Source organism: Sceloporus undulatus, chromosome 1 (assembly GCF_019175285.1).
Source record: "Sceloporus undulatus isolate JIND9_A2432 ecotype Alabama chromosome 1, SceUnd_v1.1, whole genome shotgun sequence".
In the NCBI taxonomy this organism is placed as follows: domain Eukaryota; kingdom Metazoa; phylum Chordata; class Lepidosauria; order Squamata; family Phrynosomatidae; genus Sceloporus; species Sceloporus undulatus.
In genome coordinates, this window is record NC_056522.1 from 215301774 (window position 1) to 215445952 (window position 144179).

The following is a 144179-nucleotide window of genomic DNA, read 5'->3' on the forward strand; positions in this document are numbered from 1 at the left end:
GTAACCTTTGACGTTAGACTGCCTGAGGAGTCACGCAGGGGGCCCCGAGGAAGTAAAGTCCATTGAGCCCAACTAGGTCTCGCTCTAACCAATCGCCCTTAGGAACCAGCAGGAGAGGACCGGGACTAAAGAATAAGTATTGTGCGCTGATGAAAACATGGCAATATCTTAAGGATTGCCCCTGACCTTAATCCCCAGCCCTGAGCCTTTAATGGATATTTGATATTTTCCTTAGCCACAGTGGGGCAGCTGACTTCAGAAGGCCTTGTTGGAGTGAGGGGGAGGAAGCATATGTGGGCTTTAGTCTATCTCGTTTGTTGTCATTGTGTTGCCCTTCAAGTCGTTCTTGCAGGTTAGGGCGAGCCAAGGCACACCTAGCAGGGGGGCCATTAGCCTACCATACCTAAGGCCATACCATGGGACCATTAGCCTACCTACCTCCATATCATGGGGCCATGTATTATCTCACCTAAGGCCATACCATGGGACCATTAGCATATCGTTTATAACCTCCATATCATGGGGCCATGTTAATCTCACCTAAGGCCATGACCATGGGGCTATTAGCATATCATCACCTTAAGGCCATACCATAGGTTTTCCTTGGCAAAATTCTTCGGGGCGGTGTTTGCCATTGCTCTTCCCCTGAGGCTGAGACAGTGTGGCTTTCCCAACGGTTTATATGGTCGAGCCAAGTTTGAACCCTGGTCCTCAGAGTCTAGTCCAAACTCAAGGAAAGTTTCCATTCTCTCCTGGTTAGCCAGCAAAGGGGACATACATTGGGAGACTTCTTTAAAAAAGAAAGGGGGGGGAATCCAGGGGACCCAAAACAGTGCAAACCATCCACCACCGCCCCTTTTCTTCCTCCTCCTCCTCCCCTCGGGGAAAGACAGCATTCCTGCCCCCCTTTAAAGCCAAATCCGCTCAGAGAAGCCTAGAGCTTCAGACAAGGCAGCGCACCTGGAGATCCAGAGGGGAAGAGGGTCCGCTGCCTGGCTTGGAGCCCAGAATCCAATCAACTGAGTCCCTCATCTGCTTGATACACTACCCAGACAAGGAAAGATTGGATTATGTCAGGTTCACTAAAGTCCACGTTCCAGTTCCTCCCTCCCTTAAATAGATATATATAGTGTATTTAAAAAGGCTTCCTTTGAATAAGGCTCCAAGAAAACGAGTCTGAAACGCTCCCTGTCCAGAGTTTTACGATTCCTTACAGTTTTGGTGGTTTTTAAATAACACCTACGATCAGGCGTCCTCCTTTCCCAGGACCGTTCCTACATTTCAACCTTCTCTCCAGGCGGGGAAAAACAATTCCAAAAATTCCCTCCGTTTTGAGAGGAGGATGAATTATATTGTTATGCGCATAAATGTGTATGTTTTCAGCTTTTCTTTAGCAATGTCCTCTGGGGACCATTTCTGGGCCGGCTCTGAATGTTTCCTTTAGAGGGGAGTCCAAGCCCCAGGCAGAGTAAGAAGAAGCGACTTCCAATAGAGATCAGGGCTTGGTTCTATGGGTGGAGCAGATGCTTGCACACTCACCCCTTTGGAAAAATAAAATCCTGGCTTAATTAACTCCGAATAGTCCCTTGATTCTGTTCTCGAATGCTGCATCCGCACTGCAGAAATAACCCCGTTTGGACACCTTTAACTGCCATGGCTCAGTTTGTGCCGCCCTCACGGTCGTTTCTGACCCATGGTGACCCTAAAGCGACTCTATCACGGGGGTTTGCTCGAGGAGGTTGCCATTGCCTTCCCCTGAGGCTGAGAGCCGTGGGTTTTCGTGGCCCAGCTGGGCATCGCTTCCCTGGCCTCTAGAGGATATTCAAATTTGGGGGGAACTGTAGTTTGTTGGGGCACCAGAGCTCTCTGACAGAGAAGGCTAAATGTCTCACCCAACTACAAACTCCAGATTTCATACCATTGAGCGCGGCTGTTAAAGTTGGTATCAACTGGATAGTTTCTTCAGTGCGAATGCAGCCGAAAAGTCTCTAATGGCACACCCCTGAAAGGCAGCCTACGATGCTAGGGAATGGAGCCGGTAGGTAGTTTTGCAAGGCCCTCCCCAGATCAGCAACTAATCCGCCTCTGAGGACCTGGTCCAGTTGGGACCTGAGTTCGGGATTCGTTACAGGTCGATTTACGTATGGAGCCGCCCGAGGAGCAGCTTGCATGGGTCCGTCTACATTCCAACAGTGTTCCTATTTGCTAGTTTTGCTGGTTGTAGCCTTTAAAGCGATTTTAACTGTCTCTGTTTTTGCCTCGCTGAAATTAAGTTATGCTTTTAATCTGTTGTAAAAGATTGCACACCCTGCTTGAGATCTCACACTACAAGGTGGGATAGAGTATTTTAATAAATAAAGAATAATTTTGGGGGAACAGTTGAGGAATGGGCCCTCAAAATCCGGCAGATATCCCATCCAAGACTCTGCAGTGTCTTCAGAGGCGTCCTACCACAGTTGTTGCTGTTGTCCCTGATTTATGGCCGCCCTAGCGGGTTTTCTCGGCAAGAGTTGTCGGAGAGGGTTCGCCAAAGCCTTCCTCTGAGGGCTGAGAGAGTGTGACTTGCCCAAGATCACTCAGTGGCCCATGGGGGTGGGAACCCGGGCCCACTCCCTACACCCGCCTGGCTCTCACTCGACCTATGGCCTCAATCCCCAGAAAGAGACCCACTGAAACCAACTGCTGAGCCCCCACTGACTGAACACTTAGACTGAACGCTCCCTTCCTTCAAGGGATCCAACTCAATTTGGGACTGTTGGATTTGGCCCACAGCCCTTTTACCAACCTCTCTTTTACAAGTGGCAAGTGGACCAAACTGCATAATCTCAAGAGACTCCATCCCGGGCAGCACCCAAAGCTTGGAGTCCCTTCCAGTGCTTTAAATCCCAACTGTGTCCTTCATTTCCTTCGGAGGACCTAAGGACTAAGGCGACTTTTCCCCTCCCTTAGAAAAGCCCACAACAGCCACTGGCTGTCCTCCGACTGTTTTGCCCCAGAGCCCTGGACCACCCTTCGGAGTTGGTATCAAGCAATTTGTTGTTGTTGTGTGCCTTTATATGGTGGAACCTAAGGAATTTTCTGGCGCTGAGAGAGTGTGTGACTGGCATAAGGCCCGCCCAGTGGGTTTCCATAGCCCAGCAGGAATCCAAAAGAATGATCTCTAAGTCCTCCGCTGCATCGCGCCAGTAAAAAAAAAATGCAGTTAGCCACCGCTAAACTACCCTGGCTCAATGTTATGGAATTCCGGGATGTGTGTAGTTTTGTGCGGACATTTAACCTTTCCTATCAAGAGTCTGGTGCCACAATATATCCCCGAGCACTGGCACTTATTGCTGCAGTGCAGATGCAGCTAGTCCACCGCTCAAACCGCGCTTGTACCTTAACTGCCAGGCTTCTAGAGCTAGGCTATAAACCTCAGTCTCAATTCCCCCACACATGGGAATGAAAAAAAGGGTGGACCCCGAGATCGGGCCAGCACCCTCCTGCCGTAACAGCAGGAGAAAGCCATGGGTTTTGCAACAGCAGCAACAGCAATTCTTTATTACAGAGACCAGCAAAAGCTATGGCATTGGAAACATCGGGGGTCACTGGAGGACAGAGAAAGGGGGCACACGAAACTGCCCCCGATTTTCTTCCTGGGCTGATGTGTGGGGCCAGGACACTTTGCTTCTCCGATACATCTCTTCGTTGGGTTGACATCGGGACGCTAAGAAATCCCAAGGTAAAGTCGAAGACTTTCATGGCCGGCATCCATAGCTTTTTGTGGTTTTTCAGGCTATGTGGCCATGTTCTAGAAGAGTTTCTTCTGACCTTTCGCCAGCAGACAGCACAAGATGCCAGCCACAGATGCTGGCGAAACGTCAGGAAGAAACTCTTCTAGAACATGGCCACATAGCCTGAAAAACCCACAATAAAACAACAATCCCAAGGTGCTTTGCAAGAACTAGTTGGTATTGCCCAGATTTAAAGTCGGGAAGAATTGGTCGTTCCAAGAAATCTAGACTGAGTTTTTATTACTTTCCAGGGCTGGCCTTTGTCCTGTGAGAAGTGGCAAGGCTTGGACTTTACACACAACCCTTCGTGCTAAGGAGTTCTGGCCAAGCCAAAGAAAACAGGCAGCCCCTCTTGCCTAATTTTTTTTTAAATCGTTTTCACTATAATGCATGGTTTTCAACCAGTTTAGGGGCTCTTTTTGGAGGGGATTTGGGGCTGATGAGGAGGGCTAGAGGTTGTGGCTGTAGCCCTGTTGGTTGTCCTCAATTGTTGTTATTGCTTTTCCCGACTTATGGCGACCCTAAGGTGATCCTATTATCCTTGGCAAATTTCTTCTGGAGGGCTTTCTATTTCCATCCTCTGAGGCTGAGAGTGTGTGACTTGCCCAAGGTCACCCAGTGGGTTTCTATGGCTGAGCCGGGGTTTGAACCCTGGTCTCCAGAAGTGAGAGCTGACTTATTAAACTAGTCGTTGGCTACTGAATCAATCGGTAACTAAACCCAGTTAAACCATGCCTACAAGAGATTGCTCAGCGCAGTGTCTCCTCACTTTCCAGCCACTGAGGACCATCAGAAGCAAAGCAGAAGGACTATCACACCCTCTGGCTTTAAAATATGTTGATGCCTCCAGATGTATTTCTTTATATGGCCTGATCTCGAAGCGGGTTACCTTACATAGAGGTGGCCCTCCTTTGCCAGGAGCTGTCCTACATTTCAGCCTTCTGCCCAAGAGGAATTCCAAAATGTCCTCCATTGGGAGCAGGATTAGGAAGCCTGCATTGACATTTATACCTAGTGATTCTGGCTATTATGTCGTAAGGTCCTCCCTTTTTCTTGAAGGCCCTCCTTTGCGGCGAGGACATCTGCTGCTCGCCCTGACATTACTGCCATTCTCAGGAACGGAGCAAAAAACTAGAAAGCGCGTATTGACAGGAGGGGAATAGAAAGAGGCACAGTCCTGCAGTGCTGCCTGATGGCCCAAAAACCTTTTAAATGAATGTATTTTTAAGAAATTAAAAAAAAGGGGGTTCCTCACACAGCATGCGGGACTTTGTCTCCTTTTGTTCCATTACTGCAACTCTCATCATCCTCATCACCGTCCTAGCTCTTGGCCGTGTATGATGGACCTGTCCAGGACTATGGAGTCCAGTCACATTGGGAGGGCCACCCAGTTCTCCACCGCTTCGAAACCGCTTTGTATCAGGAGGCCCCTCTAAGTGTGTTTACTTCCACAGAAAGGGGGCTTAAGAGGACTCCAGCCATAGCAATTATGTTATTATTATTTTATGTATTAATATTATTACTTGATCTAACTTTATGTAACAAGAGGTATCCTAATACTCCAAACCCATTTGCCTCAATCCTGGATAAGTTTCCAGAGTCGGGTACCAAGAGAGAAGAGGGGGACCCGGAGACACCTGAACTGCTTTTCGGGTCAGCCAGGAAAACCTCCCTGATCTCCCTGCTTGGCCCACCTCGCAGGGCTGTTGTGAATATAAAACTGGGTTGGTTTTTCTCCCCGTGGGGGTTGTTGTTGTTGTTGTTGTTGTTGTTATTATTATTATTATTATTTCTTCTACTACTACTACCAGCTTGTTGGGAGCAATTAGCTTACAGTTGTAAACCGCTCAGAAACTGCTTAGTTCAGTATGAAGCGGTATATCAATGAAGCTGCTGCTGCTGCTGCTGCTGCTGCTGTTTATCTAGTGCTGTTGATGTACGTGGCGCTTTACAACAAAACAAAACATATGTAACTACTTCAGTATAAAATCCCAAACTACCTTCGGGCGCCTTAGAGACAAGAGCTAGGCAGGTATATTGACAGATATTCCTCTCTTACTCCCAAAGCAATTGGGATGGTTTCCACTTCCCACCACCACCACCATGTCCTGGTGTTTTAGCAATCTCTTCCACAAGGCTAGCTGGGCAAATCCTACTCGGGGCTGAACACAAGTGGCTATATAAACCTGGGGGGAGAGGCCAACACTGTGTGTATGCATGTGCCCATGTCTTTTCGGGGCCTCTATTGACCTACCAAGCAAGGGGCACCTTTGCCAGGGGCTGCTCAGTCCACTCATCCAAGTGGCACCTCCTGTTAGATCAGGCCACCCCACCCAGAAAAAGAAACACCAGAGGAGCCCCCCATGGCTTCCTCTTGAGGCCACCACCTTCAGGGGGCCACTTTCCTTTCCCGGGAAGCCAAAGTCCCCCCCCCCAACATTTCAAGAGAGAAGCAGCAGAAGAAGAAAGGCAAGGAGTTGTCAGCCTGACTTACGTGTCATAGTTGTCTCGGAAGCCTTTGGCGAAGGGGTTGTGATCTATCTTGAGCTGGGTGATCTGGGAAAAGGGGAGAGGAAAGGGGGAAAGGGTCAGATGCCATGCCTCCTAGGGAAGGCAAACACGTTCTGCTGCGGGAAGGAATAATAATAATTACAACAACAACAACAACTATTATTATGATGAGCCCACTTTGAAAGTTCTTAATAACATTCATATTATTATTATTATTATTATTATTAAGAACTTCCAAAGAACTTAAGAACTTCCATAGCAACAACAAAAAAACTAATATTAGGATGATGCCATTTAACTTTGGAAGTTCTTAATAACAATCATCATAATCATCATTATTAAGAACTTCCAAAGTGAAATGGCACCATCATAATAATAGTTGTTTTTGGTGTTGCTATGCCATTCCACTTTGGAAGTTCTTCTCTTTCCAAGGAATGGGATCCAAACAACAGCAAGAAAACGCAATAAAAAAAACATTGACTATAGATCACACACAGAGAGACTTCATCCATCCATCCATCCATCCATCCATCCACACACCACACACTCTTCTCTACGAAAAAGGGATTAGGAACCGGGAAAGGTTTAGAAATCCTCTCCCATCTTTTAGGGCAGAACGAAAGGGATCGCTCTTTTGTGGATGCTGTGTTTTGTTGTCTTTTGCTGCATGGTCAACGCGGCTTCCCCAGAATAGGTTTCCTAGAAATCTGCCAGTAGCTTTAGGCTTCTCCGCGGATTTCTTTACCGCGATGGGTTAATATTATTTAATTTCTGATAATATGTCAAAGGCAGTCGTTTCAACTACGCAACACGCCGCCTTTCCTTTCCTTCTGCCGAAATAGTTATCAAGTCCCCTTGCGCAGCCAGAAAATATATAATCTGTGTGTGTGTGTGTGTGTGTGTGTGTGTGTGTATACTTTTTCTGCTTCTTTATCTATAAGATCTCAGTTCTGTCAGGCGCCAGATGAAATGGAGAAAGATTTAAGATCGGGGTGACTAGAAAGTCTATCTAGCGGCATTAGGACATTTGTTGTTGTTGTTGTTGTTGTTGTTGGGTATCTTCAAATCATTTCTGACTAATGCCGACCCTAAGGTGAACTTATCGTGTGTTTTCTTGATTTGTTCAGCCGAGGTTTGCATGGCTTTCCCCTGAGGCTGAGAGAGTGTGACTTGCCCAAGGTCACCCAGCGGGTTTTTATGCTCCCGGGTCCTAAACTCATTCGAAGTGACCCCGAAACTCTTGCTTGTAAATTTAAAATTGCCACCGGGCTCCAGCCAAAATAACCGGAGTGGATTTCTCAGGCCTGAAGTTCTCCTCACCATGAATGGAGTGTCAACCATTACATAAATTGAATATCAAGCCAATTGAATGCCAATGTTATTGATTTATAAGATTTCCTCTGCATCCTTGGTTTAATGGGATTTACCTTTGAGTAGATAGGCGTAATATTGCCCTTGCAATTTTTAAAATCAGTCTGCAAGGGTGTCATTCATTCCACACCGCACCTATTCCGAGGCGCCTTTGCACTGAATCCAATGGGCCTTCCTCTAGGGTAAAGATGCCGACATTTGCCCCATAAAGCCTGACATCTCACACAGTGCAACAGTTTTCTCTGCTTTTATTTAGCCAATTGCATCAATACTTCGTTGTTGTTGTTGTTGTGTGCCTTTAAGTCGTTTCCGACCCTTATGGCGACCCTATCCTGGGCTTTTCTTGGCAAGAGCTCTTCAGAGGAGGTTTGCCACTGCCATCCTCTGAGGCTGAGAGAGTGTGATTTGCTCAAAGCCACCTAGCGGCTTTCCATGGCCAAGCCCGAATTCGAACTCTGGTCTCCAGAGTCTTAACCCGAGGCTCAAACGACTACACCAAGGGGGTGGGGGGTGTAAGGAGACTTTAAAGAAAACCCCAAACCTTAAGCAACATCTTGTCCCGCCATTCCTGAGCCAGATTTGGAGCGATCAAGATGCCTGATCCCGGAGCCAGCTGGGCCCAATCCTCAAGGTGACCAGCCTAGGTCTTTTTTCAGGACCTGTCCTCCATTTCAACCTTTTGTCCAGGAGGAATGCCACAAGGTCCTCCAAGACCAGACTTTGGCCTTCCAGATGTTTAAGAGACTTCATCTCCCAGAATCCCCAGAAATGGGAGCTGAAGTCTTTCAAACACCTGGAAGGCCAAAGTGTAACAGTGGTTCTTAACCTTTGGTGCTCTAGATTTTTGAGACTTCGACTCCTAGAATTCCTGAACAATGAGTGTATGGCTGGGACTTCTGGGAACTGAAGTCCAAAACGAGGCCGAAAGGTTGAGAACCACTGATTTAGAAGGATGCAGGTAATGTTTCTAGGAATGGTTTTTCCAAGCTTATTTGTCCTGCATATTTCCCTTGACTGTCCTCCCTTTTGCGGTGGCTGGCCCTCCTTTGTCCCTTCCCTTCCCTGCCCTGGCCCCCCATCCCTCCACCCCTCCATCCCTGCCTGCCCCTTGGGTTCCCCGAAGGCGAGGGGGCTTTACATCTGTGTTCTGGTAGGCGGTGACGGCGATGAACTGGGTCTCCGGGAAGGTGAAGGTCTGGACGCGGCCGGGCTGGCTGGAGTCCTCGGTGCCGTCCTCGTTGACTTCCACCACGTGGAGGCGAGGCTGGTACTTGTGCAGGGACTGGAGGACCACCATCTGGCCAAGGCAGGAGAGACACAAGAGAGACAAGGACAAGGAGGTTGGTTGCCTGGGGCCAAGAGTCAGGAGAAGAAGGCTGCCCATGCCTAGAAACTCATGAGAGGTGGGTGGGTTTCATAGGGGATGCGTATTGGGGTTTTTTAATTATTTTTAGCTGACGTTTTAATTGTTTTATGGCACGCTGTTTTTAGAGTTGTTATTGTGAGCCGCCTTGGGTCCCTTTGGGGAGAAAGGTGGGATTGAAATTAAATAAGTAAATAAGTAAATAATAAGGAAGGGAAGAGGAAAAGAGGATATTGGGGCGGGGGCTCTCCTTCCTCTGGGGGTCCTGGTCTACCGGGTAGGAATCCCACGCCCTTCTCAGGGAGGAACGCAGGATCTATCTATCATCTATCTATCTATCTATCTATCTATCTATTTCCATCCATCCATCCTCCTTTGTTCTCCCCGGTACAGCTGCCGTCTTCTTGCAACTGGTCCAGGGTTCACTCCCAGAATTTATTTCTTTGGGGGTTCATTTTATTGATATTTATTTGTGTATGTGTGTGTATCTACACACAGAAACCTGCATACACACACACACACACACACACACACACACACGCATATGCGTATAAATACATATCAATAAAATGAACCCAATAGGGAAAATGAAAAGAACATAACATGAAAATAATATGTACACACACACACACACACATACACACAGGAGAAATGAAAAAAAATAACACGAAAATAAAAGGAATATATATACAGTATATGTACACACATGCACACATGGTTTCATAAAAGGAAACCTAATGAGAGGTGGAAATAAAATGAACATAAAATGAAAATAATATGAACACACACAGGAGCTTGCGTGGACATACATATAAATAGATGTCAATAAAGTGTACCTAATGACAGGTCGAAATAAAAGGAACATAAAATGAGTATACACAAACACACATACCTATAAATAAATATAAATAAAATGAACCCAACAATGGGTAGAAATAAAATGGAAATGAATATATGCACACATATGCACACGCACGCACACATGCATATTTGAAAACGTGTCAGGAGGAGTCCAGTCACATTTTAATTTTAAAGAGAAAACCAGATCTATGGTGTTTCTTTTGCAAAAGAAGGGCCAGGTGCCAGGATTGGGCTCCGCGGAGATGGTGTTTTTTTTGGGGGGGGGGGATTTCCGGCTGGGAACTGAAGCCAAAGGGCTGGGAACTGAATCCCCCCCCCGGCCTGGATCGGACCCGAAGGAGGGCTGGGGCACACCCACACACCCATCCACCCGACTGACCTGTCCGTTGTTGTTGGAGGCGCCTTTGTTGTTGGTGAGCTTCAGCTTCCCGAAGGAGATCTCCTGCCGCATCCAGTGGGCTCCCGTGTTGGGCGAGTCCGGGTGCATGTAGACCCGGTTGCCTGCAGAGGGGACAGGCACGGACACACACAACAGACAACACACACATAGTCACAACGGCATCCCCGCCACGCCTGTGGGAACCACAAGGAAGAAAGGCCAGGCGGCAGGAGGGCGGCCAGAAACCCCTAATAATAAATAATACATAGAACTTGTATTTATACCCTGCCTCTCTCTATCAATGAAAATCGAGGCGGCTTACAAGTTACAAAATCCACATACAATCCCATAACCCCATAACACACCCTCCCCCGCCCGACCTAGAAGCCCCTTCCAAGCCCGGCAGAGAAAACGTAGGAAAAGCATCCGCACCGTCCGTCCGTCCGTCCATCCATCCATCCCATTCGATCCTCCTACGATCCACCTACCACATATCTATTCGTCTGTCCCTATCCTATCATCATCTATCTATCTATCTATCACTACTACCATCCATCATAATCTCTGTCTATCTACTCGTCTCTCGCCTCCTATCATCCATCTTTCCTCCTATCTATTCACCTATCTGCCCATCCATCCATCCATCCATCCTCCCTGATCCTCCAAGACCAGAGGATGGATGCTGAGCCCCCCCCCCTTCCGCGCAACCTTGCAAAGACCAGACAAAATGGACCACCATCCCAAACTCCTCTGGAGTTGAGCCCCGGAGGAACGATCAGTCAGAAGAAGCGAACTACTGTACTGTAAAACGACCCCCTTTAGCTATTGCTTGTGCTAGGAAGGAGGCTCCAATTTCACTTGGATGCTGAGGGTTTTCACGCAAGCTGTTCTGTGTGTTTCCATTGTTGTATCCAGAAATACAGTACCGCAAGCGGCCAACACAACATTAATAAAGATCTGCTTGCCATGCTGATCTCCATATGCACCTTAAAAACAGTTCCAGGGCAACTGCTATTTTATATTATTATTATTATTATTATTATGATTATTATTACTATTTTCTTGCCCGCCTTTCCCCATCGATCGAGGCGGGGGACAACATTTTACATTTATAGTTTTCAATCACTCCTTAATTCTCACACAATGACCAGTGCTGTTCTTTTTCTTAAATCTAAAGGTAGCACTCTTCTTCTTCTTCTCTTCTATCTCTTCTCTCTCTTCTTCTTCTATCTATCTATCCATCCCTCTCCGCCTGGTCTGTGTCCCAGGCAAGTCCGCCAAGGCCTCCATTAAGCCTTCGCACCGCCAGCCCCGGTGTTGTGTGGTGTGTCTCCATGTGGTGTGTCTGGTTGTCTGGTTGTGTGTAGCGGGAGGTTTCAGAAAATGTGTAATTATAAGTGAGAAAAGAACAAAAAACAGCAGAGAAGGGGAAAAAGAAGGCGGCGACCAGGCTTGCCTTGGACGTTGGTGTCGGCTTTGCCGCAAGGCCCCACTTGCCTCCCTGGAAGCGCCAGTGGTGGGGTCTGCCAGGATGACATCCACGAAAATGTTGTAGTGGGCCGTCGGATCCAGGCCAGAAATTTGAAGCTCAAGAAAGGGAACATGCGCCTGTGTCGGGGAGAGAAAGAGACGAGAGGATGGGAAGGAAGGAAGGAAGGAGGAAGGAAGGCAAGGAAGACGGAAGGAAAAGAGAGACTTTTTAAAGGAGAGGTGCGGTTTCATACCGTCATCCTAAGTTTCGAGGCGCGACACACGAACCCATCTCCCCTGCCCACCCTTGAGACCGGCTGTCGGGTGGATGGCAGAGCGAAGCAGAGCCCCCAAAGCCCCCGCGTTGCCCTCGCAAAGGGGGCTGTGCCTCACCCGAAAGGCGGCGAGAGGCTTCCACAGACCAGGGCTGGCAGCATGGGGCTGGAGGGAGGGCCACGGGGGACCTCAAAGACCCCCCCCTCCAAGGCCACGGAAGCAAGTCCCGGGGGATCTGGTGGCGTTTTGGTGGCCCTGGATGGAGGAGCAAGGCGTCCACCGAAGATAAGCGACAAGGAGGGTCGCCGAGGGAAAGGGAACCGTGCTAGAGGCTGGGAAAGTCTGGACAGGGGCAAACGTTGCAGCAGCAATGAGATGAGATGAGGATGATGATGCTGACTGTGCGTAGATTAATTCACAGTGGTTCGTAAAAATAATAGTTGGATGATGACGTAGCTGTGCGCCTTGCTTGTATCTACTGGAATCTATGATGTCCTTATTGTGGTGGGTATTGCTTATGATGGTATTGTGGCTGTTGATGTGATGTGATGATGTGTGGATGATCTGCGGCTGCTGACACAGGCTCTTGCACGCCCGGCCCTTTGCTCGTGCGCCCCGGCGTTGGTGCCCTGGCTTTGCGGGTCTTGGCCTCCTCCGCGCGACGCGTTTGGATGTGTTTGGAGTGACACAGGTTTGCAGGCCTCAGCAGACGGGGCATGGCAGCGGGCTTCTTGGGGTGTCTCTCCACCGGGTCGCCGCGTCTTCGCGGGCGGCAGAAAGACAATAACAGCCAAGCCATGATCATTAGTAGAAACTTGGGATGATATCTAAGTCATAAACGACTACGATCATGATCCACGAATGCCTCCGCAGACGAAGTAGACTGGTCTGGAAGCGCGTGCTGCAACTTCTTTCTTCAGGGAGTCCCAAAGGCGCTGCAAGATCTTTCTATCATCATCAGCATCATCTCATCATCATCATCAGCTCATTAATGGCCAAGTGGGAACGAAAAATGTCACAACGAGAATGAAAAGCCCCGCACCGACAAAACCTTCCCCGCAAAACCCGAAGGGAAAAAACAAAGAAAAAGCGGAGAGGCATTGGTTTGCCGCCTCAGACAACAACAACAACAAACAACAACACCAGGCCTCTTCCAGTGCGAGGAACTGACTCCTCCTGGACGGCTGCGTTATCCGAGCACATAAAAATTAAAAATAGAAAATAAATGAAATTGTAAAAAAAGATGTTGTTAAGGTCAACCCGAGAAAAGGGATGAGAGAAGAGGAGCCTCAAAGGGCCCGGAAAGGAGGAGGCGCCTTGGGAGCCCTGGGAAGAGGACGCGAGCCCTGGCGGGTTCCCTCAGCCGGGCTCCTTTTCCTACCCTCTCTCTCTTCCCCCTCCTTCTCTTCTTCTTTCTCCATCTACTTTTCTCCTACTCCTTCTCTTTCTCTTTTCCTTCACTCCTTATCCCTCTTCTTCCTTCTCCTCCTTCTCCTTCTCCTATTTCTTCTCCTTTCCTCCTCCTCTCCTTCTCTTCTGAGGGTAAAAATTAATACTGTAAAGTTGATTTTTAAAAAGACAACATATTAACTAACTAGAATGCTATTTAGAATGCTCCTTCTCCCCATCTCCCTTCCTCCTCCTCCTCCATCTCCTCTCTCTCCTCTCCCTCCTCCCCTGCTCTCCGGCCTTACCTGCCTTGTCTGGTAATGATCATCTCGGTCTGGTGCCGGTGGAATGACCAGAGGGGGGCCGGTTGCAGAGGTAGACCGGGGCCTTGCCGGGGACCAGCCCTCCTCCGCCTTGGACTCCAAGAGCGGCGGCGGCGGCGGGGAACGGGTAGAAGGGCGAGCCCTGGTAGGGGAGGCGGCGGCGGCGGCGGCCGTACTCGGCGGGGAGGGGTAGCCCGGGGGCCCGGGGTAGCCCTGCGGGGCGGCGGCAGCCGAGGGCCCGAGAGCAGGCTGTTGTATAGGCGCCGTTGCTCAGCACCGGGGTGATGTGGGCCATGTAGCGGCCAGGGCTGCCAGAGAAGGCGCCGCCGCCGCGGGGTTGTGCTGGCCCGGGTAGGGGAACATGGCAGCAGCAGCAAGCCCCAGGAGAAGAGGAGGAGGAGGAGGCCCCGGAGGAGGAAGGAGGGAGGGAGCAGGCACGGGTCCGCTCCATCGAAGGCGCCTCGGAGCCTTTCCTGCCGCTGCCGCCGTCCAAGGCGACGGGCGGGACTTTGCGCTGCGAGCTGGTGCTGCTGCTGTGGCTGCTGTAGCTGCTGCTTCTGCTGCTGCTGGTGGTGTGTTTGTGTTGGTGCTGGCTGGTGTTGTTTGGTTGCGTTCGCGTGCTGGGGCTTCCGCCCTGGCGGTCTTTGGAGCCAGGGAAAGGGGCCTGCCTCCTCCTCTTCCTCCTCCTCCTCCTCCTCCTGGGGGCCTGATTCGCGTGTCATCCTCGTGGTGGCCCCCCTGGCCAGGCTGAGTTTTTTTCAGAGGTGAGCAGCTCCTCTCCAGGTTGGCGGTGTCACTGGGAGGTGGGGGGCCTTCATGGAGGGGGTGAGGGGCTGAGGGTGAGGGAGCTCGGGCAAGGCCAGCTCGGATCCGCCCGACGCGGGGAGAGTAAGCAGCAGCCCCTCCGCGCCCAGATGGAGCTTTTCTTGAGAGCACACACCGACTGAGGCGACAACAAGGCTCCAGCCATCACTCCAAGACCCCCCCCCCAAAAAAAAAAAAAACTAAAATGGAAAATAAGGAATGTTGCTTGAGTGGAAAGGGCAGAAAGGAAGAGACTCGGGGGGGGATCGGGTGTTTCTCTTGGTTTGGGTTTGGAGTTGTTGAACGGCCACCGGCCCTCCTCTTCCTCAGCCTGTCTTCCCCCACCTAGACTCCAAAAGCGACACTTTTCCCCCAAAGCTGTTATAAAGTGGAGCCACGTTTTCCTCCCCCTCTCTTTCCCTTCTCTCCCTTCTTTCCTCCTTCTTTCCTCTCTCCTCTTTCTCTCTCTCTTCGTTTCCTCTTTCCTCTTCCCTCCCTCCCTCCTTCCTCTCTCTCTCTCTTGCCTTGCCTGTCCTCTCGCGAGGAGGAGCGATGGCCAATTGACACAGCGCCGCAATCAGCGGGCCCCGCTTTTGATCTCAAGCCCCGCCGAGCGCTCTGCCATTGGTTCAACGCAGACTCTAATTTAATTAGATCGACATTAATTAGGATAATCACCTGGCTCCCGATCGCCACCGCCATCAAGGCAAAGCAAAGGCAAAGGCAGCAGGGAGACTCCGGCCACCCCCCCCCCCGTCGCCCAACGTAGGACAAAAAGATGAATATTATTGGGAGAGATGGAAGAGAAAGAGGGGTTTGTTTGTGTTGGCTAGTAGGCTTAGGACTGTGTGAGACCTTGGAGGGGGACCCAAGAAGGAAGGAAGGAAGTGACTTAGGAAGGCAGGAAGAAGTGAAAGCAAGCAGCAATGCAAGCAGCAGGAGGCCAGGGAAGCAGCGAGGGAGGGCGGGGAAAGGGAGGGGAGTGAAATGACGCCCGAACGCCCGCACTACACTCGAAAGGCGGATGCGTGTCTCGTACTAACGTTACTGCCGAAAGTCTTGCTTTGCTGTGCGTTGATGTCTGTCTTTCGTGCCGTTAGTTCTGATCCAGGTCCTTGCCTGGAGGTTATGCCCCCTCCCTCCCTCCCTCGCCTTTCGGATCCCTCCGCGCTTCGCATGCTTTCCTGTCGTTTATGCCTTTCTCCGTTTCCAAGCCCTCACTTTCAGCAGGCCCGCACTACGCGGCGCGCTCGGTCGGGCGTTCTGCCGGCTTCCTTCCGGCGGCCAGGCCCCCCCCGGCCCTCCTAGCATGCAGAGCCCTCGCGCCGCCGGTCCTGCGGCCTTCTGACTTTTCCTTCCGGTCCTGTCCTCCTCCGTCCCGTCACGCCCCTCCGTCGTTCCCTGGCTTCCCCCCTTGCTCCCGCACGGCCGGGGCCACCACCCCTGCACCTCCCCCGCCTCCTTCGCTTTCCTCTCTGCGCTTTTCTTCCGCTGTCCTTTTCGCGTCCCTCCTTCCCCTAGCGCCCCGTTGCCGTTTTTTTTTGTTCTCTCCCGGTCCTCTCGCCCGCGCTTGCCCGACCGTTTACAGCCAGCCTTCCTCACGCATCAGCCCGGTGGTTGTGCATTACTCTCTGGGTTGTGTTTTGTTTGTGTTGTGTTATGTGTGTGTTTTGGTTGTGTTGTTTGCGAGCCCCCTGCGGTGCCCCTCTGTATTCCTCGGCTTTTCTGTGCCCAGCCTTGTTTTCCTTCGCGGCTTAGAGCGTTGCCCGCCCATGCCCGGCCGCATTTGGGGCCCCTATTCGCGTGCCGCTCCTAGGATTTGCCCCATGGTTTTCCCTGCCCCGGCGGATCCAACCTCCCCATGCCCCCCCACTCATCGGGGGCGACTTGCGGCTGGAGGATTTTGAGATTCAGAGGTACCGAGAGGTCGCCCTCCGTTGGGCTTTCAGCATTTGTGACGAGGGCAAGGATCCGTCCCCAGTTACCACGATTTACCTCGGGGCAGAGGGCACGAGCCGGTGGTCTCCAAAGATAAGAAGCCTTTGAGGAAGGCGTTGCGGCCAGGGTGCTTCCCGACGGGCCTGCAGCGTTTGGGGAGAGAAGAAAGGAAAGAGAACAGAGGGCTAGGAGGATCGGAGGGTGGAGTGAGGAGGAACCGCTTCCGGTTCTTTCCCCCCGCTTTCATTGCCCAACAACGCAGACCTAGAAAAGGTAACCTGCGCCACCGGGGAGGGGCGGAGGGAGGGCACGACTGAACTCCCTTTGTGCTCTCCCCGGCCCCTTGGACACTCAGGGTATCTTCCCCTTGAAATAATCATAGCTGGCGGTTGCCTTTAATGGCCTCTTGCCCCTCGATGTTTACGCATTCTTGGGACAATAATATTTGATCTCCGCCCAGGGAATTGCGGAATAGCGGGAGAGCCACAGAGGAGGGGGAGGAGACCCAGCCTACAAGGCATCCAGCTGGACGCAGGGAGTGCCATCCTTCTTCTCGCGTTCCCCCCCCCCGCCCCCCCCCCTTCCCTTTCCCTACCCGCAGCACCCAACCTTCTCTTTGCCTCTGGCCCTGGTCCCTTCCCTGATTTGAAGGAAGGAAGGAAGGAAGGAAGGAAGGAAGGAAGGAAGGAAAAGCAAGCAAGCAAGCAGGCAGGGAAAGTAAGAAAGAAAGAAAGAAAGAAAGCAGGTAGGGAAAGAAGGAAGGAAGGAAAGAAGGAAGGAAGGAAGGAAGGAAGGAAGGAAGAAAAAAGGAAAGCAGACAGGCAGGGAAAGAGGGAAGGAAGGGAAGAAGGAAGGAAGGAAGGAAGGAAGGACTAAGGAAGGGCAGGAATGAAATAAAGAAAGCAGGCAGGGAAAGAAGAGAGGGAGGGAGTAAAGGGAAGACAGGAAGGAAGGAAGGAAGGAAGGAAGGAAGGAAGGAAGGATATATATATATATATATATATATATTCCTTCTTTCCTTTCTTTCTTCCATTTCCTATATATATATATAGTGTGTGTGTGTGTGTGTGTGTATATTTTTCCCTCTCAGAGGGAGATCTCTGCTGTGAGAAGAAGAAGCTTGCCACAAGTAATTACCTGGATTTCGGAGGAACAAATTAACACGTCGCTGGAATAAGATCCAAGATGTAGAAGGAATGCGTTTTCGGGGGAAAGACCCCCGTTTCTTAAAAAAGGAAGGCTATTACATAGTCCGTTTTTTAAGAAACGCCCGCAGTGCCCGCCATAGGAGAGCCTTGCCTGGGAACCGGAGAGAGAGAGGGCTGGGTCGGGTGCTCTGTTCTTGGGCTGATCCCATGAAACTTCTCAACCTTGCTTTGACTTGCAAGGGTTTTAACACAACGGAATGACTAAGAAACGTTTTCTGGCCTGTTTTTTTTTTTGGGGGGGGGGGGGGATGTATCCACACTGCAGAAATAAAGCAGTTTGGCACCACTTTTACTTCCATGGCTCCGTCCTGTGGGATCCTGGGAGATGTAGTTTAGTGAGGTTGGAGAGTTTTGGTGCTTCACCAAACAACAGATCCCAAGGATCCAACGGATAGAGGCATGGCAAGTTAAATCTGCAGAATTCAAAGCTATAGCTGTGTGAGTCTCTAGGATCAGTATGTGGAGAGGTCTTGCAGCACTTTTGAGACTCACTGAAAGAAAAGAAATTGGCAGCATGAGCTTTGAGCTTTTTGACCAAGCGCATCTGAGGAAGTAGACTTTAGTGTGCGAAGCGCATGCTGCCAACTTTTTTATTTCAGCTAGTCTGAAAGGTGCTACAAGATCTCTCTACATACAAGTAAAAGTGGTGCCGCACTTCTTTAGTTCTGCAGTATGGATGCACCCCAAAAGAGGACTATATTACGCAGACAAAGCAAGAGCTGCTAAGATTAACGTGTAATGACCACTCTGTTGGAGGTCTTGCACCAATGTTTGTGTCTATGGAATTGGGAGTAAAAGCGGTGTGTGTGTGTGTGCCTTATTGTCTGTATTCAAAGATATAGCCACGTTAGTCTGTAGCATCAGTAGAGAGATCTTGTAGTACCTTTGAGACTAACACTCAAAGGTGCTATTGTCTGTCTTGTTTATTGGTATGGCCATTTGGAATTGTTCATTGCTAATAATGAGTTTCCTTCTTTAGAGGTCTTTAAACAGAGGCTGGATGGCCATTTGTCTGGGATGCTTTGATTGGGATTTCCTGCACGGCAGGGGGTTGGACTGGATCAGGGCCCTTGCGGTCTATATGATTCTGTTATGCTAATGGTCAGTAAAGAGGTCACTTCCCATCCACTCTCTGCTAAAGGTGAACAGTTTTGTGACTCTTCAAGCTCTCTCCTTTCCTGCCTTGGTCCCAGGGATGGAGGCGGTCATGAGGCTGTTCCTCAAAGGATGATTTTCTTCTTATTTTTATGCATCTAGGGACTCCTCTATTAAAACAGAGATTCCCTACTCTCTGTTTTAGGGAATTACTGATTCCCTACATTCCTAGAAGCTGCTAGATGAATTCTCTGTAACCATAAAGTAAGTCTTATTTTGACCTTACCAAAGTATCCTATTTACCAGAAACTCAGATATATATATATACAAACTACCAAGTTTAACATTTATTTGGTGAGAATTTCCTGGTAACTGGAACACTGCAAATGAGAAATCATTTCGGCAACCCCCAGTAAATACTGTCACTTTCAAAAGGACTCCTCAAACTTCATTATACCCCTCTGCCCAGCTCCCCTAAGCCTCCACCCAAAGTTTTGATACTGTCGTTTTATTACTCAGAAGGGTTGCATTGTTGTTTTTAAAAATGGTTTAAATAAATACTTCAGACATCATCGTTTCAAAATTCATAGGAGAGTTTTGTTTTTTTAAGAATGCACAGCTGTGTTTCAAAGGTAATCCCCACAGCCATCCCACAACTCATGAGACTGGGGCAATGGCATCCATTACAAGGAAGTGTCACCCATTAGCTATCCCTTATATGTAGGCCATGAAGGCAAGAAGAAGAGAATTTGTTGTTCATATGTAACATCAAGCTGGCTGGGGGGGGACATCTATTGAGTGAGAGACCTCCAAGAGATCCTGGTATTAACACTCCTGCCTTGGATCTTGCCAACTGAGGGCTGCAGCTTACTTTATTGACTCAATCAACTTAGAATTATAGAGTTGGAAGAGACCACAAGGGCCATCCAATCCAACTCCCTGCCATGCAGGAACTCTCAATCAAAGCATCCCAGACCAATGGCCATCCAGCCTTTGTTTAAACACCTCTAAAGAAGGAAACCCCACCGCTCTCTGAGGGAGTGTCTTTATACTGTCAGCATACACTTGTTGTGTGGTCATCTTCTTTTCCTATTGCCTTCAACCTTTCCCAACTCTATCATCTGGTTAATCATGCCTTCTCATGATATGTCCAAAATATGACAGCCTGTTTAGTCAGATTGGCATCTAGGCATTATGGTAAGGGGGCATCATTCAGTCAATCAAAGTGGTAACATTCCCAACCAGGATGGGAAATGTTTAGTTTCCCAAGAAGTTTTAGGTAGCTTGACAAAGTGTCCCAAAAGCTGTTCTATAGCAGCCACAATTACAAAACATTTCAGTGGAAAACCCCAATATAAAAATGCTGCACTGGAATTCACAAAGCACTACTCTGAGAGATGGTTTTGTTCGTTGTTCTGACAAATGCTTATGCCACAATGTAGTTCCATGTCTTTAAGACGGTGCAAGATTTTAACTGCCCAGACACATGCCTACTTAGAAGTAAGCGTTCCATGAATTCCATGGAAGTGAATTCCACCTCTAGCAAACTTCAAATTGTGAAGGTCATTCAGACACTACAGAAAGTGGTTGGCAATGATCATCTCACTACAGGAGCTATTGGTCCAATTTCCATGGTTTCCATGGCCCCATTGAATTAGTATTAATTATAATGAATATAATATATATTAACATATTGCATTATATTATTTTAAGATATTATTAGTACTGTATTGAGAAATGTGTCACTCCAATTCTGATTCAATCATTTGTACTCTACATCATAACCAGAGACATTGTACAGGTATTTTAGTCCTACTTTGTATGTCTATTTCCCTCTTTGTATCCCTTCCCTCTTGCATCACCAAAGACATGCAGCAGCCCATGAAACTAGGGATGAAATAGACTTGGTTTAAGGCATCACACAGGACTCTGTTTGGATACACCAGCTTGTTCCTCTAGATTGAGCCACTGCAGAGGTAGGGAAAGTGCCTACTCTAACAAAGGCCCACTTCTTGCTCAAGTGGCAAAACCTCGTATTAAGGATTTCAACAAGACTGGAATAGTAAAAACTCATATAAATACCCTTCAGCTGTGTACTGTTTGTCTGAGCTGGGCTATTCAATCCCTAAATGACTTTAAAATATGTTGTTTGAAGGATTGTCTTCACTTGGATGAGCTGGTGGCTCTGCACCTTTGCAACTTTCTAGGGACATGTGTATGGGCATATCCAGTATGGAAAAAACAACCACAAACTCTGAAGGCATATTTATTCCTGTTTGTATTTTGGATGAATGGTGATATACTTGGGGGGGGGGGGGGGGGGACAGGTTGCTTACCTGTAACGGTATTTCTTCAAGTGGTCATCTGTGAATACATACAAATGGGTTTCACTGCGCCTGCGCAGTGCTGCTTGGAACCTACTGGAATCACTGGGCAGAGGTGGATGGTACCAGCCACCCATTTGGAAAACCTCTGCGCAGACACGGGCAAGCCCTTCTTCGGCTCCGAGTAGCATTGAAAAAGTCTCTCGGACCGACTGGAGGCAGCAGTTCTGTCCAAATAAAACGGCAGTGCTCTCCTGACATCAAGAGAGTGGAGGCGTCGCTCCGCATCCGAAGTCGGGCTGGATGCGAGAGTGGGCAGCACAATGTCTTGGCACATGTGGAAAGCAGACACAACCTTCGGCAAGAAAGTAATGTCTGTCCGGAGGACCACTTTGTCCTTGTGGAACCTCAGGAAGGGCTGGTCCCTCCGCAAGGCACAGAGTTCGCCCGCACGGCGGGCAGAGGTGATGGCCACAAGAAAGGCAGTTTTCCAAGTCAGTAGTCTCAAGTCTGCTGTGGCCATCGGTTCAAAGGGCTTGGATTGGAGGGCGGACAGTACCGTCTCCAAGCTCCAAGCCGGTGTTGGTCCCGACACAGGAGGATACAGGTTGGCACAACCCTTCAGGAACCCCTTCACCAAGGGGTCCTTGAAGAAAGAAACCCTCCCCCCGAACTGGTATTTGGAACAGATGGCAGACAAATAGCATTTGATGGATGTGAGGGACAGCCCCTCATCCAAAAGTGCCATCAAAAACTCCAGCACCACTGGAGTGGAAGCTTGAGCAGGAGACAAGCCCTTTTGGTCAAGGAAGAGGCAAAATCTCCTCCATTTCAGGGCATAGGACCGCTGGGTGGAAGGTCTTCTTGCAGCCAGGATCACCGTCCTGACCGACTCCGGCAAAGCAGTCAGGGCTGTATCCTCCAGGCTACCAGCGGTAGGCTCTCGATGTCCGGGTGGAGAATCCGTCCGTCCTGGATCGACAGCAGGTCCGGATGAGGGTCGAGACGGAGGAAGCATCTCCTGGAGAGGTGGAGAAGGGATGCGAACCACGGCTGTCTCGGCCACCACGGGGTGATCAGGATCGCATGCGAGTGGTCCGTGGTCATCTTGGACACCACTCTGATGATGAGAGGGAACGGAGGGAAGGCGTAGAGGAGCTCCCCCGTCCAGAGGAAGGCGAATGCGTCTCCGAGGGATCCGTCCAGTCGCTTCCTGGAGCAGAAATGGGGACAGTGGCTGTTCCATTTAGTCGCGAAGAGGTCGATCCAGGGGGTTCCCCACCGGTCGAAGAGGTCACTGACCGTCTCGGGATGGAGCCTCCACTCGTGGCACACCGATGGAGATCTGCTGAGGCAGTCTGCCAACTCGTTGTCCTCCCCGGGAAGGTGGATCGCCTGGAGGAGGACGCGCCTCTGGATGCACCAAACCCAGATGCGGAGCATGAGGTCGAGCAGGGTCCTGGATCTGGTACCACCTTGCTTGTTGATGTAATACATCACGGTGGTGTTGTCTGTCCTCAGGAGGACCACCCTTCCTGTGACAGCGAACTCGAATGCCCTCAATGCCTTTTCCACTGCGAGCATCTCCAAAGCGTTGATGTGGAGGAGCTTGTCTTGTGCGGACCACCTGTCTTTGACGACGAGGTCGAGCAGGTGGGCGCCCCATCCCTCCAGGGATGCATCGGTTGTCAGAGTCAGTTGTGCCTGGGGCTGATGAAAAGGCATCCCGGTGCAGACGTTGCCGCTTTCGAACCACCACCTGAGGGAAGTGGCCACCGGTCTTGGTACCGTGAGCCACCTTGACGGAGGGTCCTCCAACGGAGAGAAGACGGAGAGGAACCAGGATTGGAGGGGATGGAGACGAAGTCTTGCCCAAGGGGTGACGAATGTCGTCGATGCCATGTGGCCCAGGGCGACTTGAACGTCTCTGGCTCTCACCCTTCTGTGGGAGATGCACGGCCTGAGGGACGTTGTCAGAGCCTGAAACCGGTCCGGAGGGAGGAAGGCTAAGCAGTTTTCGGAGTCGAGGATGACCCTGATGAACTTGACCTGCCTGGTCGGTGTGAAGTGGGACTTTTCCCTGTTGACGACCAGTCCGAGGGAGTCCAAGAGGCGCAAGGCGAAGGCAACTGCCTCCTGTAGCTCGCCTTGGGATTCGGCTGCAAACAGCCAGTCGTCCAGGTAGGGAAAAACCATGAAGCCCTTCTGATGAAGGTATGCCACCACCGGTGCCATGCACTTCGTGAAGACCCTTGGGGCCGTGGCCAAACCGAAGGGAAGAACGTTGTAGTGGTACGAGTCGGAGCCGACAGCGAAGGCGAGGAATCTCCGGTGGGACTCTCGAATCCCGATGTGGAAGTAGGCGTCCTTCAGGTCGACGGTCGCGAACCACAGGCCCTGGTGGAGCAGAGGCAGAATGGAAGCCAAGGTTACCATTCGAAAGTGACGGTAGTCCAGGAACAAATTCAATTGTCTCAAGTCCAGGATGGGCCTAATGCCCCCATCCGCTTTCGGTACCGTGAAGTACCTGGAGAAAAAGGCCCGAGGCCACTGGTCGGGCAGCAAAGGGGAAATTGCCCCTTTACCAAGCAAGGCGCGCACTTCGTCGAGAAGGGTGTCCGAGGGGGGAGTGGACATGACGGCTCCAGTTGGAGGGAGCTCTTGGAACTCGAGGGCATAACCCCTACGGACGATGTTGAGAACCCACGAGTCCGATGTTATAGAGGCCCAGGTGTTAACAAAGGGCCTCAGAATGTCCAAGAAGAAGAGGGGTGAAGGAGGGACGAAGCGCGCTGCGTCCCTTCAGGTTCTCTTCTTCCCCGGTCGGTGTCCTGCCGGCGGGACTTGCGGTACCGAGGCGGGAAGTTGCGACGGCCAGAGGAGGAGGAAGACTGTGAGGGGAAGCGGTGTCTCTGGGAGCCCTGTTGCTGGGACTGCCGATCCCGGGAGAAGGTCCCCTGTGACTGACCTTGCGGCTGCCACAGGCGCTGACGCTTCCGGAACGGAGAGGTCTGTGCCGAAGACATGCCATGCTTCTTCGCCGCCGCCTTCATCCTGAACTTCCTGTTCAGGCGGCCGTCGGTCTCGGCATGGAAGAGCCCGGTCCCGTCGAGCGGCATGTCCTCGATGGCCGACCTGACCGTGGGGTTGAGGTCCGAGGCCCTCAACCAGGCGTGGCGTCTGAGTGCCATGGACGCGGACATGGCCCTCCCTGAGCAGTCTGCCATATTTCTGGAAGTGGTGATGAGCCAACTCCCAATGGAATGAGTCTCGTCCCTGATCTCCACCAGTTGCCTCTGGATGTCATCCGGCACGTCCGGGATGAGGGGGGAGATCCGTTCCATGAGGGTCTGGATGTAGGCCCCCATGCAGGCGGTGTAATTGGCGGCCTTGACCGAAAGGGCCGCTGCCGAGTAGGCCTTCTTGGCCAGTCCATCCACCTTCTTCGCCTCCCGGTCGACAGGGGAGGTCGCCTGCTTTGGAACGAAGCTGTGCTGGGCTCCCTCCACAATCGCAGAGTTCGGCCTGGGGTGGTCGGCCAACCAAGGACAGCTCGCCGGGGCGACTCTGTAGAGCGACTCCACCTTGCGGGAGGGCGCAGACAGGGTGGCCGGGGAGTCCCAGGACCTCTTCACGATGGTCTGGAGCGACGGGAGGAGAGGCAGACAAGGCGGAGTAGGCACTCTCCGTGCACCCAACGCTCAACCGGGTCCTCCACGTCGTCTTCCGGAGAGGCGAGCTCGATGTCGAGAGCCCTCGCCATCTTGACGACGTGTTCGGTGAAGGACCGGACGTCATCAGACGGGGAAGACGGCTCGGGATTATGCATCCTCTGCGGTGAGGCCGAACCCGAGAGGACATCCTCGTCGGAAGGAGCTTCAGACGGGAGCAGAGGTTCATCTTCGGAGTCCAGGTCATCGGAGAGGGGGTCCGTAACCCTGACTTGGGATCTCGGACGGGTTGGGATGAAATCCGTCGAGGACCGTGAACGCCTGCGAGGTGGAGACGGAGATCCCTCGAAGACAGATACGGTCGGGACCGATCTGGACGAGGTGCCGTGGTCTGCAGGATGGGGGTTCAGCCTGGTGAACTCCCTCATGGCTTTGTCCTCTGAAACCGATAAATAATACCGGCCAGATTGGGAATCAAAGAACAGGTCCGGTATCTCCTGTCTGCGGGGCTGATCATCCTCGTTGTCGGTCCCAGAGTGGGAAGGCGACCGGTGTCCCGACGAGAGATGGAGAACGGTGTCTTCCGTCCCGTGGACAAAGTCCATGGTGGGCTGAGGCGGTGGCGTGTCTGGTACCGGAGTCCGTCAACCCCCCGGCGCAGGCTCCGGATCGCGTGGAGCTGTCGAAGTGGAAGCGCGGCCCTGTTTTGAGGGGGAGCGCTTCTTGTCCTTCGCCTTCGGTGGGTCGGAGGTGGGCCGATCCTTGGAAGGCTTGGACTTCTTCGGGGCAGGATCACGACCCGACTTATCATGGTGTCTCTTCTTCCCAGGCTTCGGGACCTCTTCTGCCGGGAAGAAGGGGTTGTCCGGGAGGTCCAGGAGGACAGCAGCCGCTGCCGACGAAGAAGGCCTTGGAGACTTTGCCCCTTCCAAAGGCACAGCCAACTCTTTTGGCTTCGGAGCATGGCGCGATGCCTTGGATGCCTTGGAGGATGAAGGCGAGGCGAGATGGAGCTCCTGCTCGGTAGCCTTCTTCGAACACGAGCCCTCCGATCTCCTCGTCGGTTTGGAGGCCGGTTCGGTACCCTCAGTCCCCGAAGACTTGTGGGGGCGCTTGGAGGGTTTGTCGGTGGCGCTGGACGGTTTGGAGCCACGGGCCACATCGGAGGTGGTGGAAGGGGTTGTCCCGGCCGGGACACACACCACGCTGGGAACGGCGGCCCTGCCAGATGTGACGCTGGACACACTGGCCCGAGAAGACGAGGCGGGGGGCGCGGAAGGCGGAACAGAGGATGACCGCGAACCTCCCTCTTGCACCTTACCCAGGGCGATCGCCGAAGTGAGCCGGGACTCACGGTTTTTCCAGGCCTGGGACGAGAGGGATCTGCAGAGCAGGCAGGCCTTGGTATCATGGTTCTTGCCAAGGCACAGCAGACAGGAGGAGTGCGGGTCCTGGACGGGCACCTTGCCCCCGCAAATGTCGCACTTCTTGAAGGGTGCAGGCATTTCCGAAGTCGTCAAAGCCAGAGGAGAATCCGTAAACGAGGTCAACAGTCCGAAAGTCCGAAGTTACCAGGGGCAGGAGACAAAGAATGGTCAAGAGTACAGTCCGAGGTCAAAAACGAAAGTGATTCCAAGCAAGCGAAGCAAGCGAAAGTTCCCTGAAGCAGCTAGCGCGGCGGAAAAAAGGAACTGGGGAAAAGAGCGGGAAGGCAGGGGCCTTATAATGGGTGGGCGGAGTTACCGCCAAAAAGTTTCAATATGTTGTAGAGTAAACTCTGCCCAGTGATTCCAGTAGGTTCCGAGCAGCACTGCGCAGGCGCAGTGAAACCCATTTGTATGATTCGCAGAGACCACGAAGAAGAAATATACTGCACTGTGCTGCACTGTGCTTTTTCCATTTGGGGTGTTACTGTACTTTGCTATACGGCCAACATGGCTACCCCTGAATATGTTTCCTGGACGTGAATATATCACATTTTAACCATTACAGGGAATCCTAGGACCAATGGACTGGGACTTTTCTATTTGGGTTTTCTACCTCCAACAAAAGCAAAACTTTTTTTTTTTAATTGGGACTACATTTGGAATGTTTTACCATACCTAATTTTTTCTTGATGCAAAAGCTTGGAGGCTTTCCTTGAGAAATTCTATGTTCTCTGCCTAACTAAGGGGGCTGTGACCTTACAAAAGATGGAGAGGAGACCCCTTGGATCTCAGAAGAAGTACTTTTCTGCATTGCTAATTGCATTCAATTTTTTCCTCCTAGACTTTGGAATGCTTTGTTCCCAGTGCCACAAGGCCAGGAGGAGGAGAGGCCTGCTTGCATAGATATCCCTGGTGTTGTTCTGTGGAGATCACCTTGAGAAAATGGGGGCCTGTGACTAACACTATCATTCTCTCTCTCTCTCTCTCCTGTTTGCTTGTTCAACACCTTTGCCTGAAGAAGCCAGTGCAGCATCAAAAGCGTGCATCCAGTGGTGTCATTCGAGTGCTGCAAGAGGTGCGGACCACACTGGGTGACGCCTGAGAGGAGGGATGACACCTGATTGGGATGGGTGAGCATGCAAGTACATGTGTGCACCTATCCCCCATCTTCCCTGGTGCTTTGGCTGACTTGTGGCGCACCTGCATAAGGTGACACAAGTACTAGGAATGCCACTGCTTGCACCATGTATTTTATGCATTTTGCTTGACCCCATAAAGGTATCACTGTTTTGTGGGGTTTGGATGTTATTGTACTTTCCTTGTTGCTGTTGTTACTGCATTTTCATTTAAAAAAAATTGGGGGGGCGTCCTCTAAACTGCTCCATCAGAGTAATACATCCTAGAATGGGTTTTAAACATATTTTATATAAACAAATAAATGCCATTGATTCCAACAGGACTTACTTCCTTATAAGAGCATTTAGGATTGTAGCCTTGATCTCATTGATTTTCAAGGAATTTATGTATGCCTAACTCATATGCAAAGTCATTGTCATCTGTTCTCTAACACATTTTAATGTGTTACACAGTGAAAACAGATAGCACTTAGGGATGCACATGCAAATGTCACAAGATCAGAATTCTTTCAGAGGGGGAAAAACGTTTTTGCTTATAATCTAGACTGAGATGCAAACACTTCCAAGTCCATTTCCTCTTCCTCTTCCAAATTATTATTGCTCTGGCTTTTGAGGGAGAGAACATCAGCCAGGCATAGCACCACCATGCCATGCTGTGTTTCCATCTAAAATAAGGCCCTCCTTCCATTACAACTACCATTGCTTTGGCCTTTGAAGAAGAGAAAAGCTGCCAGCATTTGCTGGACTTAATCCCTAGCCCCATTGCCATTTTTTTTCCTTGTGTTTTCTGTCTTTTTAGACAGCAGGTGGTGGCCAACTGTGGAGAGCAGGGCATCATCATCCCTCCCCAAACCTCTGGTGGGTTGCATTACACTGCTGCACTACATCACAGGAAGTGATATGATGCAACATCTGGGTGCATTTTTCAGCAATTTCATGTTTTCACACAGGGAACCGGAAGGGTGAAAGGAGCACTACTGCTGCAATTTGCAACTGTTTTTACTCCTTGTTTCATGGAAATTTGGGGGATCATTTTAAAAATCTATCTTCCAGGGGTGTTAAGGGAGGACTAAAAAGATGCTCAAAAGGAGTTTGGGGCTGCCTGCAGGCCAAATTTTCCCTACACCTGGTGTAGAGAGTGATTTGCTTATCCTGTATTTTGTTGTTGTGTGCCTTCAAGTCATTTGCGACTTAAGGCGATCCTAAGGTGACCCTATTGTAGCGTGTTCTTGGCAAGTTTCTTCAGCGGGGGTTTGCCATTGCCATCTTCTGAGGCCGAGAGAGTGTGATTTGCTCAAGGTTAGCCAGTGGGTTTTTATGCTTGAGCAGGTAATTGAGCCATGATTTCCAGTTGTAGTCCAGCACTCAAATCACTGCACCACACAGAACGTTGCAATTAGTGGCACATTTCACATTGGAGGATGAGCAGCAGTACGAACTTGCAAGTGTTATCAATTCCATGAGTCTTACAGTGTGAAACCATAGTTTGAATGTTGGGTAGGACTCTGAAAGACCAGGGTTCGAATCCCGACTTGGCCATGTAAACCCCATTGGATGCCCTCTTAGTCTCAGAGGAAGGCAATGAAAGACTTTCTCTGAACAAATCTTGCAAAGAAAACCCTGTTGTATGGCCACTGTAAGTCAGAAACAACTTGAAGGGTAGTGTTGCTGGAACAGATATGGGACACAGTTGGCATCTGGATTTGTCTAATTTCTGAACAGTGTGTTGGCTGCTGTATGATAAATAGCAATTTAAGTAAGTGTGCTGATGAGAGGGAGATGTCATCGTTCAGGATAGACTGAGAATCATCCATCACCCTATTAGTATTTGAGTATAAACAGTATTAAGTCAGTAATGTTCTGAGGTACATGAGAGAATGAGGTACATAAACATGTTTGGATCCTCTGATTCAAAGCTAGAATCTGTTTTCTCTTCAAATGCCCTCTTACTGATGACTACCCCCATCACAGCTGTACATTTTTAAAATTAATATTTAATGAGCACTGAACATTCACAAAAGAGGAATGTTTTGATTAATCTTCTAGAGTAATAGCACTATTCTGTTCTGCTTCTATGACCCAAAAGGCAGTCGTTATCAAAGGCAACTTGGCAGTACTTACTATGACATCCTTCTTAGAACAGCAGTGTATCTAATACATCCATGGATCAGAGACAGGGAGTACCCTGGGCATCGCCTAGTCCAGGGAAGAGCTCAAAGTGGCTCTTTACTGCAGTTCCCATCAGCCCTAGCCAATGGTGGGAACTGTGGTCCAGTGTATGGGCTTTGCACACCCCAATCTGATCCAAGTGTCTGCTGAAAACAAGTTCTGCAGTGGAAAATGTGGCCAAACAATCCCTAATGGGTGCGCCCCAATAGCCAACATCCCCAGTAGATGACCTTACAGCCTCTGCTAAAATATTGCCAGTATAGACCATCCACCACCCCACAGTCTGTTCTATCATTAAACAACTGTTAGGAAGTTTCTTCCAAGATATTAGTGAAAATATAATTTATTGCAAAGGCCACCTATTGGTTCTAATCCTGTAGTCTAAACCAACAGAAAATAAATCAGCTCCCTCTTCCACACAGCAGCCTTTCACACAAGATTATCTCTGAAATATCTGAAGAGCACATTACTGTTCATGAAATCACTGTCCCTAAACTCCTCCAGATGTTTTGGACTACAACTTCCACCAGACCTAATTAGCACGGTAACTGTGGCGCGTTACAGAGCACCGAAAAGTGGCGCTCTGCCTGTGCTGTCATTAGCTGCACCGAGAAGTCCCAGCGGCCAAACCGCAAGGCTTCCCGGCGCAGCTAAAAAGAAGCTCCAAAATGGCGCTTCTTCTTGCATCATGGAAATAACATGATGAAGTGCCAATGGCACACTTGACACGCCATTTTCGCAATGCTACGTGTGGATGCTAAGCGTCCAGCATGTAAAAATGGCTGTGCACGTGTGTATAGGGCGCAGCCATTTTTATGCCCCCATCACGTGCTAGGGGTGAGGCCGGTATGGACACTAGGTCCTCAGCCAACCCCTAGCACGTGACGGGGCACTGCAAAGGCCCGTGAGGAACGGGCCTGTATGTTGTAAGACACTGGATTAGACCAGCCCCGATTTGCTGAGTCTTAATGACATGTGGCCTGCTAATCTTATTTTGAAAACAGTTCTAATGCAAATACTGGAAACGTTTTCAAATTCATTTCAGCCTAAATTCAATTGTTAACTCCAACTGGAGTAAACTCAATGAACCCAATGGTCACTTGGTAAGTCAACACTTATGTAAGTACCTTCACTCAGTGGGTCTATGCTAGTTGAATTTAACCCTTGGATTATACCCAGGCTGTCTTCTATTTGTGTAGAAATTGGCCCCAGGTGGTAAAGATTCAGATCTGCTAGGCAAATTCTGAAATATTACCTTTGCAACATAGATCCAAAACACACTGCAGAAATAATCCAGTTTGAGACTGCTTTAATTTCCCTGGCTCAGCACAAGGGAATCCTGGGAATTGTAGTTTGTTGTGGCACCAGAGCTCTCTGGCAGAGGCTAAATGTCTCACAAAACTACAGTTCCCAGAATTTCCTAGCACTGAGCCAGGGCAGTTAAAGTGGTCTCAAACTGGTTTATTTCTGCAGTGTGTTTTGGACCATAGTCCTGATTTAAGCCAAGCATTAAAGATGGTTCTTGCTGTAGCACAGAAAATGATAGCATTAGAAGGTAGGATGGGGATGCAAGTGGAGGAGATGGCAGGAGAAATTTGTTGTTGTTGTCTCCCAGAGACTGGCATAATATCTGTGGCCACTGGCTGTAACTACTTCTCTCTCCTGGAAGCATGGATCCATGGACCACCACTTTCAGCAGCACAGAACAGCCATATCCAAGTCATCTGCTGCCAGTTCCTGGAAAGGTCATGTCAATGTCCTCCAAGACCTCTTTGAACAATCTGCATTGGTAAAATCAACGCTCTGCTCTGCTGTAAAGATGTGGAATGAGAGCTGCATGCATGTTGTCCTTTCTTGGCACCCCTGTTTACAGCTCAAAATGTCATTTGACATACTTTCCTCTTAGGTCTTTCAGTGTGTAGATGCAACAAAGGGATGCTCCCATTGGGGCTCATGTAGGCAAAAACATTCTAAAGAGAATAACTGTGATTGAGAACTAAAAATTAGGAGCATGAAGGGACTAGCTATTTGATTTTAGATTTTTAGCTTCTCATTTTTAATTATGGTACTGACAAGATTTCCAGGTAGACACCAGTTATCTGTATTCCATTAAGACCTTCATTAAAGCCCTATATGGCTTGGGCCTGAGTTACTTGAGGGAATCCCTCTCCCTATATAATCCGCCCCACACTCTTAACACATCCGGGAAGAATCTACTAGAAATACAAATGGCTAGATTAAATACGACTTCCCAAAGAACTTTTACCGCCACTGTCTCTAAATTATGGAACGGCCTGCCAGAAGAGATCTGTCTCATTACCACCTTGGACGCTTTTAAGGCAGTCAAGATGGAGCTCTTCTGGCAGGCCTATCCATCTGACCCTGTTTAAGACCCATCCTTTAGTTTTTAATGATGATTCTGTGTAATTCCACTGCTATAAAGCTCTGTACTATGATAAATTAGTTTTGATATTATTATCATTGAGATGTATTGTATTGGATATTGATATTGTATTTTGTATGCTTTTATCGGGTTGTAACCCCGCTTCGATATGTAGGGAGAGGCGGGGAAATATAAATAAATTTTTTATTATTATTATTATTATTATTATTATTATTATTCCTAAGACTGGGCAGGGAACAGGTGACACTACTATTGAAATATTACAGCATTAATTTACTTGACTGGCCCTCTTTGTCCAAAGTGAAGTTACAAGATAAACAGAAGCAGCAACTTGACAGTAAGGTTAGCAATGGGCGCATTAAGTGGGGCACTGACACCCAAGCTGTGCAGTGAAGTTGTGCAACATGTGTATCCTTTTTTTTCATAAGGAAATTTGGCAGTATGAAAGATCACATCTTTGACAAACATTTTCCAAGGACATAGGTGCCAACAAAGATGTCTTGGAAATGGCAACAGCAATATCCAACTGCCAAAATCAGGCCAAGGCACTAAAATTAGAAGATGCACATACTTCCAGTTCAGGATTAATAATAAATTTCTTTCTGCAGGACAGATGAACCCAGAGCAGTTTATGCCTAATATTAACCTAATCTTCTGTTCTCTTCTTCCAAAGTGAAAATACAAAAATCATTTTCAGAAGCTGGTGTGTGCTATAGTTAAGGACTGCAAGTATTGACTCAGAGCAGCCTACAGCTCCAAAGAAAAGAAGAAACACATACAAGACATGAGCTGTCACTATGTTGGTTTCCTTCTTTTCTTCTCCACAGGCAAAACTCAATATCCTACACTGAAACAGAAAGAAGAGACACTGGATCTGAATAACCTTTGCCCCTGTGCAGATAATATATTTAAAAAGCCTTTACATCCTGTAAGAATGCTACCCTGCCCCCAAAATCACAGCTAGCCCCAAATTCTGCAGCAGCATAAATTATGAAAGTTTGCTTATTTTACATAGATTCTACTAATCAAGGTAATGTGTGTGTGGGAAATACAGGATGGTGGGGAAAAACACAGGGCAGTGAATTCTCTCCTGATGACTACTGGAAGCCCTGCTTAGACCTCATCTAGGTTATGAGATTTTCTTTACCAAATGGAAGATTTAACCTAAACTGAAAAACAAATTTCTCTGCTAGGAGGAAATGTTGGGTTATTCTGTTAGATTTAATTATAACTTATTTTTTGATACTCAGCATAAAATACACAGCCTCCACTAGCAAGCTATATGATAGCTGCCTCTAGAAGTTTGCATGCTACATATAGAAAAAGGTGTCTGATTTAAAACAGTGGATATTAGATGTAAAATATGCTGCAATAGCTAAACATTCACGTTATAAAGGAGTGAAAGAAAATAGACAAATTGGATTTTAAATTTATTAGTAACTGGGCTTCCTTTATTCAATTTCAAAAACTTAATTCAAAAATATTGTTTTCATCCACATTCTCTAGAATGGGTCATGATAGTTCGCTTATTGCATACTTTTTATTTCGTATTAAGTTTTATTACAGTAAGTTTTTTTAAAAAAAAAATCAGGGCTTTTAAAAACATGACAATTTAACCAAAAACATACCTTTTATGGTATGTTTGTGATCTGATGTTGTCTGTATATATTTAAAACATTCATTTACAGAACATGTGGACAAAGAATTTCTGTATTTTATGATAGTTTACTGGATCACACACTAAACCTTTTCTGAGTTTTCTTAGATTGTGCAACACATTCCCCAAATATTTTGAAGGTTATTTGCAGCCCTATGAACAAGAAGGGGTGGGTGGATTTTTTAAATGAAAAGACGACCAAAAGATGAAGTTCTAGAGGTATGGAATTCCATGCTTGACGGAGAAGTTGTGGAATATGGTAACTTAAGAGCACTCACCCTGGAACCTGAAAACAGCTTCATGATTAAATTACCACATTCTCATAAATATTTTAGTAAAATCTGTTAACTGAGGTTTTGATAATCTGGGATGGTTCTCTCAAATTATCTACTCCTTCATCCAGATTCCATGAGGGAGTATAGATTTGATCACAACAGGAATCTCCTGCTACCTCCCTGAAACTATTGCTCAATTTTATCATGACCATATCAATTATGACCACACCAATCATTACTTTAAACGATCAGACTAAACTATCAAACGAGACTGGCACACTTCAGAAGATGTTCATCAAACTACTTGATGCAGCTGTAGCTCTATCTTGTTTCCATCTTCTCTTATGCAAATGTTTAAGTGGTCATTATGTGAAGAATTGGGTTCAGTGGTTACAGGCTGCAAAGACACGCTCAAGCCTGCCTGGAAGCTGCAATCCCTTTGATTTGAAAAGTTATAATCCTAGAAGCAATGAAAGGAAATTCCATATTCATTTTTTAAAGAAGTTCTTGCTCACTTTTGAAAGGATTCTAGAATTCCCTCTTGATTTCAAGGCTGAACCTAGGTATTAAAAAAAAAGACAGACAGACAAAGTCTGATATTCCTACTGAATGAATGAGCAGGCGTAAATCTCATAAAGGAAACAGATCCCATCTGATCTTGGAAACTCAGCAGGGTCAGCTCTGGTTAGTACTTGGATGGGAAACTTTCAACAAATACCAGGTACTGTAGGCTATACTGTATTTCAGAGGACGATCCTGGCAAAACCACCTGAGTATTCCTTGCCTGAGAAAAACCCTATGAAATTCACGAGGTCACCATAAGTTGACAGGTGGCTTGAAGGCATACACACACACATACAAATGAATGGGAGAAAGAGTGTGTGTCTTATGCATCTTACTCACAGAGGAACACTTTGCAAAAATCACATCCATGCCACAGGTCTACTTTTCATCAACTTATTGAAATATTTCCCCCCTAATTGTTACAGTTGGTACAGCATTGTCAACAACCCTTTCCCAATTCATGAACCCCAACAGAACATTTACATAGGTTAACATACTTTATAAAAACAAAAACAAACAAACAAAAAATCTTCAAAGTAATAACCAATGTATAATGTACTGCCAATTAACTTTGAAATATTAAAATGGAAACAACACATTTTATAATTCAGTCCTTGAATTGCTCAGGAATAGGCAAAGACCGTGACATTAAAAAGAAATCTCCAAAGTAATTGCACAAGAGAGGAAAAGGTGTTAGAGTGATGCTCTTAGACTGTAAATGATGCCAGATGTCTTTGACATCCAAATATATCTTAGTTTTGGTGCTTTAAACAATGGATGATTATAGACAAGGAACAGCGTTTATGAGTAAGTCATTATTTAAATACAACAGTATCCAACATCGCTGCTAAACACTGGACAATGTTAGAAGTCATCAGCACATCCACGTGTTCTTCTAAATGGCGTTTGGGGTCCTAAAATATAAGTAGAAGATGTTATTTGTAGACATTAACAGAAATCACATTTGCAAACAGTTCTAAGTTTCTATTCGATGGTAGAACTGATGCAGTCAATGAGCAATTAAATGTTGAAATTCTATTATGCAAGCTATTTGATGCATTTTTCAGTCAAACACATCTTAGTCCAACTCTTCTACTAACAGTGGCTGCATAATGTCTACAGCTGGAAACATAGGGAACGCCTTTATACTGAGAAAAATCACTAGTTCGTCAATTCCAGTATTGTCAACTGACAGGCAATCCAGGATTTCTGGCAGGATTCTTTTCTACCCAGAAAACCAATATTACTGGATGATCTCACAATCAGGCCTGACTCTGCTTAACTCCCAAAATCAGAGTTTGAGTATGTTTGCGTTAATATGGTGTTCCATTTGGCTAAATGGTGCCTCAGATACTGACATGAATATGCCATTTGGAGTAAATTCAGGACTAAACCATATGACAGAAATATATGTCATTTTTCACCAATAGCCTGAGTTTGGTGGGGAATCTTTACAGGATGGCACTTAGTCACATGACAGTACCCACATTTGCAATGACTTTCTCCTTCCTTACAGTGATATGCTCAGCTGTCTATGTGCAAAGGACCCAAATGGAAGGAGAACCTGCCTTGACCAAGAGGTTCTTGGAATGCATATCAGATTCTGAGAACAAAATAATCTCTGCCTACAACTGTTTTGTGCCATTCAGACTAGTTTACAGCTATAATACTTTGGCTTTTGTACTCCTCCAACTGCCTTTAAAAGGCAGCTATTAAAACCTGTCCACAGATAGCAGTTTCCCTCCACTCTTTTCAAGCATGGAACTATTTCACTCTACACAAATTTAAGGACAGTTCCACAACCACTCTATGGTGGTTGCATTAGATCAGATGTAGTAGTGAAGAGTTATGACATCTACCAGTTAGCACAATACTTGCTATTTTAGAGAATGCTCCTCATGCTGATCTTGCCTGTACCCAATATGCAGCTGGGATTTACAAAGACAACTAGTCTGTGGATGTTCACTGCACGGGATCAGTGTGCCTATAGTCAATAGCATCTTCAATTGTGATGTTATATAAACTGAGCTCAGCTGAGGCAGAAGCTACTTTTTCAGGGTCAAGATTGCTCATAAGACATACACCAGATTTCATTACTAGTTTGATGCACTTTATCAAACTCCCATGAAAGATATACTGAAAATTACAACAGCTATAGAATGCAACAGTCAAAATGCTTATATGAGTCAGGTGTATACTTCATGTTAAATCTCTTCCAAGTTAGCTGCTTGTTCGGTTCTGAGCCCACTTTTGGATGCTAGAAATAACTTTTAAAAATTTGTACACAGCCAAGGATCATGTTATATGAAAGACTGCCAGCAATCCTGTTCTCTGGTTCGCAAGCAAGAGTTAAGATTTGTCACTACCAGAGACAGGCTTTTGCCCCTTATCTCTGAGTGTCTTCCCCTAGAAAGTGCATCCATATTATTAAATGACTTTCCTCTCTAAAGACCTTCAGCAACTTTTTAAAGACTTATTTATTCCAGTCTACTTTTGATTTGTTCAATGAACTGTGCTTCCAATTAAGGATTTCTCAGTTACAGCTGCTATTTTAAGTGTTACATACTATCTGTTATTTTACTTGTTGATGTATTAAATATTATTTTTAGGGTCTGATCATGCACTTTGTATTTTAATTAGTTGTAATATGTATGCTCTGTGAGAGATGAAATTTAAAAAAGAGGCTAAACACCTAAAGAACAACAATTATTATGAATCATTAGCTTAGGGTTAAGTGACCCACAAGTTTTGACTTAAACTACACAATGTTCCCAAGCTGTATGGAGAATGGCTCAAGAGTGGAATAAGTATTTGGCGGAAAGGGAGAGGTAGATAACAGGCTCTTTAACATTTCCCCTTTCTACTGTTTCCCCACTCAAAATCATATGCTTCAAGTCATTTAGTAACTATATGGGAGAAGAGAAAGAAACCAGTTACAGACAGGCCAAAATAAAGCTGCTTCGAGTCACTTTGGAGGAATGGTATTTCAATGATGCATGCGTCCTAAGAGTCCAAAAGCCGCACCAAAGCTGCACTCCAGTCCTTAGAACTGGAATGTGCCTTTGGTGCGGCTTTTGGACTCTTAGGATGCATGCATCATTGAAATACCATACCTCCAAAGTGACTCGAAGCAGCTTTATTTTGGCCTGTCTGTAACAGGCCTTTGTGACAGACTTTGTTAAAGCTTCAGACTATTTTCATTAAAAAGCACACATGCTACGGGCATAGTTAAATGCATTTGTGTTGAATGTAATTCAACTCTTACTCATATTGGCCAAACTGCAACGCTGATGGGGGGAGTGGGCAGTCAGTTGTCTGGTTGCTGCCCAACTGCCTCATTCCTTATACCCATTCATCAGGTTTGCAGAAGTAGGGGATATTTAACCCTTTTCTCCCACAAAACATAACCATGTTGACCATACAGCGAAGTACAGTAACATCCAAAATCCGCACAATAGCGATACCTTTACTGGCCAGACAAAATGCACAAAGTACATCATGCATTTGTGGTATTTTGGTTGGCCAATAAAAGTATCACAGTTGTGTGGATTTTGGATGCTACTGTCCTTCTCTCCACATGTAATTCCAACAAACATCGCCTTCTGCACTGCCAAATGTTCCCCTCATCATAGGATGAAAGGGTGGGACTATTTTTATCAAATCAGAAGGGAAGGGAAAAGACGGCTAAATTTCTCCTTTCTCTTACATCTCTGTTTTATTCAGCAGATTGGTGGGAAAGAGCTGTAAAACTTGTTTAACTTTTCTTGCAGCTCCACTCCTTTTTACCTGCCAATCAGCTGAGTAGCAAAGTCTATGAAACCAACACTCTTCTTCCCAATTGCTGAGTGAAATGGTGTCAGGAGTATGGACTGTTCACTTTAGGTCTTCAACCATAACCATATACTCACATCTTTAGGAGTAAGCCTTGTGAATTCAACATGACTTACTTCAGAGTAGTCCCATTGAGAATAAAGACTGTGACTGAATACAGAACTGCATAGTAATTTTCAATATTATTTCAACATTACACACATTATCCTAAATAAAAACAACTATTTAAATTATCTGGGTATGTAGTGCCCTTCAAATTAATACCCAGTTATTATACTATATTATTACACTATCATCATGACACTGCATTTTTTTCTTATTAATTTATCAAATTCATTAATGAAATCTGGGCTCCATTGAAATCAATGGGAGCGTTGCCATTTGCTTCCAATGGAACTGGGATTTCTTCCCATGTTATTTTAAGATATCCTCACTCAAAACAAAAGTGCTTTCCAATTAAATAAATGAAAACAAACCATAAAACACAGTCAGGAAAACATACTGAAATAGAAAAACCTGAAGCAATGCAAAAATGCTCTTATTAGAAAATTTCCAGTTTGAATGTAAAAGAACTGCATTGCTTGCTACCAAATTAGCATTTATCTCTGTCCAGTTCTGGATCACTTAATGTGACTCCATCAATGACCAAGGAAAGATGCTTATCAACACACTTAGTTTTACTTTCTAATGAAAACTTGGCAAACAAGGAAACTGTATATTTAATGTATTTTCTGAAATTTCGTTTTCTAGAATACTACACAGCCAGAACAAGCGCACTTCTTAGCTCCAAATCTGCTCCTCCAAGGTCTTGGGTGTAACTTTCAGGAGAGGCTCAGCATATCCCAAATGCTTCAAGCAGGATGAAAAATATAATGGGTACAGACAATGTGATTGTCTGGATTTGTTTTCTCATTTTGTCTCTCGTAGTTGAGGTCTACCTATGATATCAATTACAGGCCTTTCTTATCTTTTTAAGTGGGAGAACTTGCACAATTGGTGGCTGACTAAATACTTTTTTGCCCCACTGTACTTCTTCAGCTTCATTTTTCTCAAGCACTCAGTGAGGCCAGAATTTTAACAAGGTGGGTTACCACACAGGAATTAGCTAGCCTCTACACTATTTCAATGACAGTAGGAAAGTAAAACTAACAACTAATATAAAAAGCAACCCTAAATTATGTGTCTCATACTCATTTAGTACTGTAGTAAAATAAATGCTATCACTTTCATCTCAAGTTTTTTTTTAAAATGCCTTAAAAACCATACAAGCATACTGTGGAATATTATATTCTTTAATAGCCTCCTTCATCATAACTGCCCTACTGGATTGGCCAAAATTAATTTTCAAATAGTTCTGAACATCTGGACATCAACAGACACTCCTTTCCAGTAATCATGCTTGGGACTGGAAAGAATAATGGCATTCAATATTTACTGTTTGCATAGCATTTTAATTACTGAAAGAGTATCATCCCTGCAACAATTACTCTGGTAAGGTGATCAGCATTACCAACCCTATATTATGGTGAGGAGACGAACTAAGGCAGAGGGTTAGTTGCCAACAAGTAAGTTCACATCAGAACTGTGATTTAAATACAGTGGTGCCTCGGGTTACGAAAGTAATTCGTTCCGCGGCCGCTTTCGTAACCCGAAAAGCCTTCGTAAGCCGAATTGCCATAGGCGCTAATGGGGAAAAGCCGCGATTCCGTGCGAAAAAGCCGAAAAAAGCACCAAAAGTTTTTTCGTAACCCGAAAAAACATTCGTAACCTGGAACAATAATTCCATATGGGATTTTTTCGTATCCCGAAAATTTCGTAACCTGGGTATTTCGTATCCCGAGGTACCACTGTAATGGATTTCCTGACTTGCAGCTCAGTCTTAGCCACCCTCTATGTTAAGCTACATTAGTTCTTACTTCCAGGGAGAACTGCTAACTTGCAACACAGATGTTCCCTGTAGCTTTAAGTGACCACAGCAAGAATATCCCATCAGCTATGCTCTTTAGCGCAGAACAGATATCCTACGCTCTGCTGGGCACCTGGAACTATTTGAGGAGTTCTTTTGGATCCAGGCCAAGATCTTTACAGTTACAGAAATGATCTCAATTTACTGCCTTATTATCCAAAGGTTATTTACTGGTTTGGTGTGCTAATAATAAGCATCAATATTGTTGATGGTAAAGATAACTATATCTTGTTCTGTTGGCTTTTCTGTCCAAGCCGACTTAAACAATGCCGAAATGTCAACTGTAGCAAGAATGTACCAGATAAAAACACTGGCAGATGCCAAACGGCAATTTTATGTCCACTGTTGGCGTTGAAGACTTGAAATAATTCATATCATTGGAAATAAATGCACTATTTATCAGGAGTTAAGGAGAAAGAAAAAATCACCAGCATGTGACTAAACAAGACACACAAAGCATGTTACTTCATGTCAGTATAATTCATTACACCTCACCTGCTTGCCAACATTTTTTATTGCCAGCTGTTCAGGTGTCATCTTATCTTCTTCCTCAACAGCCTGTGAAGGAAATGCAGAAAATCTTAGCACCTGAGATCTTATTAATTCAACAGACACATATTTCCTTTAAAGACGACATGATTTTGTAAAACTGAAAGCAAAATTATAGCATTATTTTAAGGACTACATATCTAATTAATAAGGAAGCTAACTTCATTGATTTAGCAATGACACTGAGTCATAACATATCAGGTCAACAGCCAAGCTGCATGTTTCCCTTGTCAAGAAAGTGTTTTCGCGGCAGCTGCAAGTGTTCTGTGGAGTGTGGTTATTAAGATAGCACTAACAATGAACACGATTCTTCACAGAACCACATAAAGAAATGTAAACCTAGATTCAATTATTACTCCAAACTAGAATAGACCCACCGAAGGGAATCATTTACCAACAGTGTTCATTCCCCAATCCTCATTAATTCAATGAGTCTACTTCAGTTGAGACTATTATTTTCTGTTCCTATCCTACCAGATTTGTGACATCATCTTTGAGTACAGGAGTTTTATACAATGATACTTGATTGTATTCAAATCATTCCCTAACGTTTTCAGCTAAGAAATAGTTCTTAAAGTTTTTTGTGGGTTTTTCGGGCTATAAGTTCTTCTTAAACTTATTTTCCCTTTCATATTATCTTCAGTAATCAGTTGCAATTACATATATCTTTCATTTCTCATTCTGTTGGAAATATTCTATGTCCCCCCCCCCCCCCCCGATTTCTGGATTTAAAGAACTGTTAAATAGCTACTTGGGGCTACAAGTGGCTATAGTCTTTCCTAATTTATAAGAGTTTTAAGGTTTAACTTTTGACAGTCGGAGAAACTATGGGAGGAAGGAAGGATCACTTCTTATGACTCAGGGCATCTTTTTACTGTTGTACAGACTGAGGGCTTCTCTAGAAGTGCTCATGTGGCTTTTAAAAAAAAGTAAGTAGACAGCCAGTGTGGTGTAGTGGTTTGAATGCTGGACTGTATGACTCTGGAGATCAGGGTTTGATTCCCTACTCAGCCATGGAAACTCACTGGGTGAGTCACACACACACTCAGCCCCAGAAAATCCCATGATAGATTCACCTTAGGATTGCTATAAGTTGGAAACGACTTGACGGAACACAACAACAATGAACAACAAGGAAATACCAGCGAGGCTATTCCCCTTTTCTCAAGCAAGGCATGTCCATTTTTACAACAAATCAATTTTCCAAAATAATGTATTTTCTTTCATAAGTTAAGTACTCCCATTCCTGTCTAAAACACCTTGGCCTTTTTGTGTATTGAAAGATGGACAGGTATCCCACTATAACATGTGGAATGGACATCTGAATCAGAACTGGAAGAAGATAATATGGTGATGTCTGGATAACATTTATATAACATTTTCTAGCAAATGCTTAAAATTGTACCTTGTTATAGTTCTTTGCCAATTCCAACATTTCCTTCACCACTGTTTCATTGAGTTTGCAGTGTTCACTGTAGTCCTGAAGGGTTAATCCTTCCATCCAACTCTTCTTATGTAAATTGAGCAACATCTGCAAAAGAAACAAACTCAAAAGAATAAATTTATGCGATATAGTGAATTTTTTAAAACATACATAAGGAAATGCAAGAAGTATTAAAAATAAACATTCCTCTTTTTCCGGAATTATTTTTTATTAAATTTAGTAGACACTTCATAAAAATGTTTTTATATTCTACCTATGTGAAGGAAACAGATTTACAATTCAATAAAATAAACTGTGAGCAAAATTTTGCTTGTGTGTTCTTATGTATTTTCTCAGAGGGATCTATCATTTTAATCAGATTTTGAAAGGAGTCTCTGGGTCCCAAAAGGTCCCACTGCTCTAGATGCTATTGTTTTATGGCTTCATAAATGTGAGCATCAGTTACAGTAATGTTGCTTACATGCAGTTGTCCTGGAAGATTCTTTGTTGTTGATGTTACTGTAACACTTATATCCTGCCTTATATCCAGGGATATCAGAGTGACAGGCTACAATCAGTTTGAACAGTTTAAAACATTGATGGCAAACCTATGGCACGTGTGCCAGAGGGGGCATGCAGAGCCCTTTCTGTTGGCACGCCCACCACTGCTCCAGTTTGTTGTGGCTCTCCTGTCCTCCAATTACTCTTTTCCCCTTCCATTAATTGTTCAGAAGCATACCAAGTATAAACTTTTACCTTTCAATAAAAAGCTGTATGTACTGTGTTTTTCTTTTAAGATAAAAGATGCTCATGTAACTAAAACCTCAGTATTCAGGTTAAATTGCCGTGCTAACACTTTGCAATAAAGAAGTGGGTTTTGGGTTGTAGTTTGGGCAACTCAGGCCCTAAAATGTTCACCATCACTGGTTTAAAACAATTTAAAACAGAAAGAATGATATAAATGAGCTGAAGATGTATTAAACAATCTGACCAGCTAAAACAGAGAATTTTAAACCAGTTAAAATGTTTTAAGACAATTTAAAATCATGCACGTGTGTGGAACTGGTTGAATACAATCAGGCTCTGAAGGTTTTGCCAAAAATAAAACCATTTGTGATCTGTCAGGAAGGTATTCCAAAACCAGGCGACTGCAGCAGAGAAGGCCCTCTCCTACATCCTGTCATAATGTATTGCAGAAGAAGAATGTCACCATTTGGCTACTTATGGTCACTATTAAGCATAACATAGTGGTCCTATATTGTGGCAACTGCATACATAACCTGTTTGCTTCTAGATGACATTGAAGATTTGGACTGATATCTGTAACATTTTATACCTCAAGCAATGCATCATTCTATGACTTGCATCCTTAAGAATTGTGGGTTGTTGGCATAGACTTGTTTTACTGGTGGCCTAGATGTTATAAAATTGTCTGCCTGGACAACTCTTCCAATGGTCAACCATTAAAGCTAGCTTACAAACCTGACTGTTTTTACCAGGAGAAGTCTTAATTATTTGCTACATCATTAACTTGGCTCTAGATGCTCAATTGTAGTGCAAGTGTTCCTGTATGGATTTTTTTCAACATCTATTTTATTTTTATTTTCACATTAATTAACACACCGTTTGCTTCATTCCGTCCATATCGATTCACATGCAGTTTGCATCCTTCAATTCATGTTACAGATATACAGTATTAATCTACATCTAACTTTCCATATTTATGATCATTTCTTAATTTCCCACAGTTTTGCTACTTCTTTCAATTTGCCTTTATACTGTTGGGTTGTTCTGGTACTTCCATACATTTTAAGTATCTAATATTGCTAAATTGTTCAGTTTGACAATCCATTCTTCTACAGATGGTAATAAGTCTGATTTCCAATGTTTTGCGTATATCATTTGGGCGGCAGTGATCATATATAGCAGTACACTCACTTCACCCTGTACTAAATCATCCAGTATTATATCTGTTATATTTAACAGGAAAAATTCTGGTCTTAATAGTATGTTTTTTAAAAATATGATTATAATGTTCTTATGTATTTTTCCCCAGAATTTTTTTTTGCTTTGTCACAATGCCATCACATATATAAGGAGCTCACTTTCTCTTAACATTAATTTTATGAGCTGCTTCGAACAATATAAGGAAGTATAATACAGTCGGCCCTTCTTACACACAGATTTTTAATACACAGATTCAAGCATCCATAGTTTGAAAATGTTCAAAAAAAGTACAAGTTTCAAATATCAAACCTTGATTTTCCATTTTTTATAAGGGACACCATTTTGCTATGTCACTGTATTTAATGAGACTTGGGCATCCATGGATTTTGTTATCCACGGGGGATCTTGGAACCAAACCCCAGCGTATAACAAGGGTCCTCTGTATAGGCTTTTTAAAATAAATGCAAGGAAATTATCAGGCTTATTGTAACAGAACAGCAGAAAGTGAAAATAGCTTTCAGAAATACGTGGCTTCAAAAATAGAATAGGCATGTTTTTGTCATAATTTAAACAAAGCTGTTCCTAAATTGTTCAGATAAGACAGACTGCTTCTCACCAACTTAGCATTTGTTAGTTATGCATGCAGATGTCTTTTGGAAAATATGTAGGTTTTTTTAAAGAGTTCAAACTAAGGTTCATTTGCTCTGCAAATGCACTGAATATATGACATGGGAGGTGGAGAAATGATAATGAAAAATTTGAGAAATTAAAATTCAGAACTGCTCAGGAGGAGAAGACAATCAGTCTGATCTATTATCTATTTTTTATGCTGGAAAAGAAAAGAAAATTAATACCCCTAGAGCGAACAAGAAAACGCTAAATAAAAACAAAAACAAAACTTGCCTTCTGTTCTAGTTCATTCTTCCTGTAATTGATCGTAATGGAGTAGTAATGTCTGTTCAGTCCATGAATTAAAGCCTAGGAAACGAACATATAAAAGGAACAAATAAAATCCACATGATCATTTCTGCCAAATACATGGAAGAGTCAGATTAAAATCTAGAAATAGTGGGGGTTGGACTGTGAATTACTTTGAACAAATTGTAAAAAGACACCTAGATTGGTACATTCCTTCATGAGGAATTTTGAATCCTGAAAGTTGGTTCAGAAATCTGTTAATGAAGATAATATATTCTATATCCAGAGCTTCAGAAAAATACAGTATTGCCAATCTCTCTGTGCTTTCTCTGTTGTATCTGTATTGCTGAAACTTCAAATGTACATTTCAAGGATGCAACAACAACGTAGTAGTAGACAGGACAAATGTACAACAGACTAAAATTATAATTTTTTAAAAATAATGTAGTGCAGCATATACTTAATTTTGTAATTTTGCCTTAAAATGGTCAAGAATTTTAATTTTGGCAGATGGGCAAAAATATTTCACACACACACACACACCCATAAAAGTTTTCAACAAAACAAGAATGAGATCATTTTTAGACTATGAAAGGCACTCAGATATGAATGACTCTCTCAGAGGTCTTAAAACAAATTACAAGTAAATAAACATGTCGAATTGTTTCTGGCTAGGAGACAAAGAAATACCATGTATGTCAACATGTGTTGAGACATGCACTCTTGCCTGGAATTTGCTAGGTTTTGAAAGGTAGAGTGTTTGTTATGTGCCACTGTCTCTACAGCTGAAATGGTAGACAGCATTTAAAAGCCAAACAGCAGCATGTCTCTTTGGCAGTGGTATTCCAACTGCAAGATATGCCACACGCAGGCATACCTGATTTTCTAATTCTAGCTGTTTCTAGCAAACCACACAGCTTAATTCATGGTAATTTTAAGGAAATGTTTGCATATAGAACAGGTCAAGAGTGTGTTTGAATACACAGAAAACTTAGAATTTGAGTATGCTGTTAATGGTTGGTCTGAGAACAAGGAGCTGCTTAACTTTTAAAAAGATAATAATGAAGCACTATGACACTGTGGGGTTTCCATGTGAAGTCATTACATAGTGCCTTGAACAGGCCACTAATATATCCTCTAGAAACAAACATGCACAGGCTTGCCTACACCCAGTCAAAAACATAATGGGTTGTTCCATACTCATTATGCTCTGCAGCTTGTACTGATTCAAGAACAATCTGCTTCAGCCTTATTAAAACCAAAATTCCGTTGTTGCAGGAGATTTTGTTAAGCTACTGTTAGAGAAATCTGTGAATTATCAGTCTGACGGTTTAAGCTATGGCTAGATAGGAAATTTCCAGGTGAGACCAAATGCTGGGGATTATGGTTGCAGCTCAACAGTACTATGATGCTGTTTTCAAACAGAAAAGCAATGCTTTCAGCATATGTTGCTATTAGTGCTCCTGTAATTAATCTTCAGAGAAATAATTAGGCTTCTTGGTGGCAACTAACCGAGCCTCTTAAACTTTTAAAAAGAAAATAATATTTTCAACAAAATTATCATTAGTGCGTGATACTGATCATGGCAAAACATTAACCATTCATGAGGGAATGCTCATTTAAGGAACAAGCTGCAAGTTGCATGGAGTTCTGTTTATCCATATATCTAATAATGCGGAACTGGAATATAAAAAGTGACATGACCATAATCACTAGAAAACCAATCACCTTGGTCTGCAAGTTTTTTGCCAACAGAACAGTACACTGAGTTTGATAACAGGTCTTAAAAGGCACAGAAATATATTTGGTTGACTTGTTTTCCTTTCCTCTGTCTATAAATTAAAGCAATACAGACATCATTTATGTACACAACAGACCTACACACAGCAGCCTACATTTAACCATGTCAACATTGCAGTGGCAATGCAAAAAGAACCTTTTTACTTCCCTCTACCACCTGCAGGTCTTGGTGTTCCTGGCTCTGTCTAGAGTGTTTTTTAGTCCTCCAGAGATTTCTGAGATGTACAAGGGGAAATATGATCTCCTCCCCATTCCACAGACAGAAGTAGTTCCATCAGCAGATGTGCCCCTTTGGATCCTGACCAGATACAACCATCTCCTATCGGAGATTTCACTGTTATTGTACAACTACATGTTCTTCCCCCACAGCATCCACACAGAGTGAGTTCCTTCCCTTTTGACTTAACCAAAGAGAACAAATGACCCAATATCAATTCTCACTGTAGTTAACATCAACTTGGTCCCCTTTTCATTGGGATTTGTCAAAATATTTCAAAGCCTAGATTCACATCTTGGATAAACAGGAAACCTGGTGAGCATTTATAGAATCACAGAACTGTAGAGCTGGAAGAGACCCCAAGGGCCATCAAGTCCAACCCCCCTGCCATGCAGGAAACCACAATTAAAGCATCCCAGACAGATGGCCATCCAGCCTCTGTTTAAAGACCTCCAAGGAAGGAGACCCCACTGCACTCTGAGGAAGGAGTGTGTCCCACTGTCCAACAGCCCTTACTGCCAGAAAGTTCCTCCTAATGTTGAGGTGGAATCTCTTTTCCTGTAGCTTGCATCCATTGTTCCATGTCCTAGTCTCTGGAGCAGCAGAAAACAAGCTTGCTCCATCCTCAGTGTGACACCCCTTCAAATACTGAAAGAGGGCTATCATTAACTGTAGCTAGGATCAAAGCTGATATTCGTCTATAGAAGGACCAATGAAAAAAGTAACAAGGCTAGATCATAATTTTTAACAAGACAGTAAAATGTCTGTGACATACTGTTTTGGAACTAGGAGCATAATGTTAACTTTTATCAAGAAAGAGCCCACTCATTTTCTCATGTCAACATTGCAGAACTAAAGGTATTAGAACTCCAAAACTGAACACAACAAACTGCAATTTACCAGTGACCACATGGCCAAAGGGGGAGGTGCCAGCCTGCAAATAGCCCTCCCTACCATCTGAACTAAGACCAGAAATAGAAAATGCAGGCCTATGACTAACACCTTCAATTTTTTTCTCCTGTTTGCCTGATGAAGAAGCCAGTGTGACTTTGAAAGCTTACAACATGTAATTGTGCATTTTGGTTATGCCAATAAAAGTATCATTGTTTGGATATTATTGGACATCAATTTAGAGATATACTTAATTTAGTGTCTACTTTCCATGTAGTTACTTCAAAGAAACTCCGTATCCATGGATTCTTTATCCATGGATCCCACCATCCATGACTTGAATGTGTGTGTGTGTGTGTATATATATATATTCCAAAAAGCAAGCCTTGATTTTGCCATTTTATATAAGGGACGTCTTTTTATTACACCATTGTATATTATGGCATTTGAGTATCCACAGATTACAGAATCCACAGGGAGAGTGAGAACCAAGCCCCAGTGGATACCAGGAGCCCAATGTACATTTATGATCTTGTACCTATAACAAAAACTGACACCAACGATAAGAAAGCTTAGAGAAAATGGTTAAAACAGAACACACTGATGTATTTTACTTTCTGTCAGCCAACATGAATCTGAAATAACCTCATCAGAATAAAAAATCTGCATGTGATCTCAACAATAATGACAACTTATAACAGAAGTACAGCAATGAGAAAAGTTAAATACATTCACTATCAACATCTTCACCTCTAGCAATTCTGGTATTAAGTGATTTCCCCAGTAACATCCAATCTTTTATTATATATTTATAAGCCCAAGTTTTTAAAACATTTCATTCCTGATGCTGCTCCTTTTAGTATTATTACAACTACTTTCAAGTATTTGTATATTTCCACTCAGCCTACCAGGCCCTCCTTATTTTATTATTTATTTATATGGAATATTTATTCCTTGCTCTTCAGCTACAAAGGCTCTCAAATAAATGTTGCTTTATGGTATTAAATTTAAAATGATCACAGCAAAAATGTGTGTGTCTGCATGCAAGAAAATGAATGGGAAGAAGCCACATACATCAAAATGAACACACCAATACCAAATACTGAATTTACCTGAATAGATGGCTTGTTTAAGTGACCCAGATTTGAAGTTGTTTGTCTTGGTTCATGTCCCAAGACCATCATATTAGCATTGATCAATCTGAAGGCATCAATAACAACCTGTAAAAACAAGATGCCAAAGTCAATTCTTTGTAGAAACTGCAAGCGATTACACCAAGTAACAGTGGAGAAGTCACGATCAACTCACATCTGGTTCTGGCCTTTTTCCAGAAAATTATTTAATTATAATATTAATAAAGAAGAACCGCCTGCTGTCTCTGTCATCAGCACACCAACCCAGTCTAATATTGTAAGGCAACACCAATTACTATATTTTTCAAACAGGTTAGAGATACACTCTATTATTCTGATGGCTAAGTTTACATATATACACACACATGCTATGTAACTTTAAAAACATGTTTGTCACCTATATCTTACCTAGTCAATTGAATGACAGGGAGGCTAAACCTGAAAGTGAGCACAAGCTAAGGGACTATGTTTAAAGCCCAGCCCTGTCACATCAATTATACCACTGGAATACTTGAAATGACAACAAAATTATAGTCAGCAAGGAACTTGCCCCATGTATTCCCTTCTAGTCAGATGCTTTTTACTCCCTGCAAGTAGGAAAGAGGCTATAAACTGTCGAATGGATTATGACGACCTTGTCAATGTCATGGCTAGGAACAGAAAGGGAGTGGAACACACACACTCTCTCTCTCTATATATATAGGTACAGTATATGAAGGTCACTTACAATAGTAACTACATATAGTTGCAACTTTCAGAACCTGGTTACTTATTTTTATTCATTCCTACAGAACTGTATCAGTGAAGATACATACTCTGTCCACCTATTGTCTAAGAAGATTATGACTACAAAACTCATTTTGCAAAGTTTTCATTAGTGGCAGGCAGTACATGTATTAAAGATTATAGTGATAGGCACATAATTGCATATAAACAAATTCATCGAATACATCTATTTTCTTCCTTTTAAAGTGCTGTGTAAATTTACAGCGCTTTATAAATAAAAGTTAATAATAATAATAATAATAATAATAATAATAATAGGAAACTGGTGTTCCAGTTCATATTTTCTCACTGACAATTTAATACAAGTTCTTACTATCAGCTCCCCACACATGCTGTAGTGGTGACCATCAGATTGGTAAGTTTATAAAAAATGTGTAAAGTACTTTGAACACTTTGAAGAGGAAAGCAAAACTCCCAAAGGAAAAGTTTTCTTATTTCTTTTGGAGCTGGGGGAGTCCATTCTGCCCTATGGAATAATCCCGATAACCAATTGTTGTGGCAATTCTTCTCCACTAAGGAAACACCAATGAGACATATATGCATGCAATGGGCACATGAAGAACTACCCATTGTTATTCTGTGTCTTCTTACATAGAAATGTTTTCTGCTATAACAATAGCATTTCAATCAAACAATGAGGCCAATAAGTGTTAAGAAAAAGGGGAAGAGAGGTATCCAGGGCTCATTCCCAAGAGGCTTCATGAAATGAAGCACAATGAAAAGATAAAGAAGACTGATGAGGCAGTCAGAAACACCACCAAGGCATCAGCCTTCCTAGGACTAAACTAAAGTAACTGAAGTCAAAAAGAAATACAGTCAGCAAAATAAAAGAATTATCTATCTCAATTCGGTTCCTCAAATACAGAAGATTTTTGCCTCTGTTATTTCAGTGATATCAAATAACTGCAGCTTAGAGTTTAAACATCTACTGTCTGAAATGGAAGTTGGAAAAACTTTCAGGTGCTTAGATGTTCTTCATGTCTAAATAACAGCACAGAGATGTGATACATATGTTGAGTATAAGCTTTACTGCACATTATACAATCAAAGACATTCTTTCTACTTAGGGCATAATCATGAGTAAAGTGAACAGAGCTACAAATAATGTATGGATTTTCTTAAGACATAATATGTACCATATGACACTATGCTCATATCAGTTCCCAGCTGACATTGCACATATACAAACCATGTGCCCACCCTGCTAAAAGTTTGGGGGTTCATTTTTTAAAATAAGTCCTCTCTTGGCTGAACTGCTCTGCAAATAATTCACCAGAATCACACAACTGTGATGTTGGAAAGGACTCCCAAGTGTCATCAACTTTCTGCTAGTGCAGGTTATCCACTCCTGACAGAAGTGGACCAGTCAACCACTCTTTAAAGCCTCCAAAGGAAAATCCCTCATCTTCCAAGGTAGTCTGTTCCACTGTCAAAAAGCTTCTATCATCAAGACATTCCTAATGCTTAGTCAGACTCTTCTTTCTTATAATTAGAATTCACTGGTTCCAATCTTACCCTATGGAGCAGCAGCAAAAAGCTCACTCCATCTTCCACTGTATGGTCCTTTTAAGTATTTGAATATGGCTATTCAATTGCCTCTGAATCATCTCTTCTATATTTAAGCATTCTCACTGTGCAGATAGATGTTTCCATGCAAGGATTTCTGTGTTTACCAGGACCATAGTGTGGAAAGAATCATAGTAGGTAGTATTTTAGAGATCTATTCCATTTTTTACTTTTTAAATATAAATCTAGCATTTCCACACAACACTGGTTCCTAGCCATTTTCCAAACTCTTGAAACAGTGTTTGAACCAGATGTTCTCATTTGTGAACACCTGCAAATGCCCAACCATAGCAAAGAGGGAGCATAAATAAAAAAGTAAGCAAAAACAAAACTAAATATTCTACACTGTAGTCCTCTAGAGGTTTACTTGATAGGAAATGAAATAAAGAATTCACTCTGAGGGGAAAGATACAATTATTATTTGGCAGTCTATCAGACTCACAAGGTGCTTCATGTTTTAGAATACTAACACTTATACTCCTAGAATGGATTCTAACTGACTGCTCCACTAGAAAAGATGGAACCCATCCAAGATTGCAGTGGTATTTTCTAACAAAATTGCTTCTACTAAAAGTCGAGCTCCATATGCACTTTTCATGATAGCTTACTGCAAAACATACTAAACAAATGGCCAAGCATCAGGGTTTGCAACTGTAACGGCCCATTTTTACAAGGTCATGTTTGGGTGCTCTTTATGATAAAATGTCTTCAGCCATCTAGTGGTCTGCTGTGGAAAACACACAAATACACATCATTTTTCAACAGCTTTGCTGTATTAAAGTTTCAAATATTTTGCCTATTTCTATTTATATAGAGTGATTACAGTTTTATCTCTCTAAACATCAGCACTAATGAACTTGCTTATTTCACTGTGCTTTTAATCACATATATTTCTGGAGGAGGAAACTGTTCTGGCTTGTATGCCTGTGGTCTGCAACAGACTTCCAGGACTTATCAATACCCATAACTGCACTCTATTATGAACTAAAGAATACTAAATTCATATAAACTAGTGGACAAAAATACAACTTCAATGACATTTTGCTTTTACTTAACATTGTTACAACCAATAAGAAAAAGATTTTTTTAACTACATCAAGATTAAAGGAATTCACTGAGATCACTATAGCAACTGTCTTAAGGAAAACTAACATGCTCAACAACCTGCAACCTAAAATTAGATTAGGGATGCAATAAAAAGCATAAATGCAGCAACACACCCTACCACATTTTGAATTCTGTGCAATCTTATAATTGCTTTTTTTTGCTCAGCAAGAACAAACGAGTTCCTTCTTTAGAGAATCGTATCAAAATAAATAGGCTCATTAATGTCCAGTGTACTAATGAGCAATGGATGAAGGAGGTGTTAATTATGCTGCAATAAGATTCAAGGATAAAGCCCTGGTGGGTATATGTGGTACCTCAAGTCTTCTTCAGATTTGTGTACTTTTAAGCTCTGTGTGATGCAAGGAAAGCAATGTTGTAACCTTGTATTTAGAATTAGAAATTAGATGGACACTTACACAGGAGGACATATCTCAAAGATCAATTCAAGAGAAAAATTTTTGCATGGATTTTTGCAAACAGCTGAATGTTTTTAGACCACCCTACTTCCTTTGATTATACTGATTTGCAAATGCATTAAAATGCAGCCCAAAGACTTCTTGCTGAATCCCCTTTCCCAGCAAAAGGGTGTAACACTACAGGATGGTTTTGTATGTGTGTTTTAAAAATAAGTATACAGATTAAGGTGGCCTTTTTATTATTGCATCCTATACCGTACTGTTATTCCTTTCACCAACTGGACAATTTAATTCTGCCTGGTGCAAGTGCCTTGAGACTCTGGAGAGGTCACTTCAGCACTAGACAGCTTATAACAAAACCATTAGCGGTTTGGCTAGCTTAAGGAAACCTCTTATTTTCTTTTTTTTGTTTATTATCACTGCATGAATCTGCAGCATATGATAGTTTATAATTTCTCAGGCTTGTTAAATTCATGTTAAAGGTCTGTTTTCTTGTTGAATAAATTTTGTTCATATAATGCTGCCTATTTCATACAGTGAGTCTTTAATAGCACCTTTGGTCTATGCGCAACTCACAGATCAAAACAGAGGACTAAAATAGGGGTTGATGATGCTATTTACATGTGTGATTCCTGCTGTCTTCTTGTTAGTAGCTTTAATATAATAGAAGACCTTGTCTGTTTTGTAATTAACACATCTTTACTGGAGAGATATTTGGAAGTGATTGCTGTGAATATACTGGTTAGTAAAATAAACACAATCACACACCACTTTCTGTTATCAGACAAATTTGTGAATTGTACACATTATACTCCAGATCAACAAACTGTGATATAACAGCCAAGCAGAAGACACATTTATATAACCTTATATTTTCCTGAAAAATATGTATTCCTTCTGGCTTTGCATATATAATCAGGTTATGGAATGCATCGAATTCACAATAAAAGATCCTTTAATAACTGCAGTGTCTGGAAACAGATATTAAATGTTTGGAAGCTAACAGTACAAAATAAAACTATATCTATATATGCATGTGTTTGCTTTAAAAACTATCACTGTATGAGAAACACCTAACAGTCCATATTTTTCAACTACTGTCCTCAGTCAATCTCATTCTCTAACATATTGGTATGTGTCCATTTAAGTTTTATATCTTTCCTGGAGGGCTACAGCTTTTATACAGGCCCATATAGTTCAGGATTGCTACCCTGTAAATATCGACACATGGTATAACACTGGGGGAAGACATATTCTTAACATAATATCTAAAGTGATGCTGCAATCAGTTAATTCAGCTTTGTTACTTCACAAGTGAAGCTGTATCTTTCATCAATACTTTCACAGCACACACCTGCCCTCCTCAAATCCTATGACATATGGAACCTGTCTTTTAAAAATGCATTATGCTGCTTTGGAACGCAAGCATCCAGCTATTGTTCATGCCATATGTTTACGAAGAAACAAACCACGGCATAAGAAGTGCTATGCAGAGGATATAATGTAGCTATGCCAGGTGTGGAAGAAGTAATGTCCCATCTAAAATCTCTTTTATCACTTGCAACTGACCTGTTATCAACTGCTTAGTTGGTTTCTAGATTCTTTAAAAATTAAATGGAACACATGACCCTCGAAGTGCAGCTGAGGTTTATGACCACTTCGTTATTTATGCTGCCATGCACACTTTGACAATCACAACTGAAGAACATCTTTGGTCTCTTGTAAGCCCACAGCATAAAAAATTCAGAGAAATCTTACTTTTTATGCCATTTTCAATGAAAAGCACTAAGAACAGAAACTGACTCATGCCAAATGCATATCACTGAATTGCTGTGATTGTGAGTTTGAGGTCTGCTACATGGAAATTATTTATAAAAATGTCAATTTTAGCTCTGGAAAAGAGATTCCTAGGAGTATGTACATTTTCTTTTTCATCCTTGGAGAATTGCTTGCTTTGGTGAGGTCTACCATGCAACCTGAATAACTATACTAGGAGGGGAGACAGCTACAGAATAATACATTTATCTTGACAAGCGAAGGCATGCATCTGTAACCCCACAAGTAGCAAAACCACAAGTTTCAAGGCTATATGCCTTAATGAAGATAGATGGATTATTCTACATCCACTATGGTAAAAGGCTTTTAAAAATTAATACTTTTAAACAAAAAAGTGTACTTGGAACTTCTTGGTCTGGAGAAGAGAAATAAACTGAAATAACCTTTGCAGTTTAACAACCAAACGCTTCTGCCTTATCTAAATAGCATAACTCAGTGTTACTAAACTAAAGCAAAAAAGTTCACCACATGCAGGGGTTTCATATACTGAATAAAATATCTCATTATAACATCTATTGAAACACCTCCACAGTTCAAAATGAAATAAAATCCACAAATATGCAAGGATTATATGTACATCAATGTTGACAGAGATAGTTATATCATATGAATGCTAAAACTGGATCACAACTTGACTTTCATAGCCAATTTTGGAGATACATATTGGCTCAATTCAGATGATCATACACTTCCTTATCCCCTTTTCCTTTTTTTTACACATAACTTCTCTCTCAGCTACCTATTTTAGCACTAACCATAACCGTGTATTCCATCTTTTTAACCACAGCTCACTTTAATACCCAAAACAATTAGTGTTTATGCAAAAGGAGAAGAAATCTAACAGCTACGATTTCTAAATCTCATTTCCCAAAGTTTGATGACTCAGGCAACCCAGAAAATTATGGCCTACAGTATACAGAAAACTACAGTATACAGACAGGGAAAGAAATGAGATGGTTCTGTGTAGCTTATTCATGATTCGGTTGGGTGAACTGAGCTATTGGTCTGCTTCACATACGTATAACCATAATCTGGGGTTCAAGGGCAACTCTGACTTGCTATTCACAAGTGTCACTTATGACTCCAGCTTTTGGGGGAGAAACACATCTCAGCACACAAGCAATAGAAAAAAAGTCTTTAGTTTTCTCATTCTTGCTTGTTGTAAGATCCAAATGGGAATGAGCAAGCCATGTGTACCAGCACATTTGCTTCTTCATGATAAGACAGACTTCTGGCTGATTGTTACATTTGAACATACCTGATGTCTAGTTCCACAAAACATGCAAATACTGAATTTGAATGTCATGACTGAACACAAATCATTTATCAGACATAACACTTGTGAAACTGGCAACTTTCACTAAAGGCAAAGATTTTATTTCTTGATAATCTTTTTTTAGCAAATGGGACTTTGAGTTAGTATGCACAAACTAACATTAAATATACCTCAGCACTGCTTATCTTTGTTTACAACACTGAAGTCTTTCTGTGTTATCTATATTATTTTTGGTTTCCCCCATTTCTGAAGTAAGCTTGGATTGACCTCTATAACCATTTTCTTTTGTTTTATTAGGGAGAAAGAGAAGTAGCAAAACTGAGGTCTGTGGTACCTGAAAAAGTAACAACTGTATTATAACACATTTTTATGGACATCAGTTCACTTCATCAGATGCATGAACTATACAGTGGCATCCTTGGGGCTGGTGTCACCCGATGCAGGAAGGCGGGGGCGGCGGGAGATTACTGTCAGGGCTCCCGGAAGACCATTTGGGCTTTGTCATGGTAATACATAAACTACAGCTGATAAGAGAAGCATTTTGGGAACTGTATTTCAAAAAGTTAGTTTTAGCTTTAGCTGTACCCATTCATGTGGTTAGGATTTGTTTTATAAACAGAAAAAGTCTTCAAAGACAAGTTGTTGTAATAGTAAAATCAGACTTTAGTTGTATCAAGCTTTCGTGCAATATAAGTCATCCACATGCAACCCATAAAACTGTTTCATATGGGTATCCTAACATTCTAATATGATCAAGACTTAAGTCTTTGGAAATCTATCTTGCAGTTTGATTATTTGATTGGAGGTGGGAGGGAAAGCACTCCAGAATCAATCTAGTTGAAGTTCACTAGTAAGCTGGAAGAAAAAGCTTATGAGAGCTTCAGCTCCAAGTTGTCAACTTGACAGAACTGAAGTTGCATTTCAAAGCAGCCAGAGATTTGTGCCAAAGACATCTTCCTGCATTATAGAAGATCTGAAAGTGTCAGTCACACAGCCTACAATAATGCAGAGAATAAACAGAATTTTCTCGATCTGGTTAACATCCCTCTTAACTGTTTCTTTAATCTCTCTCTACTTGCCCAAAACCAGTTAAAACAAAGACAGGTTAAGAATAACATGCTTAAGAAAGGACAGTGTTCAGTGTATAGCTTAACACATTGTATATAAACACTACTAAACTGTGAAACAATTTACATATAGAAAAGTATGTGGTTTAATCTATATCTAACCATAATATAGCAGACATTGCATTTTTTAAAGAAAGCCTAAAAACCAAGTATTCCATACTCTTACCTCCTCCCTCTTTCCTCAATCAAGATTTATGAAGGAAAGAATGACTATACCAAATTTTAACAAAAGAATGTGAGTAAAGGAACAGCTGAAATTGATAATAATGTATTCATTTATACCTACCTTCTCCCCCAATACCTGGACTCAAATTGGTTTTAAAAAATGAAAACAAATACAGTTAACGCATTCTTGAGACACGAGTGGGAAAGCAAAGGGAAGAAATATATAATGGGAGACAGTGGACAAACTGTGTTGAGAAGACGAAGAACCACTGATGGTGCCTGCATTCCTGACAGTAGTGATCTATCATGGTACTTTTAGGCAGGATACCATGTAGCAGACCACAACTCTAGTTTTACGTCTTGGCACAGAAAATCCCCCACCCCCACGCTGTTTCCACTGCCTTGCTACAGAGATAGCTTGCTGCCCTATGGGAAACACTATTATAAATGATATTTTGCTGGGTAATACAAAAGATTTTGCTCTAGTTACCAGAAACCAAACTGTAGTAAAAAAACCAGCATTAAAAAAAATCATCTTCAGTTCTTCTTGTATGGAAGAAACCTAAGTGAGCTTTAAGCAACATAGGGTGTCATTCTGCATATGCTTTGTTGTTGTGTGCCTTCAAGTCATTTCCAACTTATGGTGATCCTAAGGCAAACCTATTATGGCTTTTTTAAAACAATTTTCTTCAGAGGTGGGGTCTGCCATTGCCATCCTCTAATGCTGAGAATGTGTGACATGCCCAAGTGGGTTATAGAATCAAAGAATAATAGAGTTGGAAGAGACCACAAGGGCCATCCAGTCTAACCTCCTGCCATGCAGGAAATCTCAATCAAAGCATCCCGGTTTCCATGGCTGAGACGGAATTCGAATCTTGATCTCCAGAGTCATAGTCCAACACTCAAACCACTACACCACACTGGCTAGGTAATACATGCTTCCCTAGGAATAAGACTCAGAGAACTCAATTGGACTTATTTCTGCCTATATAGCATTATATAGGATTGTACAGTACAGTACTGTAAAATGCTCCTGAGGGGTGGGGATGAGCTGCTTTCATGGATCCTTCCACTCAGTACTACCCAAAGAAGAATGAAAAAATAAGCATGGCCAACAATGCTGCAATTCCAATTAAGCATAATCACTTCTCAATTTATCAAATTTGATCCCTTCACATAAGGGAGTTATGTGAAAATCAAGAACTAAAGTACAATTCTAAAGTAGGAATAAATGCGGCAACTTCCACCTGTCAAATATATAAGAAACAGACAAACTGAGATTAATGGAGCAACCAATCCCGTGACAAGTGCCCATGTATGGGGATTTACACTAATTGCATCACTTTGTCACCATGTTATATCTCTGGTAGGTGCAGTCGTTTACATAATCATTTTCACATGGTGAAATTTATCCAAGTTAGTTTTGTACTGGATTCTATTTCATTATGCTAGTTCTATTCTAGCCTGTTATACTAGTTTCAGAAGTCAAGTTCATGTCCAGATCCAGTTTAGCCTATTTCAAGATGTTCATGGAAAATAATGACCAGGATGCATGTTCTCTCATATAAGTAATCTGGCACAACAGTTTAAAAACAGTATCAGAATGTGTGTGGAAGAAGCAAAACGGATTACCAATATTATTTCCTTTTTTTCATGCACTGCTTTGCAATTGGGAAGAACAGATATTTGAGGTGGTTCTCTATTGTAGTCTCTGAGGCTTTTATCAAGGAAATTCCAAGAACAGGATGAAGGAACAGTTGGCTGGCCAGCTGTTTTGGCCTCCAATTGCCATCAGCTCTAGCCAGCATGGGCAACAATAAAGGAATGTGGCAACTGTGGTTGAAAAAAATCTGGAGTGCCCCATTCCTGCCTTAGGAGGTTTGAAGCAGGAGTACCTATCTGTTAAGTGATTTGATACCTTCCCACCCACATCTTTTCACTTTTTGAAACCATTTCCTACAAATCAGGCCCCAGAACATTAGATTCTTCCTATCAGACTCTCACATCTATCTCACATCAGCCTAATGCAGCCCCCAGAGCAGCAGATACTTAAGATGGAATCACCATGTTGTGATCAATAAAACATTTATACAGTACCACCAAATACTACACACTTGTCCAAGGGACCACTGTAAACAGGATGAGATCTACCAACAGATTCTGGAATACTGTCTGCTCTTCAATAGACAAGGCTCTGAGCAGCAGACAGGACAAGACTTAGGAGACAAGCACAAATACTGTCATAGGAAAATACCCATTTTGGCTTACAAATTCAAAACCATTTTTAATTTCACCAGGAAATTATTTTTGTTTTTGCTTTAAACTTAACACAAGATTATTAAGGGAAAACAACAACTAAGTTCTGGAAGAGTACAAAACCATAACCCGTTATCCTGTCCTCTGCTTGGATAAGTCCAAGCCCCTATTCTACCCACAACCTATTACAAATGCAAGATAGGTGATTTACAGGTATAACCAGAGTTGGGACTTTATTAGACAGACCCATGAGTTAACAAATGATAAGAAACTGCTGCACATATAGTTTACAGGTTTCATTATGCCTGGATCATGTGCAGCTGCAGCAAGGAAAGCTTCAACTCCATAAGACTTCCTTTAAGGAATCATAATGTCCAAGAGCTACCTAGTATTAATATTAAGAAACGTCTCCTTCTTCCACTCATTCCAAAAGGTGCCAATTAAACCTGCAGTGAACAAGACCAAGTAGCTCTTTCCACATTATTAATGTGCACTACAGAAAGCAATAGTTGGACCTGGCTGAAACAATAGCAAATAACCTACATGAAGCCCTAGAAATTCTGAAACAGTACAAAAGTCATGGTGCTTTGTACCAGAGGAGAAATTCCATAAACAAGTGGGGAAACAAACAGCAGATAAATGTTGCATCAGAAAAATGCTTCTCATGTTCTTGCCCACTCTCTCTGAAAGCAGATATTACAGCAGATCTAGATATGCCAATGCACAATTTTACACAAATACTTGTTGAAGTCTCTTCATTTTTCATGCATTTTTGTTATCATTAAAATTATAATACATGTGGAAACACTCTTGCCCTTTAAAATGAAAATTAACAACAAATCTAAGTATATATTACTATTATGATACTCATGCAAGTTACCATCTCACTATTCAAGAATCACAGCAACTAGAGTTGGTTATCTGGAATCACTGACACAACTTAAATACTACAAATATTTATAAAAATGTCATACATATTATTAATTTAATGACTACTCTATAATACAATAGAAGAGCATGCTCAAACAAAACACCTCAGCAGTATTTTAAAGCAGTAACCACCTAGCCAATTTCTGTATCTTCTGTAGTTTTTCTAATCCACTCTCCCTGTGGCTGAGCAAAATCGAATTGCCTCTCACATTTGCAGACAGCTCTGTGAAGGTGATAATAGAGCTGCTCCCTGCTGTCATGAGGCAGGAAATAGGAAAATGGCATATGGGGCTAAGAAGAAATAAAAAAAAAAAGAACTAAACAAGAACAAAAGAGATTTCAACAAAGGACAAACTATAACCCAATATGGTTTGCAAGTTAATCTCTTTTCATAATGATTTCACATAATCATTCATCTGCAAACTTTACCCTAAAATGTGAATGGCTGCAAAGTCTTTGAGGGAAGTTTTTATTCTGAAACATTTGGAATATACATAAAGTGTCATGTTCTGTTTCCATAAAGTACGAATGTCATTTCTATCCATAGAAGGACTAAATGTAGCTCACTGGGTATCCCCCTCCCCCGCACTGTGTTATTGTTAAATGCTTTCGGATCTCTGCAAATGGTAAAAATTATAGAAATATTTAAAATAAATAAATGGCATTATAATTTTGTTTTAATTGGGGTCACTATCCTATACTGCACCCGAATAGGAATAGCATAGGAAGCTTTGATTACTGGTCTTAGAAAGTGATAATAAAATGTTGACCAAAAGACATATTGTATATCACTTGAATGGGACTTGCTTTCCAATTGAAGATGGCAGGCCTAAGATTTTCTTTTTTTAAGCAAAGGTACTCACTCATAAACGTCAAAGAATTCTTCAAGGGCAAGGGAACAGAACAATGATAGCAGTTATAGAACCAGGCTAAGCCACATTATGTATCTCTCAAATTATTTCTGCAATTTTAAAACAAAAAACATACACTCTCTACACATTTTCACTTAATGAAATGCTGACATGACAGGTATGATTTATAAACTGTTACACATAGGATAAGCCAAAAGGGCTACGTAGTGTTTTAACTTAAAGCCTAAGGAAACATACATGGTGGGCACACACAACCTTTATAGCAATTAACAACATACCTTTCCTTTTACGCTCTGAATGGGATCCACTACTACAGCAACAGCTCGTTCTGATAGGGCTTCAAAACTCTGCTGTGTATTGATATCCACGCCAGACAACCAACAGCCAAAACCAGGGTGACTGTGATACCAGCCAACAACCATCTCAGGTCTAAAACAAAGAAGTAATTCAGAGATTCATGACCACCTCCAGCAAAAAAACAAAAAGCGGCAACAAAATAAGAATATTTTCATTATAGAAAGAAAACACAAAAGTGAGGGGAAAAGCACCAATAAAAGCCTTGAAATTAAAGCTCACAAATTATGGCCAAAACATAAACATGTGATGAAGGAGTGCTATCATTAAGGGGTGCATATTAACATCAATAGGTCAGGGTCTCAGTTTTCACCCTGTTACCACACCTTCCAATTCAGTTTTTACCCTTTCAGCACTTCAGTAAATAACTGATCTTAACTCACTGACGTCCAGAGTTGGTTTTTCACAGCAGAATGTCCATTTCAGACATGGACGACAGGAACAAGCGACGGGAAAAGATTAAATATCAATTAAACCACAGCAGTGGGACTAGGAACTTGGTCAAAAAGCAATTTGCACTATTCTGCTCAGCTGTTGAATCTTTTGTTAACATTAATTTTGGAGTTTTTGCTGCAGTACAAAAATCTGAGCAAGCAGATGACAACTGTTGAGAGAACCTAAGCAAAGCCACAAATTTTGTTTAAATATTTCTATGTCTTTTCATCAGGAAATCTTTAGAGTGGTGCAAAGGGACACTATAGCTGGGGGTAAAAAACCAGAGTTAGCATGGTAATAGGCTTTTTTGTACTATATTAGTACAAACATATAAACTGTCAGCTGCAGATTGCCTCATGGAATGAAACAGCCCCCCTCTTCCAAAAACAAATGGCAACTTGAAAAGTACTCAGTTGGATGCATTCTACTGAGCCTTCTCACTAAATAAAACCTATGGTTGGGACTAATGTATCAGGTTGCATGAGTTGGACAAGAGGGAACAAAATCACATTGGCTTTGATACTAGCAAATGGTCAAATAGAGTTTGCATGTATATTACTAACTTCCATACACACACACACACACACACACACACACACACACACAGTGGATCCTTGTTATACGCTGGGGTTTGGTTCCAAGATCCCCCGTGTATAACAAAATCCGTGTATGCTCAAGTCCCATTAAGTATAATGACATAGCAAAATGGTGTCCCTAATAAAAAATGGAACATCAAGGTAAATTTATACTTTTTTGGAACATTTTCAAACCGTGTATGCTTAAATCCATGTATAAAAAATCCGTGTATAAGAAGGGCCGACTGTATAAAAACAAATCATACAACTCCCTTACCTTCCAGTTTGCTTTAGCATATCCAGCATTTTGGCTTGAAACACAGGATCAACTGCTTCTACACTGACCCCCTGCATTTGGAAACAGGTTAACAGTAGCAATTATAAACATAAATTCACTTGCACATATAGTCACTTATAGACTTTTCACATTAGGAACAGCACAAACTTTTAAATTTCAGACACAATGAGTTGGATCCAGACTATATTAGTCCAATGAACTTAATGGAACAAATTCATCATAACTAAACTTAAGACTCTCTGATTTCAGAGGAACTGTATTAAAATAAACCTAGGGGCTACACAGACCACCTCTTTGGAGCGGCGTCCTGCTGCCCCTTTCCTCACTGGATCAGGGCTGCGGCAACTACACAGCGTGGCCCTGATCCGGCATTTTTCTGGCCCTAAAAAGAACGGCAAAATGCAGCTCCTTTTGGAGTCGGAAAAAGGATACCTTTGCCACTGCCATAGCAATTTCCAGCACTCCTTTTGGCATTCGTCATCTGACCGCCATGCCAAAGAAGTGCCGTAACGCCACCCACCATATGGTTGGTCAGCATGACGGCAGCTTGGGGATGGAGTCAAGGCATGCGTTATGCAGCCACCACACCCCCCACTCTGCCCTGAGGCTGACGTTAAACGAACCCAACCTAACAGCTTCTGTATCATACAGACTAGACGATTTAATTTCATGTTTGCCAGAAGTTAGCTACATGGATTTATAAAATACTATAAATGTCAACATTTTAACTAAAAGAAGAAGAATTTAAACATCCCTATGCGTATGTATTCTAGTGTCTGTTTCAAAAGTTTTTCGCATGATCCCCATCAATAACTGGAAGTCAATATACTCTTTCCTTGTTCTGTTGAGCTTCCATATTTTCTGTGTACTATCATCTCAGTTTCAAATTTATTTGTGGGACTTAAATATCTTCTATCAATCAAGTATGTATACATCAGCAAGAAATATAGTCCATTAAATTTATAAGTAAATCTGATTACAATCCAAATTAACAAGATTGCTCAAGACCTTGAGGCTCATGAGTATCCCATAACACAAGAAGAGGCCAGCATGTACCTCATCATTTTCCTGGCGGTCCTGATAATAATACCAGTGAAAGACTTCTCCTTCCTCAGATAAGTGTTGGCATTTGCTAAATGGATGAAGTAAAGTCTACCCTACTGTTTTGGAACAGTAATGAGTATATGACATCTGACAGGATACAAGTGAGAATTCATTAACAAGCCTATTCTGTAACAATGATGGTGACAAAGAAACAATGCTCTTCCATCATCTTTGACATACTCTCCTACGGAGCTCTTCAAACTGGGTCTTTCTTCACCTTAGGGCAAATGAAAAGGAAACTTCACTAATTTATTGCTATTTATCAAAGAAGTACTTAAGCAAGAAAAAGTTGCTCACACCCTATTAAAATATTATTTAATGGTACAGCACAGTCCAGAGGTCACGATTCACTGAATGAATTTCATTGGGTCATATCTTCAAGTCAACAAAGCACATGGTGATGTAGCTAACTACTTTTTTGTTCAGCACTGCTTTTTGGTGCTAATTATATCCAAGAAAAGAGAAATGATGAACAGGAAGTAACCAAGACCTGTACTGTATGTGAGAGGAAACATTCTTATTCATCTTGAAGGAAAAAGTGTGAGCACAGCCAATGGGGAGGAATGTTGGGATAACATTTCATCCACTCCTGCCTCAATGGGTCAGATTTCAGTTTGGGAGTTCTGACAGAAACATTGCTGCCAACAGTAGAAAACAATTCATTAACATCTCCTTAAAAAAAAGTTTGGGCCCAGCTTTCCTTGTCTTCATAACCTCTCAATTATCACAGTGTAATATATAAACGGTATGTATATATATATGAGGCTGTCTTTAAAGACTGACTTCTCAAAAATATCAATTTTTGAAAAATGCAACTGTAAACCCGACTGTATTTATTTATTTATTCAAGGGATCTATATTCCGCTTTTATCCCAAAATGGGACGGTCATTACCTATCATTGAAATAACCTCAATGTTGGTGTCACGTGAGCTTCTGTATGAAGAGGATTTCAAATAAGTGCTACAACCAAGTTACCTTATAGAATCATAGAGTTGGAAGAGACCGCAAGGGCCATCCAGTTCAACCCCCTGCCATGAAGGAAATCTAAATAAAAGCATCCATGACTCAAAGGATAGTGTCCAAGTATGGTTCAGGAATGCTCAAATGTTTAGATATATCCCAAACAACTTATTGCCTTCTTTTCTACTTGGGTAGTGTGATGGGCTGTCTTAATGCTTCAGTGGTTTGTACTGGTTTTAACTATGCTGTTTTTAACTTACATTTTAATATTGGTAATATTTAATTATTTTTTAACTTTGATCATCATTGTTTTAGTTCTAATTTTTTAAATTATTGTACTGTACGTCATTTTGAATCCCATTTCCCAGGATCTACAGCATGTAGACTAGGCTAATCCTTGGGATTTCATATCTGATTATTCTCATACTTGCATGATCTTACTATCTTTTATATTTTCAAAAAACAAAACAAAAGACAAACAGAAAGACAACAACACCCATTTAATGATAAAATCCATTGCAGCATTATTCTAAAGAGTAGCATACAGAAATGTAGGAAGAGCTATGCCAGATCATGCTGAAGGTCTATCTAATCTAGCATTTTTTTTTTCCAGAGTGGCCAACCGGTTGCTTATGGGAAACCTGCCAGCAGGCACAAGTGCAAATGCACTTTCTGTCTCATGTTCCCCAGCAACTGACATGAAGAGACATATTGCCTCTCATGCAGGAGGTGATGTACAACCATTCTGATCATTAATGGTTGATGGCCCTAACCTCCATGAATTTATCTAATCCTCCTTTAAAGCTATCTAAATTGACAGATATTACATTTTGAACTGAGATTTATAAATCTCTATACTCAAGCAGTATTTGTGCATAGTGTGCTGCTGTGGTTTGAGTGCTGGACTATCACTCCAGGAGGCCAGGGTTCAAAAAATCCTCAGTTATAGGAACACACTAGGAGACCTTAGACAAGGCACACTCTCTCAGCCTTTGAGGAAGGCAATGGAAAACCTCCTCTAAAGAAATTTTGCCAAGACAACCCTATGATAGCATGTTATAAGTAAAAGTTGACATGAAGCCATGTGACGACATAAAAATTACTCATTTAAATAGTTATCCTATCTAATTAGAATAGGAATGTTTAGAACAGTGATTCCCAAAGTGGGTGGGACTGTGACTCTGGGGGTGGTAGAAAGATCGAAGGGGGTAGTGAGAAAAAAGGGGGTGGGGGGGGGGGGGACTTCAGTCAAAATATTGGTGCACAAGGAAGACAAGGGGAACCAGCAGCCTTCAGGAGTATGGTGGGGATAAGGGTTGCATGAAACCTCTCTTTTCAGGGTCCCTTAAACATGCAGCCTTGCTGATCATTTGGTGGTGTCCCCTGCTCTTCACCTGCCCATGAGAGCTCACTTCCTTAACTTTGTCTTTCACTAGCAATGACCATGGTGGTTGGGAAACTCTTGCAAGATTTAAGCATAGAGCATTGCTTCTGTGGCTTAGAATGGCAGCATTTTGGGACAGATGGCCTCACTGGCAAGGAGTTCAAGCACATGGATGAGGGAGAAGTGGCAGCAAAAGGAACTTTCACATTTGGGACCCTGCTTAAACTCTGTGAGCTTTGCTATAACATAACTAGGAGGCTAGAGCTGCACTGCTCCTCCTGCCTTCTTTCATTGGACAGGCTAAGAGAAGAAGTGGCAGAACCAAGTTTGGGTGTTTGTGTGACTTGAAGCTGTGTGGAGAAGTCATGTCTCTTGGGAAGAAGGGGGAGGAGTATTGACGGTTAATTCTTGGAAAACACTGTTCACCTCGGAATGGCTCCTGTAGTTAAAATTTCTCCCTTTTCCTATCCACACAATCTCCAGTCCAGATCCTGTGGTCTCTGGAAACCCCCTACATATCAGCTGTGCCCCCTCTGTCCTCAGTGAAGGATTAGGAGTCCTTAATCACCAGGAAAAAAGTGGGAAGTCAGCTGGCAAAGGCTTGAGTGTCCTTCCTCACAGGGAAAAATGTGGAAAATCAACTGTGTGCCTCTCTGCCCTGGTGAAGAAGGCTTGAGAGCCTTTCCTTACTGCAGAGGAGCTTCTCCCTTTGCTTCCAGTTACATTAGGAGCAGCAATAGAGAAGCTGGCTGAGCAATAACCGAGAAGCCTCTCGCCTGTGCCAGCTTTGCGGCAAGAGCTGGTGTGGATGAGAGGCTTCTCAGTCACTGCTCGACTGACTGCTTGGTTGCTGCTCCCTTGATGACTCTGGGAGTAGTAACCAAGCAGTTGACCAGCTGGTCTCCCTTTTGTTCGAAGGCTGGCACAGGCATCCTGGCTGTTGCTGTATTTGCAACGAGAGGCTGAGGAGGTGGTGGCAAGCTGGGTGCAGCTGAGGTAGACACCACTGACCGGCTGCTGCTACACTAAACAGGACCAGCAATGGTGAGGAAGCAGTCCCACCATGCTTGTCTTGGGATGACGCTGGGGTATGGTAGGGTTGTTGCCTAATAGGAAAGAGGGCAGAAACCCCCCAAAATTTGAGGATCACTGGTCTAAACAAATTACAGCTACTCAAAAGATTCTTAATACAAGCTCAGAAGAGTAATTATTGATAAAATTATTCCCAAAGGGGCTAGCCTGAAGAAAGAGGCTCCTTCCTCCATAACTGTCATCTTCCAGCCTATGAGGGAGTTGGCCAGGCAGGCCCAGCTCCATCAGGGCTAGCCTGGACGAAGAGACTCCTCCCTCCATAAATGTCATCTTCCGGTCTATGAGGGAGTTGACCATGCAGGCCCAGCTCCATCAGGGCTAGCCTGGAAGAAGAGACTCTTCCCTCCATAACTGCCATCCTCTGGCCTGCGAGGGAGTTGAGCAGGCAGGCCCAACTCCATCAGGGCTAGCCTGAAGATAGAGGCTCCTCCCTCCATAACTGTCATCTTCCGGCCTGTGAGGGAGTTGACCAGGCAGGCCCAGCTCCACCAGGGCTAGCCTGAAGAAGAAGAGCCCTCCCTCCAGTCCATCTGCCTTGGTCCAAGGCCTCAAAGGGAAAGAAGAATGCTGGACCTGATCCCCTCCCTCCTCACCATTCCCTTCTCCTTTTGTGTCGTGTCTTTTTAGATTGTAAGCCTGAGGGCAGGGAACCGTCTATTATCCCCTCTGTTGTAAGTCGCCCGGATTCCCTGTGATTGGTGGCATATAAATAAATCCTATTATTATTATTATTATTATTATTATTATTATTATTATTATTATTATGAAATAGGATGCAATTCTGATCCCACATTCAGCGTTTTTTACTTGAAAGCTTTCTGCAACTTTTGACACTGAGGTATAAACTGAGTAGCTCTGTACCACTGGAGAGTTACCGTATATACTCATGTATAAGTCGAGGGCAGTTTTTGGATCCAAAATCATGGATTTTGATATGACCCGTGGATAAGTTGAGGGGCAAACACTGGAGGATGTTACAAAAGATCTAAAGTGGGGGGGGGGGGAAACAAAGTACCACTTCCCTCCCTATATCTCACTCTCTGGACCTCTCCCAAGCATCAGTCTCAGCATGGAAAAGGGTAAACAAACCTCAGTGCGCGCGCGCGCGCACACACACACACACACACACACTTCCCCTTACCAAAAGCATCTCCGAAGCACATGGCTTGCGAAAAGGGGGCTGACCCCACTGTCTCTCTGCTTGTCACCCCCAGGACTCCAAGGTTCAGGGCTTGAAGAAATAGAGGACAGGCCTTTTTCTCTCTCTGCTTTTCACCCCCCAAGACTCATGGCTTGAAGAAATAGAGGACAGGCCTTTCTCTCTCTCTCTCTGCTTTTCACCCCCAAGACTCATGGCTTTCAGAAATAGAGGACAGGGCTTTCTCTCTCTCTGCTTTTCACCCCCAAGACGAGGGGTAGGCAACCTTTTTGAGCTGGGGGCCGGGTTGCTGTCCCTCAGACAACTGGGGGGCCGGAGGCAAAAAATAAACAATTAAATAATTTTTTAAAAATTAATTAAATAAATAAACCGGGACAAATGTAGGACAAAATTTTCAAATGGTGGACACTTTTAAATAAAGATGGAGGACATATGAAAAAAAATTGTTGATTTTTTAAAAAATGTTAATATAAATGCATGTTTCTGAGGCTTCTATAGACAATTGCCCCCTCGCGTGAGAGGCCAAAGGCCCCGGCGGCGATCGGTGGCAGGACCGGGCTGGGGCCGGTCCCAAGGCCTCGCCGGGCCGGATTCGGCCCGCGGGCCGTAGGTTGCCTACCCCTGCCCAAGACTCATAGCTTTCAAAAATAGAGGACAGGGCTTTCTCTCTCTCTCCTTCTTACTCCCAAGACTTCCAGGCAAAACAGGGAACAAGCCTGGGCATACTTTCTTTGTGTTCCTTCTCTCAAGCAGCGGCTAGTTAGGTCTGGCTCAGCAGGAAGGCTGAGAGCCTGGGAAACAGACACACACACACACACAGAGGGAGAGAGGAGGAGAGGCGAGCCGGGGCTTCAAACAGGGAGCCATTACAAGGCTACAGAGGAAGGTGGGCACTTCTTCTTTCACAAAATTTATTAGCATTAACTCATTGACCCTTCCATAAGTCTACCCATGGGGCATAAATTTTTCGACTTAGAGTCAAGTATATACGGTAAGTATTAAACATTGAAATGAAAAGTGTTACATAGAACATCACATTTTAAAAACCTGGATATATACATTTGAACAACCAGAATCTTTTCCACAACTATTATGCATGTGGGGGAGGGAAGAAATTGACATACAGTTATAATAAATAAAATAATAAAATCTTTATTTCTATACTGCTTTTCCTGGGAGATCAAAGCAGTTTACAAGTTCAAAGACAGATATACATCACAACAATTTACAATACATAATACAATCAAGAATACATTTAATTAAAACGTCATATAAAAGCAGTTCAGAATCTTAGAATCAGGAATTGAACATCCTAAATACACTTCACATTAGAGGATAATGTGACACCACACATTTACTCACTGAAGAGTACTCACCGTTCCTGACTGTGGCATAGCAAACACATCAATCACTCTGACAGTATAGTCATCAACAAATTCTCCAAGCATCAGCCCCATAACTTCCATAGGGACACCAGCTCGACCATGCTTCAGCATCTGGAAAGATCAGAATTCTAATGAAATACTACTGATGGGACAGGTGTATGATTCTATGGAATTTGTTTTTTCTATTGCATATTCATACCTTTACCACTATAATGTCTTACAGAGAATGACATTTTATGCCGGGGGTGGGGGGGGGGGAGAGACAAACTGGCTTCCCTGCATTTTGCAAAGTACATTATTGTTCTATATGCAAAGGATGGTAAACCTCCATTTTACAGGCCTAATCTAGCCCAAAGAGGTTCCCCATGTGGTCTGTGACCCTCAAGCCCTTCCCTGTGATCTTTCCAACATGGGAAGAATATCCAATGTTATTTCCATTCAATAGTCCAAGACAACATAAGGATAAAGTTAACAGTGAGTGAAGTATGTGCACTCTTAACTGCTGCTTGGAGATGCAACTCCCCCATAAGCTGCTAATCAGCAGTATCAACAACGACCTACAGAAAACCATCCCAAATGGGATAGGAAGCAACACATGAAGCAAATGTAAAATGTGGCAAGTACCTGGAGGTGCCACACCTATAAGAGCAAAGAGGCCCCATTTCACTATACAGACAGAAACACATGCCACAGAGGAAAGGCAAGTTCCCGCACTTCCCACAATGATATCCAGTCTAAGCAGAAATCACAGGAGAAGGGAGATTCTACCCTTCACATTTATAAAGATTCTTTCCCTGCTTTATACAGTGATGCGTCCCAGACTCAAAGACAGGAACTCAAAAGCTTGAATACTGAAGGCAATGGGATGGCAACTAGTTGCTGAGATTTGGAAAGCCAGAAACCTGGTGAAACCAGTAAAATAAGAGATGTGAGTTATGCATTAAAAAAACAGTAACATAACAATACTTCCAATACTGATTCGAATCTTCCTGTGCTCATGTTCTCAACGCTGTACAACCCAAGTATCAGCAAACTTGGATAATCTTAAACAAAAAATCTGTTTGTTGGGTTAGTGGGAGAAGGAAAGAAACCTGAGCAGCCTGAGCAGAACTGAATGGCAAGAGTGCTGAAGAACTAGGAAAGGAAAAATTATCAGGCAGGAGAATGGAATAAGGTGGCTGAAAAAGAAGGGGAAAGAATTCCACTACCACATTGTCCAGATAAGGTCACTTTTAGGTTCATACTGAGAAGGTACTTGGTTATGTCTCAGGAAGAAACAGATAGTTTCTAACATAAATCAATGTGAAAATATTTTAATATAAATATAACTTGGCACCACTATTCAGTCACCTCTGCAAGGCACCTTAATTATGGAGACAAATTAAAATGCAGGAGAAAACTGCTTGAAACAGATCGATGCAGAAAGAACATGTTCAGTACTGATGGACTACTGATTAATGGGGGGGGGGGAGCAAAGAAAGTCAGGATGAAAACAGGAATAGAGTGGATTGCAAAAACTCTGAATAGAAGTGTTGCAATTCATGTGTTCTACCTGTTAAAACAAAGAATTCCAAAGTACAAGTTTACGGTGAGTGTTCCAGGTAATTATAGAAGAACAAATTAGGGCACTGTTAATATGGAAAATATAGACATATTTCATTCCTGATATTAGGAACTGAAGAACTCTGCCTTCCAAACCTTTATGCCAAATACAGATGGAGCACTTTGCCTCTAGTACTTCTGGACAACTCCCAGACAATGGTTAAAGATTACTGGAGTTGTAGTCTGAAACGTCTGAAGGGCCATAGGCCCCCTGACCCTTGCTATCAACAATGCTTTGTGCAATACCATTCAAATAAAATACAGGTCAAATATCCTTTACCAGAAAATCCAAAATCTGAAATGCTCAAAAATCCAAAACGTTTTGTATGGTGGCTGACACCTTTGCTTTATGATTGTTCAATGTACACAAATGTTTCATGCACAAAATTATTATATATATTCTATAAAATTATTTTCAAGCTATATGTACAAGGGCTGCATGAAACATAATTTTCATATTTTGACTTGGGTCCCACCACCATGTGCATGCAAATATTCCAAAATCTGAAAAAATCCAAAACACTTCTGGTCCAAGCATTTTGGATGAGGTAAACTCAACCTGTACAAACACTTACCTTCAAAAGCGCAAGAGAAGAGATGTAAACCTGTTCAGCTGTGTCAACTGCAGGAGCATCAGTAGGAGGTCCCTGGAAAAGGAAGCAACACACCATTAAGTCTCCTGTGAACTGAAGTCTACAAAAGCTCAGGCTGCCAATTTCTTTCTTTCAGTTAGTCTCAAAGGTGCTACAACATCTCTCTACGTACTGACTCTACAGACTAACACGGCTATATCTTTGAACTCTGTTTACACATGTTATTTTATAGACAAAATATATTTTATTTTAGGGGCAAAATACAGCATTTTTGAATTCTCACCTGACCAGTGACTCAGAGCATCTGCACATTTGTAGAGGTTTTTCATTTCCCACTCATTACATCAGCTATTCCTGCCCTCCTCAAAGGACTTCTCCAATGGTCAGAGATAGCACCTGAGTGGCAAGGGACTGCTTTTTTGGGGGGAAATACAGACGCCCTACCCCACCCCCGCATATGGAAGCATACAGAGCAGTGTTCCCAATCAAACTTTGTGCCATCCCAAACTCACTGTGTAGCCTTCAGTCTTACCCCTGAATGACACATACCTTACTGGAGTTCTACAGGTATAACAAAATACAGTAATGTGAAATGTTCTCAACATTTTATAGTGCCATATGAATGCAGATGCTGCTGCTTCTCATGATTACCACAATTATGTGTTCAAGCACTGTCCTACAGAAACTAGTTTTTCCAGTGTTTGAGTATTTTATCATCCAGTCAAGAGTGAAAAACCAAAAAGCATGAACTAAGAAACAAATACTATGTTCTGGGCACCACAGACACAAACACATGCTATCTCCCAATTAACTACATATTTCTTACAGTGGTGTGAATATAAGTGCTGCTGTGCTAGCATGATTAGCTGGCACCAACACAAACACAATTTCCCTTTGCTAAAGAAGACTTGAAGAGAAAGGCTACAGGAGCACTTTGCAGATCCACTGGTGCAGCGAAAGAAAAATGGACCTTCAATCCCTAGGCAGAAAAGCTGTGAACAAAATACTCTGCTCTTTGCTTCATGAGTAGCTAATAAAAAATTAGCACAATTGTCCCAGGTGTGAATGACGACCGTAGCCAATACTGTGTATTGCTCAAGTGCAAAATGCCAACTATAGCATCTGAGAGTAAAAATTATGCCCTTCCCGGGAAGCAAGGCACTTCCTGCAAATGATGACACAGTGATACAAAATCTTTTTCTGTAAGTCTGGTGTAATTTCAAAGAGAACATCCAATACCTTCTGATGATTAAAGAACACAACAAGCATTTTAACTCAAAATAGTTGTCGCTTGCTTCTCTCACCTACATTTAAACCAGCTTACCCAAATGAATATAGCCTAAAGCCCATTTTATTCCTTGAGAGTCTTCCTTCCATGTGCTAACCATGCCTAACCCTGTTTGGTTTCTGAGATCAGACAGGATTTGATGATTGAGTGAACTCAAAAGAAATGTTGATTTTTTAATATAATACTCCTCCTCATATTAGCTTCCCTCCAATTGTTTTAGTGTGCAGCTCTCGGTTTCATTTTCACTGGGATTAATGGGAGCTGAAGTACAACAATATTTGGAGGGCATCAGGAAAAGGTTCATGAATGTATCCACCAGATATACATAACCTCCAGTTAGTTAGATACATACACTGAGAGCCAGCATGCCATAGTGGTTTGAAAGCTGGACTACAACTCTGGGGATGAGGGTTCGATTCCTTGCTCAGCCACAAAACTCACTGGGTGACCCTAGGCAAGTCACATTCTCTCACTCTCAGGGGAAGGCAATCTCAAATCTCTTCTGAACAAATCTTGCAAAGAAAACCCATGCTAGATTCGCTTTCGGGTCACCATAAGTCAGAAATGACTTGAAGGGAAGGCACACATACTCTCAACTGAAGCAGTAAAACATAAATATATGAATCAAAACATCCCCTGAAACTATTTATTAAACAGGATTTTACTGTTATTTTGAGAATTCAGAGTTCTAATTCAGATTAGAATAATAAAGAATGGGACTGAAATTTTACAAAGCCCTGGTTCTAGTTCCTGCAGATGATACTTATCTGCTGCAGGTCAGAACATTAATGGTCAGCTGACACCGATGGCTGAGCATGCTTGTATGGGAAGATGTTTCTTGGTAGTCACTCTATAACCAGCTGTCACAAAGTACAGGTCCCAAGGAATTGCGGGGAAATAGGCCTACAAGAGGTAATGCATTGTGGCCAGTTCCATTTGGATATTTTGTAGAAGCGTAAGGGAAACAGACAAAGGGAGTGAGAATACAGTACATGGTTTACAGCAGAAGAGGATCTAGTTCAACATCCTCTGCAAGGATGGAAGCTATTTTTAGTATAACAGTAAGAGGGCATCAGCAACAGGAGAAGAGAAAATTGTTATATTTTACTCTGAAGAAAACTCCATCACAGGCATGGGACTCTCAGTGTCCCTTAAATAACGCCTTCCATTAAGGGAAAACTGCAAGAGTTACTTCTATAATCTTCTGAAAAGTCTCAATACCTTTACTTTGAATTGTTTTTCCAATTGTCAGTTATGCTACTGCTGTAACTGACTTGAATACTACTACATGGTCCAGAATACAACACCTTAAAAACTGTATTCTCCTCTGTTTTCAACTGACTCCATTGCTGAAGCCTGCTAACAAATGCCCGTAAAGTATTCTTTTAAAAAAAACTTGCTTAAAGAAGAATGACACTTCCTTCTTACCTTCTAGGCCTTTACACATTATCACTTTGCCCTCACTGGTGTTCACAATGTCTCTTAATTTAGCAGCAAGTTGTTAATATGCAAGCCTACGCTATTCCCGCTTCTAGATTATTAAAAATGCTAAACAAATTTCCCCCTAAGGTACTTTACACAACAGAGTGTATTCAACTAGCTTATTCCAAGTCCTATTCCCAAATATTCTAATTAGCAATGAATACCTATGTATCAATTCTCTGTTTTGCTTAGTGTGACTACTACCTCCAAATGTTACACAATCATGAGGATATATTTCCACATTAATTTTAGAAATATATTGTGTTGTACATGGACATATTATTGGAACTCCAGGTCTTGTAAGCATCCATTAAAACATCCATTATGACTACTCCAGAGAAAGTAGTTTCAGAATTACAGCAAAGATCCAACTGAACTGAAACTTGAACAATTAGTCTGAAATAGAAAAGTGAATGAGAAAGTAAATGTAGAAAATTCACTTATTAAAAACCTAGACTAAATCACATGCATGGAAGCTGATCTTCGAAATTATACTCAAGAACAATGCCTGGAGAATGCTTTCTGCAAATGACAGGACAGACCAGACATTCTTCGATTCACATTACTTTGCACTCCTCCATGCATGTCTATAAACTCATTTATATGTAAGAAAATATATCTTTAAGCCAAAAATGTTAGAGTGCCTAGTGTGTCTCCTTCACTTTGCATTTACCAACCAGCAATGTTAATGAAGGTGCATAGAGCCTGAATACTGAATTGTTACATTATACATAAAACCTAATCTGCCAGGCATCTTCCATTCTAACCCAATAGTCGACAAAGGTGACAAAAAGTAAATATATCTCTCCCTGATATACCAGATGTAGCATATTCCCCAGAGAATCTATGTGCTAATATCACCACCAAGGACTGAAGTTGAAGCAACCCCTTACACGTTTGATCCTTTACATACAAGAAAAATAAACCATAAAAAGCAATAAACAAACAAACAAACAAATAAATATAAAAAGTTATTTTGTACCTAATGCATACAAAGCCTGGGGAGGCTGGAGAAATCAATCATGATTATATTTTTTAAGAGATAAAACAGATGCTTCTCCCTGACTAAACTGTCTACCAAGTGTTAGGCAGTGAACTGACCTGCCTGCAGGGCAATCATATCAGCTGTAAGCCACATCAATCATTTCTTTTAAGCCATCACTTATTAGTGAATGCTGAATTTAAGGTAGGCATGCATTATCAAAATGCATTTCTTTTATCTCCATTTAATGATGTAAACATTTTCAAGAACTCTAAAAGAACAGAGATCAAGCAGTCGACTCACCAATCAATCAAATGAGGTTAAAATGAGATGCCACTTTTCTTCAGGAGCATTCAAATATGATCCAGCTATAAAAGCTGTGACTTTTCCTTGGGCAGCTCTTGTTGACTAAGTGTTAAAAAAAGGCATTTGCCATTATAACAGCATAAAACTAACACCTCAAAGTGTTACCTACTCAGGCCTTTTAGCAAATTTGTTAACACTTTTAGGTATATTACTCCACCTTTCTCTTAGTGTGAACTGGTATCAATTATTTAGCCAGTTTTATTATGTTATTAGAATACCTGCTGATTAATCATGAATCAATGTGTCATTTTAGAACACTGCCCTTCACTTGTACCATTTATTCTTTAAAAGTGATGTAATCGCAAACATTTGAAAAAACCCCTATAAAAATAAGAACTACCGAATCACAAAGAAATATTTAACAGCTACCTCTTGATACTGTCTCCCCACCTATCTCATTTTAAAAAATATTTTTAAAAAACAACAACAAAAACCCATGTTCCAAAATATTGGGGGGGCTGAGCGGGGGATGAGGCCATTCTTGATGCTACTGCTATCATAAATGAAATCTCTGCAACTAAAACTCTTAGATACAAGGATTAGATCTGATAGCATCTCCAACCTTTATTTTTCACAATCAAACCCTTTAAAATATAAACACAACAAAACAGGCATAAGCAAATGTACAACTATCCAACACTGTCATGTTTATTCTTAACCACCAAAGGAAAAAAGGAGCCTTCTAATACTTAATTCTGTGAGTATTAAACAACTAGTGTGAAAAACAAGATGCATGTAAACTATTTCTACTGCCTGTGCTTCAATGACTAGCTGAGACAACCTGTTATAGGAGGTGTTAATTGGCAATAGGAGTGCAAGTCAGAAGCATGTTCCCCATCGTCCTAACCCAGCAAGGCTAGGTCATTAAAGTGGAAATGAATTCTTTCATGCTGACTTAACTCTTGGAGTGCAGATTTTCAGCTGTTACACCTATAGACAATTGAGAGTGTGTGTTACTACTTCAGAGGGTAGAAAAACTATTCGCCTCTTTAAAGAACCATTGTGTTATGTATACATTATGTTATTGTGTGCTACAGATAACTGTAAGAGCACTTAAGGGTTAACACACACTTCCTCACATGCGGATTTACAACTAATGCTACATAAATATATTTTAATAGAAGTGACAGTTTGTCCACTTGCAAGGGAAGAGAATGAAACAAGCAGCTTTCCATAACAAAAATAAATGATGATTTAATATCCAACCAAAGATTTGTGCCTGGTGTCATAAGTAGCTGTTATAAAGCAGGAGAGTACAAATGACTTAATCTGTTGATAGCTATGCCTATGCCTTCACAACAGCAAGGCTGGTGGAATTTTGGTCTTCTTTAAAACTGAGCATGCTTCCAAACTATGTGGATGCAAACAATGCGTCCAAACAATTCTAATGTGGTAACCAGGACTAGAAGAAAAGGTTGAAACCTCTGCTCTGTCATGAACCTAGGAACCATTATAATCTTCCAGCCTAAACTAGCTGACAGAATTGCTGGAAGAATAAAACTGGGAACGGGGAGCAACGATAACAGTCTCATCTAGAACACTGGCAGAAAGGTAAGCTAAAAGTGTAACAGAGAAAGGAATTTTGAAAATGATCTTGTTCAATCAAACTATTTCAAATAATAGTGATGGTGAAGTACACTTGTAATCATCTACAAATGAAACAAATAAGGTGGATTCGGATGCACTTTTAAACTGATTTCTTCCCATTCTTGCAATCTCATATCAGGAAAAAAAATGAGCTAGTTTATTCCCACAAAATAATCTCTATCTGACTAGAAATTTATAAATTTGCTCTCTTTCTCAACAAGGGGCATTAAAAATGTAAGAAAAAGATACCAATACCAAACTGATAAAGGGCACACATGCATTTTACATATGTACCAAAATCTCTGAAGGGTCAATGCTCCAAGGGTTTCAGACATCAACCATTCACTCCACACTCAACAGAACACTCAAAATACCAACTGGTTCCACTATTAGACTTGAGGAAAACAATTAAAAGCATTCCCTTGTCTACAGACACATGTCAGATACTATATAGAGAGCTTGCTGGTGGACATTTCTTTCCAAAACATTTATAAGGAGATGTGCTAATAAGCTATTCTGACTAACTAAAAACATCTGGTCATTATGCACAAGTGAAAAGTAGACAAAGATACTTTGCTTCCATACATCAGGATACTGTAAAAATTTCATTGTCTAATATGTTGGAGATGATTTGTCACATGCAGTTATACCAGATGGGTTTTTTTGTTCTATTTTGCAAAAACAAATACAATTATACTGTTCTAAAAACATATGAGCAAAAGAAGGTGTCTCAGAATGCTGATTATGTGTGTGTTCTGTTTTGAAACATTAGATTTTAGCACCTCTAAAAGCCTGTATAAAGCAATACTGTGTGAGAATTGATGGAAGGTCATTTATCTTGATTAGGAAAAGTGCAGAAGAGAATCAAACTTTAGAAATGAGGTGTATGTATGTAAGCAGATTAAATGGAGGGACTCCCTAGTTAGCATGACATCACTAAAAACTGACTAAACCTTTTTTTTGGGGGGGGGGGCTACAACAAACTGTTTCCTTGAGGCCACATATGTGTGATTTAATTTTTTTCTCTTTTTTGGGAAAAAATGCCAAAACGATGCTTACATCTTCATCATTTAGATCATTTCAATGCTTATGGAAGTTTCTATGATTTTCACCTTAGAGAGCATTGCCTGAATCTTCAGCGACATTTAGCACACATACAACACTACAATCAGATGATCAAACGGAGGCCATTTCCTCCCCACAGTAAAAGTGCACGAGAGATGAGAGGCGGAACTCAGCCCACAACCTGCTATATCTCCACCCAAATTAGAGAAGCATCTTCAGCTCTTCCTCTCTCCAAAGAAGGATTTATATTTCTCATAAAAGTTGGCTTAGCTGGAATATAAGCAGAGCGAATGTTCCAGGAATCCCTATCACTTTCTTGCCATAGCAGCACCCACAGAGCCTACCCACTGTTGTGAAGAAACACTAAGAAGTAACCCGGCTGTCTCAAAAGCAGACAACTGGGTTACTTGGTAGTGTTTCTTAAGTGTTACCCCAAAAATGGTCTGGGCAAAGTGGCAGAGTAAACTGGCCTCTAAAGGCATGTAGAAAATCAGTTCACCCAAATTAAGTAAATCCACTCAAGTAAAATCTGAGTCGAGGGGAGAGTAGCAAGTACACACAAACAACAAATGGTAAAGCTCATAATACTAATCTATCTAAACTTAACTGAGTCGGTTAGAACTAGTTGGTTAGGACTTGGGAGCACAAGGGATCGAATCCCCAGTTAGCCATGGAGACCCACTGGGAGACCTAGGTCATGTCATACTTCTCAACCTCTGAGGAAGGCAAAAGAAATCCTCCTTTGAACAAATCTTGCCAAGAAAACCCGATGATATGTATTGTAGGGTTGCTGTAAGCCAGAAACAATTTGGAGACACACAATAACAACAAAAAGAATGAATGAGGTGATGGAAATATTTATTTCCTGCTCTAACACAGTACACAGTCAACACTATAATATTTTGCCTAAAGCAGGAATGGACTACTGTGGCCCTCCAGATGTTTTTGTGGCCTACAACTCCCATCAGCCATGGCCAGTGCTGCCATTGGTGAAGAGTTGCAGAACCTTGCAGTTCAAAAACACCTGGGAGGCCACAAATTGCCCAGCCTGACTTAGGGCCTGAACAGACAGGCCAAAATAAAGCTGCTTCGGGTCACTTTGGAGGTATGCTGTTTAAATGATGCATGTGTCCTAAGAGTCCAAAAGCTGCACCAAAGCGAGACTCCAGTCCTAAGGACTGCAGCAAAACTTTGGTGCAGCTTCTGGCCTCTTCAGATGCAAGTGTCATTTAAACAGCATAACTCCAAAGTGACCCGAAGCAGCTTTATTTTGGCCTGTTTGGGCCCATAAAGACAGATCTTTGAGAGATCTTGATCCAATGATGAAGTATGGAGGTATGGAGTTATTTCCTGAAGAGATGATGCAGCCATCCATTAGATCAAAAGGGGGCAGTGCCCTCCCACCCCCAAATTTACAGATGATCAATACTAATGGCAAAGTAAGAATGCTGAGCTCCCAGCATGACAACAGCTGGTGCTGAAAGCTTTGCCTTCTGCACCTTTTGGCTTTTATGAAAGGCTACTGGGGGAAGAGAGGGGCCACTTCCAGAAAATTCTCCAATACAGGGTTTTTCGTTTATCTCCTCAAGCCTAGTCATGCACATTTACTCAAAATGTCCCACTAATGCATTAATATGTCACAGTGAATTAAACCAGAATCAGCATATTAATATTTGCACCAACAAGAATTGCTGAACATTTTGTGCATTTATTAAACTAAACTATCCTACTATTACAATAGCAATCTCTGGAGCAGCTTATAATTAAAAACACTCCAAATTCCTCTAAAAAGCCAAAGTGTCTTACTAAATATAAGCCTGCCATTCACAAAGAATGCCTACCATAACCTGCCCTGAACAATAAATACATGAAAATCAACACTTAGTTTTTAAATCTATAATTGTAAAACAACCAAAGAAAACTACACCATAAACTTAAGCTCTACATAAACTAGATCAGCACATTCAACATGGTTTTTAGATCAGTAGCAAGTCTCTTAAGTGCTTCAGGTTTTATCAATGAACTTTAAAAAATAAAAATAAATAAATAAAGGAAAGTGCTTCTATAGTATCAAGCAGTGCAGTACTTGAAACCTCTTTCAAAGTGACAGTTTTCAAGTGCCACGTACAATGCCCTAATCTGGAAGTGTCCCAGCTAACCCATCTGATCAACAATTTCACAGATGGAAGCACTTGATGGCTAATTGGCAAGCCTATTATTCAAACAAAATAGCTATTTGCAATTCTTGCCTCTTTATTTCCAGCTGAAGTGCTAACACTGCTAGGAGACAGGTCACCCCTCCCTCTGCTTCTTTTTTTTTAAAGAAGTGGTCCACCTTAACATCTATTTCCACAAGACATCAGTTAAAAGCATCTAGCCAAAGTTGCAGTAAGCAAATATGGCAGAGACTGTGTTCTGTATTCAAGGACAGACTTAGCTGACGTTTCAGTTACTCTTTTTGAGGGCTGTATACAGTGTTACTCTGGGTTATTTACCCACCCACACACATCATCATGTCACCAGCTGTCAATGCTATTGTGCACAAGAAACGACATTTTAAAATTCAGAAAAGGAAATGCAGCAACAACATTTAACTTGCATTAATGAATTAAATTAGTAATTTCCGAATCCTTAGTCAACACAATGGAATTGTAAAGCTATGTCTTGTAACTTATTGGAGAAATCTCTACTTAATTTGTCTTGTAAGTGAAAAAACATTTGCCCAGAGTACTGTGTCAGAGCCAGCATGGCTAGGACTATGGGAGACTAGGGTTTGGATTCTCCGCGCACAGCCATGGAAATCCACTGGGTGACCTTGGCCAAGTTACTCGCAGCCTCAGACGAAGGCAAAGCCAACACCCTTCTGAACAAATCTTGTTAAGAAACTCTACAAGAGGGTCATCTTAGTGTCACTGTAAGACAGAAACAACTTGGAAGCCGACAGTAAGAGCAACAGCTTTGCGAGAATACGTCATACAAGCCATTTGAAAGGAGAATCTGTTCTAACCATTCATTTATTCAGCTTTACCCTACTTTCCCCAGTATGCTGAAAACTTAACTAGGCTGCTCAGACACATGCTAAGTGACAACAGTTTCTCTTTTTCTCCAAAACATCACATTCAGGTGACAGTTCAAACCACGATCAAAGATCTAGGCTTCTAATGCACAAGCAAACTATGATGTCAGTAAATCATGAATGGCACTTTCAGATGTAATGATAAGCTATGTTTTGTCACTGGAAATCTCAAACTCCTTCTTTCAGGCACCAAAGAGAAAAAGAAAAAGAGAAAAAGAGGAAAACAAGTCAGACATGGCTTGACTCTTACTAGCTTCCAGTTCTCCAAATGACAGGTCTTTAACAAAGGGGAAAGGGAGTTGGAATCCATTTACAGGGTCACAATATGACTTTAGGCAGGTTACTACTACACAGCTACTACTACACAAACGTATTCTAAAAAATAAAAGTCCTCAAATGCATGTGTGGATTAAAGGTATGTGTGAGATCTGAAACCATTACAAACTACTGCTCCAAGGCATGGTTAGGAAGGTAGTTTGAACTGATCTATGAAAAGATAATGCACTGCATTGCTCTTTCTCCCAATAAGAGGTCTAGGCTGCCTCAATGCCTATGTAGCAGGCAGGACAAGTTCACATGCATTTGATATTGCACCTATTCTTGATTGTTGCTTTTTAGATTTTAAGTTCTATAGTTTTGTTTTTAAGTGCTGTATGCTTGCTTAATAAAAATAATACCAAACTACAAGACATTCAGAGCATTGTTCCAACTATATTAATAAACTTTTATTCAACCAGAAACAACTATAAGAGCTGGATAATAACTGCATACTTTTCTTTCCCTCTACTGTCAAGATCTTTTACTGAACATGACTCCATGAGATAGCTATAGCTAAAATTCAGGCGAATTAAAACAGCAGTTCACCATACAGTTTAAATACTAAGGAAGAATGCTGGAATAACTTCAGTTTGGGATAAAATTTCATGCATGTATAGTGTTCCAGAGTTGCATTCAGATGCAGGCATATGCAACAGGATTGGCAGAAGCATACTTTCACAAGTTACTATAACAATTTTAATAAGATATACAGTGTGGAACCAAGTAGAGTCTTTCAGCTCAGTGTGGCTTCTGATCCAGAAGATACTTCCACTAATGGGATAAGGACTTCTGCTGATCTGCTCTTTCCTCTGCAGATCCCACCTTTGCTGAAATTTTCCACACTGTCCTAGAGAACTGTCCCCAACTGTCTAGAACAGACTGGGAGGAGGTGGAGGCAGTTATGAGGGAGAAATGAAAATTACTTTTCCATTAACTGTGGCATCTACTGGACCAAAAGCCATAGAACACCATTACATTCTATCCATAAATTCTGTTGTTCTGTCAAGGACATTTATGTAAATAAGAAAGGTCTTCTATTTCTCTGTAATGAAACCACAACATTTATCTCCCAATTTCTCTGAGGTATCCCTGGTACAGTACTGACCAACTTTACACACAGCTCTATAAACTCTGCGATACTGGTAGCATTCTGTAATGTTACATAGGTTTTTAGAATGTATGCATTGTAAGGAAGCCATGAAAGGGAGTGTGCTAGTCCTTCCAGTGTCCAATTGCATATGGAACATCTCCACATACATGGGAGCATTCTCCTTTATAACACTATATGTCACATGTTGAGGACAAGATGAGAGATAAATGGAGGTCTGTAAAATGGAAGGCGGGCTAGCATGTTCTATTGCCTTTCATGTTTAACACCCTCACATTCTGCATGCCTATATAGGATTAATATTTAACAAAGTACTACGGGTTGCATCCAGTGCTGTCCCCACATTCACAGACAGACTTTTGATCTAGTGGACACGGGACAGAAAAACACATTTTTCCAAATTCCTCCTTCCCCTCTACAATCCAAAAATCTGCTCTGAATAGCTGGAGGATCATTCAGAGCAATATAAAAGTTGATGTATGGTAAATTGGCAAATATCAAATGTCTGAATTCTATTATCAGAGGCCTCAAATGGTTCAAATACCCAGTATCCATTGGTATCAGAAGTTCTATCAAAGCAGTGTTCAATTTCCTAACTCAAACACATTCATAACACCTCTCCTTTCCTACCTGGGAAAAATCAGACAGGTCCCAAAAATAAGACAACCCACTCTCAAATCTTACATGAACCTGTCAAGCATTAAAATTCAGTGAAAGCATTATGCTAATTTCACTGTCCATATTCCAGTCTTGGTGATTTGGCAGATCAGTTGCCCTGTTCATTGTGAACTGCATTACCAGAACAGATCCCACAAACAAAATGTTAAAAGATAAACAGCATAAACACACTTGAAACTGGACATGGGTAATATCATTCAACATACCCAGTTCTGAATTTGGTCACAGAGACGGAACACTATTGCTGTAATGAAGCCCCTGATCTTCTTGCCAAGATTCACTCTCATGTGAATCAGTCTCAGTCACTCTCATTTTTTGGCTATTTTAAAGTAACTTATTTTTAAAGCTCATTTAAAAGAGTGGGTTTAGAAGCACCAGGCTCTGCAAAGAATTGAGAGAAAAAAATCTAAGGACAAACATGGCTATAATGCCAATGCCAAAGGAAATGTAATTGTATGCTGGGTTATTCATTCTGACATTTGAGCAAATAAAACATACTTAACAACTTTATACAAAATTTTTGGCTGAAGACAAACTAAAACAGCAGTTGCCTCCCAAAACCTTTACAATGACAGCAGCATGACACTAGTTAAAAAATGTGGAGGTGACATAAAATTTGGGTGATGGAAGAAACACTATATATAGGTTTTTAAGGAGTAATCAAGTACTGAAGACTGATTGGCTTGGCTGTTCAATCAGGAAGTAGAAAAAGGTCCTCGTCCCATATCACCCCACCTGTTTATAAAGAAGAGGAGACTCTTCTCTGAGTTACATCAGTGAAAGAAATACATATACATTCATAAAAGGGCCTTTTCTGTGGCAGTGCCCAGATACTGAAGTGCTTTCCCAGGGGAGGAATTATTGGTGATGATGTTGCTGTCCTTTTGGAACCAAAGTGAAATGTACCTTTTTGTCCAGGTTATTTGAGATTTTTTTGAAAGTACTCTGCTTGCTTGTTGGTCAAATAAATTTTCTGTAAATTATTTTGTAATTATACTATTATACTGTATTTATCTTTTATAACATTACACTTACTGCTTGAGAATCTCTTGTGAACCAAGAGTGGTGCATGTGTACATACACGTGTCTGTGTGTACTAAAAAAAAATCTTAAGAGCCCAACTAAGTCAAGCACCACTATCTTAGAAAACGGGGTCACTTTAGCTCTTAGGAGAGTTAAAAGTAACTACGAAGCCAAAATGGGAATCTTTATAAACAAATTACAGTAAATGATATGAATAGACCAGGATAGTCTCTAAACCCAAACTGCTGTTTGTAAACAGCCACAGACCAGTGAAGGGTGGAAGAAGTTCTCTAAGAGAGTGGAACAATGTGCATTATTTTATAGAGGCAGAAATAAGACTGTTCACTGGATGAAAGACACTGGATGATTAATTCCATAGCAAGTTATTAAAAATGAAACTGATCAGCTATGTTTATTGGAATATTTTATCAACCATGGCAGAAAGTGTTCAGAATGCTTTTACAGTCTAACATACCTACTGTGGTGACCAAGCTGTATGCGTCATGAAGTGTGCTCACATATATACAGTGCTATATGAATAAGAAATGAACCGCCACTCTTGATCAATCCAGGGAAAGTTTATTTGAAAAGGATTTCTATTTTCCATTGCCTGTTTGATTAGTTTGACAAATCGTCTCCTCTGAACAACATCCAAATCCGTATGACAAATGAAAATATCTTGCTTCCTCATACCTTGCATACTCTCAAATTCTGTTTGGATAGTTAAACTACATTAAAGCCATTGAAATAATTTACATTAATTTACATGATGAAGTAGGGCATTACTTATTAAACATCATGCCACGCCAAATCTTTAAGATGACACTAGGTGTGCTTTAATAAAATGATAAGGCAGTGAAATCCAAGAACTCTAACTTATTGAATATGCTGTCCCATCACTGTACTTTCCACTGGAAACAGCTAAGCATCAGAGATTCAAGCATGGCCAGGTTAAACACACAGAGTTGCTCTTATAGAGCTCACACACAGTGATATTTAACTAAAAAACAAAACAAAAATAAAAAACAAACAAACAAAAAAAAAAGGTGAGAGGTATGACTTGTAAATTTATTTCAGTCTTAGGGGAAAAAATACCAACAAGCTGGATACTAACCTGTCCCAGACCAGGCATGCCTCCTCCAAGTCGTAGAAGTCTATCCATATTTTCTAATGGAAAGAAACAAAAAGTGATTGCATACCTAGGCTCTAATGTGTTTAGTAAATTATGCTCCATGCAAGTCACCTACAGTCACTCATTATGTCAAATATATTGGTAGTAATTACAACACAACATCAGACTTCCTATTAATTAACACCACATATTAATTCAAGAAGCTGTCTTCCATACTAATTAACAACCTTAATTTAAGTATACTGGGTTTGGGTTATCCCCAGATTTTTTTTGGGGGGGGAGGAGAAGACAAGCTTTTCTTGCAATATTCATTTCTTAAAAATTGCAAAAAAATAAAAAATAAAATAACTTCCTCCCTTGACCCTACTCACCTGAAAAAGCATCAGCATAGCAAGCTAGCAAACAATAACACCTCCCTACCAGTATATCAGTTTCCTTCAGTATGTCCAGAGGACATCAATATGAAGACTCAAAAGTTAAGATTTTTAACATCCTCATTAGTAGGTTCTGTGCTAATTAACTTACAGCTTGTCAGTTAGCATCAAAACTGCATATGAAAGATGCTGAATGAATTATAGATTTACTAAATTAGCATCAAAAGCTTTTTTTAATGAACTCATTACACCAAAAGAATGCTGTAAACATGAAATGGCTTTAGTTAAAATACCAAAGGCTATACACTTGTTCGACACATTTCCAAATCTTGTTAAATATGGAATGCTGTAGAATGAGTCTGTGCCACAAACATTCCATCCTTTTGTTATAGTGCTGTAGTAGTAACATTTTCATATGCAGCATGTCACTACTAGTTCTGAAATTCTCACTGTCTTAGATAACAATGGTGTGAACCATTATTAATTGTTCTGAGCCAAAGTTGAACACAGGCACATCAGCTCTCCCACTTCTGAGTACTACAGATGTCCACATACTTAGGTTCAACAGTCAGACATATTATTGTCAGGGGTGGAGATGGGGAGGTGTAGTACCAAAAATTGGTCTTGCCATATCCTTGTTTAATGCATGAGAGTATGATGGACTTAAAGTCAGTTAAAGTCAATTTGGCAGTTTATAATTAGATAGCTTGGCCAGGGAAACCTACTGGGTGACCTTGGGCAAGTCACACTCTCTCTGACTCAAAGGAAGGTAGATGTTAAACCCTCCCTCTGAACAAATCATGCCATGGAAACTCCATGTTAGGTTGTTAATTAATAACTATTTTAACTTTTTAACTTGTGTCATTTTTAAAATATATATATATTTATATTTTTAAATGTTCAGTATTATTTTTAAACAGTCCTGTTTTAAATTTGTTGTTAGCCACCTACAGTCTCTATATTGGGAGTACAAGTAAATAATAATAATAGTAATAATATTAATAATAGATAGTAGCCACATGTCTTGCTCAGGTGTTGATATGCTTAGTACAAATCTCATGTGTGATATCTGTGATGTAATAAGATGGTTTTTGGTTCAATTAATTAAAGATAATCAATCTGGTGATTCTTTACACACCTGGAGCATCTATACATCAGATTTAACTACAGTTGGACCTCTCTTTTTGCAGGGGTTCCGTTCCGGACCACACCCATAAATGGAGACTTGCATATATTCAAGCCCCATACGCTTGAATGGGGGTGCGTGCCTACAAGCGTGTGCAGGGCATGCACTGCGGGGGCACTCTCCATTGACAATAATGGAGGTTGCCCCTGTGAATATCCAAGACAGCGGACTTCAAGTCTGCGAGAAAGGAGGAGTGACTGTACACTCGAATGGAAGATCAATATACTATAGGAAAGCATACAAATACACACATCTATAAAATGTAAACCAATTTTATATGCAAATATTCCTGTGTTTTAAGGGTAAAGGTGTATTTCCAACTAGACATATTTAAAGTAATTCACTGTTCCTTTTAAAATTAGAATTATGTCTTGCCTTCCTCCATTTTGAAGTAAACTGATTTTAAAAGATTTCAGTTATGGACAATCTATTTCAACTGTACTATAATGTCCAAACCTTTACAGGTATATAGTTTTAAACAGTTTTAATTTGTTGTAGTTTTTAAATTATTCAGTATGCTTTCTGATTGCAAATTATTTTTGTATTGTTTAAAAAAATTAATTATTTAAAATTGATTTATACACCATCCTGATATACCTTTTGATATAAGAGGATAGAAATATTTTTATTAATAAATAATAAACACACATATATGAAAATCTCAGCTTGGATAAGAAACCTAAGGTGTTCCTCTGATTCTCTAGCATTTGATCTCTAGAACAAGTGGTTAATAATGATCTGCTACTTAAGCTACAAACTGTACAGCAGATCACTAAACTGTGGCTTGTCTCCCCCATTTTTTTCTACTCCCACTTCTTTTATCACTTCCCATTTCAGGTCTGGCAGTTAGGAAAACAAGTCAAGGAAATGATTTAACTGTGGATTTGACCATTAAGACAAGCCATGATTCATGGGTTTCCAATTTCTAATTGAGACAATGTGTTGTAGTGGTTTGAGCAATGGACCTGGGTTCTGGACACCAGGGCTTGAATACCCACTTCGTCTTGCAAACTTATTGGGTGATCTTGGGCAAATCACACTCTTTCAACCTTAGAAAAGGTGCAAAGGCAACCCTCCCTGCTGATCAAACCTTGCCAAGAAAACCCTGTGACAGGTTTGCCTTAGGATTGCTATAAGCTGGAAATGATTTAAAGGCACAACCATCACAAACTGTGGTTTGTGGCTATATGCCTCGTCAACACATATGGGTTCACACATCACACCAAGTTTTTTTCTTCTTCTTTTCTTTTCTTGTTCTACTTGAAATATGATTTTTGCGCAACAGAAAATGGCTTTTTTTTGCCTGAGACCATGTAATGGATCATTTCTGAATATAAGACAAAGAAGCTAATAAAATGTAGATATCCCAACATAGTACAAAAATAAAAAGACCCACTATTTTGAACAAATCTTCAGCCTTCCCTAGATTGTACTCTGTGTCAAGTATACCAGTTAATACAAATTACAATGGGTGATTCCCAATTAATCCATCTCACTAACAGTTAGTGCTAGTTCCATTAGCTTTAATTAATGGAAGAGATGCAGGGAAAATTCTTTTCCTCTGTTTAGTACACCTCCCATGACCTCAAAAATCTGCTCCCGAGGTTTGGGAACCATTTGCAACACAAGGGGATGGAATTTGGAAGAGAGGAAGGAAACATTTGTTGCATGAGTAGAAGCCCTTTCTTGAGGTGCTGAGTTTCAGTAATGGATCAATCACAAGTTAGTCAAGAACCCTATTATGTACTACTCTAGCCTTACACTTTTTCCAAGGCTGCAGAGCAGTGACATGGAAAGCCTGACAAAATGTTCCCACTCCAAACAATGTATTTCTTAAATGTCTGACTTCCTGATCACCTGCCATGCTCACAGCCTTTTTCCTTCTGCCACTGCTGGTACAACAACTACCATTAACTGCTTCCAAGTCAACTCCAACACATGGTGACCCCATGGATGAGCCCCGCTATCCTATCCCCACTATTGTTCTGTTTACGTCCCCCAGATTAAGACACATGACCTCCTTGATTGCATCCAACATCTAGTGTGTGGCCTTCCTCTCTTTCTACCTTCTACCTTTCCCTAGCATTAATGCCTTCTCTAATTATTCATGCATCCTCATAATGTGGCCAAAATACAACACCCTCAATTTGATCATCTTGGCTGCCAGGGAGAGTTCAGGCTTGATCTATTCAAGGACCCATTTGTCTGGGATTGGCCATCCATTGTATCCTCAGCCTCTTCCCCAGCACAACATCTAAAATGTGTTGATTTTCTTCTTATCCACTTTCTTCACTGTCTCTCACATCTGTACATGGTGATGGGGAATGGCGCTGATGATTCTATTGTTAGTGCTTAGATATACAGTTGCCCCTCATATCACTTCATAAATAAAGGTTAATAATAATAACTCATGGATCTGAGGTCCGTGCCTCAACTATCTGCAGAAGGGCAACCTCTGCTATTTCTAATGGGGCACGCCCTATGTGGCTTGAATACGTGCGAGCCTCCATTTTATTGGGGGGTCCAGAATGGATCCCCTGCGAAAACAGATGGCCAACTGTATATCTTTACTCTTTAAGATCTGTTCTATTTCTTTCATAGCTGCACTTCCTATTCCTAGCCTTATTTCTTGACTGCAGTCACGATTCTGACCAGTGATTGATCCAAGGTACAGGAACTCTTTAACAATTTTGATTTCCTCATTGTCTAACTACACCAGAGTAGTTGTGCTGGCATTGCACACCAACTGGATTCTTCCCTTGATGTTTTATCCCCAATCTAATGGCACAGGCTCAATTGAGACAAAAGAACCAGTGATGCTAAATGCATATCTAGTTCCATGAATTCTCAAAATCCTGGATAGTAGAATTACCTTTCCAGGCAATCCCAAGCAATAATGCTATAAACATAAGATTCTAAATGAGCTATTTTATTGTTACCTTACATTCACTTAGTTTTCAGTTCTTTTCACCAACCTTGTTTCAGTCTTTGCTTGATACCAAGAACTGATCGAGGTGAACTTCAGTTATTACCTAAACAGAAGGAACAGCAACTGTTAACATACAAAAACATTCCTACTGTTTTAGGCAGTGTGTTACTCCTGCCCAAGATCTTGCAGACCCAAAAACTTTCTGTATGTAGCACAGAAATAGCCATTGTTTAAAGCTATGCAAATTATGCAGAACAGAAGTGATTTCCCCCAAAGCCTTTAAACTGACGAGAAATAATGCTCTTATTTAAAACAAATGTTGTGATGGGCAGTCACAAATAAAAGTAGACTCACAGAAACCAATGGGACTTACAAGTGTTATGAGTCTCCAAGATATATAGATATAATTATGTTAATGTCTTTAATCTTCTCTGAAAAGAACAATCTGCTGCATAAGTTGGGGCACTATTAATGGTTTTTGTGATTGAATTCTTGTTATAAAATTAGAGATTCATTGAGATTTTTAAAAATTGTAAATGCCTGTTGATTTTTTAAACATTGAGAAATTACAAATTGTTTAAATTTTTAGTATTATCAGTTTCTAAGGAATTATCTGTGGACAGCTTTTCTGTATGTCACATGCATGTGAAAAGAAAGAAGGAACATGTAAACATGTAAATGTTAATGTCAAACAAACAAAGCAAGAGCTTTTCTATCTTGGGGATCTCCAGAGACATACTAAAGATCCAGGTGGACCATGGAACCTTATTCTGATCTCAGGTTGTCACACTACAGGTGCTATATAACTGATTCAATTTTGTGAATGAAGTTAAAGTTTACTACTTAATCAAGATTAGACAGTATTAAAACATTAACTGTTGCCAAAGTTAATCTCCAATAAAAAGATACAGGAATCCTGTAGCACCTTGGAGACCAAGTGAGAAAAACAGATTTTTAATATAGTCCATCCTTGCCATACGCAGGGGATTCGTTCTGGACTGACCCACCCTGTGTAAGGCAAATTTCGCATATGTTGGAGTCCCATGTAATTGAATGGTGGCACCAAAGTTTGGGAATCACTGCCTTATAGGATGAGCAAGTGTTGATGGTATTAGGCCTTGTGATGCTGCTGCTCACATACTGTAGACGTTGAAACAGAGTTAGCACCTGTGTTTATCACAAGTTTTTGTTCCTGCCTTTCCATCCATGTTGTGTCCTATTATGGGTGAGTGACATTTGGGGACTGTCTGCAGGTGATAAAGGTCCAGCACCTAGAGTTCATGAAAAGGAAGCATTGTTCTCCATAATATGTTGTAGCTTGTTAATGATGTGTCTTGTTCAGCTGCTTTGTGTGTATAATGATACTAGAGCACCGACTTCCCTTGGCAAAGGGCATGCCAACCTAACGTATATCATATTCAAGTATACCAATAAATATCATAGAATCATAGAATTGGAAGAGACCACAAGGGCCACCCAGTCCAACCTCCTGATGTGCAGGAATACACTATATACATGGGATTATTTAAGGATGATATACCAATTTCCAAGCACATCCGCATTCTAAAACCATCATGCATCTACATCAATTAAAATTGGGTAAAACATTTAAAGCAGGAATTAGCAAGCCTGATATGTCTGGAAGGCTAAACTTTCACCTCCAGATACCTCCCACAGGCCACACCAGGCCTAGAAGCAATCCCTTAATGACCCCCCCCATGGAGTGGCCAATTGTGCACTCCTGTTTCTCATCTAGCCCCAAGACTACCTGTGCAAAATATACTGGTCCAGGAGGCCACCAAAAAAGCAGGCGTGGGCTACAAAAATATCCCTGCAGGCTGCATGCAGCCCATCAAGAGCACTTTGCCTGCTGCTGTTTTAGAGGTAATCTATCATGAACTTGTGAACAGTTCAGGACTGAGCCTGCAAATGTCAAACGGCAATTAACTGATGGGGAAAAATATTAAACATTACGAAGTCGAAGGCTTTCATGGCTGGCATCCATAGTTTTTTGTAGGTTTTTCGGCTGTGTGGCCATGTTCTAGAAGACTTTTGTCTGGAAGAAACTCTTCTAGACCATGGTCACATAGCATGAAAAACCCACATAAAACTATTAAACATTATCACTTCTGCAATCCACTCAAGTTCAATGCTGCATGCTAATGTTGACAATTTAGGCACAGCAACACTCCTAAATTCATCGAGAATCCAGTTTTTATTAGCATTCCCAATATGTGATTAGCAGCTCATTTTGACCAAGGTTGACACACAATTGCACACAACACTGAACCCAGAGAAAAGGTGATGGGATGTCAGACAACGTGCCTGTGTTGGACACAGTGCTGATGCTCAATCTTTAAATGCAAGCTAATTGTAAGATTGTTATTATTATTATTATTATTATTATTAACATTTATTTATATAGTGCTGTCAAATTTTACACAGCGCTTGACATACGAAAGATAAAAATAGAGGTAAGACCTGCCAAACAGCATACAATCTACAAACAAGTTATAAAAATAAAGCATCACATAACAAAATGCAGACAATAAAATTGTAAAAACACCAAGAAAATATAATTGTAAGTGTGTGGTCGTCCTAAAAGACTGTTGGGAACCAGCCTTTATTACTTATTTACTCTGGTTAAACATTTTACAAAATCTGGGAAATATTTTTCACAATTTCCTATATACACCTTTTTGCAGATGGATGCTGCTGAGCTACCAGAAGTAGTTAATGAACAAATACACCAGGAGCTCTCCACAAATACAATAAGCGCTTCCATTATCACAACATTTCCATATGCAAATATTTATGCATAATTCAGTATTGTTTTAATGCTATTCCCATGCAAAAATACCATTCAGAATTTTAAACTGGGGTGAGAGGTAACTAAAGCAAGGTAAACATACTACTATTGATTTTGTTAACATCTTCTATTAATAGCTTGTATAGTCTAACAAGCTGTAAGTTTCCATATAAGCACCTAATGCTTAATTTCAGCACAAGCCTCACATGAAAGTTTTCTCATGATCTGATTTGTACCAGTTTCAGACCATATGAAATGATTAGCTCTTGATAAACATGGAGCTGTTACAGAATTATTTCAAAGCTTTTCAAAAAAACATGTTAATATAGAATGGTTCCATACATAACACAAGGAACTTGTGCGAGCTAATTTTGTTGCATTCATGCCCTCCTTTCCCTTCTCAAATGTTGCCCTGCTTCTTTTTCTCTTGCTTAACATGTGTAGCAAGTCCATTACTGATTTTGACAAAAAGCTAAGCAAGATGTTGTGCATTTTGGGAGTGGAAAGTGGTGCGCTTTTTCCCTTACCACTTCTATTATACTTGACCATTGCCCATGGTGGCTAGGACCAATCAGTGGTGTGGTGCAAAACCTCCAGAGGACACCAGGTTGCACACTCAGGGATTAAAATAGCAGCAACAAGAAGAACAGATTGGCTTAGAAGGACGCAGGCATCCACACAGGCACACATATACACCTATCAGAATTCATCTAAAAAGGAGGAATGTTAAATGAAAATTATTTTTTAAAAAACCATGAAGTAGTTCTAGATAATATGAATTACAGTAGCCCCTCCCAATTCGTGGGGGACCCCCTTGCAAAAATGGTGGCTCACACACATATTCGGGTCCCATAGAAAATAATGGGGCATGCGCCTGTGGCGCATGTGCAGGGCTGTGCACCACCATTTTATTAAAGGGTGCCTGTCCCTCCCACGAAGATCAAGACAGTGGATTCCAAGTCTATGAAAAGGGAGGGGCAACTGTATTTCTATTCTCCCAATTTAATTTTTTAAAGGCCAAGATTTACATAAATTTACTTAATTTATATTAAAACATAGGCAAAATAAATGTTCCTTCTATGGAACAAAGTACAGAAGAGTGTCTATATTTTCTCTAATGAAGTACTCCTCAGGCTATCTAATGTAGAGGACCAGCAACCCATAGGGACAGATACTGTATTTGTGCCCAATGACTACCATTCTCTCTTTCTTTCCTAGCAAGTCTCCACTGATTGGCAGCCAGCATTTGAGCAACTCAGTTGCAATAGGTAAAACTTCTGCAATAGGTGAAATATTCACTACAGTTTTAATGAAGGTAAAAGGTTAAGCCACACCAAGGATACTGTATCCCAAGAGCAAACAACCTAGTGCCCTCATGATGTTGGTACTACAGCTTCCATAATTCTCACTGCTGGCTGGGACTTACCTCCAGACCTCAGCAGAGGACTGAGACACACACAGCCCTGTCCTCACCACTGCAGCCAGTAGGAGTCCAGCATCTGAGGACCAAAACAACTGCAGAAATAGTCCAGACTGAGTCTGCCTTAACTGCCCTGGTTTAGTGCTAGGGAATCCTGGACGCTGTGGTTTATTGCAGCACCAGAGCCCTCTGACAGAGGAGGCTCAATGTCTCCCAAAACTACAATCATGTATATTCCCTTGATCTCAATGGTGAAAGGGCAGGATATAAACGCAACTGATTAATAGTACTCCAAATGGGAACACACTACCAACAATTTTATCACCACTACCAGAACACGGAAGCAAGGCTCAGAAAGGCTAATTGGCAGAGTCCCTTCTGTGCCAGATTGCAATGGCCTCAGAATGCTCCAAGGGCTTTCAAGGCAAAGGGAAAGTGTATTTTTAGGACCTAGAGATCCCCAGAGAGGCCTCCTCTCAGGAAAAACAGGGCGCTTTCCTTACTTGCCATTTTTCCACATCCAGGGGAGTCTTGTGCTCCTAACACTAGCGGATGTGGAGAACCAAGCGTATTTGTACCCCGCTCCTTTCCCAAAACTGGGACTCAGCTTCCAGACCAGTCAGGATCTGGTGCCTTTAGAGTATTTGGGGAGTGCCTAGAGCAATGAAGGCTGGCCCTGCAGGAGGCCCCCAAATGTGTTTGAACAGCAGTCCCCATCCATCCATCCTTGGCTATGGACTAGGGATGGTGGCAGTTTAGGCCCAGAGGCATCTGGGATTGTGGCCCATGTGGGAGCTTGGGAAAGTTACTGGACAAGGAAGGAGGGAGAGGGGAGGACGGCCCTCTGGGAGTTGTAGTCCACACTCTTTCTCTCTCACAGACGTCCATCCCACTCCTTCCCAAGGTCTCCTTGATATCCTAGGTTAAGGAGGTTTACTTCCCATGGGCTGCATCCGCACGGCAGAAATAATCCCGTCTGACGCCACTTTAGCCGCCAGGGAATAGTTGTTGCGTGCCTCCAAGCCCTTTCTGACTTACGGCAACCCTAAGGCGAAGCCATCTGTTGGGGAGAGATGTCCGGAGGAGGCGGCGTGTGGCTTGCCAAGGGGCCATCCACTGCGAAGCCTTGGTCCAAAAACACACTGCAGCAATACTCCAGTTTGAGGCCGCTCTGACTGTTCTGGCTGAATGCTCGGGGATCCTGGGAACACCGAGCCTTCTCTGCCAGAGAGCTCTGGGGTCACAGTAAGCTACAACTCCCAGGACTCCCTAGCAGTCAGCGCTCCGACGCAGCCAAAGTCTCCTTAAATGCGTAGCTCTAGTCCCCGGAGGGCAGAAGGCGGCGCCCACCCTTCACCATCCACCCCTTCCCTTATTCCCTTCTGCCCTTACTCCCGCCCCCGAAGCCTTCCCCCACCGCCCACGGGCCTCAGCAGCAGCAGCAGCACCCGCGGCCTACCCTTTTCTCAGCAGCCGGAGCCCCAGTCCCCCCGGCTCCTCTTTCCCTTCTCTCTTCCGCTCAGCCGGGCCGCGATGATTCAGCCCGATTCATTCAAACCTGGGGCACCGTAAACACTTCCGGGGTCAAAGCACGACGCCTCTTCCGCCCGTCGTCCGCGCCCCAGCCAATAGACGCCCACGCTCGTTGCCATAGCGACGGAACGTCCCGCCCACTCTCTCGCTGCGCGTAGAATGGATTCTCTCAGCTAAACCACGCCCACTATATATATATATCTAAGCCACGCCCACTACTCTGCCCCTGGCCGCGACTACATTTAAAGAGGGGAGGCCGTTTGCCCCCCTAACGGCCGCCTCCTTTGTTCTTGCTTTTTTGTTTTCTACAAAAGAGCGGCCTGAAGATTCAGAATCTGATTGGCTGAGCGAAGGCAGCGCGTGCCCGCCTCAGAAGTTAATGGACCTTACTCTGTGAATGCACAGTTCTCAAAGGGAATTACCAAAAAGCCAGGGGCTGTTCTAGACTGTGGGAGGGAGTACACTTGCCCCTCCATATTAGGATGAGGGCACAAGACCCCCTCAATACGGAAAAACAGCAAATAACAACAAACATTTAGGTTTTACCTGAGAGGACACCTCTCTAGGAATGTCTAGGGCAACTTTGTGGTCAACGTCCGCCAGATACTGACCATAGAACTGCACTGGAGGAGCTATAAATGCCTAGTGGAGTATTCTCTCTAGGAATCTCTAGGTCTTTCAGTGCAACTTTTAGTCAAAGTGTACCATAGAGTTGCACTGGAGGACCTCTAGATATTCCTAGAGAGAACATATTAATCAAATCCATGAATAATCAAAGGCACAGCTATGGAGGAATGAGGGACACCGTCTCAATTGCTGTAGCTGCTTCCTATGGAGTCCTGGGATTTGTAGTTTTACAAAGCTGTGATGATCCCCCTGTGGTCTAAGCAACCAAACAGCAGGCCTGCCTTGGCTCTTAGTCCCAGCAGATCCTTAGCTTCTCCATGAGTCTCCTGGTCTATGTTCCTACTCCTTTCTGAGTTGAAGATGACCCCTGGAGATCCTTGAATCACTCTGCCACCACCCAGTGAATTCATATTGGACTTCCCTTAACATACACTGGGACTTGTTAAGGACTTCTAGTTCTACTTCCTGCTAATCTTCTCAAGCATCAACCGATCTGAGACACGTGTGAAGAAGAGTGTCACAGTAGCAGATACCTTGAAGGAAGTATTTATTATAATTAAACAGAACAGGACAAAAGATATGAATCATGCAAGATCCCAAGGGCCTTGGAGGTACAATATGTGCAATTCTAGAAGCATTCATTTCATGCATGCAACCAGAAACATGCATGCAACCAGGCCCGGTCATTACAAATGCCTTCAGCCCTCTTTGCCAAAGAGGGCTGGTGCCTCACAAAACTACAAATCCCAGGGTTCAGTGTGGGAAGGAACCATGGCGGTTGAGGTGGGGTCGAACTGCATTATTTCTGCAGTGTACATGCATCTCCCACTGGCACTGGTCTGCAGGAATCATGTTATTAAGACATTATATGTTTACAGAGGTAAACTCCAGTTGTCAAGGCTTGGCTCAACTGACCCAGAATTATGAAGCACTTAGTTTAAAAATTGGATTATGACTCTCCAGACTAAGGGTTCGAATCCCAGCTCGGCGGCCATGGAAACCCACTGTGACCTTGGGCAAGTCACACTCTCTCAACCTCAGGAAGGCACATTCAAACCTCCTCTGAGCAAATCTTGCCAAGAAAGCCCCACAAGAGGTTCGTCTCAGGGTTGCCATAAGTCTGAAATAAAGGCACACAACAACAAACAACAATACTATAGTTTTTTGTGGGTTTTTCAGGCTATGTGGCCATGTTCTATAAGCATTTATTCCTGACGTTTCGCTAGTATCTGTGGCTGGCACCTTCAGAGAAACAACAATACTCCCCAGATGTAGAACAGATGAAGCTTGAACTCCCCCTGGAAGCCAGGATGACTAAATTAAGGCTTTCATACTGTAGCCACATCATGAGAAGGCACGACACATTAGAAAAGACAATAATGCTAGGAAATGTGGATTGTCTTTGAGTGTGTCTTATCACCTGTCTTTTTAAATAAATAATAATAATATTTTTTTATTTATATCCCACCTCTCCGTCATACAACTGTTCTATGTTTTAATTAAAGTGTTTTAATTGATGTGTATTGTTTATTTGCTGTTGTTCCCTGTCTCAGTCCTTGGGCAGAGGCGGGTAAGAAATAAATATCATCATCATAATCTTTATCATTATTGGTAGAAGGTAGTAGAAAGAGAGGAAGACCATATGCCAGATGGTTAGACTCAAAACACACTGCAGAAATAATCCAGTTTGAACAGCTTTAACTGCCCTGGCTCAGTGCTAGGGAACCCAGGGAATTTTAGTTTATTGTGGCATCCGGAGCACTCTCTGACAGAAAAGGCTCAATGTCTCACAAAAATACAATCCCAGAATTCCCTAACTTTGAGCCAGGGCAGTTAAGGCAGTCCCAAAATGGATTATTTCTGCAGTGTGCTTTGGACCTCAGTCAAAGAGGCCACAGGACCCCCCTGCATAAGCCAAATACCGTGCATACTCAAGCCCCATTAAAGTGAATGGGGCTTGTGCATGTGGTGGTGAGGCAGCATGTGCACACCATGGGCGCACGCCCCATTCATCCAAATGGGACACGCCACCTCTTGCGCCCCACGTGCTCCTGAACGGCTTTCAGCATATGCTGAAAGCCACATATAACGCGCCCGTGTATGACACGGGTGCACTGTATAAGGTAATTTTTCCCCTGGGCCATCGTGCCTATATCACAATTATTGTTTTCTCTGATTGCCTTTTTCCTTATTAAGTAGAATTTAAATTTCATTCATACACTGCTTAAGCTTGGAGAATATTTTTAATCAGTGTTTGTGGAGAACCATGTGTGCAAGAATGTGTTTCACCAGGAGACAAAATGCAATGATAAGATGCAAGATGAGCTTTGCAAATCAAGATCCTCTAGATGCCAATGGGTGTCGCAGGTATCCTGGCAGGCAGCATGTTCCACCCATGTCTTAACTCGTGAATATGAGAGCAAGCTGCACTATAAACCAGAAATTTTGTTGTAGTTTTGTTGTCGACCTGTGCCAAATCAGGACAGCTGGAGGGCATGCTTAAAAAAAGTTTGAATACAAGTGAGGTTGCTCCCATCAAGTTGGAGCATTAAAGACTTCTCAGATTTCATGAGCCCACCATTATTGATCATGATCTCACAGTGTCTTGATGTCATGGTTTTCTCATTTTAAATGAAATAATGAATATGCTTGGTGAAACTCTGCCTTCTCTCCTCTAGAGTCTCCTCCCCTGCTGGCTGACTTCTCTCTGTCTGTCTCTATTTTTTTTTTTTTTATTTAACCACACAAAATGTGCTGGGAAAGAAGGCTAAGGGAGCAACTAATCAGAATGAAATGACCTTGAATATTATGCTACTTGTAACAAGGTGGCCTAAGTTTCTACCTGTCAGAACAAAATGGCATGTTTTGCGTCCGCTCTGTATGGATTGGATTGACTGGGAACTGAGCCAATATTTGCCTGTACTGAAGAGACAATTTGTAACTCACGCAATGCTATTACAAGATTCCAGTGTTTCGCGGCGATAATAATCTTGATATAGCAGTCCCTTGCAGGTGCAAGAATCTACACACAATGCTCACCCGTCAGAGAAGGGATTTCCTATTCATTTCAATGAATGGAGCAGTTCCAAGAATACAAATGGAACTGTGTATCAAGCTGCTGTTTTCCATTGAGATAAATGAGGAACCACGCATGTTGGAACCTGTGGATTTGAGTAAAAGTTGTGGTGTTTTTATGCCCCAGGTTTTCTTCAGTCCTTAACGTACATATTTGTGTGATCTTTCACCATTTTTACTAGCACTATCAAGAACATGTGAAATAAAAAGTCTTTTAATTAAAATATTGTACCTCCTTCCTCATTTATAGTGCCACATCTGCAAAATAATCCTATACAGTCGGCCCTTCTTATACACAGATTTTTTATACATGGATTCAAGCATACACGGTTTGAAAATGTTCCAAAAAAGTATAAATTTCAAGTATAAAACCTTGATTTTCCATTTTTTATAAGGGACACCATTTTGCTATGTCATTATATTTAATGGGACTCGAGCATACACAGATTTTGTTATCCAGGGGGATCTTGGAACCAAACCCCAGCGCATAACAAGGGTCCACTGTACATGTTTATTCAGAAATAAATCTCAGGGTGTTAAATGGAGCTGATTCACAGATATATATGTGTATTTAGGATTATAGCTCTAATCTATCACATATTTCAGGATGATATTAAGATAGATAATGTTAATTGTTTACAATATGGAGGGTTCAAATAAAGAAATAATACATCAACAGCATTATCACATGAAAATTAAAATTAAACTTCAACAGGGTTATTTGTTTGGCTATATTTTGTGCTCAATAGCTATTATCTCTCTTCTTGCTCAGTCTCAGTATCATACTTTAGAATTAAATGTAAACATGAAAGCATCATGTTTGAGGAGGTTAGTAACAGTTTTTGAATTAGCCTTTCTTCATTACTTCTCCATCCCCACATCCACCACTTCTTGTTGGCCATTGTTTCCACTGACCTCTCTGCTGCACTGTGGATTTCTTAGAGAATGCCTTTATCAGTTCACCACCACAGCAATGGAGAGAATTGTTCTGCCCTCCAGATGTTGTTGGACTGCAGCTCCCAGCAGTTGTAATTATTGGTGATGTTGGCTATGTACAGCTTTTTAATCATTTTAATCAAAATGGTTGTTGTCACTGGGTGCCTTAAAGTTTTTTCTAACTTATGGTGATCCTAAGGCAACCCTATCAAGGGGTTTTCTTAGCGAGATTTGTTCAGAGAAGGTTTGACATTGCTTTTCCCTGAGGTTGAGAGCATGTGATTTGGCCAAGATCACTCAGTAGGTTTCATGGCTGAGCTGAGAATCGAACCCTGGTCTTCAGAGTTATAGTCCAACACTCAAACCACTACACCATGCTGGCTCTCCCAATCTAAATGTACCACAATCAAATATAGTTGGGGTCATTAGCATGCACCTTTTAATCATGATGAACAACATAATTAAATATGATATAAAATAAAGTATATTTCCAATGTCATATTTAATTATGGTTTCATTATTATTTTCATCAAAAATAGTCTTGATTTTTTTTCTCTGATAAAGAAATCTGCATCTCATTCTTTCCACATCTATTTCCACAATGTTTATTTCACAGTACTGTACTGCCTTGTGAATTTTATGTAATCAATAGGCATCTTTCCTCCCACAGCTTTGGTGCCTAGCCCAAAATATAGGACTTGTTTATGTGATCCATTTTCCCAAGTTATCAACACCTTAAGTAAGCTTCCATCTCTAATTTGTTTTCATGTTCACAGATTTAATCAGAGGCCAAAGTGAACTCAGAAGTGAGGGGGAAGCCCTTGGATAATTAGGCCTTCTCAACTCATCTCCATTTCATTTCACTGTAAGGATCCATATAAATAGTGTAAGCATCCATCTAAACAATAACAAGGTTATGCTTTTAGTTGTGTTGTGGAACTGAATTTAGAATTCACTGAATCACAGTCGTGTCATGAAAGCTACCTGAAGTTAAGGATTTACTTGTCGTGTAGGCAGAGCCGGCTGATTCCAGCTAAAAAGATCAAATTAATTACCTCTGGCATTTCATCTTCTGTTAAAAGGGCTAGCAGATTTTGAGTGTCATAAAAGAGAAGCACTGTTAGCTATCTTCATGCCTCTCTCTATCTCTTAGCTGTCAGGGAGTGGGAGAGGTGGTTATGGGGTTTTCTGCCTCATGCACCAGACCAACATTGCTGCCTTTGGATACTATGTGCCTTGACCTAAACAGAGAAGGGACTGTGCCATTTGATGCTCTGTTGCAGGCACCAAACTGTTTTGGGTCAGTACTGCATGGAAGTAAGACTCTTTTGGGCTGGAATCCTTGTGGAAGTAAGCGTAGGGTTGCCATAAGGCAGGACCTCCAAACTGGGACAAATGTAGGACAAATGTAGGGCAACATTTTCAAATGTAGGACATGTTTTTAAAAAGGAGGACACATGAAAAAATGATAATTTTTTAAAAATGTTAATATAAATGCATGTTTCTTAGGACTGCTCAAATGGAGGACATTTTGGCATTACTGTTTCCTAGACAGAAGGATGTGAAATGTACTTCTCTTTTCTGGCAACCCCCCCCCCCAATTCTACAGAAACATTTTCCCACTTCCAGCAGGCATATCATTTTGCACAGATCACAGGATGGACCCTTGTGCCACTGCAAACTACATGTCCCCCTCCCAAGCAGCCATAGCATTTGCAAGATCACAGGCAGACCCTGTGCCACTGCAAAACTCATGTCCCACCCAAAGCAGCCATAGCATTTGCAGATCACAGGCTGACCCTTGTGCCACGCAAACTACATGTCCCACTCCCAAGCAGCCATAGCATTTGCAAGATCACAGGCAGGACCCTTGTGCCACTGCAAACTACATGTCCCACTCCCCAAGCCCATAGCATTTGCAGATCACAGGCGCCCTTGTGCCACTGCAAACTACATGTCCCACTCCCAAGCAGCATAGCATTTGCAAGATCAAGGCAGACCCTTGTGCAATTGCAAACTACATGTCCCACCCAAGCAGCATAGCATTTGCAAGATCACAGGCTGACCCTTGTGCCACTGCAAACTACATGTCCCACTCCCAAGCAGCCATAGCATTTGCAAGATCACAGGCAGACCCTTGTGCCACTGCAAACTACATTTCCCACTCCCAAGCCTTCTTAGCAATTCCCCCCTTCCTCCTTTTCCTTGCCCCCTCCAACCCCCCCAAACCCCTCATTCCCTCTTTTTCCCAGGTATGTCTCAACTTAGGAGGGATTTATGGGACAGATCCAAAGCCTTTTTTCTATTCTAATGGGGGCAAAGCCTTGAGAAGCCCTGGACCCCTGAGAAGAAGAGGAGGGGGGCTTAGAGAGAGGAAGAAAGAGAAAAAGAAGATGAGGAGGGGGGAGAAAGGAAGAAAAAGGAGAGGAGGAAGAGGAGGGGAAGAGGAGGAGGAGAAAAAAACAGAATAACAAGAAGAAGAGAAGGAGGAGAAAGAGAAAGAGAAAGAGGGGAAGAACAAAAAGCAACTTGCCTGCAAAGCCCTCTCCGCTTGGAATTTGGAGCATGCCCAAATAAGGAAGCAGAGGGCTGGCCAACAGAGGCAGGGCAGTGCAACAGACCCCGCCCCTGCTGGTTTCAGTCCTCCTACTGCTGCTCCAAGCATGTTTCATAGGCAGCACTCTATAGAAGGCAGGCAGCAGCCCTGGGAGCTCAGAGTTGGGCAGCCACCCGGGGGCGGGGGCGGGGGCGGGATGGGACAGGGCACGCCCCCCAGGGGGTGGGAAAGTCCCGCCCGCCACCGTGAAATGGCAACCCTAAGTAAGCGGCACAAATATTTAACAGAAAGTTTGGTACCAGGTTCAGAAATAACATGGAAAGAACAGAAATGGATTCCTACATCACAAAAAGAAAAGTGGTTCAAAATATTTCAGCAGACTTTTAAATCAAAACTAACCACAGGCAGATGTGAAGTGAAACAACTAAGTCAGATAAGCCTTGCACAAATAAACAAAAACATGTTCAACTTTCTACAGATCACTTGAAAGCTCTTTCTGAAATGCATATAGGGATGATTTTTTGCTTTTACCAGCCTCCACTTTTCTTATGATTTCCAGTTAGGAAGACAAAGTGATATATCTGCACTTCTTTAACAGCAGGAGGCAGTCCTAAACTGCATCTGCACAGCAGAAATAATCCAGTTTGACACCACTTTAACCGCCATGGCTCAATGCAATGGAATGATGGGATTTGTAGTTTTGTGAGACATTTAGCTTTCTCTGCCAGAGAGCTCTGGTGCTACAACAAACTACAGTTTCCAGGATTCCATAGTATTGAGACTTGACTGTCAAAGGGGCCAAAACTAGATTATTTCTGCATCATCCCTAATAATTGGTCACCCACTCTAGGTCTGATGAGAAGTGGAGGACAACAACATCTGGAGGGAGAGCCACAGATTCTCCAGTACTGATAACAATGTTTTGTTTTGTTTTACTTCCTTTCAACTGTCTTTAAATGCTAGTGGAGGAAATCACTCAGTTCAAACCCAAACCGTGTTTTAACTTGATGGCACCATTCATCCCAGCTGCTTTTAAAATATCCTAGTTTCTTTCTCCTCCTCTCATTTTCCCCTTTGTCCTCAGCTTACTTCAGTAGCTACATACTGAGTTCAAAGTTCAAAAGTAGTTTGCACTCAATTAACTCAGAAGGGGGGTGAGGAGGGGAATTCATCCTTCCCAGTAGACTCAGGCAAAAGCAAATTGCTGCAGCCCCTCCTAGCTTGGTATTCTTCCTTACTAATACCTTTTACCATCTTCTTCACACTGTAGCTGCTTGGCTTAGATTCTATATCTGAAATGTTAGAGGGCATGCTATCCCACACACAAACTTAGAGCAGTTCCATAGTTGATAAGCATTAGATAGTGAGATGGAGCAAAAGGTGAATATCAGTGGTCCCACTTCAGCCAGTTAGACCTGGGCAAATGGTAGATGGCATTATGCTTCAGTCAAATAATAACGCATGTTTGCATTTATGCAGAGAATCCTCCCAAAAGTTTGACTGACATTTCCCCATTCTACTTCAACCAGTTCCATAAAAAATTCATTAGTAGTTAAGGGAAATGGCCATTAAGTAAGCCGGAGGAAAAGGACAAAGAGATAGGTTTTGTTGTCTAGGCAACAGGCAACCCATACATATATCAAACAAGACACATTAGCTTTTCTGGCAGTCTCCCAAAATGGAGCTTTTGCAGTAGCCATGTCAAACGGGCCAAGTTGATCACAGATGGCAATATGACCATGGTACCCTACTTGTGAATCATCTGGCCATCTTCCATTGGATATTGAGTTCTAGATGAAAAGACCTTTGATCTGACCCAGAAGAGCAACTGTTACATTCTTTGGATGTAGTTGTATCATACAACTACAGTCATCTGTAGTTGTATGAAGTGCCCCTAGACTATCCTTGGAGGTGTGTCTCACAAAGCAATGCTGGGGTTCCTTACGGTGTGTTTGGAGTTTATCATACAAGGGAAGTTGGAAGTATAATCCAATGGCAATCCCAACGCAATCATGGGGTTTCACATTATTGCGTGATAAACTTCCACATGCAATTTCAGGCAATGGCAAGCTATTTTCAGGCAATGGGAAGTCAATTCGAATGCAATTCGAATTCACATAAATTCACTGAACTAGTAAATTCACGTGAATGTGTTCTGGCCCCACTTTCTTTTCATTCAAAATTAAGAGAAATTCCTCCCGTGTGATAAATTCCTTTGTCTCATATTAGTAATATGTCTGTGTGTATGTGCCTTAAAATTGCTCGGCGACTTATGGCAAACCCCATAGGGTTTTCTTAGGCAAGAAATACCCAGAGGTGGTTTTGCCAGATTCTTCTTCTGAAATATAGCCTGCAGCACCTGGTATTCATGGGCAGTCACCCATCTAAGTACTAAGCAGGGCTGACCTTGCTTAGCTTCCAAGATCAGATGGGATCTGGTGTCCTTAGGGTTTTTAGGTAGGAGATAACTGAAGGGGAGAATCAGCCCTTCACACTGACTGTCCTAAAAATTATCCTGTGTGAGGAAATCAAATTCCTTTTCTGTATCTTTCAGTGGAGTTCATCTTTCACCAGCCTGAGATCACGTACTAGATTTGATCTCCTTTGCTATCTCATGTTTTGGTTTCTCAAGGTTAATCAAGAGGCCTTCTCATTAATTTCCTTTGAGTTCCAGTGCAACCCAGTACTGTATGTCATGACGCTAGGAAGTCCAGAGTTTTACAGTCCCTCATATGTATATTAATTCGGTCCAGCTGGGTTACTACATGATTTTGTTATAGAAGTGAGTTTAACTCCTTTGTTCTCATCCTCATGCTTTTGTCTCTTCACTCTATTCTTGTTATTCTGGTCCTGAAGTTCTGTTCTGTGAGGTCCACACTTTTATTATGTACATAGAATTACATTAGGAAGGTTTATTATCTTGTGCCTGGTGACATATGCAATCCAAACCAGTTGTCCGTATATTTTATTCCACTTCTCCTATAATTTGCAAATAAAAATACCTCCTTATAGCTTATCTGTATGGACATTATGGCCCGAGACAGACGGGCGGGAAGCGGCCAATTCTAGGGTTTGGAAGCGCGCACCAACTGCACTCTCCCAAATTCTAGTCCATATGGAAGCTGCCATCATGGCAGCCTCCCATCCACATGGGGGCTGCCATGATGATGCAAGCGCAGTGCCGCGTCCATATGTCGGGCACCGTGCTTGCGTCAGTGACATGCCACAGTGCGCTAGGGAGCAGAATGGAGACATAACATGTCCAAAACCCACCATGGCATCATTGTTTAGAGATCTCTCCCTCTGTTTGGCTGAAGATGGTTTCCTGCTCTGCATTGTTCTGTTTATTCAGACTATCAACCAGTTCTCCTTATATTCAAACATGACAGAGGATGGAAAAGATGTCTCCTTTAGCTACTATTTTTAGAAGATGACAGGAGGCATGGCTGGGTTAAAACTGGGACTTGTAGGTGGGCATAATATCAGGGCTGCTGTTCTTTCTTTTTTCTCCCATAACTCAAGCAATGATCCCACAGAAACATATCATGGCCACCTGCCATGCTCCCATTTTGGTCCTACTAAGAACAAATTGGTCATGCTCTATTTTCCCCATGAGCCACAGATGTCTTGGGCTCTATCTACACTGCAGAATGAATGCAGTTTAACACCGCTTTAACTGCCTTGGCTCAATGCTATGGAATTTTGGGAGTTGTACTTCTGTGAGATATTTAGCCTTCGCTGTCAGAGAGCTCTGATGCCACAACAAACTATAAATCCCAGGATTCCATAGGATGGAACCATGACAGACAAAGCAGCATTAAACTGTATTAATTGTGCAGTGTGGTAGCAACCTTGTAATCTTTTAAACAGAACGTTTTTGCCCATGCCACAGATGACCTTTTTTTTACACATCATGTTTCCTTCCCCTATATCTACCATAATTCCTAATTTAAAAATCCTTTTAAAGTTGTTGTTGTTGTTGTTGCAAGAATGGTGCCAACCATACACATAAAATACATAAATACACATAAAACATTCCCAGGAATGAACAGTCTAATTCTAATTGCTTCAGCTAGAAAAAAAGAAAAGAAAGAAAGAAAGCTAGAGGATGGTCCATGTAAAAATGAAGTATGCATCCAATTGTGTATTTTTTCCCCAACCTTTATTTTGCAGAGAGGAATTTCATACTCCGATTTGCACTAACAAACAAAAGAGATAACAGCAAGTATGTGTATTTCCAAAGTACATTTGAGTCTCAAATGAGTACTTAATGTCTGTCGAAATAACTATTAAAATGCACCGTCTTTACCCCGCAGGTTTTTACACAACTTGAACGGAATTATAACACATATTAACTGACTTCCCTGTATCTCATATATGCAGCATATTTCAAAGATACAGTATATTTAACTATGACACTGAGAAAAGAACTGAATGCTACTGTGCAGGACTTGGTAAACTGGGGTTATCCAAATAGCTTGGATTTCAACTCCCTAAACCCCAAGCTAGCACAGCCAATGATCAGCGATCATGGGAGTTACAGGCCAGATAGCTAGAGAGTGCGAGGTTGCCTACTTCTGATACTGTAAATACACTGAGTGATTGCATGGGGCAAAGGAAAGGTGAGTAAATGTGGTCCTCCAGATGTTTTTGGTGTGTCATAATCCCTCACTACTGATCATACTGGCCAGGGAGTTTTAGGTCAAAAGCATCTGGAGGACCACAGTTGACCTGATGCAAAGTCATGCCCTCTCAGCTCTGAAAGAGGGTTTTTTTGTATGTGTGCTTACCAAAAGAGACAGGAGAATGTAATGTTTGGTAAATCAGATTCACAGAAGATCTCTCAAGGAAACTTTCTGAAACCTTGTGCCTTCCAGCTGTGTTCAACTGTATCTGTTATCTTTCCCAGACAGCATGGGTATTGGTATAGGAGGTGGGAGTTACAGTCTAAAACACCAGCTCTGGAGAAGGTGGGATTAAGACAGCTGGGTTCCCTTCAGAGCCAAACACAGCCATCCAGGCATGCATTGCAACCTATCAGGTTCCTAGAAGCATCTGTTTTACAGTCACAGGTTAGTAGCAACTAGGACTGTGACTAGCTCCTGTTATTCAAAGGTGTATTTGGCTTGGTAGGTCACAAGCTGTGCAGATAGGCCTACATTAAGGCTTTCTTCATTTTCAGTAACTGTATATGATAACACACATGCTATATATAGCATAATATAATGTTTACAGCTGCATTTTGTTTTCCTCCATCACTGAATAATTTGCATCAGTAATGCCAAATGAATGTTTTGCGGTTACATATACACAGCACTATAATGCATGGAAAAGTTACCTGTTTGGACTGCAACTTCCAGAACCTCCCAACCATCATAACTACTGGTCACTGGCCATTCAGTATGGCTGCCTGACCTTCTGAAACAGTTGTTTGAAGGTGGAGGGGCCACAGCCAAGAGATATGAGGTAAGAAAGCATAATTTCATGAGCAACCAGTGGTGTCACTAGGGTTGGTGTCACCTGGTGCAGTAACTCATGGTATCTAGCCGGCACTGACCTCCTCCTATACCATGCCATACAGAATCCTTAGTAATGTTTTTGTACTAATGTTATTCATAAATCACAATTCCTGTATAATACTGAATGTAATGGCAATATTTGTGCTATAACTAGCAAAATTAAAAACATGTCTTTCAATTACAATAGCATACAGTGTATTGTCATGCATATAGTTTAATGTGGTTAAAATGAAAATTTGATAAAATGTGATTTTTAAAGGAAATTTAATAATAATAATAATAATAATAATAATAATAATAAATTAAAACTTGAAGCCTCTCCTTTCTCCTTCCACTGAGCCTTGTCCCACTCACATCATCTTTTCCATTTTGCTCCAATGTTTTAAAGGGATGCAGGTGATCTCCACAGCCTGTTTCTTGCCAAAGTCAGATGTTTGGGGAGCAGTGATGTCACCCTGCCCTTAGGGTGTCACCTGGTATGGTCTGCATTCCCCATACCCCCTAGTGATTCCCCTGAGTCCAACCATGGTTTGTGAGATCCAACACAGCAACATTAGATCATATATAGTAACACATGTAGGCTGTATTCCTTCCTTCATTTACTTACATCCTTTATGTTCTGCTGATCAGTGGCAGTTAAGGTTGCCTATCTCTTGTCTATTGTGCCACGCTATGACCATGATCCTGTACCTGCTTACCTTGGCCTTACCTCAGTGGGGCTGAACAAATGTACAGTAGCAGCAGTAATTGTTTAGCTCTCCAGGTATTGTTGATTTGCAGTGCCCAGAATTCTTCACCACTGGCAATGCTGGTTAGGGTCATTGGGTCTTGCACTCCAACAACATCTGGAGGGCCATATATGCTATCAAAAAAAGCACTGAAGTGAAATGCTGGGTTTCTCATAGTTGTCAATGGAACTACACAGATTTTTGCTATTTGTAGATCTGGTTCTTGGCTTTTAAGACACAAAGTGGAAACAGACTTACACAGTTATTCTTAAGGAGATGAAAAGTCACAGCATAGTCTATTTACGAATGATACATATATTGGAATCTCATAAAATAAATACATATTCAGAACAAGAAAAGAGAGGAAACAAGAGAAATATTTACATTAGGAAGTACAGTGAATTAATTGCATATCCAAGTTGTTACTTATGACAGATGGTATTTTATATTTTGATGGGAAAATATATATATTCTTAATCATATATGTCAAGCAAAAGAGACCATATGTTGTTAAACACTTCCAAATCATCATTTATTATGCAGGGCAATCTTTCTGGAGCCTCCTTTTGTTATGGTCTAATCCAGCAAATCCTCTCTTTCCCATAACTGAGTGGTCCACAGCAAAGTGAATCCCCAGAAAGAGAGATCCTTGTCATAAATGGCAACTGGAAACTGTTGCCCTTTTAGTATACAATTGTTGTTTTATTAATAAATGTGCCACAAGATGACTGTCACTTATCCCCCCAAAAAAAAAGAAAAGAAAAGAAAAGAAAAGCTAGGTTAGTGAAGTGGTAATGGAGAAAGGACCATAAGTGCAGTTTCTCCAATAATGCTGAAATGATACTTCAAGACCAGGAGCAGGAATCCGGCACTCTCCCAGATGCTGTTTGACTGCAACTCACAGTATTCTGCACTATTGACTATGATGGCTAGGGGTGATGGAAGTTGTAGTCCAGTGACATGTGGAGGCTCAACATTGCTATAGGCTCAGGGTAGATAGCAGTAGTTCTTTGTTTTATTTTTCCACATTGAAAATGGCAAGATGTTACGAAAGATCAGAACTAGGAGGGGTTGTTTTATTTTGTTATTTTTATAATTCCCAGAATATCCCAGCTAGCGTACCAACTGACTATGCTGACTGGATGATTCTAAGAACTGTAGTCCAAAACATAACTTGTAGGAAAGGTAGGAAATTGACGGTGTTAGAAGCCATGGTGTCTAAATGGTCTTGGTTTTGAGTTGAATTGGGGGAGGCAAAATGTATGGACATCTGTGAGGCAAGCAAAGCTTATAATGTTATTTTTTAAAGGATATACTTTCTGTATTCATTACCCTGATTATCTAAAAAGTAATGACTTGCTACTGTTACTGCAATCCAGAAAGGAAGAGTTACTTTTGGAATTTCTACTGTGCCATTTTGAAATACTGTACAGGAGAATGCTCTCTGATTCACCCAAGTGATCTATTCAGAAATTGCAGCTTGGACATTTTGAGAAAATTTTGGGAAAACACTTTCCCTCCACCCAGCTGGATTTCCCAGATGTAGGATTTTATTACACACAGCTTTTAAACCACCATCAAAGCTTGATAATAGCGCCTTTGGAGATACCTGTTGCACAACGCCATCTCTCTTTTGCCACTGTCTTGTTCCCAAAGTATGGTTAGCTCATCAATAAACTCCCAATCATGCTGGTAAGTGTGGTAAATTACTCCTGTAGCAATTCCAGGATTGGGCATGGTGTCAGTGTCTTTTCCTCTCCCCCACTCCCTTCTTTTCACTATTCCAGAACAGCCTATTTTAAATATATATTTTATTTATTTATTTCATTAAATCACATTAGTATAACTCTTCAATTGCATAAAAAAACAACACACACACACAAACAAAAGGCATGCTGTGTAGGGCACAGGGCATGGAGGCGGACTTAAGGACAGAGGTAGAAGAGAGAGCACAAGACCAGCAACAGTCTGGTTGTGCTAATAAATGTTTGTGCAGTAGGGAGTGCTCCCAAAATGATATGTATGCACTTTCATTAATGTGACTGTGGTGAGAACAGAGATCTGTTTCTATATTTGTGCATTATCAGACTTTATTTACAAAAAATATAAAGGCATCCTGTAGCCCCTTTGTGACCAACTGAGAAAAAAATATAAAATCAGCATGTCTGGAATCTAGTCCACTTGTATCTGATGAAGTGGACTGGAGTCTAGGAACTCTTACACTAGAAATTTATTTGTCTTGGTTCTTAAAGGGTCCACAGGATCCCTTTATATCTTTTTTATGCTGAAACAGACAAAGGCCCGGTATACACAGGCACTTTGTGGCATGGTGGTGGCGATATTAGAGTTCAGGAGCTCACAGACACCACACGCTCCTGAACTCTAATACATATGGGTGCTGGCATCATGACGGTCTTCCATCCATACAGGGGCCACCATGATGCTGCCACCACCGTACAGCAACCAGGCGTCACTGGCAGGAAGTGGCTCTTTTTTGCACTCCGTCTGTGCTGCAGCATAGGGATGCTACAACACAGACATGGGGCCTACAGTGGTGGCATGGAGCCTCCCGTTTGACCTCCCCTAAGACAGCAATATCTTTCAACATCTCTGAAGCAGAATGTGAGCACCATAAGAATGTTTAAAAGTTTCAGTAAATTCTTCAGACTGTTCTAAGGGATGCATAGAAGATGGTTAATTCCTAAAAAGAGATATTTCACTGTTGAACACTACCATTGGGCTCAGAAAGAAACATTTATCTTAATTCCATATACATGGGAAGGAAGTGGAAGTTGTTTGGTGGTAAGGGGAAAAACTCTGGGCATGCCTAGAAGCACTTTTATTTTTCTTTTAAAAATTGATTGAGAAGGGCCATGACTAAAGATAGGGCAATAGGTGCTTAAAAGAACATGGGTAGAGGAAAAGCATGGGGATGTATGACCAACAGCAACTACATTTTACTCTCTCTTCCCTTCAGCTATACCCTTGGTTACAGGAAATGAAAACCAGGACAGTATTCATGTGTATCACATTTTATATGGTGTGAGAAGTGAGTCAAGATGAAATCAAATCAAGCCTTCTGAATCTTGTTAAGTTGAAGGCGAAGTCTGTAGAAAACTGGAGAGAATAGAATTGGAAGTGGGAAGGTTGAAATCCTTCACACTGTCATATGCAATGGTTCTTTCGTTTGTTGTTTGTTAGCTACTAATATATAACTGAGAATGAATAGGAAGAGAAGCTCAAAGTTTCGAAGAACAATTTGGTCTATGCAAGAAAGCCCCTGGTGTGTGTTTCCAAAACATGCTTCGGAAATACAAGCAATGTTGCAGCTACAAAATAAATCTAAGTGATGCAAATCTGAATTGTTAGAAGGCAGACAGACTAATTAGATAGAGGTAATTGCATTCTGAGTGACAATCAAATCAAAGTGATGCTTGCATATGGTATTGGAAAGAACATGGAAACATTGAGCAACCGTGGCTTGCTAATACTTCACTTGGAAAGTCTAGGTACTGTTCAGGCGTCTCTTCTTATGCTCTCTAAGACTGCTAGTAATTGCATTGTGGATTTTTGATTGCTTTTATGATAATACATCTTGGGTCATCCTTTCCCGCATTTTATGAAGTTAAATTCAGATGGCTAATAACTGTAAGAATTGGGGGAACGACATCTAGGCTGAATCTTTTTGGATGGGATTATACTGAGACCCAGTATGTTATAGTAGTTTGAACACTGGACTATGACTCTGGACACCAGGGTTTGAATCCCTGCCATGCAAACCAATTGGGTGACCTTGGGCAAATCATACTCTCTTAGCCTCAAAGGAAGGCAAAGGCAAACCAGCTCTGAACAAATGTAGCCAAGAAAACCTTGTCATAGAGTCACCTTAATTCGGAAATGACCTGAAGACAATGGTGTCAGTAGGACTGATGTCACTCCTGTGCAGTAACTCATGCTGTCACCCCCAGGCTGCCTGGCACACCCTCCATCTTCCACAGTGTGGGCGAGGTGCTGCTGGCACCTAGCCTCCCCTTCCAGGTATGCATCACATGTCAAGAAATCATGATGCTTTATTAAGTTCATCTCCTCCCCAAGTTTGCATTATCTGTTTACATCAGAAGTCCTAAGTCAAGGCAATTGCTTTCAGATCAGATAGCTTGAAGCCATAATATTGAATGGCTCAGCATTTCCCACTTAACCCTCCCTTTGCCCTCACCACTTATCCCTCCAAGCTAACTGTCATCCTTTGGCCTGCAAGGGAGTGAACAGGCAGGCCCAGCTCCATCAGGGCTAGCCTGAAGAAAGAGAGCCCTCCCTCCATGATAACTGTCATCCTTCGGCCTGTGAGGGAGTGAACAGGCAGGCCCAGCTCCACCAGGGCTAGCCTGAAGAAGAAGAGCCTTCCTTGCAGTCTATCTGCCTTGGTCCAGACCTCAGAGGGAGGGAAGAACCACTGGACCTCATCCCCTTCCCCAGCTCCCTTCTCCTTTTGTGTCATGTCTTTTAGATTATAAGCCTGAGGGCAGGGAACCATCTAATTATAAATAATAATTGTAAGCCGCCCTGATAGCCTTTAGGGCTGAAGGGTGGGGTATAAATACCAAAACAAACAAACAAACAAACAAATAAATAAATGCCAATGTTGGAAATGCAAGATAGGCCTTTTGCATTGCATACACATGCACCTACCTCCCTCCCTTTTGGTTTAGCTTAAGACAAATATTGCTTTATTTTTTGAGAATCTTCACCACACTAATTTCTGTTGCTTTCTTTTGTTCATTTTTTTCTGTTGTTGATGTATTGTTTTGTTGCATTGTTTCTTTTATTGATTAGTGTGGTTTTTTTTTTAAAAAAATTGCCTATTATTAACATCTTTGAAAGTTATTGGATCTGTTATTGGACTAAAGATGCCAGCCACAGCTACAGTACTAGTGAAATGTCAGGAATAAACTCTTCCAGAACATGGCCACATAGCCTGAAAAACACACCAAAAACAGGGTACAAACAGTTTGTCAACAAACTAAATATATTTTGTTTGTTATGCCATATTTTGTTATACCATATTTTTATTGTATTGTTGTTGGCGCAACATATATTTTTACGAGAGTTTACTAATGTCTTAAATTAATTGCCACCTCCACATTAATCTCTTTAAACATCTTGTACAAATAAGCTAATAACTTATACAAAATGTCAGGGACCTTAAATCTGGTAACCTGCTCAGTGTTACAGAAAACAATTTTGTGCCACCAATTCTAATAGCGCTTTTTTAAGATTACATTTTTGTACCCATTCAGCAATTATATCTGAGCATATTACTTACTCTTCAGAGCCAGTTTACATGTCCCTGGTAGATTTGCCATCATGTGATTTATACTTGATTTGTACATCACTTGATTTGCCATCAGTTGATTCCTTGATACTCACTTGCTCAAGTGTAAAAATAGTGCCATAGAGAAGCAGTGGCATTGTTGAAAGGTGTATTTGGCACACCTTCCCACAGAGGCATACCATCATTTGATGCTGTGTTCAAGTGGTGATCAAGTTTGTGTATGTGAACCAACATTAGTATACCTATTGTACATAGATAGTATTCTGCTATTGCTCCGTCAAGCACCTATGGGTAGCTGTCCCCCCGCCCCCCCGCCCCCCGAAAAAAACCACCCAGATTTTCTTAACTTCACAAACCTTTGCTACTTGTTCTTGCTGCCTGCCTATAAAGAATATGTGCTGCATAGTTTTATTTTAGCATCATCATTGCAAAGGTTTTCCACTTATAAAACTTGTTTTTTTGGGTTCCTTCAGTTGCACTGGAGTTCCTATGACTTTCAACAAGCATGGCAAATAATGATGGGAATTATAGTCCAAGTCATCTGGAAGATGGCAGGTTGGGAAAGACAGTTTCTTTCAACAACAGCAACAAGTCTTGAGTACTTACACACTGACTTAATCTTTATCTCATGTAACTTTAGTACTTACACACTGACTTAAACTTTATCTCATGTACCAATAAACGTGTCTCTATGATGTCATCAGGCCTATATGTCTATCCCTCTAAAATACATGAAAGCAGTTACTTCCAAAGCAGGGATAAATTAAAGGCTATTCTAAGAGGTCAGAGCTTAAGATCAGATTCCAGGATTCATTTTATTTGCAGTAATGATGGAACAAAGATTTTTGCAATAATTGTAGCATTAAATAACAGTATGCAAATGAATGTTAAGCAGACCATCTGTGTCATTTTAATAAAATACCATTAATTGCATGAGCTACATGCAGCAGTAAGCCTTAATGTGAAGACTCCTCTAAAATCTAGCTAGTGATTTCATATCATAGCTACATTATTCAAAATAACACCAGTCATTGTGGTGCAACAGATAAACAAGAAGAGACCCTTCCCCAATAATCCACTTGCATGGTAAACTCCTTGAAAAGCAGGTCAGTGAAAGATATGAAGAAAGAATCCAGATTTCCTCATGCGTTGAAATACCATCAAGGCATTTGCTTAAAAAAGGTTTAATAAATTGATATAGCCCATATATCAGTACAACAACACATGGTGTCTTAGGCTGTAAACTCTACTAAATGGGAATCACCAAATGCCACCATGATTGAGTCAGTCTGACTCCCCTTAGAAGGGGATTTCACAGCTGAGACGGTGCTACAGGAAAAAGAAAGTTTCATATATACACCAATCAAGCCTTTTGGGATGGCATGACATGCAACAGGGCCTCTGTTGGAATATATCAAATTCGGCATTTGGTCCATATGTTGAGATTGCCTTTCAAATATCCTGGGTTTAAACCATTAAGATCTTTCTACGCCAAAACCAGAAAATGGAATTCAGATTGGAAACAGTTCAGTTGGTTCAAGACTAGTGATGTATTGTCTTTGAAACAGCTATTAGGCAAACAACTGCCATATTTTAACACTTTTCAAGCCCCACATAGAAAGAATTGAAGTAGTCTTATTGTAAAGTAGGGGCAGTACAGACGGGAGGCTCTGTGCCGCCCCTGTAAGCCCCGTGTCTGTGCTGCAGCATCCTCATGCTGCAGCACAGATGCACCACAAAAAAAAAAAAAAAGAGCTGCTTAAAGTGGGTTCTTTTTTGTAATGCCGGAAGCAGGAAGGGGCACTGCCATGACACCACTTCCTGCCAGCTACGTCTGGTTGTTCTATGACAGTGGCGGCATCATGGCAGCCCCCGTATGGGAGGCTGCCATGATGCCGGTGCCCTTATGTATTAGTTTTGGGGAGCATGCGGTTGCTGTGCGCTTCTGAACCCTAATATCGTTGCTGCCACGCCACAAAGTGCTCATGTATCTGAGGCCGTAATTAAGGCATGCGTGACTGTAGTCAAATTTCCTTTCCCTTCCTTTCCTTTCCCTTCCCTAGGAAACGGTGCAGCTGGTGCAACAGTCAAAGCTGTGGAAAATTAGTTATGATTATTGTAATGATTTCTGGACAGCTAGTACAGTTTCTGATTTATTTTTACTACAGTTCTGAGAACTAGGTTTTCTCCCCTGCTGTTCACTTTGCATTGTCATTATATTTTTATCTTGAAGGTTTTCATTCTTTTCTATGTTTCTTTTATATCTATATTCATAGATGTATGTTTTATCTGTTTCATTTGTTTTTAACTTTTGTATAATTTTAAAACAGTTTTATAACCTTTTAATATGGGGATTTTAAATTGTTTTAAAACCTTTTTTTGTTAACATTTTTAATTTGTTGTTCTGGATGTTGCCTTGGGTCCTATCTTGAGAGAAAGGTGGCATATCAATGAAATAGGTAAAATAAAATAAATAGGCTCCAAGGTTTGGCAGAATTTATTATTTTAAATAAATATCTATGTTATACCCTATCTTTCTTTCTATGTAACAATTATAAATTAATAACTCTGAAGCTAAAACAGTGTAAAACAGTGTGCATCATCTGCTTCTATACAGCGTGCCTTTGGTATCTGCTGGGGTTTGGTTCCAGGAGGAGCACCAACACTCATGGATACCAAAATTCGTGGATGCTCAAGTCCCATTATATACAATGAGATAGTAAAAAGTTGTACCTTGCATAAAATGGCAAAATCAAGGTTTGCATTTTGAATTAAAAAAAATATATATTTTCAAGCTATGGATGGTTGAAAGTGTGGGTGCAGACTTCATGGATATAGAGGGCTGACTGTATTACCTAATGTTGTTGATAATAATTCTAGCTTGCCCTGCATCTCTGGGCGTCCTTCTCTCCTTAGACCTCATTTACTCATCCTGTCTGGTTTGATCAGCTGATTCACCTGTTTACAGTAGCGTCATAAAGCAAGAACTCAAAGGGTCAAAGTGCTGAAACTTTCTGATGACCTGGGACATCATTGCATGACAGCCCTTTCAGTTTCTTATTGCTAAAGGAATTTAGGGTCTATTCTCCTTCTTCACCTCTGTTCTTGTTCTTCTTCAACACTATAGCTGAGAAAAGAACAAACTTTCCCAATAGCAATGTATATGAGCTACTCCTCTTGTAGTCCACATATTATTCACCCATAGATTCTTTTTGAAGGCTTGGCTACAAGGACTATCATAATTAACTCCTACCCTAGAGAATTTATCTTTACACCATGGCCAGTTTGTCAACATTTTTCTTGGCTTCTTCCTTGCATTCTGCTTGCTCAGTTTGCTGGGGCCTGATTGGCAGCTTTTGATTGTTATGCAAAAGTTTCTTCAAGCATATCTTGAAACCTGGTGTCCAATCCTACAATCAGTATCACCAAATGAAGCCTAATTGGAGGATAAGTAAGACATTCGTGTAACAAGTGACCTGTTCACCATGATGAACAAAGAATGATAGAATCATAGAATTGGAAGGGGTCCACAGGCCACTGAGTCCAATCCCTTCTCAATGCAGGATCTCCAGCTAGAACATTCCCAGCAGGTAGTTGTTGAGGCTTTTTGAAGACATCCAGAGAAAGAGATCCCACCATAGTTTTTTGTGGGTTTTTTGGGCTGTGTGACCACAAAAAACTATGGATGCCGGCCATGAAAGCCTTCGACTTCAGATCCCACCATCCCTCTAGGAGCCTTATCACACAAGAAAAGAAAGCCAAGACAGAGCAGCAGAGTAGCAGCCTTCTCTGTGCCTCTCCACATGCCATCATAGCACTTCCATTCTCTTCTAGAGGGAGATAGAAGTAAAAGTGTGTCTTTTGTCAAACAGATTTTTCCAGCATAACACAAGACACACTTTTATTACTATCTTCCTCTGGAGGAGAATGGAAGTGCTACAATGGCATGTGGAGAGACACAGAGAAAACCATTGCACTCCTGCTCCATTTCAGCTTTCTTTGCTCATATGTTAAGGCTCTGGTGGCTCTGGCCACTCCAGCCCCAGTCATTCCCGATCAGGTGTGGACTGTGGTGACTGAACGCTGTGGTTCCAAAGTTGACCGCTACTGCAACCCTGAACAGGCCATTGGCAAGGGACACTTTTTGCCACTCCTTTTCTGGCTGCTTCAGGCTGCCTTAGGTGGCTGCAGAACGGCTTCTGGCTGATCCAGGGGCATGCATCGTCTGCATGCCATGCCTCTGAAGTGGCTGGAAGCCACTCTTTTTTGTGTTTCAGGCTCAGGTAATTGGTTCCATTGCCAAATCACTTTATTATCAAAAAGTTCCAAAAATGTTCAATCGAAATCTATGTTCCCATTACGTAAAACCATTAGATATGATCCTACCTTCTGAGGCAGCAAAGAACAAACATGCATTCTTCTCTCTGTAACAGCTGTTTAGATATTTTAAAAGTGCAATCTAGTCACTGAATGCCAATTCAGTAAGAGTTTCAAACTGCAATATTTACAACCAATACTAACCATGTAATCAAAAAAATTTTTGGTTATTAATTAAATAATTATTGTACAAATTACACAGTCATTTGCATCATTATTTTAAGTACAGAAAACTTATTTTAATTACCTATGTTTCGTTAACCACATTTAAATTGCTGTCTTTTCCTGCAAGAACCATAGAATTGATGATACATTCCTTTTCCTTCTTCTGTGTTTACTGTGGTGTTTAAGGCCAGGAAGAGCAACAGATAATTTGCAAATTTAAACTACTGAATGTCATTCAAAAGTATCCAAATTACCAAACTGACTAGAAACATCAGAAATAAACTGTTCTAGAACATGGCCACATAGCCTGAAAACCCCACAAAAACTATGACTAGATTATCCTCTCTTTGTTAAGATGAATGCCACATTTTCAACTAACAGTATATGTCATCATACTTAGAATGCAGGGTTAATGAAACACAGTTCAAAATGAGGAATATGAAACATCTTTATCCAGATCTGTACAGAGAGGCCTGGTGTGAGCTGAAGCCCTGGGCAAAAGGGTGGGAGAGTGGCTATCAAGCACATTGAATGATTGCATCCAATTCCCAAAACAAGCATCACACTTTTGCATTCATATGTAGGTCTTTTGCCTTCTCTTACTACAACCATGTCTGTCTAAAACATATGCAAACAGCATGTTACTTGGGTGCATTTTACACATCCAACCACCCATACAGACAGCCATTACAAAAACACCTTCTGCAACGAATCTCCACTGTTTGTGTAAAGTGGCTCCCCATGAGCTCAACACCATGATTTATGATGGTGTGATGAAATTCATTGAAGGTGTGTGGGGAGCCATTGTGCCCAAATCATGTGCCATGTGCTTCAGCTCTCTCCAGGGGCCACCCAGTTTGGTGATGGTATCATGTGCAAATGAGGCTTCATGGTATTCAGGTCTTGGAGAGAAGCTGGTGGGCTGAACATAAGGAGAGGATGAAAGATGTTTCCTTCTTTCAGTTGCAGATTCCTTTTGTTGTCTGAGAAACCTTGAACACTCTTTGCATGTAACATATTTGCCTAGACTTTTTACCTAGACATCATGTAAAATAATATTTAGACCTTTTCATTTGAATGTATCACTTATTTCAACTCTGCCCTATTATTTCCTTTTCATGAATATTTTGCATATTTTCTTCACACTTTTTATTCTGCTCTGGAGTAGACTGGCTGTGAATATTTCAAGTAGTTCCTTCCAAATTAGACAGTGACCTAAGCTGTATTACTTTTGCAAATAATATAGAATAGAGTTTATCACTTGTTTTGTTTTGCTGGAAAAATAACAACAGTGTGGTTTTGCTCTTGTATTATGCATTTCCAGTGAGGAGGTACCCTACCTCAGTGAATGAGCTCATATGTGCATGTACAAGGTTGCCAAGTACAATCTGTGGTATTGCCAAACAAAAGACGGAGTAGCCAGTGATAACAAGAAATACCCTGGAAAGGTAGTGCAGATCAAAGTAGAAAATACTGGACAAATAACTTGAGTTGCTAGAAGGAAGGGCCCTGTTTTCCTAGATTTTATTTTATTTTCCATTTGTTAATTGCAATTATGTTTTAAATGTGTTTTTGTTTTAACTGTGCTTTTAATATATTGTTCTTTAATTCTTTTAAAAAACCATTTGTGTCATGATTTTAGTTTTGTTTTAAATAATAATAATAATAATAAAATTTTATTTATATACCGCCTTTCCAGAGATCAAGGCTTCTTAAACTTCTAGAAGCCTCTGGATCCCACCCTGGGAGAAAGGTGGGGTATAAATCGAATCAATCAATCAATCAGTCACACTTTCCTCTGATCACACCAAAGTGAAAGCAGCTGACTGAGTATGTATCACAGCCAGTGCTTGCAAAAGTTACGGGGGGGGGGGGGGCTACATATTCCAAAATCCCCTGGCCAGCAGATGGCAACCATAGGTCTAAACCAGGAGTGGGCAACTTGGGGAGAGGGGAAGTTAAGGGAACAAATGGCCACCCAGGAGGTCTTGGAGTGCTTCCTCTCCTGCCCCACATCCCCAAATTTCTAGTTTTCCCCAAATACCCCAGCACTCCGGGGGGGGGGGGGGAGACGAGGTCAGTTCTGTTAGAGTGGATGGCTGGCCTGTTTAGCCCAGGATAAGCATTTCTTCCAATAAGAAGTGTCTGAGAAGGTGCTAGGGGTTCTGGAATGCAAACCTGAATCAACCAATGGTGGACCCCAAATTACTTAAGGGTTCTTCTGATTCCTACATATTTAGTGCAATGTCTATGCAATGTAAAACAGGATACTGCCTGCAGACTAGTTGAGTCTGCAATGTGTCATCACTCCTCTTTATAGCATGCTAACCCGACTCCTTTCCAAGCGGTTCCCGTGCTCTTTGAAATACATCTTCATTAAAAGCATTTTCATTAAGCCATTGCTGTTCAACATTTGTGCAAAGCAGCATGCCTACATTCTCAGAATATTAGTGGAAGATCAAGGCATATTCCTAGAGCAGAGCTGTTCATTGTATAATTTGGTTTTCAGCTGAGTGTGAACTTGCTGCAGGTGAAAATAAGATGATCCAGATCTGTCAGCACTGCTATACATGTAGGTGGTTCCATTATTATAATTTGTGAAATGCTCACAAGCTGTCTTTGTAAGGGTTTGTACATAGAATAATGTATTACAAAGAAGCAAGATGTTCTCTACCTTATCATGGCAGCTACACTTGTGCAGCCTGTAAAAAGCAATTGAACGTGTCATAAATAATGTAAAAAAAATAAAACCCCAACACATTATGCTGTGCAAAGCATGTGGTGGGAGGGGAAATGCTCAAAGAAAACAGAAAAGAATACATGCAAGCTACACACTTGTCTTTTGTCAACACACTTGTCTTTTGTCAATCGTTACAAAAGATCGGGAAAACCGGTCCACTGGGACAGCAGTTCACAGTCTTTGTATTCAGAGTAATGCCAAGGGGCTTTTGTCTTCATTTAAAATGCAGCCACCCATTCAATCCCTTTCTCAGAAAGCTCTCCAGCTTTAGAGGTTACACCCTGTTGCACTCTGCCAATAACACTACAGCATGTTCTTCCCTGTAGGATAGGTCAGAATAGGATAGGAATATTGCTAAGGACTTTATCACACTAGCTTGTAACAGTCATGTTAGTGAAGCAAATGGGGGCATATCATGTTGAAAATGTTCTGTCTGACACTTCTCTGCAGTCAAGTGAGTGTGCTGCTTTGTACATCCATGGTTTCTTCCACACTGACTCCATGACCCCACTTTCCTACCTTTGTATGCTCTACTCTGCACATGTGTGTCTTTCCATTTTTAATTTTTATTTTTGCTGTGATTCCATAATTACTGGGAAATACTTTAAAAATTGTTTTATCATTTCACTGTATTTACACAAGCACAGTTAAAATAAAAATGACAAAAACTGGGGAGTGAAAACAGCCTAGGACTGCTTGGGGGAGAGGAGGAGACCCACATCCCTTCATGCCATGTGACTGCCATCATAGCATTACTGCTGTGGAAGGGACCTCTCACATCGGGAGACTAATGGTATAGTACTGATAGGAGGAGCCATTTACAGGTTTACCCATGTGAGTGGAAAGGTACTCTACAGAAAGAAATTAGATGAAAAGCAACAACATGGTAAACATAACATCATGTCATAAGTAATGGCTAAATACGCTAATATCTTGCTTTAATTCCAATTAACTGTATCGTGTGGTAAAGTCCTAAGACTCATATTTCTGGGCTTGAAACAGAACTTTAAAAGATGCCAGGGGTAGGGATACAGTTTGCAGAATTCCCCCAGTGTTGTATCAAAGAGTGATTTTGCCAAGCTTTGCCTTCAACGCGTTCCCTGGCCTACTAATAAATACCTGAAATAAGTACAACCTGCAGTCTATGGATGAGCTTCAGGTGGTGCTTGTACTCGGTGCAAAACATGTTCCATATCCTTCTTGTTGCTTTGATTTTTTTTCTTGTTGTTTTTCTGTGAATTTTAAAGTAAAAATACAATCTTTTTAGTGATGTGTATGTTGCATTTTCCCCCATTCCAAACTAGTTTACGGACGGAAATCAATTTCCAATGTAATATATAAACTGTATGCAAAATTCTCTGTGCATATATTTATGTGCATTTTTCTAGAGACGGGGGTCCATGGCTTTCATGGTGTTCTAAAAGGGGCTTACCCAGAAAGAAAGAAAAGGTTAATGTGCCTTAAATTTAAAATATATATATATGAAAATTCTCCTAAGGCTTAGAAAAATAATTCCACTCCTGCCTGATTCCTCAGACTCCTTACCTTTCTCCTATGCAGTTCTTCCCCTCCTCCATCCCTCAAACCCCTTCACCCCTTCCCTCACATCCCACCTACTGGACTGGAGTGGAGTGGAGTGGTAAAAGCTCCAGTAATGGTGGCAAGTCATAGCAAGCTATGGGGAAAAGGTTTTTTCTCTCTCTTCCCTTGCTTTTATTTTTCCCAAGGGTACTGACATTGCAACAGCTCTTGGGGAAAATTGCTTTCCCAAGGGACTACTAGCTACATTATTTGCAGAGTGACACAGAGAATATAAGGGATGGGGAGAGGTCCTCTTTCCCTCTCCTTGTCCCTTGCCAGCTGAAGAACCAGAGAGCCATCTGCCACCATCAATAATCTTTGAGAATTCCTAAGAGGATAGGAGAGGTCCCAGAAGACTGGAGGACAAATGCTTTCCTTTTCTCCAAAAAAGGTCAACTACCAGCCAGTCAGCCAGTCAGCTTAATGCCAATACCAAAAAAAAGGGCTTAGAACAATCAGTCTGCACTGCATAAATAATCTGGTTTGATACCAATTTAACTCACATGGCTTAATGCTATGGGATTCTGGAAATTGCAGTTGGTTCTGGCAGGAGAGCAGAGCTTTAGTGCCACAACTAAATACAGTTACCAGAATTGAATGGGGAATCCATGGGGCGGGTAAGATAATAATAGTAGTAACAATAACAACAACAATAATAATAACAATAATATCATCATCATCATCATCATGCAGGCTGACTAGCACCTCACTCCCAGAATTCCTACTGAAGTGGCCCTGTACTCTACCAACTGGTACCACCAGGAGCCCATTCACAGTATAGAACTATAGCATTATTATTTCTCTTTACTTACCACAATTCTGTCCTATTGAATCCTGGAATAGGCAGTTGAGGGAGGGCTCTTTATAAATTCTCAGCCAGAGTGCTTTGGTGCGTGAAAGCATGGCAGTGAAAGCGGATGAATAGTGCTGTAATTGTGTATTGGGAGGAGAGGAGATTTATTTTCAAAATGATTTTTAATTGTGTAATTTCTGTTTATTGTTTAGGTACATGAGATTTTTTTTAAAAAAATACTTACTGTTTTAACAAGTTTATGTAAACTCTGTCATGGGATTTTTCTGAAAAGTAGTAAATACATCCCAGTAAGCAAGTAATACATCCAAGTAAGTCTGGAATTTCTACGCCATATTCTATAAATGTAGTAGCGCCAGAGATTTATATAATATTTGTTCTTTGCTACTGGGAGAAAACTAACAAACAAACAAACAAAGCCCCCCCCCCGAATTGTGCTAAAATTGTGTTTACTTTCCTGCTATGCAAGTCAATGTAGTAAGAATTTTTGGGACTGAAATTTGTTCTGTTCTCTCTGTAGGTAATGGAGCTCTGGAAGCTGTGGCCTTTTTAGTATATTGAAAACAATATATTTACAGGGGAAGGACATCATTTTTTTCCTCAGTTTGAATAATTATCTTTGAATCAATTTTGTTTTTTACAGGAGTTACTCTGCAACTATAGAAATAATAATGGTATATACCTTTATATTGGAACTGCTATGAAAAAAAATCTAGAGTGATTGAACCAGTTACTGGGTCACGATAAAGTTTAATAGAATCGCTGAAACAAAATTACTGATCAACCTGAATGGAAACTGAATGCAATGTTTTTCTTCATTCAGCTACACACTTTTAATGGATCTGCTAGAACAATATTTTCCTTTTGTTGGTCCTTTTTGTTCTAGTTGCATTCTTGTTAGATTCATGTGCTTAACAATAAACTTACTTCAAAGTTGTTTACCTGCCCTGGCCCCAAAACCAAGAATTGTTGGGGTTTATCTATTTATTTTCCTGTCTTTCTGCCAGCATGGGACCCGGGTTTGTTTGTAATAAGGCTAAAGCATTATGAAGCTGTTGTGGCAACCCTATGGTGAACCCATTTGGGCAAGATGTTTTCAGAGGCGGTTTGCCTTTGTCTCCTTCTGAGTCTGAGATTGCGTGACTTGTCCAAGATCATCCAATGGGTTTTCATGGCCAAGCAGGGATTTGAAACCCGGTCTCCAGAGTCGTAGTCAAGCCACTCTATCAAGCTGGCTCAAGAACAAGCTTACGGCCTGGTAATGAAAAAAGTTAAAACACAATTAAATCAGTTATTATGCACTATAATATACACCATTAGGTTTTTAAAAGTGTAAAATCATTTTAAAACATAACAATACAATATAACAAGAAAGTTTTTAAAAAATACAGCATACACACTCCATAATAAAGACTCCCCCAATCAATTTATCATTAAATGGATGTTTGAATAAAAAGCTCTTTGCTTGCCAACAAAAAGAGAGCAGAAAGGGGCCAATCTAGCCTGTTGTAGAAGGGAATTGCAAAACCTGAGAGCAGCCACCAAGAAGACAGGGCTGTCATGATGGTGGGATTGAGATAAAGCCTTCATCTGAGGATCTGAAGACTCTGTCATGTCTTTACAGAGGGATAATTTTTTCCATATAGTCTGAACCTTAGCCATTCAAAAGTTATAACATCCTTTTTTTGACTGGAGTGGCTTGCCTGACACCCATGTTATTTTACCAGAATGGTGGGCATAAACTCATCCCACAATGTCTTTCACTACTGGAGTACTATTGTGAAAATCTCAGTTCTATTAGCTGCCACTTTTTGGTTGCTCAGCTGCTGGCACACTCAAATGAACATACTCACAGACCAGGGAGTACCATTCCAGAGTTATTTTGAAAGTCATTGATGCCTTTTTGGTCACCTTCAGATGTGCAGATATTTGCCAGACAGTTCATCATTATGGATATACATAATACCTTAAATATCAGAAACAATATGTCCTGATGCATCCTGTCCCCATTACAGTACTTTTCAATTTCTATGTTAACTCATAGGTTTAATCCTTAGAGGGTAAACTTTTCCATTCTCCTGAGTTGACTCACCATCTGATTTCAATTCTAAGCCAAAGACCAAGTAAACCTGAAAGTCTCAATGCGGGACTCAAGCCTACCAAGGAATAATAATAATAATAATAACTTTATTACGGCCATTTGGCCAGCACAATTACAAAATTCCAATTTAAAACACAACATAGGTTCATGTACAGGCAGATTGGAGAGTATAAACAAATGACAGTTTATAAAAAGTAAGGATAAAAAGCAAGGATAGGACTGCATGATCAGGCAAACACACAACAATGAGTCGGCTGCCATCACCTCGCAAACAACTCTATCATATTGTGTAATAGAGCACCACATTCAAGACATATTAGTTCAAAATCACAATCATATCCCCTATCCAAGCAAGAGTTAAACTACAAAGTGCCATTAATCAGATGCAACTGATTGGGTAACTTCATTAGACTTTAGTCCCCAACTAGATTAGTTTGATGGTATGGTAAAATACGGCCATACCTCCTCATTTACAAATTTTACCGTTAAATCAATCCATCTATACAGATTTTGAGATTATATTATAACATATTACATCTGTTTAACAAACTGTTTACGATTTGCAATGGCAGCTGCAAAGAATTGTGCAACTGCTTGCGTTATACCTTCCTTCTGATCTGCAAGTAGAAAATTTGTATAAAATTTCTCTTGTCTGCCTGGAAACTGCAACACAATTGGTGTTATATATAAAGCACATGTTTCTGTATACAAAGAACAGCCAAAGAGAACATGATTAATATTTTCGATTTCCTCCGAGCCACAAGGACAGTATCTGTGTTCATAAGGGATCTTTTTAAATCTGCCCCCCAGGACTGCTGATGGTAAGATGTTAAACCTTGCTGACATGAAAGTTCTTCTGAATTACCAAGGAATAAAGTACTCCTAAAGAGAGCAGAGTACTTTAAACTCTGTCTTCTTAAAGGGCCACATTCAGTTTATGAGGTGTGCACTTCAAGACTGCATAGGATTAAAATAAATAAACTACAACATGTCCACAATAGGTTAAATAAATTATATTTTTAAATCAATTATACCCCACTTTTCCTGCAAGATTCTTAAGGTGGCTTACATGATTTCCTTCCTCATCCATTTTATCCTCACAATAATTTTATGAGGTAGCTTAGGCTGAGATACAGTGATCACTCAGTGAATTTGATAGCTAAATGGGAATTTGAACTTGAATTCTCCTAGTCCTAATCCAATATGCTACCAACTGCTACCTCATATGCCTTTAAATTTACCTTAAAATTAGACATTTAAACACACTCCGGGAGCAGAAGATGTCCTTTGATTTTCTTCCTAGTTTTCTTCAATGGAAACCTCCATTTTTGTGGTGTGCTTCTTGCTATGGTCTGGGAAGAGGATGACCCTTATTCTGAAGCCTCAGCCTCTGATGAGAAAGGTCCAAGTCCATGTCTTTAGTCCATGAAAATCATTAATAGCATGACTTCTACTGGGCTTTAAAATGTTAAAGTATATACTAGCATACACTATTTAATGTATTACACCAGAGTGTAAACCAAGAAAGTGGAAATAGTAGCCTGAGGCTTGAAGTGCTTGAGTTCATGCTTGAAAGTTGTACATCTTTGGTGCGAATAATGGTTGAGACAAGATAAAACTAAAAGCAAAACATTAACTGTACCACCACATTTGAAAACAAAATGGTACAATCAACAGCAGAGGAGCGGGTGGAGGGGTTTCTCACTGAGTCATCTCCCCCCTCCCCCAGATCCAGACTTGAATTATGAAGGAGTATCAAGAGCTTTCCAAGTTTCCTCTGTGTAGCAGCACAGCTTTTGCCTCCTTTTGTTCTGCCCAGTGTGCCCATTTTTAAATATTCAAACAAAGCTCCATAAACCGCTAGTTACGCCATAATACCAGCTTGTGTTTACGTTTTCAGCTCTCCAGATCATGATCCCATTGAGTGCACATAGAGCGAGTGCTCGTGAGTACGCGCCCATTCACCATCAGGAGGAATCAGACTGTAAACACAAGCTGGTATTTTGGTGGGAGCACACTAATATGGCGGCTGGGAAGGTTGGAAGTGAAAGGTCAATGATGGGTTCAGAAATTCCTTGCTTTTTTCAGGCTGTGTGATATTGCTTGTGCAGTAACTGTTATTTCTCTCTCTCTTCCAAATGGGAGACAATCATCTGTTATGAAGCAACAAGGCCTAGTCAGAATGGTTTCCTTTAAAGATGACATGAATTCATCTTCTAAGGCAATTGATGGGAGCATTATTTACAATATTAAAACAAGACTGGGTTCGTAATGAAGATTTAAAAAAAAAAGTTAGACCAGAGCTTTGGAAAGTTACTTTTTGGCAATGCCACATTGGTTGGGGAATTTGGAGACTTCTAGTCTAAATAATTGCTCTTACCATCTTGGTTACAATTCTAGTAACTACTAAGCTGAGTAGTTCAAACTACAGGAAAAGAGATTCCACCTCAACATTAGGAAGAACTTTCTGATGGTAAGAGCTGTTAGACAGTTAACACAGTCCCTCAGAGAGTGGTAGAGTCTCCTTCTTTGGAGGTTTTCAAACAGAGGCTGGATGGCCATCTGCCAGGGGTGCTTTGATTATGTGTTCCTGCATGGCAGGGGGTTGGGCTGGAAGGTCCTTGTGGTCTCTTCCAACTCTATGATTCAATGATTATATGAGTATCAAGTGATATCTAAGACATAAAGAAAACAACACTGTACACTTGTTGTATATGATAGGCCACTTTTGAAACTCAAGGAGCATAAAAAGCACCTTGGCATAAAGCCCTGGAAAGGAAGGTTGATGTTCAAGAATGTAGTGGTGGGCATCTCTTAAGGAGCTCTCCCTAAAGTGTAGCTCCCCATATTTTTCTGTGAAAGACTTTTCTTTGGAAATATTACACTGGAGAAGTATATAAGAAGTTGATTGGTGAAAACAAAGATGCAAAATTAATTCTGAGAAAGCTCTTGCAATTTCAGATGAGATTTACATTGAACCCATGTACATCTAAATAAATCAAGCATAAATCATTTGAGTCCCCAAATGGAGAGCTGAGCATTGTGTGATGACATTAATCAAATGTCTGTGAGAAGCTCCCTAAATGGCCTTCTTCATTTAGTTCATTTATTAATACGATTACATTGTTTCAGTCATAAAATGATAAAAAATAGCATAGTTTAGCCCACTAGCGAGAAACATCATTAAAAACCTAAGAAGTAATGAGATATAATGCATGAGCTAAATATATCTCACTGAAATATTGTACCTCTTCAATGTATTTGTATAAACAAGTCACATGTGGGCAAAGATCACTAGATATCTTGGGAAATATTTTGACACTGGTGACTTGGAATATGTATTCCCTAAGTGCTGATGCTTTTGTACTTGTAAGTAGGGTCTCCTTGCCTTGAAAAAACGAGTGTATCTCTGAGTAGAGACACATAGGTAGATTTTATCCATGTGATTGATTTCCATATGCCAGGAGGAGTGAATAATTAGTATTTCATAATGGGCTGACACCTACAACATTTGCAAGGATTATCATTCTCAGTGTGATTTAATTGCTTACTTCTTACCTGAAATAATAGCCTTTCTGTGGACATCACACAGTTCTACATAAACTGAGCATACTGTAATAAATATGGGAATGTAGTAGAATAACTTGAAATAATATGACTGTTAATGTTTACAAAACCACAAGGTGAGGGGAAATACTCAATTTTTCATAATGTGATACCAAAGCTAAAGTTTCTGTATGGATGCTATTTCATCACACTTCTTATGGCTGCAGAGATATGAATGAGATGTTAAACTAAAGTACATTTTCAGCAGAAAACCTGTGATTTGACTTATTTGACAGAATGAAAGGCAGACACAGACTATCAATCTGCAAACTCTTCTGTGTCACTGAACAGTTGTTTTGTTATAAAAGCCTGGAGACTAGATGTGAAAGCAGTGGCCTGAGGGATGTGGCATTTTAGAGAAAGGGGGAAGATGTTAGCCTAACACATTGTGGATCCAAAGACATTGAGTGCAGAAGATGGGGAAAGCAAGGAAAGAATGGGTCAAGGAGATGGGCTTCAGGCTGAAGCAAAGAATTAGATGTGGGAAGTCGAAGGCTTTCATGGCCAGCACCCATATTTTTTTGTGGGTTTTTCAGGCTATGTGTGGCTTTGGGCATGAAGCACATTAAAACAAATGAGGTGTCTTGAACTGCCAATCTGGTATCTGCTTTTTCAAGTGCTTCACCTTCCAGGGTCTGGAACTGTATAGATTTGCTCAGGTGAGTTATTCAATATATGTATGTCCTCTGCTGGGAAGTATACAATAGAACAAAGATGGCATAATTTAGAATAAAATAATTATAACAAAATTGCAGAAAATTGTTTTAAGGAATACTTCCAGCATACTTTTTTTTAAAAAAATTTCATTCAAACATTAGTAATAGCTGTACTAGAAGCAGAATGGAAAATCAGGGGTGTATACACACTGCAGAAATAAAACAGCTTGACACAACTTTAACTGTCATGGCTCCATCTTGTGGAATCTGGGGATTTGAGGATTGGTGAGACACCACAGCTCTCTGACAGACCAGGGTGAATACTTCACCAAACTACAAATCCCACAGTTAAAGTGGTGTCAAATTGCTTTATTTCTGCAGTGCGAAAGAGCTGTGGGTATACATTCCTTTATTACAGAGCATTTTTGTTCTTTGCTAACTGCTAATCTAGAAAGTTATTACTATGAACAATAAATATATTCTGAAGCAATCCATGACTGAGCAGTGGTATAATGATGACTTGGTGCCCAGAGTATTATCTTGTCCAGGGCTCTGAAATAACAAGTCACAATTAATGTAGTTTAACTTCTTTTTTGTAATGAAGATGTAACAGAAGGACATTTCAAGTGGGAATGAATGCATTTTAGTTGGTGTAATAAATAAGATTTTATAGTTAGTCTTTCAAAATAATTTTAAAGGGTGATTGAAAAGTATTTTGACATGATTCTTTCAAGTTATATGCCATTCTATTAATATTTTTTAAAGTAACAAGAAGTAATGAGAAATTACAAGAAGCAATGCAACAAGCAATGCACGTAGTTACTTTTAAAGTAATAAAGTAATAACTTTTTTTAAAAATGCAGCTAATATAGGGACAAATTATATTTTAAAAGTTCCAGATGGAGCTACCGTTGCCCAATAGGGATGTCTTCAGAGTGTCACTTTAATAATTTTTAAAAATAACTTTTAAGATTGGCACCTGTTTGCATAATGAAGTTTCAGTTTGTTTTTCCTAATCTTCACCTTTCTTCTATATTTCTTTTTCTATTTAGTTTATTATGCTGCTTCTGAAGATGTAAAAATAAAAACAGAGCCTTCAAAACTGCATGCAGTTGATATGAGAGCTAGAAAGAGCTTTCTAATTATGTAAAACTGCATGTATTTTTGTACTTACTGCTAGCAATTACACATACGTAAACTGCAGTGATAGGATCTTATGTTTCCACTTTGAGCTGATCTTCTTATAGCTACTTTTGTGATGAAGCATTTTCTCTGTTTGGATTTTCTGGGTATTCCTTTTGTTTACCTTTGGGTTTCCACATTTCAGTTCTCTCCTTTATTGATACTGAAGTGGGCAGAAATTATTCATCACTTTGGTCTTGAGCAGGCATGAGAAGCATGTAGCTTTCCAGATATTGCTGGATTGCAGCTCTGATCAGCACTAGTGATCATAGTCAATGGTGAGGAATGCTGGGAGCTGCAACCTAACAATATCTAACACTCAGGAACTCTGACTACCAGTCTGGTATCCAAAGTCCTTGAGAACTTGAGATGTATGGCCCTTGCATTGAGGCCGTTTAGGGGATGCAGTCTGAACTTTATCATGAGTCTACAGGTTAATCTATCAGTCTCATTAAAATCTGTTTCTGACTATTGAAGAGGCCATTCAGACTACCTTTTACTCCAGATCAGAACCCGGATTAAACACGGGAAGTTCATATTGGCCCCAATCCTTCCACAAGTGAAAACGAGGCTTTCACATCCCTTGGCATGGGTCTTTTGAAAGGGGAGTAAAAGTTGTACCTTTTGAGAAAAACCAGGTCCGGCAAATATGAACTTGTCCCCGATCATGATTGGGTCAAGTTCAGGGGAGGGATTTAGGTCAGAGGGAGGGCGGAGGGAGGAACATGCCTCCCCTTCTTTGGGGTGAAGGAGGAGGAGGAGGAAGAAGGAGCCTGGAGAAAGAAGGGAGCCATGAAGAGCAGAATCAGAAGGAGGAGGAGGAAGGAGCAGGGCAAAGGGTCAAGTTCAGGGGAGGGATGTAAGTCAGAGGGAGGGCAGAAGGCAGAACATGCATCCCTTCTCACAGGCAGCTCTCTCTCTCTCTCTCTCTTTCTCTCTCTCTTTTGTATTTTTGTTTTGATAGACTATACAAATACTTTTTCTACAGGTAGATACATATATAGATAGAATGTGTCTGCTTGTGCTACATTCCCTTTCATTAACTTGCTCCCAGCATGGCACCTCACTTTGAAAGAGGCTTTTTTTCTAAATTACTTTTTATATGCAAATGCTACAGTGCGAATGTTACAAATGTTTCTTTTTCAATTTGGCAAATTGATACATAATGCTTTTGCTACTGTATGTGTCTGTAAGGAATTCTGGGGCGACTGAGGGAAAGCAAAGGATGCAGAGATGCCATTCCGAGGTGAGGAATTTATTATTATTATTATTATTATTATTATTATTGTATGTGTATGAGGCATTCTGGGGTCACAAGGAGGGAGGATGAGGAGATGGCATTAGATTGCATTTTGGGATGAAAACAGAGGCAGAGGAAGATCCATAATCTGTAGTGACCCAAATACACACAACACACACATCTGGAGGTTTTTAAATTTGACAAAATATGTGCACACTGCCACCAGTTTTTTTTAAAAAAGAAGCAGGGGGAAGCACCCATCCAGTTGCCAAATTGCTGTAGGAAACATCACCTTGACGAAAGTGGAACTGAATTTGATTAACAGCAAAGGAGCCTTCTTTTAAACCGGTACCTGCAAATGTGAACTCTCCACAAAGAGCTGCAATAAATAACCCTGATTAAGGTAAATTATAGTGGGAACTTGCTTCTGGAGAGATTCAGGAGGAGGGACCTGGATCTGCCCAGTTCCATCCAGGGTAAATGGCCCAGTGGGAATGGGGCCGAAGTATGTTGGAGCTGGGGCTGCCCAGGTGTTACCTGCATTTAAATAAAGTCAGCTTTCAGTATTTAAAAGAACCACTTATTATAGAGATGCCAATAAGGACTTCAACTTCAGAAGCTTTTCTGATTATTTCTCAGGACCTTATGAGTGGAATCACCATCTAATCTAAGTATTTATGTACATTTTCCATGTGTTGTTCAGTGCCAAAACAACCTTTTAATGTCATCACTAAATGTATGTGGTTGTACTGAGGTCAGCTAGAGATTTAGTCACTAACCATATTAGTCTGTCAGTCAGTTAGTTATTATTTGTATAAAGTACCACATGTATCAAAATGTGGATAATTTTTTTTACAAATTATTGTTTAACAAAACAACAAAATCAAGTAAAATAATTGAAAGAGACTAAACATTAGAAGTCAAGAGGGTTTTTAAAAAATACGCTATCAAACATTCCACCAAAGCTGTTGGATTTTACAAAAAAAAAAGTATTCCCTGTGTAAACCTGACCAGCAATGCCACCAGATAGAGCTTCAGAAGAAGAATACCTATATAAAAGCTGTATGATTCTATTTCTTTTGGGCATTTTGGAGTCAAATAATACCAGGTCCACTTTCCAGAGCTGACACTGGCACAAATCCAGACTTAGCTTAAGGAAGCCCCTTGATAGATGCCTCTCTTGTACTGAATATTCTTTGTGTTCTTGTTGTCCAGTTTTATGCCTGCATTCCACCGGTGGGGTGGTGTCATTTGTGGAATACTAATGGCTGCAACATGCATCAGTACAGGAGACAGTATGAATGCTGCCCAAAGTATAGGATTCTAGCAAGCCAGCCATGCTGAACTCAAGAATCCTAGTGCAAATAATAAAGAGTGAAAGAAAAAATGCTTAGCCAAGTATAACCAGTGGCATCACTAGAGGCCCAGAGGGGAGTATCACCTGGCAAGATGGTATACCCAGAGGGACTGACACAATTACTGGGCAATCGAGAAAGGGCACTTTCCCGCTCACTCTAAATGGTCCTTTCAGAGGCTGCAGCCATGCCTGAAGGCCCCATGTAGTTTGATTTTTTGATTCCTTTTTATTTAGTCATTCAAAAATGAACTGGAATATATCAGAAAGCCCCTTAAAAAAACTGGGTGGAATTGAATGTGTAAATGATATATGGAGTGCCTACAATCCTGATGTATGTTTTAAAAAATGTTAAGAATAGTATGAACTTTGAAGCTGTGGCCTGAAACAGATGGACCAAATAAGTGGCTTCGGACTACTTTGGGAGCATGGTGATGCACACCCTCAAATCATCTGGAAGCCACTCCAAGCGATCAAGAGCAGGCTCTTTTAGGATTTAATCCATTCCTGCCAGTTGCTGGTTTGGGATTGTGGTGGCAGCCCTCTTCAGGGCGAGCCGTGTGGTTACTGTGGTCCTGGCCCGATTGGGGCCGGAGCAGCCAGAGGCCACTCCTTCAGGGCTGTCTACTTTGGCATTAGAAAAGTGATAAGTTTTATTTCCTGTCAATATCCAAATTTGGGGAACTCTGACTTCGGCTGATACTGGAGACAGGGAAGATTTCCCCACAATTAAAGATGCTTAGATTCCATGTCAGTCTGAAAAGACTTTTATAGGCCTGTTTAAGTTCCAAGCCATGTAGGCACTGACTATTATAATATTACATGCATATTATTGTATTTCTTCCATGGAGCTCAAAAATATTAAACTTAATGATGATGCAAGCAATAGAACTATAACATTAAATTCTTCTTTTCTAATGCTAACTTTATTATTACACTTTAGCTTTACAGTATTTGTAATTTAACAATGGGATGTATTTACAGCTTATGGCTTAATTTTGTGTCTTCAGCATGCTCAGAATATGGTTTTCCTGGACCTTGATCAGAAACTTCCCCTCCTTTCTGAGGATTCTGGCCAAGATGACTAATCACTAGTAGCACAATTTTCATGCTGCTCCTATTTTAGCAGGATTTATTATAATCTTTAAGCATAAAAAAATGGAATGATTCCACAAGGGCAGAAATGTAGTTTCCCGGATAACCCCCAGCTCAGGAGTGGGTTGGGGCGCTTCTAGTAGACATGCGCACCCTGGAAACTACAGCATTCCTACTGTAAAATTGAAGAGTTACAGGGATTCATTAAGGCTGACTAGCAGAAGCTTCTCCAGAGAAAGATATGATGGAAGTACCTTGGGTGGCCCATGCTGAACAGAGATAGAAAAATCCCCTGCTCAGCTGGTGAATTATTACGCATTAGTGAGTACAGTTTGCATCATAAATATTCAAAGTGCAGTCTTCATTAAGAATCTGAAAGTGAAAATTAGCGCTCTAAGAGAATAATACCATGGTGCTCTAAAATTGAAGATAATAATTAATAATAATAATAAATTATTTATTTATAGCCCGCCCAACCACTAGGAATCCAGGCAGGCTGCAACAGTAAAAATGCATTAGAAATACAATAGAATACTAATTGTTCCCTTCCCAACCCCTTCCTCAATATTAAAACTACAATTAAACAATCAAAATTTAAAAACAATAAAATTCTATATAGCATTAGGTTAAAATTAAAAACAGTTTGACAGGCAGAGAGACATACATCACAAAATTGAGATCATATTTGTAAACATACACAAAGGGAGGAAGCTAGGATTTTTTTAGCTAGGTTGGGAAGGCCTGCCGGATCAAATTAAGTGGCAATGTGGCCAAGAAATAAGAGACAGAACTGTTGTCCACAAAACTGAAACAATTAAAAGGTCTATATGGAAGCCATATTTTAGAAAAGGAAAAATAAATATTGTCTCTGATCCTGGAATTTAAACAGAGAGTGATTTACATGTTATTACATGGCCACCAGAAAAATGTCCAGGGCTGGGCTAGGCAAAACTGACCCTATATTCATTAAGATTTAAGCCTTAATATCCAAGATGTCTAACCAGAGATTTGAGTAAACATACAACTGAAAGAAAATTTAGAGAAGACATTTTGATAAGAAGGCTCAACAAAAATTAAATTACTGCAACAACAGTTCTAATTATTTAAGTCCAAGATATGAATGCCAAATTATTAGATCCTAAAACAACTTTGAACTAGCAAATAAACCTGGGAAATGGCTTTCCTATAAACTGAGATAGGTGAGGATAAAGAAAAATGTAAGAAAGAATGAGAAAGGAGATCAATTTGTAATATATAATTTGAAAATATTAAAAAGCCTTTGAAGAATATTACAGATATTATATACAAAGGTTAATGAGAAAATTTTAGATATGAAAGATAACTTGAATAAAATTCAATTGGGCAAATTATGCCTGGAACAAAAAGGTGTGAATGGCCTAAAACAACTTTGGTACTTATTGAAGTGATTTAAAAGATTAAATCTGAAAAAGCACCAGGCCTAGATAGACTATATCTATCATATTGTAAGAAATTTGAAGATGAGCTATATCAAGCAATAAAAATTGTGTGTGGTTAATTATTAGAAAAAGGGTGGCTGCCAGATTATTGGGGAAATGCTCATATTACAGTAATTCATAAAGTCAATACAGATGAGACATTAACAAATGATTACAGACCTATCTCACTACTAAATAATGACTTTAAGATATTTATTACCATCATGGCAAGTGGATTGATTTTCATGAATTTTCTGAGAAATGTGTCTTCTCAGAGTGGTTTTCTGCCAAAAAGACAACTAAGGGATCATGTAAGAACTTTTCTGAATATTATTGTTGTTGTTTTTTTGGAACATCATAACAAAAAAAATGTTTTAATTTTATTTTACTTTTTCTTAGATGCAGAGAAAGCCTTTGATAATATTTCTTGGAACTATTTATTTCAAATATTGGAGATAATGGATATTGGTGAAAATATTATTCTGACAATAAAGACAATCTATTCAGCAAAAAAACAAAAAAAAAGGAAAGAAAAGGAAAGAAAGAAAGAAAGAAAGAAAGAAGAAAAAGAAAAAAGCCCAGATTATAGTAAATGGTAATATACTGAGATCAACTAAAATACAAAAGGGAACCAGGGAAAGGTGTCCTTTCCATCTTTACTACTTAATTTGGCATTGACAACCCTATTGGGCACTATTAGACAAGACAACAGAATCTATGGGGTGAGGGTAAAAAAAGAACAGTATGGCCCAGGACAGACCGCCTAAAAAATGCAGCCTGCTGGCAGCCTAATTCCCTCTGGAGGGAAGCCACAGACACCAAACTGCGCAGCTTCCCTCCGGAGTAAAAAGAACCTGGAAAGACTGGGTTCTTTTTGTGCCACAGGGCACGAGTGTGCCAATAGCACATTCACAACGTAAGCGATGCGTGGTACCATGTAGGTGTGGTGCAGCGCTTACATCACAATGGTGGCACCCATGTACATGGGATGCCGCCATTGTTATGCCACCACTCTGTACTAGGGTTAGGGATCGTGCAGTTGCCTTGCGGTCCCTAACCCTAGTATCACCGCCGCCACGCCACAAAGGGCCCATCTGTATCGGGCCAAAAAGTGAGAATTTATGCAGATGATTTTGTGATAATGGCAGAAAACTCAATGGACTCAATGAAGGCACTTTTTTTTGGTGGGGGGTGGCATTTGGGTTATATTTCACATTTAAATGGAATTGCAAAAAACCCAAAAATTGTTGACTAAAAAGAACAGGACAATGAACTAACAGCTCTTTCAAATTTTAAATTGAAAAGGAGGATTAAATTTTAGGGCATTACAATCATGAAGAACACCGTTTATTATTTCAAAAGACCTACGGAAAAGTCTGGCAAGAGATTAAAAGAGACTTGGGAAAATGGGGAATATTCTGTTTATCCATTTTAGAATGGCTATAATAAAACCAACTGTTTTGCCAAGGCTTTTAGTTCTTTTTCAAATAATCCCTATTCTAAGAAATAAAATATATTTTTTGCAATGACTGAAAGAGATTTGTAGATTTGCCTGGTAGGCAAAGAAACTCAGAATGAAATGTAAAAGACTGCATGATGTCCCTCCTTCCTGATAGCTGTACCTCCTTTTCTATGTCTTACATTCCTTCTCACAATTTCCACTTCCGCTGAAATTAACTTGTTGTTTACTAGCACCAGTCTTCACTTCCACAGGAGCAGTATAGATGTCACCTAAACAGGTGTGGCAGAGTTGCTAGCCAGACCTCACTTCCTAGAAATCAAAGACAGTGCAGGAAGACTGTGAGAGGAGGGCTGTGGGGGAAATTTGAATGTATAAAATCTGGTGTGTGTGTGTGTAGAGAGCTGGAGAGAGAAAAATGGAGAGTTTTCACTTAAGATCAGATAAAGATTTTGACAGGCAAAGGAGTTCAGTTCAGTTATTCCGGAGGGTACAGTGATTCAGTTAGACTAGACAGGTCTGGTTGGTATTCCTACTGAGTGTCATAGAGTAGGGTACAGAGTATTTAAAAGCTTGCCATTGTTGTTGTTGTTAATGTAGTCACACTAAGCTTGAAGTTACCTACATAAGAAACGTTCTTGATGTTATTTAATAAAATTATTGTTCATTTTTTTTACAGTAGATGTCTCTCTCGGAGTGGTTTCTATGAACTATGAACAAAGGCAAGCTGCCCCTGGCCTGTATACACTTCAAAATAAGTATTAATAAGGTAAATGCAGGGCAAGTGTCAGTGACTAGGGTTCTTCTGTGGATAAGAGGGAATGGTAAGCTAAGGTTTGAGAGGAGGTCCCATCACAACAGGTACCTACTTTACTGTAGGATAGTAGACCAATTGTCTGGTGGATGAGGAGAATGCTATTGCCATCAAAGGTGATCACACCTTCTTCTATATATTGCAGCATCCAGGCAAGAACCAAAACATATAATAGTTAAGAACTTAAGATGTACTACTTGCCTAGCCCAGGACTATAGTTCTGAAGTGGCATTGTAAGAATGTGCATGGTTGAAAGACCAAAAAGCAATTTACTATTTGGGGGAGAAGATCCATTCTGCATATAACCAGGGATGTAGCCAAGGGGGGGGGCGGTTCTTGAGGTCCGGACCCGCCCTTCCATTAGAAAAATGAATGGTGTGTGCTGCTGAGCTGCTGCACCCAAGCCCCATTATAATGGTGGCACTTAGTCTGGACCCTCCCTTCCTAAAATCCTAGCTACGTCCCTGATATAACTAGAGACAAAAATGTAAGCAAAGAGAAGATGATGTGTCACATTCATGTATAAAACAAAACAAAAGCCCCGATGGCGCAGCGGTTAAATGCTGGTACTGCAGCCATTCACAGCCACAAGGTTGTGAGTTTGATCCCAGGCAGGGCTCCAGGGCCGACTCAGCCTTGCATCCTTCTGTAGGTCGCTAAAATGAGTACCCAGCTTGTTGAGGGCAATTAGCTGACATATTGTAAACCACTTAGGGAGTGCTTGAGTGCACTGATAAGAGGTATAGAAATGTACTTGCTATTGCTACTTGCTATTGATGTTTTGTATCTGGTGTATGTACATTTTGGGAACAATCCAGAAAGGTTCATAAACATTGTAGGAAATTGACTGATTTTATTTTGAACTGAGGAACAAAACTGTATATATTTTCACTGTAGGTGTGTTTATTTAAATGAGTCTTTCAAGAAGATAAGCAGTATTCATGTGTCTTCTCTGTTAGCTAAAGGTAAAGAATAAGATTTATCCATATGCTGTGCAATTTCAAATTCATAAATGTTTTCATAGAACAACTTATTTAGAAGAAACTTAGTAGAAAGCAAATGTGTGCAAACATAATAAATCAGGAAGTATCAATGGCCCTGCTCCATATTCATATATGAAGAAATGATTACAAAACAATAATATTGTAGAAGTAAAAGCCACATTCTTGAACAATATTATTTGCTTCTCTGTGGCTGTCTGCATAGGCCAAAAGGCTTGTGTTCCTTCTGGAATCCAGCAGACTGGATGTGGATCCAGCAGATCTGGCCTGATCCCAGGTCAAAGGGGCCTTAGCACAAGTCAGAATTACCTGCCATTTGCAGCAGAGTTTCATGGAAACTCTGTAAGAAGCCCTGGTACATCAGGTGGCTCCATGTGCCCCTTATCTCCCTCCACCGTTGCCACTAGTGAGACGATCCCCATTGCTGCATCTGATGTGGAAGCAGAACACATGGTCAGTGCCACCAGGCACCCCATTTCCAAATCAGATGAGGTGATGAGGTCTTCTCACTAGCAACATACATGTGACAATAGTGGGTCTGTGGTGGAGTAACAGACAGCTGTATAAACACCTGCCTATTCCCATGCCAGCCCAGGGACCAATTCAGGTTGGGACCCAGGCCAAGATAGCACAGCTCATACTATCTTGATCTGTCTGATCAGCCCCTATTTTTCTCCCTTTCTCTCTCTCTCTCTCGCTCTCTCTGTCTCACACACACACACACACACACACACACGCACGCACACACACGTACATATACATACATTCATACATATACATACACACATGCAGGAAATTTAATGTTTTGCATTTGATTTCCAAGGTTTTTTTAATTAGCATAGTGTATGATAACTGTTGTTTTTATTTTATTTATGTATTTTTGTTTTGAGATGCAATGTTTTTGTAAAATGAAAAGCTAGAAAAGAAAGTTATCTTTTAAAAAAATGTACTGGCTACTTTTCTATTTCATATTCTGAAACAGAGTTTGTTCATACTTCAAATGTCCCTGAGGCTCAGAGACAGCATAATAATGATAGTTAGGGGATAGAATTTATAATGCTAAAGACCCTTAAAAAGAACAGCAAGTATGACAAAAGTAAAGCCTGACTTCATTCCACTGTCCTCTTCCCAACTGCCCTTGCTTGATAGTTCCATATTTTCACACATACTGTGTCTACCAGTATATCTCAAATATTAAGATGCATCCTGTTTTTCAAAATTAGCTCTATGAAAATGATAGCATTTGAAAACTAAATATACATTAAACTCTGAAAAGGAATATTATGTTAAATGTAACAATATGTTTTCTTTACTGTAAGAAAAGGTTTGTGAAGGAGCCAAGATTTCCAGAAAGTTCTGATGATAGTAATCTATAGGAATGGTTTGCTCAGGCCTTCTAGCCCACTGTGACAAAACAACTAATGCCTCAGTATAATCCTCCATCCCTTTTAAGCATACCTGTTTCCTTTCTGGAAAAGGGTTGTGAACATGTCAATTCAGTCACATTAAATTCAGCTCCAAACTGAATCCATCAGCCATAACCAGCCTTGGGACATATATGAAAGTAATATATTGTGTGAAACATTTTTTTCCTAATTTACTCATAGTTATCTTCAACTGTTCATAAGGTTCTTTATTCATGGTTTCATGACTTGAAAAAATTAAATGAATAAATAAATTCCAAAAAACAAATCTGGACTCTGCCATTTTATACGAGGGACACTATTTTACTATTCAGCTATATATAATGGGACTTGAGCATCCATGGATTTTGGTCCAAATCCCAGCAGATATCAAGGGTCCACTGTACAATTATTGCCCCCCAACTTTTCTAAGACAAAGTGAAACTGATGAAGCTAAGGGTGCATCTACACTGTAGAAATAATGCAATGTGGCCCCACTTTTAAATTCTGTAGCTCTGTCATATGGAATCCTGGAATGTATACTTGTACAAGGTCTTGAAGCCTTATCTGCCAAAGAGCTGCTTGGTGCCACACCAAACTATAAATCCCAGGGTTCTGTCAGAGGGAGCCACTGGCAGTTAATGTAGTGCCGAACTGCATTATTTCTATGTTGTAGATGCACCCTCTGGTCCCTTTTTGGAATCAGGGTTGGGGCTGGGACTGTTGGTGTATTAACATCAATGCTTGTTTTGTAGATCTATGTTTTCTTTTCTTGAGAAGGGGGGTATCTTTTAGCAGGAACACTGATTAGATCTCTATGGTCTTTTGGTCAGTGTTGCCTGTGAAGAGGTGACTTCCCATACCCCTCCCATTACTAGAGGTCAATAAAGTTTATTGCCTTTTGTTCTCTGTCCTTTTTCCCCTCTTTGTTCTACCCAAACATGGATGCAGAAACCAGGTTATGCTACCAAATATGTTTTTCCTTCTTGCTTACACACATGAGAGTCAGCTCTAGGGACTCTTCTACCAAGTATATTTTCACTACTGATTATTTATTTTGTAGAACCTAGATGTAGCAATAAAGTAAGTTTCTTTTTACCTACCAAGGGCCCAGTACAGATGGGCAGAAAGCGCCATTCTCGGGCCAAAATTAGGGTTCAGGAGCGAGCAGCAACCCCACACTCCTGAACCCTAATACTGAATGGCAGCTCCATCATGGCGGCCTCCTGTCCACATGAGAACCGCCATGATGATGCAAGTGCCATGCAACCTTCAGATGTTGCTGGCAAGAAGTGGCATCATGGCAGCGCCCTTTCCTGTTTGTGGCGCCGCAAAAAAGAAGCCGTTCTAGGCAGCACCAACTCAGGGTAAAGAAGGGCGGCACAGTGCTGCCCTTCTGTCAAGCCCCAATGTCTCCTGTTTATTTCTCAGATCTAGTTGTTTTTACCAAATATGTGTGGAGTACACACTTGTTGCTGTTGCTGCTAAACTGATTTAGTATATATACTCATGTATAAGTCTAGAAATTTAGGTTAAAAAATTGACCCCAAAAACCTGAGTCGACTTATCCATGGGTCAATATAAGTACTGTACTTTAACTCTCTCTCTCTCTCTCTCTCTCTCTCTCTCTCTCTCTCTCACACACACACACACATATATATATAT

The 144179-nt window shown here is 41.4% G+C and overlaps 2 protein-coding genes across 3 annotated transcripts in view; both read right to left on the reverse strand.

The window, feature by feature from the left end:
- Window positions 1-25361, reverse strand: part of LOC121925903 (T-box brain protein 1-like) — a 39848-nt gene extending 14487 nt beyond the window's left edge. The window contains 12 exon segments of the mRNA XM_042458469.1: window positions 6268-6329; window positions 8794-8952; window positions 10259-10380; window positions 11715-11747; window positions 11750-11776; window positions 11779-11841; window positions 11844-11866; window positions 13699-13754; window positions 13757-14031; window positions 14034-14091; window positions 16441-16601; window positions 24935-25361. Coding sequence (XP_042314403.1) covers window positions 6268-6329; window positions 8794-8952; window positions 10259-10380; window positions 11715-11747; window positions 11750-11776; window positions 11779-11841; window positions 11844-11866; window positions 13699-13754; window positions 13757-14031; window positions 14034-14091; window positions 16441-16601; window positions 24935-25361 — 1466 coding nt within the window.
- A 7948-nt stretch (window positions 25362-33309) lies between these two features.
- On the reverse strand, window positions 33310-96771 carry PSMD14 (proteasome 26S subunit, non-ATPase 14). Of its 2 annotated transcripts, none has more exons than XM_042477838.1 (12): window positions 96625-96771; window positions 90983-91039; window positions 86430-86482; window positions 72325-72396; window positions 70139-70258; window positions 63042-63112; window positions 61679-61829; window positions 49043-49150; window positions 45008-45082; window positions 42140-42265; window positions 40681-40743; window positions 33310-35302 (listed from the first exon to the last, which is right to left on the reverse strand). In XM_042477838.1, the coding sequence occupies exons 3-12, from the start codon at window positions 86475-86477 to the stop codon at window positions 35204-35206; spliced, it is 933 nt and encodes a 310-aa protein (XP_042333772.1). In that variant the 5' UTR covers window positions 86478-86482; window positions 90983-91039; window positions 96625-96771; the 3' UTR covers window positions 33310-35203. The 2 variants fall into 2 exon arrangements, with proteins under 2 accessions (XP_042333772.1, XP_042333780.1); XM_042477846.1 differs by lacking the exon at window positions 96625-96771 and adding an exon at window positions 96204-96411.
- Between the last annotated feature and the right edge of the window lie 47408 nt (window positions 96772-144179).

What these genes read in the sequence shown, in the direction of transcription:
- PSMD14 (XM_042477838.1), bottom strand. Translation starts at nt 86,477, where the DNA reads ATGGATAGACTTCTACGACTTGGAGGAGGCATGCCTGGTCTGGGACAG. An exon ending in CTTCTCTTGCGCTTTTGAAG is followed by an intron (nt 70,259 to 72,324) that starts GTAAGTGTTTGT and finishes TGATCTTTCCAG; the next exon opens with ATGCTGAAGCATGGTCGAGC. An exon ending in ATGCTAAAGCAAACTGGAAG is followed by an intron (nt 61,830 to 63,041) that starts GTAAGGGAGTTG and finishes TCTTTGTTTTAG; the next exon opens with ACCTGAGATGGTTGTTGGCT.